The sequence below is a fragment of the Diceros bicornis genome, chromosome 12 (genome assembly GCF_020826845.1).
Source record: "Diceros bicornis minor isolate mBicDic1 chromosome 12, mDicBic1.mat.cur, whole genome shotgun sequence".
NCBI classification, from domain to species: domain Eukaryota; kingdom Metazoa; phylum Chordata; class Mammalia; order Perissodactyla; family Rhinocerotidae; genus Diceros; species Diceros bicornis.
In genome coordinates, this window is record NC_080751.1 from 17,979,632 (window position 1) to 18,123,810 (window position 144,179).

The 144,179-nt window shown below is 43.8% G+C and overlaps 1 protein-coding gene across 2 annotated transcripts; it reads left to right on the forward strand.

The window, feature by feature from the left end:
• The first annotated feature begins 4,393 nt into the window (after positions 1–4,393).
• TGFA (transforming growth factor alpha) lies at positions 4,394–109,131 on the forward strand. 2 transcript variants are annotated; one of them, XM_058551004.1, is made up of 6 exons: positions 4,394–4,636; positions 38,405–38,458; positions 87,912–88,029; positions 99,673–99,822; positions 102,646–102,755; positions 104,894–109,131. In XM_058551004.1, exons 1-6 carry the CDS (start codon positions 4,597–4,599, stop codon positions 104,899–104,901), a joined length of 480 nt encoding a protein of 159 aa, XP_058406987.1. In that variant the 5' UTR covers positions 4,394–4,596; the 3' UTR covers positions 104,902–109,131. The 2 variants fall into 2 exon arrangements, with proteins under 2 accessions (XP_058406987.1, XP_058406986.1); XM_058551003.1 differs by lacking the exon at positions 104,894–109,131 and having other exon boundaries at positions 102,646–102,772.
• Positions 109,132–144,179: the final 35,048 nt, after the last annotated feature.

The window sequence follows — 144,179 nt, forward strand, 5'->3', positions numbered from 1 at the left end:
CTTGTCAAACCCTTCTCTCAAACTGATCTCATCTGCATCAAGTCATACAGAAATTCCTTGAAATGTCTGGTATGCAGGTGGAATCCTTTTTCAGTTTTCAACGACAGATTTTCCCCTATCACTATTTTCCTTTCGCTGTTTCAATGGGAGTTTGGTAGAGAGACAGGATGAGAAGTTCAATGTGAGGATTTGAATGTCTGTCACAGAATGGAAGTCTGTCCTTGCACTTTTCATAGTCTCTAGACAAAGTCCCTTCCACCTTATAAACCTATGGGATGTATAACTCCCCACCCCACCCCCCAACTAATCCCTCCTGTTTGGGGATACAAGAACGGTTTCTCCTCTATCAGCTCCATGCTCCCTTTCTGGGCTCCCTATTAAAAATATTTTGGATATCCTGGCTTTGTTTTTCTCTGTCTCATATCTTATCTCTCATAACTTTTTCCTTTTCCTCTGAGTTGGGGGAGAATTTCTTTCATCTCCAAGTCGCAGAGACTCCAACCAGTCTTTGGAGCTGCTTGGATTACCCGTGGAACCATCAACCTTCAAACTTCGATCCTGGGCTTTAGAGCCAGCCTGTGATCTCTTGGGAAGGAAGGATTCAAGCTTAATACACAACATCAGTGTGCATTCCCAAGGTAGACCTGAGAGCTGGGGGATGAGAGATGTTAAGCAGAAGGTCAGATCAGTCTTTGGACAACACCGGCCATGAAAATTACCCAGGTAGCTGAGGACAAAGCAAATGCCTCTTATGGCTTCGCGCCCCGCCCATCATGCTGGTGATGGACTCAGTGTAAGGTTTCCTATTTTTCTTTGGCTAGAGATAAGGAATACACTAATAGCTGAGGCTTCAAGGGGGGCAGATACTTGGACAACACCACTGTGGATTAGATTTCTTTTCCTAAACCCCTTAACACATTAAAATCTCCTCATTCTGCCTAAACACTGTTCTCCAGAGTCCTTTATAAAACCTCTTTTTCTCTCATACACAAATGACATCTGACCTTTGCTATCCTACTGTGCCAGGCATTCTTTACTGTTTTCCCTCTGAGCCCCACTGTCTGCTACTGCCACCGAGGAAGGTCCTGCAGCCACCTGAAGCCAACTCTGGTCATTGCTCTCTGAGGCTTGCCTGCAGGAACCGTAATTCCCTCAATGCTGCGGCCCATGGCTGTGCTTCTTCCATAAGAGTGTCTGGGCTGTTTACTCATTAATATCTTGGGTAATTGCCGAGCTAAACAGTTAGCTCAGCTGGCCTGAATCATTCAGGGAAGACTCTGGTGCTTGTGGCCCCACAATCACTTCCACAAATGAATCAGGAAGGAGGGGGAGGCTGATTACATACAGTGAGGAAGGAGACTCTTTAAACACATGCTCTATAATAAGTGTGTAGAAGAAAGAAAAGGGAAAACTGACAGTGGGATTTTACTGGCCTCTGAGTAGAATATAACATAGTTCTCTTGTTTGCACAGGGAGGAGAGGCTGTGATCTGCTTGTTACAGAAGGGACTATCCTTGAGCTCAAGGCCAGCTGAAGTAAGTGTGTGCAAAGGCAGCCCAGGGTGTTCCTAGTGGGGAGGCCACATATTCATCAGGCTCCACGTGCACACAGAAACAGATCTTCAGTAGCCAAGTGAGACGGCTGCAGTGCCTGTAGCTGAAGGAATGCACCCTCGTCTCCACACAGCTTCCAGGGGCTATGGCTGGAATTTCACTCAGCTCAGAGAGCAGTGTATTCCATACTGCTAAAATACAAAAACATCACACCACCCTTTAGGAAAAATGATCTTTGCTCTAATTTTTTTTTTACTGTAATTTTTTTTCTCATTCCTCTTACACCACAGGCTGAGAAATAAATTCAGAGCCCGATTATCTGTGAAACAATCCCCCATAGAAGGTGCGCACACACATATATGCTTATGCAAGTGCAAAGGAACTGATACGGAAATGATAAAGATAATGGTAGGAAAGTGACAGAAGGGAAAGGTATGTCGACTGAGTTTTTCCTTAAACAATAGCTATATTCATTGATATCAACCACTATGCTAAGCATGCAAATAAATTCTTGCATTTAGTCCTAATATCAACCCAATGAGTTCAGCATTATCCTTATTAAAAATGTGGAAACTGAGGCAGCATAGCACAGAAGCCTTGGAACCAGCTTGTTTTGCTTTCAAAATCAGGCTCTGCCACTTGCAGGGTAAGTTATTAAATTCTCTAAGTCCAATTGTTTTCCTATAAAAGGGGGATGGAGTCTAACTCAGGAGGTTGTTGTGAGGATTAAATGAGATATATAAGATGCTAAAGGCAGAATGTTAACACTTTAAGAGATTAGGTTTCCTCCTAGTTCTATAAATGTTCAAAAATTATTTTAGTTCAGTTTACAAAAAATTGTACATTTTTTAAAAAAGAAAACCCAACCCTGATTATCTGTTTGACTTGAATGAGTCAGAAGGTTTATAAAACTATAGATATAGACTGGCTCTTGAAAATGTTGGGGGAGAATTAAAGATTTCCAAGCACTAGAAGGTACTTTGATTTGGGTACTCTTTAGTTTACAAAATATCAAATTATCCCTGATTAAAAAGATTTCATAGTCCTGAAGGGGACAAGCTCATTGGCTTGAGTCTGCTGTTTCTTGCCTCCACCCACAACTCTGTGTATAGGAGGGGGCAGAGAGGAGGAAATTGCTGAACCTGACTCCTGCCAGCTTGGACGGCAAGCCCTCAGCCACAAAGAACTTGGCATGTATGTCCCAGCAGGAAACAAGGTGACAGGTCCCTTCTCCAGTCCTAGTTGCGGGCCCTGGAGAACAGAAGAAGGGGGTGGAGAACTCCTGATTTCTTCCCTTCTATAGCCTAGGCAGGCTAGTCTAGGCAGGAGACATAAGAGCTGCCAGAACAGGTCAAGGCTAGTCTGCAGGATGGAGACGGATGCTGAAGAAAGTCAGCGAGCACTTACAGAGTGTGTGTGCCCTGTACATGCACCGGTGTGGACATAGGAAACGATACACCCCAGGACTTACCATGAAACCCTCACCGTGGATCATTAAGGGTTGAAAGAACAGCAGAGTATCCTCTGACAAATGTATTGAAATGAATGGTTTCTCAAAGTAAATTTACACTGTTTTCAAAATCCGTTTCTACACTGATGTTGTCTGCTCAAACGTTGAGGCCAACAGCCTGGTGATTCCTTTTTGAAAGTAGGCCCTTCGGCTCATATGAAACAAACTTACAAGTCAACCCCGAGAGACCGAATGTTGGGCCAAGGAAACAGCAAGAGATTCTCCCCTGCCCCCCCACCCCCCAAGGAGAGTGGGTCTACCCTGAGCAACTAGGCTGGAGGGGTCAGGAGAAGAGAGTTAGTCCCTGAGCTCGAGGCATGTGGAGAATACTAGTGGTCACCGGCTCTCGGGGGCATACTGTCCCCTATGTACAGTCCCCAGGGAACCTATGGATGGTCCCTAAGGAACCTATGGTTCTTCCATTCTCTGCCCAGAATGTCTTCCCTCCACTTCCCCAAACTCCAGCACCAGGGGTCAGCTCAAGACCACAAATCCTGAAAGGGCCACCCAGGTGGCTCCTGCCAGTACACCCCCCTCTCAGGGCGCGCTTGGCTACACACTAGCCGGTTCTTGGCCTCCGCTTGCTGTGGCAGGGCGGTGTCGGGTGTACCGGGGATAGCAGTGGTAGATAAACAGGTGCCCCATAGACAAGAGACTCATCTTCATTACCAGCCGCAGTCCAGAGGTATGAAGGCCCGCTGATCTTAACAATGTGCCAGCCTGGGAACGTAGGGTGGCTGTGCTCGGGCGGCAGGCGGCCCTAGAATGGAGTGTTCCTTGCTGGGATGGGGACGCAGGTGGGAAACCCGGTTTAACAAATTATTCGCTTGATTCCGGGGAGCATTCTCCTTGGGCCAAGTCTTGGCAGGCGGCGTCCGAAACTCGCAGATCCCGTTCCGGGCCGCGTCCCCAGTCCCTTGCCGGGAGAGCCCTCTGCAGTGGCGGTCGGCGCAGGTGACGGACGTCCGGGAGGCTCCGCTCCCCCTCCTAGAGCCTAGAAGCGGTCACTGCGCCCCGTCTGCTCGGGCTCCGCAGTTGGCGCCGACCCCACGCGCGGGGCCCCGCGGCAGCGCTGGGCTGCTAGTCCGAGGGTGGTGTCTGAAGTCAGGCGCTTCCTGCCTTTTCCTCGGCCTGGGTTCCCCGCTCGCGCGGCGGGGCGCAGAGATTCCCAGGTTGCCCCGCCCCGCCGCCCGCGCCCTGCTTGGTGCGCGCAGCGTCCCCGCCCCCAGCCCCAAACCCCCACCCCCAGTGCTCTTAGGGGGGCACCCCCATTGGGGCGGGAGGGTGGTCCGCCGTGCCCCGGTCGCCGAGTGGCGGAGAGGTGACGGTAACCGCCTTCCCATTTCCGCCCGGCCGGCAGCGCGGCAGGGTGAGTGCCAGCAGTGAGGGCTCGGTCCTCCCTCCGCCCGCCCGCGCCGGGGGCTGGCCTTGCCTCGCCGGCGCCTTTTTCCCCCGCACCGCGGCGCCGCTTCGCCACTCGGGCACCGCAGGTAGGGCAGGAGGCTGGGGCGCCTGCTGCCCGCCGCCCGTAAGATGGTCACCTCGGCTGGACAGCTCGCCCTGTTCGCGCTTGGTACGTACGCTGCGCTGCACGCCTGCACCCCACGCCCCCCGCGGCACTCCGCTTTCCCCTGTCCTTCATGTCTCTCGCCCGGGGGTTTTCTGCGTTCGCCTAGGAGAGTGGAGGGAGGCTAATGCTTTTCAGGGGTTGGAGGCTGGGAGGCAAGGGGCGTCACTAGGGCTTACTAGGGATTTGGGGAGCCCATTCCAAAGAGGGGGACCGTCGGGCGTCCTGGGAAGTGGCCGCCTGGGCCGTGCGTGAGAACGCCCTCCGGGGAAAGAGAAGCGGTATGTGAACGGGCTTGAACTTTAATCGGCCGCGGCTGTGTGTGTCTGTTCGTACACTTGCCCACACCTACCAGCTTACCTGGCTGCCTCCAAGCCCGTCTTCACCGGCGTCGGTAGCGTGTAGACTTCGAGGGGTGACCGGCGTCCGACCCTCCGACCGGACCTTGCCTGCTTCCCTTTGGTACCTCCTGCCCACCCCTGCCCCAGCGACGGGCAGATGTTCATGGTCAGCAGAGGCGCCCTCAGTCTTCTAACTTTAAGAGCTCTTGAGCTTTGGGGTAGGTTTTGGATTTTTGTGCGGATTAATTGTTCTTTTAATTAACTTCTCCGGGAGAAGTGGTTTAATAAAGTGTCAGCCGAGGGCTAGAGTGAAACCCTAGACGGAGCCTTGCCAATTTCCTTTGAGTTTGTTTTTGGAAGAGAACGAGGGGGGAAGGGAGGAGAAGTTAAACCCTGAACACCCAGGTCGGGTCTGCGGAGCCGGTGCGTTTTCAGCGGTGAAGTTCAGAGGCCGGTCTGTAAGTGGCAAGGGGCGCAGCGCCATGCGCCGCCGGGCGGGCTTTTGCCCCTCGCGATCAGCTCGCTCCGGTGTTGAGATGGCAAATTAACAACCCAGGTGTCCTGTTATTACTGCAGCTTCCGTGAGGTGAATTGTTCTGTCGATATCCCCTGAGTTTAAGCCCGTAAAGCAAGTTGCTCGCTACAGGGTTCTCTATTAGAGTCTGAGAAAAGCTATGGAACCCCTCCCCCAATATGCTCAGCGCCGCAGCCTCACCCAGTTCCGCGTAGGGTTTCAGCGGGTTCGCGGACCCGCCTGTAATACTGCCGGTGAAACGCTGATTAAGAATCGCGGCGCGAGGGGAGGCATCATCGAAGGGAAATACGGCGCAGTGGTGGAACCGGAGGCTCCAAGCAGTACCCTCACCTGAAACTCACCAACAGGTGGCACGATTATGACCGGCTTTTTTCCTCCCTTTTTCCAAGACTTTCTTATTTTTTTGTATCGACGATTGTTCTGATTTTAGATTTTTTTTTTTTAAACAATAGAACATTACTGATACAGTAGAAGCCTTCCGTGTGCGGTTCCCTGTTGTAATATTTTTTGCAAACACTAGGAGTAACAATAATGATAGCTAATGCTATTTGAGTACTTACTCTGTGCCAGGCACTGTTCTAAGCGCTTGACTTGTATTAACTCATTTAATTTTCACACCAACCTAATGAAGAAGGTGTTATCCCCATTTTATAGAGGAGGAAAGGGAAGCACACAGGACCCACAGTTAGTAAGTACTGGGCCAGGATTATTAGAGTGTGGACAGAATGTGGATATGAAAAGTCGCCTACCTGGGGTCACTATAGTCCCATCTCCCAGGTTGGGGTTTTTCATTGAGGTGGGATTCTGTGGAATATTGTGGAACTTTCTGTTAAATTGGGTTTTCTGTTGGACTGCTAGGATCTTAAGGTGGTCTGAGGTTATTCAGTGAAAATTAAAGACAGGAAATGATGAAGGTAAGCAAATTTGAGGAAGCCTTTGAAAGTTGCCCCCCAGTCATAGTATACTTGCTCATGAAGACTGCATTCATTCATCATGTAATTTTTCTCTTGTCTAAAAATTCAACTTGATCCTTCCTTAAGAAAAAGATGTATGAACTTAAAAAGATTGATCAATATGTAAAAGCTGGCTCATACAATTCCAAAATGTGAGCAGAGAAAAAAGAAGGCAGGAGTAATTTACAGCAGTGAGGATTCCTTTTTATTTATATTTCTTTAAAAAAAAAAAAATTAGTTCTGTGCATTGACTAGAACTTCTGCCTCCCACCTCACTTTCCGCTAGATTACTAAATACTACTCACCATTGCCTCATGCAGCTTTCATTTGCACATTTCCTCCAGAGCTGCTTTCTTCTTTGATTTTTCTTAAGTTAATCAAAGGCAGGTCCAGGCAAATCAGCCAGTGTTCCATTGCTAACCAAGACCTGGAAAACTGGGTTCTCTCCCCTCCTTCCCCACCCTTGTAGGGACAGTCTGAGAAGGAACCAGCTGTTAGGAGTCTCAATTGATGCTCCTGATAACTTGGAACCTGAGCGTTGATTGATGTTTTGGCCGAGAGAATGTAGAGACTGTTGCTTAAATGGCAACACCAGAAAAGTAATCCAGGTTCCTGTGGGGGCTGCCCTCCCATGTCAGGTTTCCATCGCTGGTGGGGCAAACCTCACAGGGGCTTGGCACCTCCAGTCCTCTGTGCCCAGGGTGCAGGATGTGTAATCTTGGGCAAGGTATATAGCTTCTCTGGGTTTTCTCTTCTGTAAATGGTGATATTAATAGGGTTGTTGAATATATTAATGTAGAATGGTGCCTGGCACATAGTAAGAGCTTAATCAGTCTTAGCGCCATCATCATCATCATTGTTGTGGTTGTTACTCTGAACCTCATCGAATTCTAGATATCATTGCAGGTTATGTTGATTCCGTATCTGGGAGAGTTTATCTCCCACCTCTCACCCTTCCGAAGCCAGAAAAATACCACCCCACCTAAAAACTTACCTAATTATTTTGGTAAATATCATTTGGCAGATGACAAATCCAAGTTTGGGGGTTCTTTTGGACATTGTGAATTCTTTCATTTTTGATGCAAAACATTTGTATTTCCTCTTTGACATTCATGGGTCAGTTGTTTATTGAAGTCAGCACTAAGTTCCAGTTTTCTCATTGTAACGTAGGAATAATAAAACTACCCACCTCACAGGTTATTATGAGAATCAACTGAGATGGTAAATATGGAAGCTATTTAAAAACTATAAAAATGAAGGACTACATACAAAATGAAATTGATTTCATAATACAGAAATGGGTTTTATAATCCACAAAGAAACATTATTTTTATGGCAGCCCCCAGAAGTAAACTGGGTGTAGACCTACAGAAGGACGTCTTAGGACGTGAAGCATCATGAGGGGTGGGTAGAGATGAAATGGTCAGCTTCCCTGTGGATTCAGGACTGAGGGACCAGTAGGGTGCATGAAGTAAGACGTTTCTTTTCTCCATTACATGGAAATGATGTCTTTCAGAGTAGGCAGTGGAGGTTGGCCCAGGACACATGTTTTCCTTATTGGACAGCCATAATTAGGGAAAATTCACTTAGAACAAGGGCTATAAAGGTGAATATGGAAGCCTTAGAGTTACCCATATTTGCTTTTCTAAAATTTGGTTTCCTCAGGATAAAGTGATCTTTCTGTAAACACTCAGTGTACCCTGCAAAGGAGACCTTTCTTTTTTCTTTTTTTTTTTTTTTGTGAGGAAGATCAGCCCTGAGCTAACATACATGCCAATCCTCCTCTTTTTGCTGAGGAAGACTGGCCCTGAGCTAACATCTATTGCCAATCCTCCTCTTTTTCCATTTTTCTCCCCAAAGTCCCAGTAGATAGTTGTATGTCATAGTTGCACATCCTTCCAGTTGCTGTATGTGGGACGCCGCCTCAGCATGGCTGGACAAGTGATGCAGCGGTGCACGCCCGGATCCAAACCCCGGCCGCCAGTAGCAGAGCACACGTACTTAACCGCTAAGCCACAGGGCCGGCCCCAACGGAGACCTTTCTTATAGGAGTAAATGATGCTTCCTGTTACTGTGGTAACATACGAAAAATAGCTGACTTATCCATTAGCCCTACTATCTCTAAGGCCTTTTGAAACTGTGTTTGAACCTGGTGCTACTCTTTGGGCTGCCCACTAAAAGGGACGGGCAATGGGAAGTGGAGGTTAGGTCAACCAAGGTGGGACTAGCCTGACACACTGAATTGGGCATCTTGTGCTCAGTTTCACACTCAAAACCTCTGTAGTGTCTTCCACAGCAGTGCCCTTAAATCAGAACCACCTGGAGGGCTTGGTAAACCAGATCACAGAGCCGGAGGTGGGAGATCGCATGTCTAAGGAGTTCCCAGGTGTGGCTCATGCCACAAAGGGGAAGGACACTTTGAGAACCACTGCTCTACAGTCAATTGCTATTACGGAAACTTCTGGCTTAACCAATTGCGTTTTATCTAAAGTATGTTCTGACGTTTATAAACGCCACTCTGGTTTTATGGGCCATTATTAAAGGCCTGTCTTGCTGACTGGGGCAGAGTTAGAACTCTTGCTGAGATCTCTTAATTGTCGTAAGTATTCTTGTACTTTACCCATGGAAAATGTAACGATCCCGTGTTGTTAAACTTACACTGACCAACGCTAATCATGTCACACTTTCTTTTTTTGGATCACCAAAATTTGACTGTTTTTTGCTGCTATTTTAAATATTTTTAATTACTTCATTTTAAAGTATGAACTTAATTCTGTGCTAAAGGCTGATATGTTTCAGACTGCATCTAGATAGAAGATCAGGGTACTTTTACAGAGACTTTTGCTTTTGTTTGTTTGTTTTTTTTTCTTGTGAAATGTCAGGTATAAAAATCTTTCATAGAATCTGGAAACCCAGAAATCTACACTACCAGAACCATCTCGTAGGAGCTCTTCATTTCAAGTCTAAGGCACATTCCTTTTAGACCAACTCTAAAAGTCTGGGTAAATTCTTCTGAAGCATTATGAATTGGTTGTATTGAATATGACTTAAATAGTTGTTACCTGGGCTTAGAAAAAGTTGGAAGTTTATTGAAATGGAATTTTATGTATTTGCTAGTACATTTTTGTTTTTTCTTAAGTCAGAGGAAACAATTTTCTTTCATGTGGAGTCTCTCCCCTGTCAAGTGAATTCTATGCTCAATACTTTTGCCTTTAATTTTTTGTTGTCCTGTTACCTTGAAAAGCTTTCAGTTTTCCCCACGTTAAAGTTTGTACTTATCAAGTACTCGTAGATGGTTAGCGTTTCCTCAAGAAGAGATGTACACATAACTTGTGTAACAAGCTTGTGTAACTTTGTGGAACTTCAGCCTGCTATCGCCTTGCCTTTTTTGGTTTTAATCTTTGAATGTGTTAGCTTTTCTGGCTGGGAACCTCGGCAACAGAGCCCTGGCCCCTCTATGTCCTACCTTGGATTAACGTTGGTTGATGCTTGCCCTCTCTTCCTTCCTAGTTTGAGGGCTGCTTGAGAGCAGAGACCATTGGTCTTCATCTCTGCCCTTGGCACCTCTGAGCACAGGCCAAGCCTCAGAGGAAAGCACTAAGCCGTTGATGATTCCTTGGGGTGCCCAGTGCTGGATACTCCAAATGCACACTCAGTTGGCAAACACTTGGCCATGTAGTTAACATTAATCCTGAAAAACTCTTTATTATGATAATAAAGGGTGGTTGCATATACATTCTTGCAACACCAATACAATTAGTCTTCAGAATTGTCTTTTATTGTTGTTTTTAAAAAATAGATTATGATTTAATGTTTTAATTGCGAAAACATTTTTTCTCTAGAACATTTGGAAAATTGAAGAAAGCATAAGAGAAAAGGTGTTTTAATGACCTGTAATTCCACCACCCAAAGATAACCATGATTAACATTTTGTTGTAGAGTCTGATGGATGAATGTATAGATTAGATATTCTTTAAAAGCCTATATGAATTCCAGCGGGCTTATTTACACTGTTTAACTTACTTGTTTTTGCAATGTAACAATCTTTCATAATAAACATTTTTTATGTCATTAAACATTCATCCACAATCATTTTTAGTGGCTGGAAAATAGTCCTGTGACTATATTTACTAAAATTTAACCAATTTTGAAGCCCTCTGGCCATATAGGTTCTTCTTATTTCTCACTGTTATGAATAATCCACACACTGTTGTTGGGAATATAAATTGATACAACTTTTTTGGAAGTCACTGGAGCAATGCTTATCAATTTTAAGTGGCATAACTTTGAGTCATCAATTCTAGCTTTTTATATAAATCCTACATACATACTTACTGAAATGTGCAAAGAAAAATTTAAAGGATGGTAATTGCTGGCTTGTTTATACTACTAACAAGTTGCCAGTACCACACTGTTATAACTTAAAGGAGATTCCTTAAATGTTATTTTTGTATATTAATACAATGATTTACTATGTATCTCTTTAAAAGAATAAAGTTTTTCATGATCTATTAAATTTTGAAAGGCAGGTTCTAGAACCATATGTATAGTCCAGCGCCCTCGTTTGAATTGGTCAATTTTTTATAACAAGTATATATTAAATTTAAAATGCTTAAAGTTAAGGAAGATAAATGATACACAGACATTCATGTACAGAAATTTTGGGCACATCTTTGATTATTTAGGATAAATTCCTAGCAATTGGCCTTTTCTCCCACCAGCAGTATGCAAATACCCGTTTTCTTGAATCTTGCATAACACCTGAAGTTAGTTTTAACATTTGCCAAGTTGATTGGAGAAGAAAATCTCAGCTCAATTTTAAAATATTTAATATTTGTTAGGGTGAGTAAATTTGTTGACCATTTGTCACCTCGTTATTTGCATCTTAACCTTTTCAAATTTTTTTCTTACTGATTGATCATCCTTTTCTTAGAGCTTTGTAACAACACTTTTATAAAAAGGATATTAATACTTGGCAAGTATTTCTCCCGCTTATTGTTTGTCTCTTACTGTTTTGTAAATGGTACTTTTGACATACCGAAGGTTTTTATTTTTATGTAGCAGAAGCTATCAATCTTTCCCCTTAAACTTTCTACCTTTGCTTGTATATTTAGGAGAACCTTCCTATTCTAAGAAAAGGCAAATATTTATTTTTTTCTTCTAATTCTTTAGTGGTCTCATATATTATGTTGAACTATTCTATCTCTAATTTATTCTGGCATACAATGTGAGGTACAATTCATATTTCATTTTTTTTAAAACAGCCAACCAGTTAGTAGTCTCGATTACCATTTGTGGAATAATCTATCCTTCCCCCTGTGGTTTGAAACTCTATTTTTATTGTATGCTAAATTCTTATAAGTACTTGACTCAGTGGAATTTCACTTTGGTTCCATTATTTTGTATTTTTACACTTCTTGTGGACTTGTTCATTCATGTATTCTACAAATATTTATTGAGCAGCTGTCCTGTGCTGGGACCCTCTAGATGCTAGGGAATCCACCAAGAATGAGACCAACTCCTGTCCTCATGGAGCTTGTGTTCTAGCAGGTGACACCTTTCCCCTACTCTCTATTCTAATTGGTTATTGCTGGTATTTAAAAAGCTTTCTGGACTGGCCTGGTGGCGCAGGCGGTTAAGAGTGCATGCTCTGCTGCAGCGGCTCGGGGTTCACCGGTTGGGACCCTGGGCGCAGACCGACGCACTGCTTGTCAAGCCATGCTGTGGCGGCGTCCCATGTAAAGTGGAGGAGGATGGGCACAGATGTTGGCCCAGGGCCAGTCTTCCTGGGTAAAAAAGAGGAGGATTGGCATTGGATGTTAGCTCAGGGCTGGTCTTCCTCACAAAAAAAAAAAAAGGTTTCGGGCCGGCCCGGTGGCGCAAGCGGGGTATGCTGGTTCGGATCCTGGGCTGCACTGACACACCGCTTGTCAGGCCATGCTGCGGCGGTGTCCCACATAAAGTGGAGGAAGATGGGCACAGATGTTAGCCCAGGGCCAGTCTTCCTCAGCAAAAAAAAAAAAAAAAAAAAGAGGACGATTGGCAGATGTTAGCTCAGGGCTGATCTTCCACACCAAAAAAATAAATAAATAAAAAGCTTTCTTTTAAAAAATATTGTAATGGTTTTTGTTAATTCTAATAGTCTTTCAGTTGATTCTCTTAGGTTTCATAGGTAGATGATCATGTAATCTTGAATAGTGATAAATTTACCTCCTTCCTTTTAATATTTTGATCTCTTATTTTTCTTATAGTGCTGGGTAGAACTTTAAGAACAACATTTTTTTTAAAGGCAGTAGATATCCTTGTATTTTTCTTTGACTTACAGAGAATCTTTGTAGCATTTAACAGCTAAATATGAGGCTGACTTTTTGGTTATATATACGTGAGTATGTCTTTATATATACATATATGTGTGAATGTGTATTTACATATGTATATGTACATATAGACTTTATCATGGTAATAAAATATATTCCCTTTGTAACTTACTAAAAGATTTGGCATTTTGCTTTGTTTTTTAAAGCAAGAGAGATAATGTGTGGGTTTTTTCCCAAATGTTTTGAGGACATTTATTGACTCAATTATGTTAAAGCCATCCTTACATTCCTGAAATCAATCTTTCTTGGTTGTGTGGTATTTTCTCTGTATATTCTGCTAGATTTGGCTCATCCTGAAGTGTTTGGGGCCTTATTTTCTTTTTTAGGTTTTGATGTCAGCGTTATGTCAGCTTTATAAAATAAATTTTAAAAAATTCCGTCTGTTTTTATGCTCTGGAATAGTTGAAATATCATGGAAACCAATGGTTCTGTGAAGGCTTGAAAGAAATTGCTTATGAGGCTTCTGGGCCTGCTCCCTTTTTAGTGGTCAGTTTAAGTTTTCTATGTCTTGAGTCATTTTTGGGTAATTATTTCTTTTCTTCACAATCTAGTCAATTCAGATTTCTAAATTTTTAGCACAGATTTATAAATGATCTCCTTTTAATTAAAAATTTTTCTTTGGTACCTGCAGCCTCAGTTAATGTGACTTTACCAAATATGAAATAAAGTAAGCACCTAGGCCCCCAAAATAAGATATATTTTTAAGTTTGTTTTTCTTGATAATTATACTTTGAAAAAAAAACTTTTTTTAATCATTAAATCAAATTTAAGTCAAAGCTTCATATTTGAGAGTATTGCCAGAAGCCGAGGTAAACAACTAGTTTATCTGCATAACTGCATGTGCCAAAGTAACAAATATTACAGTAATATACAATTACAATATTATACAATATTATAATTATACAATGTTACAATATTATAGTGGCAAAGTAACAAATATTACTTTGTTATAGTAATGTCATTTCTGATTTGGATGATACATGGCATTGTAATTTCTAGCAGAGGCTGCTAAGTACCTTCCTGATGGTTCCTTACTGTTGAAAAGTTTAAAAACCTCCAAATACACTATCGTGTCCATTAGATGCTACTACAGTGCTTGGAGCAAGATGACCAATGCCTGTGTGGGAGATTTCTGTGGTTCGCTCATTGGCTTTTTGTTTATTTTTTGTATTGTTTTTAAGATCTGTCCTTCTAGGTAAAAATATTGGATTCTTACAAAAAGACTGTGTCTTCATCTTGGGTTCTTTAGGGCCTTTAATCTGAGTTTGAATGAGGTCAGCAAACAATTCTCCTGGGCACTTAGAAGATAGATGTACCTTGACTGCTCTTCCGTCGTCTCTGGCCAGGTCTGAGGCACTCTCTGTGTAATTACTGTACTTCCAAGAGGTGCAGGAGATTAACCTGCTAAATGGTACACGTAATGTGGTGACACAAAAGCGGCTGGAGCTGATAAATGGGAGTTTTGCAATTACACACTCTGCTCCCCTCCCTCTGCCAGGCCTTGGCAACCAACGGGGAAAACACAAACTCGAGATACTTCTTTTGATTGAAAGAAACAGCATAAACCCTGTAACTTTTACCATGGCAGTGGCTCTGAGGAATTGGCGTATGAATCACAAAGGGACATAACCTGTTCACCTTGTCACTGAGCTCAGCTGGAAACTCAGGGCTTGAGCACTTCTCACCTTGGGACGGTTTCTGGGTTATTATTTTTGCACTGGAGGAGCACATTATGGGGCCAGTTTGCATGCCGCACACACTCCCTGCCAGCAAATTTAAACAGTGACAGCTGTTTTTTTGCACATAGCAAACCTTGGGTGTTATAATTAGGGTTTCAGGGGATGAATCATAGGTCCCTGAACTAGAATGAAAGCAAGCCTGGGGCCTGAGCGTTTTTTAGGGAGGTGAGGTAAACTCATAGATCACATAGATGGGGAATCCTTCTGGATCTGAGCTCTGCCTAAACCTCATCAAGCACTCACTTGCCCCTCAAAGAAAATCCCCAAAACAAACGTACCTTTTGTGCTGGCCACGGTGCAGGCCACTTAGTGTTCTCAGAACCTGCACACCCTCTGGTCACCACCTCCCTGTGTGGGGCATTCAGGAGACACTCCTTCTCTGCCGGCCTCAGTGAAATCCTACTCCTTCTTTATCCGAGATGAATTAGAAAGCAGAGTGTACAAACAAAAGAATCTAAAAAGCACTCCCAAATTCAACTCATCAGAGAGATCCTCTGGCGAGGTTTAACTACCATGTATCTTACCAGATGTCTTTCTGTGGATGGATACAGATATTTGTACGTTCACTTTTTTTCCTACAAAAATGGCATTTAGTATTTTAAAATCTGCTTTTCACTTACAGGATATAGGGAAAATATTTCCATGACAAAAATGCGAATATATTTATCAACCTATTCTTTTTTTAATGACTAACACGTTCCGTTATACGATTCTATCCTTGTTTATTTATCCATCCCTTATTGATAAAGATGTAGGTTGTTTTAAATATTCAAACCTGAAATGAAAATTCTTGCAGCTAAATCATTACCAGCATGTTTTAATTATTTCCTATGGACAGATCCCCAGAAGTGGATTACTAGGTCAAAAGGTCCATACTGGCCTGGCCCCATGGCTTAGCGGTTAAGTGTGAGTGCTCCGCTGCTGGTGGCCGGGGTTCGGATCCCAGGCGCGCACCCACGCACCGCTTCTCCGGCCATGCTGAGGCCGCGTCCCACATGCAGCAACTAGTAGGCTGTGCAACAATGACATACAACTATCTACTGGGGCTTTGGGGGAAGAAAATAAATAAATAAAAATTAAAAAAAAAAAAGGTCCATACTTTTTCACTTCTTAATGTTTTGACAATCTGCCCTCCAATAAAGCTATACAAATTTATACTTGTTAGCAAACTTCCCTATAATGAATATTATCATTTTCTAGACTTTGCTAATCATGTTGACAAAATGGTGTCTCCTTGTTTTAATTTGTATTTCTTTGGTTAAAACCAATGTTTGGTGCAACTGACTGCTTTTTCATGTTTGAGTATTTGAATTTATTTTCTTGTGAGTTACGTATTTCTGTCCTTAGATCATGTTTTGAGTAGGTGAGTTATTTTCTTATTGATTTGTAAGCAGTTTTTAAAAGGGGATTTTAAATATTTTCTTCATTTTGCCTTTTAAATTTATATGTGTTGTGTTTGGGTTTACAGAAGTATGATTTTGCTTTCATTTTTAACTTTTCAAGACTTAAAATCTGTTCATTATTCCTTCATGATTTCTGCTTTATCTTGCAGTACGAAGGGATTTGCTATGACTCTATGATCTCTCATTTCCCCTTGTACTTTTTTGTTGTTACATTTTGGATTTCAGTTTCATATCTTTGGGAATGTATTTTGGTGTAAGATGTGAGATAAGAATCTGACTTGCCTTTTTGTCAAATAATGATCCAGTTACTCTAACACCATTTGTTGAATAATTTATTCCCTACTCAGTGATTTCAAATCCCGCTTTTGTCACTTGATACATTCTCAGGAGTACTTGGGTCTGTTTGTGGAGTTTCTGTTCTGTTCCATTAATCTGAGGCTCACCCTGTAATGAACCATTCTTTTGGGTTGGGGATGTGTCATTGCCCCAGGAAGTCAGGGCAGAAAATCTTGAGAACTAGGAAAGTAGACAGTGTATTATAGTGGGTATCACTCACTTTTCCGTTTCATGACAGGACTTCTACTTCCCTCCCAGCTAGGACGTGTTGGAGGAAGAAACGCTTGTGGTGGTGGAGGAGAGGCACACTTACTGTGGTGGTGGAGGGGAGTACTTACCATGTTTTGATCCCTGGGGAGAAAGGATGACTTGCCTCATTCCTCAGCGTGGTTGAAAACTGATGGGCACTGGGTTTCCCTGTCTTGAAAAGCATGGTGAACCTGCCTGTGTGCTGCTATTCTTTCTGGAACTTCATGCTTTGCAGGAATTGGGGGTTACGAGGCAGGCCTGCAATTCTCCATGTGACATTCTGGTTAACTGAGACTGTATATTTCCATGTGTAGTCTGCTGTTGTTGGATGAAGTCGTCTATAGATGTCAATCATATCCAGTTGGTTGATGGTGCTGTTGAATTCAGCTTTGTCCTTACTGCTTCGCTGCCTGCTGGATCTGTCCACTTCTGAGAGAGGGCTGTTGAAGTCTCCAACTATGATAGTGAATTCATGTATTTCTCTCTCTAGTTTTATTAATATTTATTTATTTATTTATTTATTTATTTATTTTTTCCCCCAAAGCCCCGGTAGATAGTTGTATGTCATAGTTGCACATCCTTCTAGTTGCTGTATGTGGGACGTGGCCTCAGCATGGCCAGAGAAGCAGTGCGTCAGTGTGTGCCCGGGATCCGAACCCAGGGCCACCAGCAGCGGAGCACGCGCAGTTAACTGCTAAGCCACGGGGCCGGCCCTAATTTTTGCCTCATGTATTTTGATGTTCTGTTGTTAGGTGCATACACGTTAAAGATTGATAAGTAACTTCATCATTCTTTAATGATTCAGAAGCTATTTCAGGGTCTCTCAGTGGCTGAAGGTCATCATTAGTACACTCTCACCCCACGTGGTACCTGTAGTTGATGCAAAAATTTTATTACTCTCTGTGAATGAGAAGTCCCAATGAGTGGAGTTTTCTTCCTCACTTAGTTAAGCAAAACTCTACTCTATTTTAACTTTCCTTGTGGAGAGAAAAAAATATAAAAGGCATTACTCCAAGTTCCTGAACTAGTGCTCTATTAGGATCAAGAGATTGGGACCTTCTTTGATTGAGGCCATCATTTCAAATAAGTTCTTATTTTGAATCCTCTGTAGGTTGTAGAAGGTTTCAGTGAATGGACTGGTTATGCCCCAGTGAACCACTTGAAAGTTAGAGATTTACGCTTAGGAAAACAGCATCAACTCACTGTGTAACGTGAGCTTATTTTCTTGTAAAGTGCCTTTTTCCTCTCTTATGGAAGAGAGGGGAAAAATAAACAACACAGTCCTTTTAACTAATTGGATTTTTTGGATTTCAGATAAAAGGCAGGACATTTTTCTTTTAACTGTAATAACAGAAGCATTTGGAGTATCTCAGCTGTCATCCCGTGTAGAGTATATCCAAGTGATCAAACAGTAATTGTGATTTTTCTGAACCGAGCCTAGTGTAACATTTGGTTCTTAATTCACCCAATGTAGCTACTTTACTGAATGTTGTATTATAGAGCCAAAGGGATGAATAACAAAAATAAGATCTATCAGCTTGAAGTGAGGGATGCTATTTATTTGTTGGTTTAGGTTATTTTATACATATATTGTTCACTTTGGCAAACATTTAACTGTGTATCAGATTCTCTGCTGGGTTTGGTGATACTAGTGCAAAGAGGGCCATGACCTAGCCCTTGCCCCCAGCCCCTGAATTCCTTGTAGCTTGTGGCAGAAGCAGACACAGTTTTTCACAATATGATGAGATACACAGTGGGCACCTTGGGCTCAAGAGGAGGGTTCTTGGTATGACAGGGCAAGGTACTCTTTGAAGACATAATGGCCATCACTTAGAACAGTGTCTGCCACATGCTAATTTCTTTAAGTGCCTTATGTGTTGCCCAAACTCCTTTAACCCATCTAGCAATCCTATGAAATATGGTGATTATCCCCATTTTACAGGTGAGGAAACTGAGGCACAAAAATGTTAAGTAACTTGCTCAAGCTCCCACAGTCAGCAAATGGCAGAACAAGGATTTGAAGCCAGGACCCTTGCTTGCTGGGCTAGCCATCCTGCTATTCTACTTCTCTGTGTCAGTCATGGAAGGCTGTGGATGCTGAGGTGCCTGGAGTCGATCGTGTGTGAGAGTGCCATTTTGTAGCCAACATTAGGCTAAATGTAATCAGACTTTCAGAGAGCCGCTCCCCTAAATATTTACCATGTTGAGAGTAACTGCCATGTAGGCAATTGTCATGCTGGCTGAAAAGAAATTTTGCTACTTCCTAGTGCCATGAAATATCATAAAGAAACAAGTGTAGTAGAGTTGATTTTTCCCTCCTTCAGTCGAAAGTTCAGGTGTTCAGATGACAGATAATCACAAGGTGTGCTACTTAACATTTTGTTGTGACCAGGAAGCCTCTAATAATAAATTCGTTAATGGAGGCCTGTTTGCATTTCTACCATGTATTTGAAAAGGTGTTTGTTTTCAAAGGTGATCTCTTAGATTTATGCAGGGAGCCTGTCCTGCAGGGGGGTGACATGCTTGAACGTCACAGAGCATGTGAACTGTAACCTCTGAGGCCTTCTGCTAGGGTGCTGGCTTCACCTCCTCCTCACCCCGTTTCTCTGCGTCCCCAGTTGAAATTTCCCCCAAATAATAGCGGGAGATGGCAGCGTCTTGAACACTTGTGCTTCAACACTCTTGTTTCTTCACAGTCCAACTAAAGATAGAATCTGTGTGAGCACATTTGCTACTAGCTGGCTTTCAGACCCTTCACACCCAAATTTGGCAATGACACAGACCCACAAAAACACACGCACTTCCGTTGACTTGATAGGACAGCAGATCAGAACAAAAACATCAATTACTGTTTCACTGTGTGTAGGAATTTCTTTCATTCAGCTGGCAGCATTTTTTGATGGCTTTTGCACCTCTGAATAGATAGTTTAATATTTGGATCCCCAGGGCTTAGAGCAGGGCCATGGTGTGGACAGGCTACAGATATTTATTAAAGGTGATTTTTGTTCCTTTAGGTGAAGGTAATGGAGGTATTGGCAATCAGTATATTACTAACACACAAAGCAGTCAGTGGGATGGACCCCTTTTGCAAAGAGTGAGCTTCTGAAAAAAATGTGGGTTTTAAAAATCTGTATCTTATTTCAAGGATCTTATTTGATAATCTGTTTCTAGACCAATCTTCCTTAATTTGTTTATAAACCCAAATTGTTCCCATGGCTGGTTTGCTTAAAGTAGATTCCCTGCTCTAGGGTGCCGCCCCCCAGAAAAGGTTGAGTAGTTGATAATTGTGTAAAAACCCATCCTGCTGGCCCATGGAAAAGGAAAACTTGATGTTTTATGGAGCCAGGAAACTAAACTATCTCCTGAGATTTAAACACACAGATAGTAGCTCCTTGTAAAAATTCTGTTGTTCTCGGAGCAGAGGGCCTGCTTGTCTTTTCTTGGGCCTTTTCCACACTGCGCTATAGACTCCTTGATCTTCATTTGCGTCACCAAATCTCTCAGTGACCCACTATCTACCATTTCTTCCTCTGATTGATGCTCTTTAGTTGTAACATTCAACAGGACGAAAACAAAAAATTCTGCTCTTTTGGAAGAGAGCAGTCCTTTTGGGGCAAAATTTCTTCATCTTTTCAGCTTGCGCCTCAGAACTCAAGGAACCAAAACGGCATGGAGCTGGTGTGTGATGACAAGGAAAAGACTTTGGGGAAATAAGCCTCGCTGTTTTCACCCCGCAGTAAAGAAAATAAACGAGCTTAATCATTCTTAGATGTGTTTCACCTACTAATCAGGGAACAACACTTTCCGGCTGTTTTCTGTGCTCCTGTGGGAGGAACCGCCTGAAGCAAGGAGAGGGTTCTGCTCCAGTGGGTGACTGTTCACAGGCCAACGATGGAGACGTGCTGTCTGAGAGAGGCAGCTCCCGCTGCAGGGAGCTCCCACAAGCCCGCTCTGTGGATGGACAGTTTTTCTGAGCTCCCAGCCTTAAAAAGTGAACTGCAGGGGTGGATGTGGGTATGTTTTTATCCCAAAAATTAGACTGTGATGTGCATGTTCCCTTGAATGTAGTTCATTAAACAAGGCAGGTTCCAGCTGCCCTTGTGAATGGGGAAGAGGGTCAGATTACAAGATGAAACCCCCTCCATGTGCATGGTCTCCATCCTTTATGGTGCTACGGCCCCAGAGGCTGGTCCTGACTCAGCCAAGAATGCCTTCTGGGGGCCGTGATGTCATCTGACTCCACCGCGAGCAGAGCAACAGTGGGAGAATGGCCTCACTGTTTGGCCTTAAGGAGAAAGTCATTAACTTTAGTGAAAAAGCATTTGTAGGCTCCCAGTAAGATAATGAGAAAGCATTAAAGAAATCTGGATTGTTCTAAACTACCCAGCTCTGTGCTGTTCTTGGTTTTCTCCACTTTAGCCTCTTTCATAAATGGTTCAGTCATTGTTTTCACCTGGGCTGTTTACCACCTGAGAAGCTATTTTCAGAGGCTTCCCAGGCAGAAATTTTCTGAAAATCTAGCGCTTTGTTTATATAAAAACCTTTTGCTTTGAAGAGGTGGATAAATCAGTATGAGTAGCTATTGGTATTCTTAGGTATTGCCTTTCTTATCCTGGGGGAAATAGAATCCACTTTCATTCTGCAGTCATACCAGCGGGTGTCTCTGGATGACCTCTTGCTCCGTTGACAGTAATCGTGTCTGTGTATGTGTGTATTTCATCTAGAGGTTTCATTTCCTGCTTCATGGGCTTTTTCTTTCACCTTTCCTCTTGCCCCTGTTCTCAAATTCTGCAGTGCCTTGCGCAGTACCTCACGTTTAATGGTTAACCAGTATGTTTTTATTGATGACAAATAATTTAATGCCAGAGTCTGTCTTCACTTCTCTCTCCTTTTCCTTTCCCTTCCTACCCCTTGCTCCCAAAACATCATTGATATAGCAGCAGATATTTTTTTAAGCAGAAGTGGGAAATAGTTCCATCTTCTAGGCCCACTGTGATCACTTAGAAGTGGCTGTTTGAGGCTGCATCTGAGTTCAGTGGGAAGTAGTGCTGTGGTATGTCTACTGTGGGCTCAGTATAGAGGTGGTGATACATGTGCAGTGTATTTGCATTCCAGCTTGAGATGGTGGGACATTTTTCTTAAGAATGAGAAAAACACATGTGTTTCCAAGGAATTAGTTGAAGATGTTCCCACTTTTGTTGCTTACATTTCATGCTTTTTTTTTTTTTTTAATACAGTACTTCTATTTTTAAAAGGTGTTCCATAAACCTAATACCATAGCCATGTAGAAGTGCTACGGAGTCCTGTTAGGCAGGATTAGCATCCCAGCAAGGCAAGGAGTCTGTGGACTGGTATGTCCTGTCATCATTCAGGACACTGGGGTATTTGCCTCCCTTCAAAGTAAGAAGCAGGAAACCACAGCTAATGCTGGATGATGGAGCTCTGTATTGACGTTCGAGTCTGCCGATCTTGGGCCCTTGTTGAGTTATTAGCAGGAGTGTTCTGGCTGCCCCTAGTCAGAAGGAACACCGACTTCTACCTTTCTTAGAGGGAGGACTCCTTTCCCAAGAGGATATGTGGCATGTCATAGTGTTCCAGCCCCAGCAGCCATCTCAGCATCGTTACACCCGCATCAGTGGGGGCGACTATCTCTAATTCTCTCCCACAGGCACTGTGGGAGGATATGAAGGACAGTAGAGAGCTGGGCTGTGCCCACACGGGGCATAAGAGGTTGCTGTAGAGGCAGGACATTTAGGGTAGAGATTCTCAGAGCACAGAATAGTCTCTGGGTCTGTACATTTGTAGCTTGCACATGCTCTGGTCACAGGTCAGTGTGGTGCCTGTTCGCTTTGCTCCTTGTGGGCCCTTCTGAGCCTGAGATGTTCTAGTGCAGCCCACAGGCAGTAATGGAGGGGTACATGGTGAGCAGGGTTAGATACTCTATGAGCTTCCAGAAAGCCTTGAGCACAGCCATCGTCATCTGGAAGCTAACTTATCCTGAATGTTGAATGTGTGTCTCACAGGTTAGCCTGGGGTGACCTTGGACTGAGATTCCTAGGACCTGCCTGGGGATGACCAGGGGCAGAACCTTCATTCCAGTTTGTAGCATCCTGGAGGATCTCGGGGATAGTGGGCAGACCCTGGAAGGGAACTGTTAGTGAAAGCTCTTTAGAGAAGTTTGAGAACATCAGGACCAGGATAGATTGACTTGTGTGGTTTGGCTCTTATGGGCCTTGAGCCTGCTAATAGGTTTCTCTAGGCCTGTGTTCTTGTTTGATTAGTCATTTGGGGGTTTTTTTGTTTAATTTTTTGAGGGAGATGGGGTCCTCCATCTGAGGTGGTCAGGAAAGGTTTTTGAAGATTGATGTTTGATCTGGCCTAGGAAGGTGAAGAGAGAGCAAGGAACAGTAGAGGTAAAGACAGGGTGAAGAGAGGAGGTCCCCAAAGGAATGAGGCCAAAGCGCACTTCCCACATTCAGTGAGTCCTATCCGCTCTGTTTCTGTTATATTCTGCACCCGACGACTTCTCACATCCTCGCCTGCTCCCCCTCTCCTCTTTCGCCTGGACTTCTGCAGTAGCCTCATCCCCACTCCTCCAGTTTCCAGTCTTGCCTCCGTAAGACCTCTTCTGTTCTCGGTGCCCCGAGCGATCCTTCTAACACACACATCAGAGGTTGTGGCTCCTGCTCAGAACCTTCCAGTGGCTCCAGCTTGGAACAAAAGTCAGCCTCCTAGCACTCCCCATGAGAGACACCTGCCCTGGCATCTCTCCAGCCTCGTCTGCCACCACTGTCCCACTCCAGCCACACCAACCTTCTTGCTCTTCCTTGAATAGCCTAAGATCACTCCCACCTCAGGACCTTTACACTTGCTCTTTCCTTCAGCTTTGGATGCTCTTCCCCCAGATCTTTGCAGCACTGGTTCCCTCATTTTGTTCGGGTCTCCATTAGATGTCACCAGTTCAGAAAGGACATCCGTGATGACTCTATTTATCTGTCTACACATGCACACTCATGATGAAGAAAATGCTCCAGTGTCTGCATTATTTATTGGAGAACCGTCATCACAGGCAAGTTCTGAGGTGTCTTCTTATTCCAGAATTAAAGAACCTAGATTCCATGGAGTCCTTATGAAGTGTTCCTACTCAAACAGGAGTTCAGGTGTTGTCTTCTTTGGTTCATGCTCTCTGGACATCTCTGTGGAACTGTCTGGCAGGTTTGGCTTGAAAAGGAACTGAATTCATTCAGCTCGTATTGTGGAAAGCCATCTATGTGTCAGGCGCTGTTCTGGGCACTGAGAACACAGTGAACCAAAAACCACTATCTCCCCAGCGCTACTTGGTCCCAGGAAAACAGAAAATAAATAAATCAACATACAATGAAATGTCAGGTTGTGACAGTGCTGGGGATGGGGGTGAGCCGCTTGTGTCATTACTGTGCTCATAGGTCTTCACAGGATGATGTTGGACAATCAAAAGGCCCCCAGCGCTTTCTTGTTCCTTTCCTGCCTGAAGTGTAAGAAAGGACAGGAAGGGAGGAGGGAAGCGTTCTCTGTAACTGTAGCTTCGTGTTGTTATGATAAAGGCTGTGCTGTACCTGCTTGGGAGCCCACGTTAGATGGAGCTGGAGGGTGAAGAAGTGGATTAAGCCATTCTAGCAGCTCCTGTGTTCTGCTCCCTCAGTCTCAGAGCTGACGGCTGGCTGAAACAGATTGAAGACTGTATTTATAACTTGTCCTCTAGGACAGCACATCTAGGATACGTCATCTGTTTCACATTAGAAACCACAGAAGCAAGGCCGGTTGCCCTGGAAGCAGGATACTGGATTTCCGTGGTTGTTTCAAAAGCTGCTGAGATTCCTGACTGGGCCTATCAACCTCTCTATTGGAAGACTTCTCTGGAAGCCCCCTCACCGCATTGTTCTTCCCTGTCCTCCCGCCCAGTCCCCTCCTTTGCCTTACCCATGCCTGGCTCTCCTCTGCTTCCTCTCATCTGACATATTCCCACTTTGAGAATAAGGCTCAGGGTACATTGGTGGCCCAGCCCTGTCAGATCAGCCACTGACCAAAGCTGGCTGTTGCTTCTCCCTGGGAGCCACTGTCAATAAACCTTCATTGAGCACAGCCCTGTGACACATTTCACAACATGTGACAACTAATTGTGCTTCTTGCGCTCCCTGAGTTTTCAGCTGGCTAGAATTCACTGTGATGGCAAAGCTGGCCGGGAAGTGAGCTCTGTTGTTTGCCTTTGCACCCAGTCAAACTGATGGGGCAGTGATGAGGCCGAAAGCCATGGGGCTCCATGGAAGACTGAGCAGTGTCTCCTCTGCATTTCCAGAAAAGTCCAACCCAAGCTGCTTATGCCAGCTTGGCCTTCCTAGGAGAAGGACATTTTACTTGAACTTAGGGAAACAGTGTGACTGGACAATTTAGGATGTGGAGTAAAGTAATTCTGCTTCATGGTGTTATAATTGTTCTAATTGTCATCAGCTGTTTTTTTTTTTTAAATAGACTGTTTTTAGAGCAGTTTCAAGTTTATAGAGAAATTGGATGGAAAGTACAGAGAATTCCCGTATACTTCCTTACCCCACACCAATATTATTTCCCCTATTATTAACATCTTGCCATACTGTGATACATTTGCTACAATTGATGAGCCAATATTGATACATTATTATTAACTAAAGTTAATGTTTTTTAACTAAAGTTAACTGTAAACTGAAGTCCCTTGTTTACATTAGGGTTTATTCTTTGTGTTGTGCATTCTATGAGTTTTGACAAATGTATAATAACATGTAGTATCACACAGAATAGTTTTACTGACCTAAAAAATCCCCTGTGACTCCCCTATTCATCCCTCCTTCCCTCTCTCCTCCCAAACCCCTGGTCTTTTTACTATTTCCATAGTTTTGCCTTTTCCAGAATGTCATATGGTTGGAATTACACAGTCACAGTGCATAGCCTTTTCTGATTGGCTTCTTTCACTTAGTAATATGCATTTAAGGTTCCTCCATGTCTTTTTTGTGGCTTAATAGCTCACTTTTTATTGCTGCATAATATTCCGTTGTCTGGATATACCACAGTTTATCTGTTCACCTACTGAAGGCTGTCTTGGTTACTTCCAAGTTTGGGCAGTTATGAATAAACTGCTATAAACATTTGTGTGCAAATTTTTCTGTGGACATAAGTTTCAATCATTTGGGTAAATACCAAGGAGCTCGATTGCTGGACCACATGGTAAGTCAGTGTTTAGTTTTGCAAGAAACCACCACATTGTCCTCCAAAGTGGCTGTGCCATTTCATCAGCTGGTTTTGGTTGCTACATCACTTTCATTTAGATGAGTCTGATTTTCCTAGGCAGTGCTTCAGAAGTACACTGAATGTTAACAACCCAAGACCCTTTTCTCACTGCACTCCTTATCTCACTTAAACATGCAGGGCTGCCACCCACCTTCTTCTTTCTGTCATCCTCCTATTCTTGCTGGAACTAAACCATCCTAGCAGAAAGCTTCCTCTTTTTTCTGCTCCTTCTTCCCTTTTGCTTCTCATCTGTACCCTTTTCCCCCCCAAGTCAAAGAGGCAAATAGGGAAAGGGGCAGGAGCAGGTTGGTGGGGAGATCCCATTCCCATTGTCCCATGGAAGAGATAGCAGGTCTTCCCCAGGTTTTTGTCTTCCTGTAAAATGCTTTTTAGTACCACTGAGAGGTACACGATGCTCTCTGCCCCAAAACTGTGGGGACAGGCATGCCTTGTTCCTTATTGGTTTGTCTCCAGTCAGCAAACAAGACTCTTCCCGTATGATGAAGTGCTCTTGGGGCGTTCACTGAATAGCTTTGCCACATGTGGCCAGAAGAACACACATTGACCCAAAGGAAATACGTCAGGGGCCCGAAAATCGGGCAGAGGACCAAGAGACAGTCAAATCCGTCACCACCCTGTCAGTTCCCTCCCTCTTGGGCCTCCTGGGAGTCTCTTTGGAACCCCGTGACTATAAAACACCAGAGTGGGTTGTTTGTAGCTTGTCAGCCTTGTTACTTTATAGGTAGGCTTCGTATTGTGCAACCCAAACGCTTCGGGTTAATACAGAGAGGCAGACAGATGCAGACAGATGAACATAAGAATAGAGGGAATTACTGAAAGGGGAAGGGAGCATCCAGTCAACTGAGGGCAGGCCGCTCTCCATGTTCCCACTGCGAGCTTCCCAGAGACCATGTGCAAGGCTCTGAGGAGTGGCCCTGTCCGTTCACGTGACGACTGTTTCCCCTTGTTCCATTTCCCCTGAGTTTTGGTGCCTTGGCTGATGGGCAGTTGGAGGCCAGATGACCTGTGGTTGAAGGGACTTTCCCTGTTGGGGTCCAGAATTTCTCAACAGCATGCACTATTAGCATCTTACATAGGACGATGTCCTGCGCGTTACTGCAATTTGGCGCCCCTGCTCTCACCCTCTCCATACCAGAAGTGCCCCCCGAGTCCTTGTGACCATCAAAACCTACCCCCACAGGTTTCCAGATGCCCCCTAGGGGGCACTACCCGATGAGAACCCCTGGGCTAGGGGTGGTCAGGTCAGAGTCTCCCAGCGAAAGGAGGTCAGTCTGAGCATCTCCTGCCCACTCCTCATCCGGGCCCTTCTTAGCAGCTGGTGCCTACACTTGTCACCCACGCCCTTTGTCACCTACTCTCTCCTCTTTCTCCTCCTGTCCCTCACTTCCACGGCCCAAGGAAAACAACGCAGACATTTTCCCAGTCTGCAGTGTGATGTGGGTTGAGAAATGTGGGGTTACAAGAACCTCGGGGTGTTTTCCCCTTAACTCTTGAAAATCTGTAGTTCCGGGGATTTGTGTCCTCTGTTCGAACCCTGCTTCTCATCAGTGAGCCTTATCTAGTCAAATGAGTTCTCCTAAGGGGTGTTCTGTGGCAGCCCCAAGCACACAGGACACCATGGAAGCCTGACAGTGGTGATCAGCCTTGGTGCAATGCTCTCCCCTCTGTCCCCTGGGGGGTGATGCTACATTGATCTGAAATTCTGCCCGGTCACACCGGTATTTATCTTGGCTCAAACTCCACGCCTCGCAATGCCTTCTGCAGGGGGCCTCCAGGGGTGTCCTGAGTGGAGCGGTGGGAAGGGGTGAGTTTGTCATCACCAAGCTATTCACATGGAGGAAAGGGGCAGTTCAAGGATTGCTTATTTTGTACCTCCTCCCCACTCATAGCCTACTTCCAAGCCACTCGCTGTGGGTGGTGTGTACATATGGCCTTGACACAGCTGAGGGACCAGCCTGGCTTTGTCGGGGCTGCCAAGAGGCTAACCCTGCTGGTCTGAGGTCCGCACAAGTAGAGCCACTGCTGACCCTGGGCCCAGAGGATGGCAATTCTGGGGCCACCACAAGGCCAGGAGAAGCTGAGATGGGGCCAGTGGGCCCCCACAGATGGTGAGGAGGCTTGTAACATCCCAGTGGACTCCTCCAGAGCTGGCGTTTGATTCCTAAAGATCCTGGCAGCCAGGTCTCCGCTCAGCTGGATCACAGTGCCGAGGGGCTGGGCCCTGCAGCTAGAGCCATTGTGTCTACCACTTTATCCCAGCCTTGTCTCTAGCCCACTCCCCTACCCCTTCTTTCCTCTGGGACTCTGGGGAAGTCAAGTGTAGCCCTTCTCAAATACACTTTGATGCCTCGAATCAGTGTCAGTCAGCTGGAACAAGGTTCTGGAGCGTCTCAGCTTGGCACAGCTTCTTGCAACCTCAGAGCTCACCTCTGGTAGAGCCTGTTGGTGATTCAGCTGCTGGGGAACTCCAGCCGGCCACTAGGGCTCAGTGATACTCGCCTTCCTGCTGTGCAATCCCTGGATGGGGGCCCTCAGCCAGCCAGCGTGGGCGCAGGCCCTGTGGAAGAGGAAGTGTGACTAGTACTCAGCCCCTGGTCCAGGTCCTTGATAAGACTTTAACTCTTCCCAAGAGATGACGCTTCCTCCTAACAAAAAGGGGTGTGGTGTAAGTCTGCGTGCACAGGACCTTCCTCGTCTGGAGGAGATGCTCAGTGCATCCTGGTTAACTGATTGTTTGATACTTTGCTCCTGTATGCTATTTGCTATATTATAGGAAGGGGTCCTCTCAGACCACCAGATCAGTGGGCAACATTGTTCTATAAGGCTTTGAAGTGGTTGAGGGTATTGGGGAGAGTAGAAAGGAAGATGTCTGTGTAGCAGAGTGAGGCATTGCATCACACCTGCTGGTCCTCAGAAGCAAAGGTCTTTCAACAGACCAACACCCACCTCCTCCTAGGAGGGTCTCTGCAGCTTTGTTATTTAGTCGTATATATTTTTCATGCTTTTCCAGAAGTCAGGAAGAGCACATGTCACCTCCTTTTAAAGCTGTGTTGCTTCTCTGATGCCTGTGCATGTGGTGTCAGCCCTGGGCATTTACGGGACCTCAACTCTAAAGAGCTCAGAGCATTTTGCAAATATTCTCATTTGCCCCTTGAAGTGGGGAGAGAAGGGTGGCAATCAGTTCTCCTAAATCAGAGATGGTGGAAGTGAGGTCTCGGAAGGGACAGGGGACCGGCCCATGTGGGTGACTGGAGTGGAGTCTGCATGTGGCCCTGGGGCTGACGGGTGTCAGGAGGTGAGAGCAGACAGCACTGCCTGCTGGAGTGGTCAGGAGGGCGTTGTGGAGGACGTGGGGTCCAGCTGGGCCTGGAAGGCTGGTAGAAGTGAGGTCGGGCAGCAGGAGGTTTCCAGGCAGGGAGAAGAAGTGAGTGTGTTGAGGAGATCTGGACCAGGTAGACACAGCCCGGTGGAAGAAAGGGCTTGAATGGGGAGCATGGGAGATATTTGCGGAACAAAGGTGAGTGTATTTGCTTCAATTATGTCTCCTTATCTAGACTGTAAGCTCCCTGTGGCCAGTCCTGCCTCTGCCTGAAGAGCCCCGGAAATGCAGGGCTCAGTCAACACTTGGGCTGGCCAACCTGCTGCTCCAAGCCATTCAGTGAGCGCCACACCCCTTTTCACTCCCTCCATCTCCTCCTCCTTGGGGTTCCCATTTTCTCAAAAAAGGTTTCAGGAAAAGCTGGCAAAATGAGTGAAGGGTATGAAAATAAAAAGTTTCAGGGGTCATCTCATCGGGTGACCAAACAACTCAGGATCAACTTGACATGCTGGTCCAGCAGACTTGCTCCAGGCTCAGGAGAAGGATGATCCTTTCCCGCTCCTCTGTGGTCTTCTCCATATTCTAGTGAGACTAGTTAACCTCACGATTGAATTAGAAGACTCCTTTTAACTCACCACTCACCTGAATGATGGTGCAGCCAGACATTTATAATGGAATTCAGTGTAACGGTTTCTAAGAATTGAAAGGATTATTTCTCTTAGGAAGAGTACAATGCAGATGTTGTCAGAGAGGGGACTTTTAGTCCTTTGCTGTCTTCTCTGCAGCACCTAGACCAGTGTCTACCACATAGTGGGTGCTTGGTGTTCAATGAATGAATGCCAGTTTCAAGTGTTCTTCGTTTCCACGGAAGTCAGAATAAGAACCAGGACTTAGAGCTGTAGCCGTGGGAGCCTAGGTTGGAAGTGAGGAAGGAATTCCTGAGGATCAGCTGGTTCTTCACTCTTGATTCTCACTCCTCCAACGCTGTTTTCAAGTTGGTGACCTCTTAGGGAAATTCAGCTCAGCATACTCAGCATCAAAACCCTAACCAGGTGCGAGGCATTGTGCCAGGTGTGAGGGTAGAGATGAGTGAGGCACGGTTCCTGACCACACTAGAGGGGGAGATGGACAAGATGTGAAAACTTCTTAACTACAAGGCAGAATCAAATAAGGACTACTCTGAGGAAGAAATGATTATTTCTGGCATTTGAGCAAGGCTTTGAGAGGCAAATTTGATTCCCATGGGTAGGGAAAGGGGATGCCAACTTGAGAGATCTGCACAGTATTAATGGTAATGCTCAATAAGAGCAGCTACCATTTGTTGCATGTTTATTGTGCACCACTCAGTGTACTACACGCTTCTCATGTGTCGCCTCATTTCATCTTTACAGTAACCCTGAGCGGGAGATGGATATATTTATCTCTTTTTACAGCAAAGAAAACCGAGACTCAGGCAACTAAGCAAAGGTCACACAGCTGCAAGGACTTGAGTCAGGACCCGAGTGGCGTGAGCCCAGGGCACTGGGCTGAGTGGCTGAGTGAGGGCAGGTTGCGTGCAGGGAAAGGGGTCAGTGCTGGGCAGCTGGAGTCAGAGCGCCTGACAGGAGTGGGTGGGAGAAGCCAGGTGGAAATGGAGTTTGGAACCAGGTTCTGCACCTTAAAGTCTCGGCTGCGGACTTTGGACTGGGTTCTGTGAGCAGGGGAGCCCACGGAGAGTATAGAGGAAAGGAGGGCTATGGTCTAGCAGGTGCTTCAGGAAGCTCACTCTGGCAGCTGGAGCAAAGGTGAAAAAGCTATTGGCAGGAAAACTAGTTAGGCAACTATTGTGATAGCCCAGGAGAGGTGATGAGGCCGGAATTGAGGCAGTGGCAGTAGGGATGCAGGGGAATGGATAAGATGGACAATATGGAGGTGGGATGTGTAGGCGGCCTTGGCTTGGATATGGGGTAAAGGAGAGGGAAGGCTGGATGATCGCTGTCGGGTCTTCAGCCCCACCTACAACTGAGGAGGGGGTGGAAGAGGTCAGGGGAAGAGGTAAGTTTATTTTTAAAAACGTGGTTTGAGGGGCCGGCCCGGTGGCACAAGTGATTGAGTGAGTGTGCTCCGCTGAGGCGGCCAGGGGTTCACCGATTCGGATCCCGGGCGCGCACCGATGCACCGCTTGTCAAGCCATGCTGTGGCGGCGTCCCATATAAAGTAGAGGAAGATGGGCACGGATGTTAGCCCAGGGCCAGTCTTCCTCAGCAAAAAGAGGAGGATTGGCATCAGATGTTAGCTCAGGGCTGATCTCCTCACACACACAAAAACACATGGTTTGAGGAACAGGCCTCTGGAGAGTGGTCGGGATTCAAGATGGTACTTGGGGCATGGAGGCAGGGGAAGTGCCTGTGGGAACATAGGGTATGTGTGGTGCCTTTACAGCCCATACTCGTCTGCCTTTGCTGTCGTATGGAAGATTCTACTCTTCTCTGACTTTGTATACTCCATTTCATCCCACTTAATCCTTGCAGTAGTCGTGTGAAGAGGTGTTATCCTTATTTATGGATGAGGACACCAAGGCTCAGCAAGGTTAGATAACATAGCCAAGGTCTCACAGGTAAGGAGTGGCAGAGTCAGGATTTGAACCCAGGTCTGAAAGCAGGGCTCCTTTGTGCTCTGCCGTGACAGACCCTGTGACAGAATTAGAGAATGGTAAAGAGTTGCAGTGTAGGCACCCTCTGTGCATCTCTTCCACCTCCCTGGTCTTGAAGGTTCATTCTGAATACTTTGGTTTTTCCCATCTGCAGATATATTGAGATGGATATGGAAAATACCTATGAGCATTCAGGTCACACTGGCTTGTTTTCCATGACGTCATAATCATGAGGTATTGCCTTAGCCTCATCAAGTTGGACTTTGCTGCTTATGGCCACCCCAGAGGTCATTAGGAAGGGCAGCCGAGGGTCCTGAGCTCACTGACCCAAGTACACTCCCTCATGGATGGTGACCTTGGAATATATTACCAAGCCAACTTGAAGACTGTATTGAAAATGTAGAAATGGAAAATGCCCATTTAGATTTGGGATCTCTCCCATCTTCTGATATTTGATGTAAATGCCATGCTAAATTTAAAGGCAAAATTATCGTAAACCAAGCACACTCATCGAGACAAACACATGCAGCCTTTATTTTGCCTGATCTGTGTTCAAGGCAAAGGGTCCACCTATAAAACATTTGAATGAGGCCAGTGTACCTTGATGGCACACTGTGTGCTAGATAGCTGAGGAAGGTGGACAGCCCTATATCTTCACAGATGCTTGGAATTTAGGGGACTGGGCAGATCTTCTGGCCCAACTCTGTCATTTAAAGATAAAGAACCTGAGATTGAGAGAGGTGCAGTGACTTGCTAAAGGTGACACCGTTCATAGATGACCCTAGTCTCTAGGCTCCCCATTAGCCCGCACTCCCCATATCGCAGGACATATCTGGCTTATATCCAGGAGAGAAGAGGAGGAGGTGGTCTTTTCTAGCATGGCTGTATTCTTTGGCTGTACTTCACAGGGTAAGCAGAAGCAAAGTGAGGCCAACGGGTTCCTATAACATGAGCTTGCAATATCTTTCACTTACAAGCTGAGTGGCCTTGGACGGGTTACTTAATCTCCTGTACCTCCATTTTCTTACCTCTAAAATGGGAGCATAGTAGTACCTACTTCCTAGGACTTGCTTTGAGTATTGAGTCAGACGATGCAGAAACGTGTAGTATGTGTTTAAGTGAATGTTGTTGCTATTATTATTAATGACACTATCAGCTGCAATAATAATCCTTTGGCTGAACGATGTGAGGAGGGAGCTCAGGAGACCAATCAGGCTCCACAGGTCTTCCCTCCTCTGCCCTGCCACTGGCATAGAAATGTCTTCCTGGTTAATTTGCCCCATGTCACAGCTGTGTTTGGGCACAGGGGTCAGGACCTCACTTGTGTGGGTTTGTAACTAAAAGCTGCCCCCTCCCTGCATAGTTGGTTTCTTTGCTCTGTGCATTAGGACCTGCCACCTGAAACATAACACTAACCTTTTCAAATAGTTTCTTGATAAGACTCTCTCCTTGGGTATCAGAGTCCAACCTGGGTTTTGAAAGCAGTGTTCCAGACGCTGGGATGGTGAAAGAAAGAGCCCTCTGTCCCATGAGCCCATCTGCCCATGGTGATTCATTCCCGTTTCACATATTTCTAAAGTCTCCTTGCCATCCTCTGAGTTTTCCTAATCCTGTCTGGCCAGTTCCTCCACAAATTCCTCTGCAGCTTTGCCTGACATCCTTTGAAGTGAGTGTCACTGGAGTCTCTGTAAGCAGAGGCAAATGTGAACTGTCACCTCTTAGAGAGAACCATGGCTTCTCAGAGGGCCAGCCTCCCTGCACTGGGGTGATGGGGGATGCCATGTGGCTGCTTTTGGACAGGGCACGTATGGATATTCTCGCGGGGGGCAGGCTCCTGGTCTCCTGGTCCCGCCAGCTTCTCTCCTTGCCCTGACCTGCAGTGTGGTCCCTTTTCCTTTTTTCCTAATCAGTTGTTACTCTGAAGCCAGCATCTTCACCTGGCTATCTTGCATTTAAAAATACATACTGATAAAGTCATACAGTATTGCAGTTTTTGCTGTGAAGTTAAAATCCTGCCATGTTTGCAGATAAAATTTAAATGTTGGGATATAATTCATAAGGGAAGAGGCCTTAGAACCTGTACCCAGCATGCCCTGGGTTCTGTGTGACCCATTTACACATGTTTTTATGCCCACAAGGCTGCCCCATGGGTGTGCCCTATGCACCTCATGATTCTCGCCCTCTAGGTACCACTCACCACTTCCTGAGCTCCTGGTTCTGTCCCTCATGACGCCGCAGCCCCAAGCATGGTAGGAGAGTAAGGGAGGATCCTGGCTGACCCCTGAACACCCACACTCCCTTCTGCCTCTCTCTGGCCTGACTCCTGCCCCTCCTGCCTGCATTACCTTCTTTACCTGTAGGCTCTTCCTCACCACCTCCTCTAAATCCAGAACATCCTTCATCCAAAGGGATCTGCTGCACCCTCCCTCCATCCTCCTCACATCTCCCTGACACCAGAACCTCACCTTCACCCCTTCCCTCAGGAAGCCTGGGTTAGGGGACCCAAAAATGGATGAGATGTGGAGCTCCTGATTTTCTAGGGGGAACAGCTTGTCCAAACAGTGGAGTGAGCAAATGCTGGCTGTTGCAGAGGCCAGAGCAGGGCGTGGTCAACTCTGCTGGGGTGACCGGGGGGCCTGAGGATGCTTCCCCCAGGTCCAGGCACTAGAGCTGAGTGTCCACAGAGAAAGCGGTCACCAGGGTGATAGATGGGAGAGGATGGGGAGTGCCCCATGTTGAAGGCACAGCCTGGGTCCCAATCCCATGCACGAGCGAGGAGCTGCACAGAGGGGCTGGAGGTGAGGGGCACCCTGCTCTGTGGCCCAGGGCAGATGGATGCCCAGCACCTCCCTGGAGCATTTCCCATTGGCACACCAGTGGATAGGGTTCACGATGGCTCCATCTGTGAACTCGTGAGATAAATAGGCCAGCCTCTCTTCTGACGTTCTTTCTGTTGGAAACTTTCATCTGCCTTCCAAACAGCTGGATTATAAGCACTGCAACCCTTTTTCTTCCTGAGGGCAGGCCTGGGTTCCCACTCCACCTCAGGCTGGGGGCTGTCAGCCTTCCATGAGGTTTTTCTTCCATTGTGTATGGTTTTCCCCTCACCACCACCTCTTTTTCTTTTCTTGTTTCTTTTTGAAGTGCACAATCCAGGGATTCCCGTCTTTGGATCTATTTACACAGAAATGGGATGCTGGCAGGAGCAGACTAAAAGGGATTCCTGCCCCAAAGGGAGGCTGACTCAGGGGCACTGTGGCAGCCAAGGTCCAGCTTTGAAACTCAGGCGAGAGGAACCTGTGGCTGCGGCCGCCACATAGCCTGCGCTGTGTGCTGTCTCCCTGGAGCCACTGTGTGTGGCAGCTGTCCCTAAGGCTGTGCTATCCCCACACAGGTGCTCCAGGGAAGCATTTCCTGTGTTTCTGATGAGCCTTGGAGCCTGCCAAGGCCACATGTCTCTGGAAGGTCTTCACACAGCCTGGCGTTTCCAAGCACAGCTGTGGCCCGGCTGTCTGGGCCCCTGGGCTTACTCAGATCGGGTCATCGGGGAGTCTGGACGTTCACCCCTCACCCCTCAGCAGACCTAGCTCATAGTGGGGAGAATTAGAGGCAGTGGGAAAACCCCAAGAGGCCACAGACATGGCCTCCAGAAGAAAGGGATCAAGCCTCTCTGCTAGGCCTGCCAAATCTGTTGTTTGGACTCGTTTGGGGACTGTAACTGGTGAAGACACACCTAGCAGTGTTTCATGACAGGCTTGGTCAGAAGGACTGTTGTGTGGTGTGGTAGTTAAACCCTGTCTTGGGCATAGGAGTTGGACAGACTTGAGTCTGAATTTGGCTGCAGGAGGTTGGGCAGATTTCTCAACCTCTCTAAGTCTCAGTTTCCTCCTCTGTAAAACCAGGTGTTTCCAGAGGCTGGACCAGAAGGCAAGGAGACTGGGAAGTGCCTATATCATGGTTTGTCATGAGAACTAAGTAAGATAACACATGTACAACCCTGGTGCTGGGCCTGGGACTGGGACATGCCCAATAAGTGCTCCCATCTGCCTGAGAAGCAAAAGAGGCCTGACCTCTGTCCTTTTGGCCTGGAACCCTCTTAGGGAGCTCATCACATCGTGAAGGGAAAGCAGAGGCCTCACCTCTTATCACAGGGCCTCAACTGAAGTTGTGCCTGAGTCAAGATTGCAAAGAGAAGCCCAAAGTATTAAGAGTTGTTTTCCATGGGAACATGAAGATTTAGTAAGGAACTGTTCTTCTGGTGTTGCTCAAATTATGGTCTTTCATCTGTGGAACATGATGGTTTTGCAAATTCTAATTAGTTCCCAAAACACCTTTGTGGGTTTGGCAACTGAAAGCCTACAAGTGAGGAACAGAGAGGGCGAAGTAACTTACCCCAAGGCTGGGAGAACGGCCCCTCCACACGACCTGGAGAGTTGGTGATGGGCTCTGCTCTGTCCTGGCTGCAGTGGGACAGTATTTGCTTTCTTGTATTAGTTTTGCTTAAGCAGAGGTCGACATGGAGCCCAGGAACTATACTGACTGTACTGTCACTGACTGACAGGATATGGGGCCAAGGAGGGAGGTGGGAAGATAATTCATTTGTTCAGGGACAGCTTGTGACAGGCCGGTGGTGCTTCCTCTTGAGAGGCATGAAAGCATCCCTGAGTCATTCTTTATGGTACCACAGGTTACTGGCTGACTTTGGCCTAGAATTGTTTGTGGCGGTGCCAGCCAAGTCAGATGGTGATGGGTCCCCAGCTGACAATGTGGAACCACTAAGACTTTTCCTGGCTTTGGCAGCAATGCCTCAATTAGTGCTTTGTGTGTGGATTACAAACTCAGCCTTTTAGATGTATCCAGGGAAACCCAAAGAGCCATTCTTCCAAAATTTGTGTCTGTTGGGCAGCAAAAAACAATCACATGAGGAAGACACGTGTGATTTTATTAATTTTTTCTCCTCATCCCTCTACTCCAGCCCAAATATCTGGTTCAGGACTCTGTAAAGCATTGGGGAAATCCATGCCAAACCTCCTATAAACAGTCTGAAGTGTTTGTGATGTTTGTCATTTTAAAGGCCTAAAGGAAAGTCATTAGCATGATTGCTTTATCTCTTCCAAAATGTGTTTCTTCCCTGAGAGTCAAGGGCTTCTGTGTCTACACTCTGAGTGCAAAGGGGAAAGGAGCCCTCTCGACCTGCATAGCCGGAGTTTGCACTGGTCCTGCCTGATAGAGGAGTGACAGCACAGAATTCTGCTTGTTTTCTGGGCTGACTTGATTCATCTGCCTTCTGGGCTCACCCGTGTAGGTGGCCCAGCCTCTTTGCATGGCCGCCATGGCATCTTTTTGCACTTCAGTTTTAGGAAGTCATTCTAGTTTAGTTCATGCTGATTGCATAACTCATAAGAGGTTCCTTCTTCGTTGGAATTTTGCTGCTGTTTCCAGAAACCTCCAGTTCTGTACCGTGAGGGCATGTAAGGTCATCTGCTGGCAGGGGTGGTTCATGGGCGTGAGACCTGTGTAGTTGCACAGTCTCACACTCAGATGGGTGCCAAGCGTGGGGTTTAATGCTGTGCAGTTGCAGTACTGAAATTCTTTGTAGTTTTATCTTGGAATTTATATCTTATAAGTGAAGTCCAATGGGACAATGGAGTGTGCACTGGGCCTCGGCTCCCGTGGTCCTGCTCCCTGCCTCTCCCAGGTGGGTTCTTGCCCCCGCCACAGTCTGCCCCTGGCAGGGCCTGGACATAAGGAAAATTGGGAGTAGGTATATGCACCCCAGGGCATCTTAGGGTAGGGCATGGTGGCAGCCGTTCCATCCCCGGCTGGCAGCTCCACGGCACGTGCAGTGCATAACTAGATGGGGCGAGCCTCTCCTGTACCCCTGATCCAGGTACCTAGTGCATCCTGGCATGGAGGTGCTAATACCCTTGCGGATCACCTTGGGTTGGGGTGGCTGGTCCCTGCAATGAAAAAATACCCAACTGGATTTCCCTCCCCCCGGCTGGGTCACAGCACATGGGTCCAGCTCCCAGCAGGTGGTGGGTCACGTGTGCACTTGCACACTGTCACCGGGGCCCCTGTGACACTGTCACCTCACCTGTGAGGAGCTGTGCTCACCTTGCAGTTATCCTCATACCCAAAAGAGAGCAAGGACATAAACAGCCAATAACATCATGGCATGCACAACAGTGTGAATGTACTTAATGCCACTGGCACTGTACAGTTAAAAATGGTTAAAATAGTAAATTTTATGTTATGTATATTTTATCAACAAACAAATGTTGTAAGGTGTTTAAAAAACAAAAACAAAAAATGACAGGTGGAGAGAGAGACTGTGGACAGAAGGAAAAAGCTTTGCTTTAGTAATTCTAATAGGCACAGTTTTACTGCTCTTTGAACAAGGGGTCCAGCATTTTCATCTTGCACTGAGCCCCCACGTTGTGTAGCCAGGCCTGCCTGTTGGCCACTTTGTAAAACTCCCCAGTCTTTACCTTTCAAGGTGCCTACCCTCGAATCCTGAAAGTCGTTTACTGAACAGACTCTTACCTTTTCTCTCTTCTTCTTCCTTACAGGTATTTTGTTGGCTGTGTGCCAGGCCCTGGAGAACACCACGTCCGCCCTGAGTGGTGAGTCCCGTCCCCTCAGTGTGGGATGGTGTGTGGAGGATGGGAAGGGAGCAGACTCTGGCTACTTTGGGGAACCTGAGATCTAAGCTTCCTCCCCAGGCACCTGCCTGCTGAGCTCACGCCCAGTTGTCCCCTGAACCATTTCTGCCCTTTGTCCCAGGGGCCAAGGTTGCCCTCCTGGGAAGTCTTAACTGCAAGCCTGAGGGGGGCTGTTCCCCCAACCCCTCAGGGCTCTCTCTCTCCCATCTCTCTGTTCAGACAATCAGTGTGGGCAAGGCTGCTGGAAAGCAGAGCCTGCAGGACCCACAAGCTCGGAACTGTCCCCATTTTTCTAGCTCACGTAATAATCCATCTAAAGAAGAACTCACATTCCTGAACCCTCTTGTCTGCTTCTGCCTGGTGATCTTTGTTTAGTTATTTTCTGGTTTATCTTTTGACATTCGTAGTAATATTTTCGTTATTTCATTTTAAAGATCCTAGGTCAACAGATGGAAATTTGGAGAAAGGTAGAAGGCAAGCCACCCATGATCAGAAGCATCCACTGTTACATATGTGCATTGCTTTTAGCCTTTGTCACATGCACTAATATTTTTATACGATTAGTCATGGTGAGGAAACTGTTTTGATTCCTGCCTTTTAAACTCAAGGTTTGGAGTTATGTATTTTTCTATGTTGCTGGAAAGTCTTAAAATTTATCCTTTTAAAATGTCATGATGTCCCATTAAAATGGACTTGTATAGGGGGCCAGCCTGGTGGCATAGTAGTTAAGTTCATGCGCTCCGCTTCAGCAGCCCAGGGTTCGCAGGTTCGGATCCCAGGCGTGGACCTACACACCGTTCATCAAGCCATGCTGTGGCAGCGTCCCATATACAAAATAAAGGAAGATGGGCACAGATGTTAGCTCAGGGCCAACCTTCCTCACCAAAGGAAAAACAAATGGACATGTGTAATTTAATTAATCGTTCTCCATTGGATATTTATGTTGCCTCCAGTTTAATTATCATGCTACATCTTCATGCCTAGAAGCTTTTTCCTTCTTTTGGATTCTTTCATTAAGGTATATCTCTAGGAGCAAGAGTAAATATATTTATGACCCTGGGTATGAATTGCCAAATCACTTTCCAAGTGAATTGAGCTGATTTTTCTGCCAGCAATGCATGAGTATGCCGGTTTCACTCTTCCCTTGTTGCCGTGGAGTAGGCTCCCGTCTGTTACTGCAGTGGCCCCCTGCTCTGTCTCCCCCTGGTCTTTCAGGGAGGTCGCAGGAAGGGGGTATATGTTTCTTACACATTAATAAATTCTCTAATCAACCACACAGTGTCCCTGGTACTTTGCTCTTTCCTCTTTCAGACCTTTCCCTCCAAACACTGGAGCTGATGCTGCCACTCCCACCAGGGGCCACTGCTTCTGCAGCCCCACAGTCTCCCCTTGGAGCTCTCGTCCTTGATGCACTTGAACCATTAAGGTGTCCAAGGCACTTGGTGGTCCATGATGACATAAAGAAAATGACTCTCTTCCTCTGTGTTGTGCTTTGTTGGGACTGGGGGTGGAAGGGTGTGTCCATCCCAGAGCAGTGCTTCTAGGACCCAGGGTCTACCAGAGTTTCCATGAAGCAGTTCTTTCACTTTTTAATTACCTCCCACTTCACAAAAGGCTTAGGTGTGAATAGATGGGCAGGGGGATAGCTTAGTGACTCCCACATGCTGTTCTCAGAATTGACCCCCTTCCTAAGATCCATTTAGCCACAGGTGCATCCTCAGCCCCTCCTGGTCCTCACAGAAGGACCTGGTAGGCAAAGATCTAGGTTCTCTTCTGAGTCACTTGCAGGTGACAGGTTGCAATGATGGCAAATGCTGATGCTACCATCCATGGGGAGGGGGTAGTCTGGTTGTTTTACCCCCTCCTCCCAGTCTCCATCCATTCATACAAGAAAGGCCTAGAGGGTGTGGTACTTGAGGCTGTTCCCTCCAGGGCCCAGTGTGGCTCCTGCCTAGGCCCTTTGGGTTCCCTAGTCTCTCCTGGGCCGACATGGGAAGACCTGCTACATTCATCCAAAAAGTGACTGTCCTTGCTGCAGTAGTGACCAGCCTCTGTTCCATGTTTCCTTTCTGGGCTTGCTTCTGTGAGAATGTCTCTGAGAGCAACAAGTGCCTGTGGTTTACTCTCCTTCATGAGGCATAGTAGTTGTACCCAGCTATGGTGCACATTACCCTGTAACTGGCTGAGTGCCACTCTGTAGCCCAGTGAGAGAAGGGGCAGTGCCACAACTTCTAGTGTCCAGGGGGCCTTAAGACCCCAGAGTTGGTTGGTGGTCTGTGGAGAAGGGAGGTGGGCTGCCTGTCTGGCCTCTGCATGGCTCTTGGTTTGATGGGTTACTGAGCTATGAGACTTATGCCCCAGAGAAGTTAGCAGAATAGCTCTTTCCACTTTTACTTACACTCTACCCTGCCCTATTGAACGCAGACTGGAGTTCAGAGAGGGCTAAGTTAGGAGACAAGTCCAAATTGTGATGACCATGTCATAGCCACCCCTCCAAAGGCTAGGGCTTTGCAACTGAATCAGGCTTGTTTGCTTAAGTTTCTCTTCCCTTAGGGTGACCTTCCTGTCTCCTAGAAGACTCCTCAGGCCCTGGTAGGCCTTGACCACCCCCACCCTACCTCCACTCTGTCCTCGCCAGACATGGCTGAAATCCTGTGGTGGGTGCAGCTGAAACTGGGTACCAGCCTCACTCACTACCCCAGCACTGGAGTGTGTATTTAACTCTTGGCTAATTCAATAAGTAAAATTATTTATTAATGATTGCTATAGAAATCTTCATACATAGAAGTGAAATAATAGTGAAATCAGTTCCCATATACCCGCACCCAGCTTCAACAATTGGCATCACTCTGCCATTTTTCTTTCATCTATTCCCCCAGCTTTTTTATTTTTCCCTTTGCTGGGATATTTTAAAGCAAAGCCCGTTTCACTTTTGAATATTACTTTATATCTAACAGATAAGGACTTTTAAAAACAAAACCATAGTTCGATTACAGTAACAAAAACTACAGGAATTCTTTTTTGTTACATCCTTAAATATGGAGAGTCGATGATGCTGCATTCAGTTTTGTGGCACTTCATTTAATTTGCATTTCCTTTAATGTTCTTGTACTTTGCTTTCTACTTATATTTCCTTTCAGGTGAACACTGTTTTTGTAAAATGTGCTCATTTATATACTGAGTAACTGAGTTGCACATCTGAGTCCCTCCTATATCCCCTTATGCTCTGGATGTTGGTGGGCTCATTTACTAAATCCCAGAACTATCCATTAGATGTGAAGATGGGTCATTTTAGAACAGAAGCTACAGGGTTTTACCCATGACGTAAATATGCAGGTCTCTTCACTCTGAGAATTGACATAAGAAGGGTTTGATCCATTCCTGAATGATAGAGCTGGAGCAAGGGACTGCAGGCATGCTCAGGATTAAGCTCGAACATTTTGATGGAGCATCACAGAGAGAAAATTGCAAACTCCATGTGCCAATCAAGGGTGGTACATGAGCTTGAGGGAACATGGGCTGATCCCACGTGGCTTTCTTGTGCTTTTTGAAAAAAAATTCCATGTTCTTATTACTTGACAGTTCTCCTTGGCCTTTCTTGTTGAGGTTTCATTGGTTTCTTCTAATCTTCCTCTCTCTTAGACCCCCGAATGTAGAGAGTAGATGATGCCAGAGGCATAGGAACCTGGCATTATTGTCATCAGTAAACGCTTCTGAGACATCTACTTGAGGTGGGACATTGCAGGGATACATGCCTTAGGCTAAAGGTCAGGAATCCTGGGTGTTGGGCCCAGCTGGTCTCAGTTTTGCCAAGTCCCTGGGCAAGTTATTCCTCTGGTTCCTGTTTGGATCTTAGTTTCCTCATCTGTTGGACTTGAATCAGGAATAGCCTGTGAGATTTTTCACATGACCACTGTGATGGATTGGTCGAGACTACTTGGAAAGCTTTGTTGAGAAGCATTATGTGGCTGCCTTCAGGCTGTTGGGAAATACAGTGGTGATCAATTGATGATGCCTGCCATGGGCCTAAGGTAGGGACGTGGTAGTGTGACTGCCATGTATTTAATTCTCTGGGATCAGATTCCATTTTACATTCAGGTTCTAACATTCTAGTTGCTGGAATTATACAAAGAAGCCATCCTTCTTTGTCCTTGTCCTCAAAGAGCCCACCACACAGGTGAAAAGACAGCATGAGACCCCATAACAAGAGCCTCATAGTGACACAAGGCAACCTCAGCTGACTGCTTAGTGTGTGCTTTAGAAAATGTTTGCTCTGAGACTGAGATCAATAGTCTGGTGGTTAGGACCAAAAATTTTTATCTGATTGGTTGTCAATTTGTAAAGCATGCAGAGCAAGATTAGCTGGAGGCAGGTTGAGGGTGGCAGCGCTTGCAGCTTAGAACATCTGTCACACCCTCCCAAGGAAGGAGTTATGACCTATCTCCAAAAGCGCCTTTTAAAGCCCCTTAAAAGAGTTAGAATGCACCCAGTTAAGTTGTTGGGTGGCTTCTTGCTTAACCCTCCAAAGTGTTGCACAGTTCCCGGGCCGTCCATCTGGTTCTCATATTTTCATGAGACTCCCTCTAATAACTGAGGGGTGTGGTGACAGCCTTGCTCAGGCACCTGGCAGCCAGGCTCCAGACTTCCCTCTGTGATCTGCCTTGCACTAGCTGGGTACTCTGTGGCTCTTTAAACCTCTGAACTTCTGCTCCTTCCTCTCATCTGTGTCTAATGACACCCCCCTGGAATGGGGCAGTATTTGAAGACTTGCTTGATTTAGTGTCTGGGAGCCTTTTCAGAGGCAGTGATGAAAGAACATGGAAAATTCACAGTGGTGTTATTCATAGGAAGGTCAGCAGGATCCGCTTGCTTGGGGAGATGGTGGTCAGATTTTGCTGGGGACGTTTGGAGGGCGAGTTTGGGCTGGGAGTGCACAGAGGGAAGGCAAATCAGATTACAGGGAAAAGTCTTTGAAGGCATTACTTGTTTGGAAAACAGGTAGAACATGGGTCAGCCAGCAAGCAAGGGATCTGTTTATTGCTCATCTCACCTAACAAAAGCTTTTCAGAAGTGCAAACTGCTTCCCCGTTCCATTGTCTGGAGTTTTCTCACGTGGAGCTGAAGTCATTCTAAAATTAGAAGGCTCACGTGTTCTACCCAGGTACATGGTTCACTGTTCCAAATATGTGTCTATAGCACAAGAGACTTAGTATGTCTTAGTTTGGGCATAAAAGCGCATACACGTGTCTTTGCGTGCTTTAGAGAATGCTTAGAGGGACGCAGAGCCTCAGGAGACAATGAAGAGTTCTTTCCTCTCTAGGATTTATTCTTGTCATCCAGTTCCTCATTTCACCTACTTTTTGCAAAGAAAACTATGCTGGATCAGAAGGAAGGTTGCTTAGGGTAGTAGACAGGCCATAGGATATGGAATCAAGGATCATAATTCTGACTTACTAGCTGTGTGACTTCAGTAGATCTCTTAAATCTCCCTGAACCTCAGTTCTCCCATCAATAGGAGTGGGAGTAAGGCAGTATCTTTTCAAACAGTGACTCACAAAATCACTTTAGTGGGTCACGACCAACAGTTTTTTTTTTAATAAGATTAAATAGCTTAGAATAGAGAATTTCAGAGTGCGCTATATGAAGGAAGGACAGGTAACGTTTCGTGATACTCTTGTTTTAGTTATTACTGGATTCATGTATTGGCATTCTGCATCATTCTACTTGTATAAGCTACATCCATATTGCATCCTCTATAATTTCTAGATTTGATTTCTTTAGTTTAAGAACTTAGACACTTGCAGAGTAAGTGCCATAAATTTTTCTAGACCTGTACATTCCCCCCACACCCTAATGTTTTATAGCTGTCTTGTTCACTCCTAATTTGACAATTCTTTTATCAAGTCTTTCAAAAACACTCAACTTACAATAGAAACAATAGCTCTTTCCTTATGCGTAGACATATCATTAGTTTACGTAATAAGTAATTAAATTACATAAATACAATAATGAGTACATCTGACATAAACAGGTTTGGGAACAAACACAAATGTCCTCTTGGTAAATAGACAGCTTAACTGGTAAAAACAGAAAGGAGCTGGTAAACTAGAGTGGACAACAAACTGAGCCTTGCATGCTGAGGCCATTGGTCTAGATGTTTTCACAAAGGAATGGAGAGGATAGGGTTGGGCAATTCAGGGGCTTGGTCAAGCTCAGTTAAGAGAGCATCTACCATCTTTGAAAGAAGCAAGACAAGTAACACAACTCATGGGTTTTTAAAAATCCAAGCTGGTAAACCTTATTGTTCTCCTACTTTTTAGTTTTCGATGTATATTTAGCTCACATTTATTAAGTACTGCCTCATACCAGGCATTGTGCTAGGCCCTGGAGATATACATGAGAAGTAAACATGAGCCCTGCCATCAGAGGGCACAGGGTCAGGCAGACAATGTTGGTGATTTCTACATCTCAAAGTAAATCTAAACATAGATAAAACTGTGATCTACCAAGATGGATTTCTTTGAAGAAAACACCTGCTTCTACTATATTCAGATGTCCCATTTTTAATCATAGTGTCAAACTGTATACTTTGTATTCTCTTTGTTAAATTGCATCTTGCTCAGTTTGGCCCATGGTGCTGGGCTGGTTTTCCATCTGATTGGTCGCTCCTCTGGGCTGTGGTTGTCGTCTGTGAAGTTGGTGAAGAGGGTACCTCTGCCAGGCACCTTGAGTTGCAAGAACAGAACCCGACCACACATCAGCCTTGGTAAAAGAGGGTTAATTTTAAGGAATCAGCCCTCAGAGAATCCATGGAAATGCTGAGAAGCCTGGCCCCAAGGAGTGTGGGAGCCAGGGTGACTGCAGCAATTGGTGGTCATTTACTCTGTGCCTACCACAAGATAATTCTAATACCAACTCCTTCCATCTCTGCTCTTAGCTCAGAGCCTCAAGAGAGAGAATCAGACTGGTTTGTCTTCCTTGGTCAAGTGATCACCCAGCAGCTATGGCAGGGTTGGGAGGGGAAGGCTGCAGGTAACGTGAGTGTAACTTGGGAAGGGCAGACTCCCTCATTAGACCTGGAGAAAGTGCGTATCAGCATCCCGAGTCATGACGGATTCTTTGAATCATTCATTCAATCAACAGATATTTATGGAGCACTAACTATGTGCTAGACCCTGATCAAAACAGATGAAGGCTCTGTTCTCAAGCACTTTATTGTCCCCTAGGAAAGGTAGACGTATCATATTTTAAGTTATCAAATTGGCCTATTTTTGAGAATGTCAATACTGAATGCTAGTGTGTGTGAGGTGAGACAGTCACATATATTGTAATGGGTGTAGATATTGGCTTTCTGGGAAGTAGCTTAGTATTAATGGAGATCTTAACTCCTTAGTATTAGTAAGCAAGAATCTTAAAATTGTCCATGCCCTGTGACCCAGCAATTTCACTTTTAGGCAATCTATTTTACAAAAATAATCAGAGATGTTAGATAATTATCCATTATAGTGAAACAGAGCCGATTTAAATATCAGCAAGAGGGAAATAATTATGGAACAGGTAGGTAGATGGGCTGTATTAATAGCCCTTTAAAATCATATTGATGAAGAATATTTAATGATATGGGAAAATGCACACGGTAAATAGAAGAAGTAGTATATAAAATTGAATGATATATCTCAATTTTATAAATTATACACACAGATACAAAAATAAAGGGCAAACATCATATAGTGTTAACATTAATTGTTTCTGGCTAATGGGAATATAGGTGATTTTAATTTCCTTCCTACTTTGCTGTTTTTCCACCAGGTCTTCAGTGAGCATGTTTTAATACTATAATCAGAAATAAAAGGGGCTACATTTTTAAAAAGAAAGACAAGGCCATGCTGCTGTCCTGCCCTATAGCTCTGTCAGCCAGCTAAAGGTGGCCGGGTTGAGTGCAGGCTGCACGGGTTGAGTGCAGGCTGCCTCGATCTTGCTGTCCAGCGACTGCAGCTGTCACTGAGGCTGAGGCAGTGCTGCTGTTTCTGGGGTGTGGGGACCTGCCACATTGGCCTGCATGAGGGCTGCCCTAGTCCCTGCAGCTTGGTGCCCACACCTTGCTTCCCTGCACAGCAGGTCCTCCAGGGACCTTGCTGTCTGGAGAGGTTGGCCCCAACAGAACAATTGCCAGTCACCTCAAGGTTCTGGGGATGCTCATCCAAACTCTTCTTCAGTGGCCATTTGGCTCCTAAATCTTGATCCACTTTGCAAAATTTTAAGTACCTGATACCTCTAGGTTTCAACAGAGAAGTTGGGCCTTTCTGGGCCCCGAGCCCTAGGGTCAAGCTCTAGAATGTGAAGACTCTGGAACTAGACAGGCTGGGTTCAAATCTACCCCTCCCACTTACTAGCTGAGACCATAGGCAAATTACTTAACCTCTCTGTGCCTCAACTTCCTTATCTATAGAATGAAAATAATAATAGTACCTCCTCATAGGGTCATTGTGAAGATAAAGAGAGTATATGTAAGGCACCTGGATCTGTGCTCACACAGGAGGTACTCTAAGTGTGAGCTGCTACTGCTGCTCTTACTATGTTATGGAGGATGCATATATTGTGAAGCCAGACCTGTATCTTTATGGTGATTTTATCTCCTGGAGTTAAGTCCTAAGTCAGTGGTTCTCACACTTCAGTGTACTTAAGAATCATCTTACTGACAGTGTTAAAATGCAGATTCCTGGGCCCCCATCAGAGTGTAGCCCAGACATCTGCACTTTTAGCCCTCAACCACATTTGGTAAGGCCCGATGAGAAGAAGCTGAGTGGTATACATCCTTGTAGGCTGAGGTGCCTTCTCCTGAAGGCAACAGCACTTTCCCATCCCTGGACTTCTTGCCCCTTCTCAGCTGGACAGTACTGGTTTCTGAGAGTCTGTGAGACGTTTGTGTTCCAGGACTGACTTTCTAGCATTCACCCAGGAGCTTGGTAAGGAGAATCAAAAACCTTGAAACTTGAGCCATCACCTTGAAGCCTTGCTGTGATGAAATGAAGAACACAGTGGCTTTTGGGTAAGATATCAGCTTTGTTTTCTGAGAGCCCGAGCCCAAATCTCCAGCTTCTGAGTTTGGGGAACAGCTTGGAGCATCTGGTTATTTACTTATGAAGGACCTTTAGCTGTTTTAATCCAGCCAGGCTCAGATGTCCTCCTGGGCAGGCTCAGCAACTGTTTGATTTGCGGTTTCATTCCAAATCTCTTTTCTTAGTTTCCTGTCTTGAAAGTTATGGTCCTACTCCCTTATCAGAATGTGTAATGGGATAACCCGAACCCGAACCCTAACCCTAACCCTAATCCAACCCAACCGTAACCCTAAACCTAGCCCTAACTCTGAGCCTAACAATAACCCAAACCCTAGCAGTAACCCTAACCCGAACCCGAACTCTAACTCTAAACCTAACCCGAACCCTAAACATAACCCTAAACCTAACCCTAACCCTAATGCTAACCCTGACCCAACCCAATCCTAACCCTAACCCTAGCCCTAACCCTAATTCTAACCCTAAATTTTACCCTAACATGAAACCTAATGCTAACCATAACCCCTACCTGAACCCTAACCCTGACCCTAACCCTAACCCTAACCAGAACACTAGCCCTAAAACTAAGCCGCACCCTAACCCTAACCCTAAGACGAACCCTAACTCTAGCCCTAACCCTAAGCCTAACCCTAACCCAAATCCTAAACCTAAAAAAAAAAAAAAAAAAAGAATGTGTAATGGAAGATGATTTCACACTTCTGGCCATTTTATCACCAGGTCGCATTGACTAAAATGTTTCTTAAATACCAGAACGTGCTAGCACTAAACAAGGGGGAAAACAGATAAGATGAAACAGACTAGAGGACTCAGTTCTACTCACATGCTGGTGCCATGTAGCCCGGGGTTCAGAAGGGGAGCGCTTGTCTTCCCAGTTGTCTCTTAGCAGCCTGGCTAGGAATCTCTTTTTCTGGGCCTTTGTTCAGTCTGACTTTTGGGGACTTGGGATATATTGAACATGTCTCCCTGCCTTATGCAGTAGGTCTAAGAAGGGATTTCTGAGATCTTGAGAAACTGGAATGTGTTAGATCTTCCAATGCGGTCTGTCACAAATGAATCTCCTGATGCTCTGAGACATGACAAATGGAAATATAACCACGAATCATGTAACAGTCTATGGGAGCCTCTATAAAATTCTATGTCTAGCAGGCTTTCCACCTGATATCCTATTAAATGAACACAGCCCAACACAGAGAAAGGCTCTAGAAACCTAGATACACATCTGACCAAATGATAACCAGAATGCACTGGTCATTGTCAGTTTCTCAAGGATGTAACCCTAAGTCAGTACTTCCCAATCTTTTTCGGAATAAAGACCCAATTTGAACATCAAAAGTGTGTAAGGCCCCATAGATAGTAGTTGTGCCTTTAGTATTAAATTATATTAAATTAGTATACAAAAGCTGCTGTGAGAACTCAGTAACACTGTAAAATAAATTTGTATTTTGTTGATCACAATAGAATTCACATAGTAATAATATGAGCTAACAATTATAGAACTCTCACTATATGCTGAGTACTATTGTATATCTCCTCATTTAATTCCTACAACTCGAAGAAGAGGGTGCTATTATTAGCCCCATTTTACGGTTGACAAACTGAGGCACAGAGAAGTTAAATAACTTGCCAAAGATCACATAGTTAGAAAGTGGCAGAGCTGTGGTTTGAACCCAGGCAACTGCAGAATTCTAAGCACTTTACCACTATGCTTTAAAAATACACACAAAGACACGCATATATCTCATTCAGACCACAGATATTGTTTGAGGGGAGATTTACAAACACCTTGCGTTAAATAAATTGGTGATTCTTTTTTCCCTTCCCAAGACAGACTAGGTACCACTTTCTTGGCTTTTTAAATCTTCCATTCCACTAAAAATTGGATATACATCAAGCAAAGTATGGGCATGTATGTATACGTGCATGTGTATGCATGTGTATGTGTGAGCATTCCTGTGTGTGCATGTATATGTGTATATAAGCTTTTATTTAATTTTGTATTCTTAACACGAAACTATGGAATCTTCCTTTATGCATTGATTCTTCCATTCAACAAAGACTGATCGGTTCCTGTGATGTGCTGAATACCAGGGAAACAACTAAGACATCGTTCCTGCCCTTGAAAATCTCACCATCTCAGGGCAGAACTGTCTGGCTAATAATCACACTCTTGTGTGGCATGCATGCCGTCGGGTCGCTGCCCAAGGTGCCATGGAAGGGGGAGAGGGAACCCAGACTTGTTCTTTGGAAGGCATCGAGGAAGGCTTCTCAAAGGAAGTGACTTTTGAACTGAGGTTTGGAGGCTGGGATGGAGTTAGGAAGGCAGACTTCGGGGAAGAGGACATGGTTGTAAGGGTGTGGAGGTGAGGCTGGAAGAAAGCAGTAGCCAGCTGAGGAAGACCATGCATGGACTTTGTTCTGAGGTGTAGGGATTATTATTATTGAAATGTTTTGCATAGATCTAATCACAGGTGCTTGCTAAAAGAATCTCTTCATAGATTGATCTAAAATGGCTGTGTTACTAGGCTTATGAAACACGGGATAAACCTGTAGGACTCCACGGTCACAAAGCCCTTGTGGGTGAAAACACAGTCCTCACACTTTTTCGCTTTCTTTCGTCCAGTGTCCCTGATTGCTAGCTGCCTCGGGGGTATATCCAGTGGGGTGGTTTCTAAGCTAGACATTCTCACATTATTCTTAGAGCTTATGCTTTACTTGATTTCAACTTCTTGTTAGCAGGTGAGGGAATTATGCCTTTTTCATCTAAGTTTGGCTTGATGGAAATAAAAATCATTTGACTCTGATGACAGGATGGGTAGAGTCTAGAGCCAGATGGCCTGGGTTTAAGTCTTAACTGTGCCCCTTGGGGACTGTGACCTTGGGCAAACTTCTTAACCATTCTGTGCCTCAGTTTCCCCATCTGTAAAGTGGCGATAACAGCAGACCCCACCTCATAGGGTCATTGTGAGGATTAAGGGAGATGACACATGTAAAGTGCTTGAACAGTGCCAGGTCATAGTAAATTCTCTGTAAATATTTGTTATATCAGTAATATTTTCATTTAGATTTGCAAAGATAGAGCATGAGAAAGCAATAACACATGTGTAAGAAATGGTATCTGAAATACCAAGGTGGCTTGAGCCAATTGGTGGCAGGGATGTGATCCGAGTTTAAAATCATAAAGGGCCGTGGCGGGTTAAGCCACGTGACTCAGTGCCCAGGGACGTGCCCTTGAAACAGGTCAGAGAAAACCTCACTCTGCCTCTTGGGAAATGGTGTTATGGAACCTGCTACTAGATGATGCCAAAAAATTAAGCTTTCCTTTTAGAATTACAGTACCCAAAGCAGAGGAAACCCAACTTGCCCCTTTGGTGACAGATGGGAAACATGAGATGTTGTGTTCTATTCTGAGCAATGAGATTTAGGAGGAACATAGAGAAATTGGAGAGGACCACCATGTGGAAAGGCTGAACGCTGGAGAAACTGAGGCACCAGAGGGCAGAAGAGGAAGATGAAAGAAAGTCTCAGCTCCCTGTGCCGAGTGCCTGGCACGTGTCACAGGAGCACAGAGGTGAGAGCCACACAGTCACTTGCTTGAGGAGTTCGCGTCCTCACCCACGACATGAGCCCTTTGACACTGTTGTTTAAAATAAGGTACGAATGGGTTGCTCTCACTTCATGTAAAGGGTTCAGGGAGAGGTTGATGATGTGGGGACTATTTATAGTGATTTACATGAGAAAAGTTCACTCCTAATTTCTCTTTTATTCTAATGGTTTAAGACTCTAAGTGGGACTACAGGTTAGAAATGTATAAAAATGGGAAAATAATTAGATAGTTAAACTGAAAGTATACTAATTGAGGAACTAGAGCTATGGAGATTAAACAGCTCTTAGGATTAACCATCCAGTGACAAAATGGAAGAAAATCATATCTTTTCAAAAAAAGAAAAAGTTCTTTGATACCCTTGAGAAAGAGAATATTATGCCAAAGGGATCTTTGGCCCATTTTAAGTTGACTTTTTTTTTTTTTTAATATTCTTATGATTGAATGTGGGGGCTTACTGCAGATGGCTGTGCTGGGCATCAGAGATGGACAAGGGACAGCCCCTGCCCTCAGGGCCCTTTAAGTGGTGGGGGTGAGGAATAGAACTATAAACCTAAACTGTTACTTGAATTAAATGACTGCTCACCAGAGTTATAAATAAATCAGTGTCAGGAAGGGCCAGGTGCAGGCTGTCCTCTGCCTGAGGGGACCGAAGAAGGCACCCTAGAGGAACGAAGTTTTAATCTGTGTTCCTCCGCTGTGGAAGGCCTTCCCAGCGTGGGAATCAGCATCAGCAATGACAGGAGGCTTGAAAATGTGTTTGGAGGATCCTGAGTGGTTCCAAAGCCAGGATCTCGCATCTGTGAACCATGGAAAAGGATACAGCCTCCAGACCATTTCTCAACAAGTTGAATTTAATATTTGTCAAGGATCCTGAAATATGGTGAAAAGTCTAGGCCCCCTGCTACCCATGTATGCCTTGTGTCTTGCGCCAGTTATGGCCACAGTTGGCTTCTCTAGAAGGACGAAGGGCACCTTTGATTGGGGTACAGTGGAGGAGGCACAGACAGCCTATTTTTACTGTGCTTGAGGGAAGGAGCTCAGCTGAGCTGGCCTGGCTCCCTACTGGTCACATTTCAAGTTAAAATTGCCGACCTTGTAAAGAGTGTTGGTCCTACAGAGAGCTATCCAAATAGCTACATGTAAAATGTTGTACTGGCTAATTAAGCCGAAGGAATTCTCCAAAGGTATATTTTGGCCATTAAAACTGCAGGTTGACTGATTTTTTTAAACTTGGCTTAAGTAGTATAACTTTGTGAGTAAATACAATCTCCTGAACCAGGATGTTGTTTGGGAGAAGGCTTTGACAATGTCAGTATTTTTAAATATCAGTGTATTTTTATTGCTGTTCAAAGGCTTATACAATTAAAAACCTGGCACACGGAGGATGCTCAGTTCATGATTTGTTAAATGAACGAGTGTCCAATGCTCAGGCCACTTGCATATGTGTCTTCCTTGAAAGGAATATGTCTTTAGAAGCCTCTGGCAGCCATCTAGAACTGCACTGTCCAGTACAGCAGCCACATGTATCTATGGAGCACTGAACATGTGGGTAATCCAAACTGAAATATGTTAAAAAATATACAATGTACACCAGATTTTAAAGACTTAGTATATAAAAAGAAGAATGATTGATATCTTAATAAATGTTTATATTGGTCATTTATTGAAATGACACTATTTTGACTATATTAGGTTAAATAAAATATATTATTCAATTTCACCTTTTTTCTCCCTAAAGATGACTCCTATAAAATGTAAAATCACCCATGTGGCTCACATTTACTTCTGCTGGACAGCACAGCTCTAGAACCTTCCAGCACACTTGTTCCCACTCCCATCACTTCCCTCCATCCTGGGTCTTTCCCTAAATCTCAGCCCCTTGGGTCTTCTCTCTTCAGTCTCATCCCAATACTGTGCTCCAGCCCAACTGTCTAGTGCTTTCTTGTGTCCTTGTACCTGTGAAAATGTTCTGCTTAGGGAATGTTCACTTGTCCTTTAAGATCCGGGTCACATATCTCCTCCTTCAGAAAGCTTCTCTGACCATCTTTGGGCAAAATTAATTTGTCTCTCTTCTGTTCCATCCCCTTGTTTTTGAAATATTTGGTTTTTTTCTCCTGCTGTCTCCCCTCTCATGATAAGCTTCTTGAGGACAAGAGGACTGTGTCATGGTCATCTCTATATAAGATGCACTTAGCTCAATGCCCGACACAATAGGTGCACAGTAAAAGTTGGATGAATAAATGAATACTCACTCTCTGTAGCTCACCAATTTCTATATCAAGAAATGAAACACAGGGGCCGGCCCGGTGGCATAGCAGTTAAGTTCACGTGTTCTGTTCTGCTTCGGTGGCCCGGGGTTTGCCAGTTCCCGTCGTGGGCATGGACCTACTCACTGCTCATCAAGCCATGCTGAGGTGGCATCCCACATAGAAGAGCTACAACTCTACAGTTATGATACACAACTATGTACTGGGGCTTTGGGGAGAAAAAAAAAAAAAAGAGGAAGATTGGCAAGAGATGTTAGCACAGGGCCAATCTTCCTCAAAAAAAAAAAAAGAAGATGCATCTCTCTGAACCATTAAAAAAAAAAAAATGAAACACAGAAAGTTAACATAGCATTGGGCTTGCTTCTAAAGTGGAGGCCATAGGCTGCTAGCATAAGAATCACCTAGAATACTTGTAAAAATTGATTCCCAGGCTTCACTCCAGACTAACAGCTTCAGTCAGATGTTAGGTTATGCTGTAGGAACAAAATTTCATTGCCTTAATAGCAAAAGTTTAATTCTCGATCCAGGTCCACAGTGGGCCCTTGGGTGACTCTCCAGGGAAACTGATGGTTCAGGTTATACCTCCATATCAGCAAGTGGGGTGTAAGGTCTAGTGCTGGCAGTTGAACCCTCCCACCCAGATACGTGTCATTTTTCAGTGCTCACGTTTCATTGCCTGACGTAACTCATATGGCCATCCCCAACTTCAAGGGGGTGGGGAAGACCAAGTGTCCTATTGCCTAGAAGTAGAGGTATGCGTATGTTGATAGACAAGCCAAATGCACATCTCTCAGGTGGGGCCTGGGAGTCTACATTTTTAACTGCCTTGGTGACCCATATTCACACTAAAGTTTGAGGACTATTGGGTAGGACAGGAGTTCTCAACCTTGGCTGCACATTAGAATTACCTGGGGAGTTTCAAAAACATTGATGAATAAATCCTTCCCCCTAAGATCCTAATTCACAGGGGGTGGGGTGAGGTCCAGGCATCAGTATTTTTTTCACTCTCCCCAGGGGATTCTAGTACATGGCCAGGGTAGAAAACCACAGGTATGGGGAAAAAGCAAGGGCCTTGAATCCTTACTCGAATACTGCTCGAGCCTCAGTTTGCGTATCTTGACCATCAGTGGCGGTCAAGATCAAACGAATGTGAGAGTATTTGTCTGCTACCACATTGAAAAAACATTGCCCATTATTATACACAGGCAGTGTGGACTTTTATATAAACTGGATTTGTTTGCTCACCTCTGTACACATGCCGTTTATCTCCCTCCCCTACACAGAGCCAGAAAGAAAGGAGAGCATCCTCCACACCTTTGCACCTGCCTCCTTTTATAGTCATTAAATGGGCGGCCCCTTATCCTTCCCCTCTGCTTCTCTCAACGATAAAGGGTCGAAAAAGAGGACAGAAATCCCTTCTCTGCCTCTACTGTCCTCTCCCTAGTCTGTTCCAAAACCCTTAACCTTGGGCTGTGATTCTGCCATCGCCATTCCCAGGCCCCATTCCCCTCACTCTCCCTTCTACCTGAGACTGTGCCTTACACCTCTGATCCCCTACAACCTCCTCCCATAGCCCATTCCCCACTGGCACCCCCATCCCATCCCAGAACAGACAGCAAGCACCCCGGCCCTGGGGAGGCCCCTTCCTGCTTTCTGATGGGTTGAGCAGCATAGGGAGTCCATATTCTCAGAAAATGTGTACCCAAGGCATTGTCCCATAGCAGTGTTGTTGGTCATGGCAGATTCCACAGCACTCTGTTTGAGAGGTAAAATATGTGATAGGTAAGGCCGGCTTCTGTGAGCTGGTCCAGCAGTCTCTCCCGGTCTTTGTAACATTTTGTTTCAGGTTAGATCCTGAGATCTAACCAAGTGATTTGCAAACAAGCTCTTGAAATGCAACCATTCTGTAAGCTAGAAATTGCCTCAGAAGTCGGTTTTCTTTGGTTATAAAAATACCACATTAGCTTTCTTCCATTGACAGAGCTGTGAGTTAATGCTGAAATAAGCTGTTTTAAATTATTTTTCGTCTTGTGTCTAACAATTTTCAAGGCAGAACAATGCAAGCGTACCTTGCAGGAAATAAATGCAATGCAGTTTATGAAAATACAGATGTGTGCATTTGATATGATTGTTGACTTTATAAAAGGATTAAAAGAATCCCTCAGCCTGGACATCTGTGATATAGATCCTTCTAAATGATTCTTACTGAGAAGGCTGATATGGCTGAGGTCCTTGGCAAGTGGAGGTTTTAAGTCAAGCATCAGATTATAGACTCCCCAGCCTTTCCAAAAGCTGGTGCCACTCTCTTCCTTCCTACCAATCAGCCTGAGCCCTCTGTCCACCGTTGGTTCTGAATCAGAAGTCAGCAGGGCTGGAATGTATGTGCCCAAAGGAAAAGATGCTCCAGGAGCTCAGCTCCTCATCGGCAGGGACCACAGATGTAGCTTGTCCTTATCTTCAGTGCCTCCCACATAGTAGGTGCAGCAGGTGTTTTTCATTATTGTGTGCACCATGTTAGGTCTAGTGTAGACACTGGAGATGCATTGAATTAAACAGAAATGCTTAGCAATCTTAAGATGAGCCTCCTTAGGTAAGATCTCTGTGGTATCCTTTCTTGTAAATGAGATAGTTGAACATGTATCCGAGCTTCTGGTTTAAATCGCAACCCAATGCAATATCTCCCACGTCGCTGTCAGTTAGGAGAACAGCAGCAGCAATCGCAGCGTGCTCTCAGAGTAAGACCGAGCGAGCTCTTGCCCTGAGAGGCCCTGCCGCGTGCCGCCCCCCTCCCCCTTCAGCGCAGCTCACCTCTTTGCTCCTCCTCTCTGCTCCAACTCTCTGGCCTCTTTTCTTTTTCTCAGGTGTGTTGGCCCTTCTCTGTGTCTAGGCTTTTGTACTTGCTCTTCCTCCTGCCTGGGATACTCTTCGCCCAGTTTTCCCATGACTGACTCATTTGTGTCCTTTGGGTCTCGGATCTGCTTCCGCTTCTCAGAGCGGGCTTCCCTGAACCGTGACCTCCTACAGCAGCTCTCCTCCACACCTCTGTTCATTTCCTTATAGTTCTCACTGCTGTCTGTAATGATTTCGTGTGTTTGTTTACTTATCATTTGCCTGCCCCCTCCCCCGCCCCCCAGTAGACCTAAGTTCCTTGAGGGCAGGGATCTTGTCTGTCTAGTTCATTCAGAGGGAGTTTCAGTGACGTGCCCAAGGTCAGAATCAGTAACAAAGAGCTGAGACTTGATCTCAGTCCACCTGCCTGCAAAAGTTCCTGCCAGAGTCAGGTCTGAGGTTATGGTTCAATCTTAAGTTTTTGTCTTATTCTCTACCTTCATAGATTTATTACTAGGAAGTATTTTGTTTATTCCTCTGGCTCAAACCTTTTTGTCCGTGGCCTTTTGTTCAAGTCATTTCCCGCTGCTTTGTGCAAAAGAGCTTGGTGGTAACAAAGAAGTGCTCCAGTAGAAGCATATTTTGGAGGGAGTTGTAGACATCTTGAGCATGAGGATTATGGGTGATTCTTTTTGAGAAGTAATGCACGTCTCAAAGTCTAGTTTTTGGAAAAGAAAACAATAAAAATAACTATGGCAGCACTTGGAAAGTGGGCCAAGCTCCAGACAACATAGATGGTGCTCTGGTAACAACACTCTTCCCCCAGTGGCAGGAGCTTCCGAGGTTCACATGTGTGGGCGTAGTGGCAGCTTTGACGTGTTGCTGAGATCTTTGTGACAGCCAAACTTCTTAGACTAGAAGACTGACAAAGGATGCTCAGCAAACTCTGCTTGGAAAGGAGATAAATTGCTGTCTTACAAACTATATAATTATATACTGGAAACACACACACAAACCACCAAAATGCCTATTAGAAATATTAAGAGTATCTAGTAGAGTGCAAGTAAGAAAATAAACAATCAGTGGTTTTCCTATAAACTATCAACAACCAATTAAAAATATACTGGAGAAGATCACCTTCAAAATAGTTATAAAACAGACTATAAACTACATAGGAATAAACTTTAAAAGATATATTCAGAATCTATTTGAAAAATACTGTAAAACTTTCCTTTTGAGGTAATTTATTTCACTTAACAAAGAGACCTGTGCCTCAGGAGCAAAGCACGATGTTATAAAATTGTTAGTTCTTCCCATTATTACTTTAGAAAATTAAGGAAGTTCTAGTTAGTCTTTCCACAGGATCACAATGGGTTGGGGGAATTTGAATAAATGATTCTAAAGTTTACCTTTAAGAATAAAGCACAAGAAAATGTTGATTAAAAAGGAGGGGGATTAAAATATTAATAAATAATACAAAGCTGCATGAATTAAAACATGTGACACTGGCACAAGAATAGATACATTCGCGAGCCAGTTTGGAAAGCTCCAGAGAGAGCCAATTACACATAACAGGTTGGTTTGATAAAAAGTAGCATTTCACATCCCTAGGGAAAGAAGGGATGATGTCACAAATGATTCTGGGGTTGTAGGCTAAACATTAAAAAGAAATAAAGTTAGATATGAAAACTTAAAGACATTCTAAAGTTAGTTCTAGCTGATTGGAATGTTTTTTTAAAGGGAAGCATAAAATTTCCTTAAGAAAATATAGATGAATATTTATATAACTTACAAAAAAAGGACTAATCAGAACATTGAAGACAGAAACAATAAAGGAAAACATACGTAAAAATTATAGTTTTCTAAACATTACAAAAAAACACTATAAAGAAAATGCATAGGCAATATTTGCCAATATTTGAATCCTAAAGAGGATTCGTGTCTTTAATACATAAAGTACTTTTACAAGCCAATAACAAAAATTTTAACACACCAGTAAGAGAACTTGCAAATTATTTGGATAGCTAAGTCACAAAATAACAACTAACTGTGGCCAATAAACAGAAAAAGCCTTGCTAATCATCAAAGAAATGCAAATTAATGCGAGATATTTTCATTGGTCAAATTAGCGAAGATAAAAGTAAGTGTCGGTGTACAAAGTAGGTAAGGTTGGAGACTCGTATCATTGAGTGTGTAAGTTGTTACAACTTTTATGAGAGCCATTTGGTAATATTCATCGTAAGACTTTAAAATGCCCTGCTTACCCGTTGACCCAGAAATACCACTTCTAAGAATTTATCTTAAGGAAATAAGCGTGGGTAGATTTCTGTCAAGACTTAGCTAGGATGATGTTCATTGCAGCAAGATATTTATCAGGAAAGCTCCAAGCATTGAAATGGTAAGAGGTGCTGGGGAAGGTTTAGAGTTGCTTTGAAATGGGTGGGCAGGGCCTGTGTCCATATTACTGGATACAAGGAATGTTTAGTGCTCAGATCACTGGCTGAGGGTCAAATGAGGGGTACATGTAAATGGCAATGATGCATTTGATGGTATATTGTTTGGGTTTTTTTGTTTGTTTTCCATTTTGATGGAAGTTTTCCAGGTTTGTATCTTTCACATTGCTGTGAATTGGGGGCCAAATTTACAGTTTTGCTATTGAACATCTGCTTAGGTTTGGGTAGTACATAGTCATTTGCTTGAATTTCTAACTTGAGTTGGCCCTCAAATTATAATTATACAAGCGAAAAGTGTAGGTTTTCTCTTCCTACTGCTCTACTTCGTTTTGCATTTTAGAAGGACCATCAAACTTGCAAATATTTTTCTGCAGGCACAAACAGAAAAGAATGCTTTTTGTTTGGTGTGGTAGGCTGAATAATGGTCCCCCCAAAATGTCCACATCCTGAGCCCTGAACTTGTGACTGTGTTACTTTACACGACAAAAGGGACTTTGCAGGTTGATTAAATTAAGAACCTTGAAATGAGGAGATTATCCTGTATTATCTGGGTAGACCCAGTGTAATCAAAAGGGCTCTTATAAGAAGGATGCAGGAGGATCAGAGTCAGAGTGGGAGATGAGGGAGACAGAGACACAGTGATGCTGCTGGAGTCAAAGACTAGTTCTGGCAGACTCTAGAAGCTGGTCTTCCAAGGCAAGGAAACGATTCTCCCTCTAGAGTCTGTAGAAGGAACCAGCCCTGATGACACCTTGATTTTAGCCCCATAAGACTCATTTCAGACTCTGACCTCCAGAATTACAAAACGATAAATTTGTGTTGTTTTAAGACACTAAGTTTGTGGTAATTTGTTATAGCAGCAATAGAAAACCGATAGATTTGGTAAGGAGGAAAAATCAAACTTATACTTGAGCCGTGGTTATACATCAGTTGGTCCTGAGTGAGAAGTTCAGAGACCTGGATTCTGGTCACAGCCTTGGAAAGTCACCTCTCTAGATCTCATTTTCTTCATTCCTAAGGTTCTCTTCTTGCTCTCAAATTCTGTTCCTCCTTAAGCATTTGTTTACCATCATTAGATACGTCATTGTTATGACACTGATAAGTATGGGTGAGGCTGGTGAGTAGATTTTAGTTTATTTGTTTTGGAAGCTGGCTATGCTATTGTTAGCATTTTCCTTTTTGGGGTGTGTGCCTGAGTGTGTGGTGTGTTCTCACATGGAGGATCTGGAATATTGCAGTGAGCCCTGTGAGGCAAGGGAAGACATACACAGAGGTTAGAAGCCATTAGAACTACAACAAATGGATGGCAAAGTGCACCTGAGATGGGCGTGCAAGCCTCACAGAGTCTCCCACGGTGATCCAAGATCTTTCTAGAAGGATTTTCTAGAAGATCCCTCCCACTCAGACTCCTACTCCAAATCGCTGCAAAATTTTGAACATAGAAAGTGAGAAGTTTGAGGTTAAAATGTCACATTAAGGCCCTGCAGTGGAACGGCCCAAGTGTGCAAAGTCACTTGTCCAGCAGACCCACAGGGCCTGCCCAGAAGGGAGAGTGGGCCTTATTCAGTCTTCTCCCCTCACATGCTCTCTGGCCCTCAGAAGGTGCACAGTAAATGTTGCTGAAGAGAAAAACTGTTCAAAACATTAACAGTGAAAGTTATCACTTGATACCACAGAGTGTATGTCACTTGATATCACAGAGTGTATGCCGGTTGAATAACTTGGTACCTGGGCATTTTGGGGTTTTATCACATACATTCTTTCCTCTACAGACGAGCACAAGAACTGTAATCAATATCCATTACTGTTTGAGTTTGAGTATATTAGAGATAAATATATACATGTAGTTTTCAAATTGATGTTTGTGCCTATAAGGGATCAGGGCTACATTTAAAAATGAGAATGAATTAATCTTATCACCATTGGGAACAAACTACTGTAGAATTTAGCATTCACACCAGAATTAAAGCTGTTTTTGTTGGGGAATGACATGAAAGACACCTTTGTTTTTTGGAGCACATTTGAAGCACAATTGGTGATTGAGAAACATGCGAAGGGGTCGTAGTTATAACTTGTTATCCCAACGTGTGGAAAGATTGTGAAATGGAACTGGGGTTTTGAAGTTAAACATGGGAATATGGAAAACCCCTACTTTACACGGATTCAGTTCAGTCACCAAAGGGATATCAAGGAACATCAAGGTAAACAAAATAGCCTATTACAGTGAAAAAGGAAAAAAAAAAACCCAGGCTTGATTAAACAGACAGTCTTGGATCCCTGCTGTGGCTCTGATGCCAACCAACAGAGCAACCTTGGGCAAGTCACTTAACCTCTTGAGTCTGTTTCCTTGTCTTTTAAATGGGAAAAATAATACATACCTGCTTGCCTGGTAGTGATGAGAAAGAGGGGTGATGGCTGACACATGGAGCCACTCATCTTGTCCATGCCTGACCCCAAGGGATGCACAATCTGGCTGAGAAGATACCAGGGCCATGCTCAACTGACCATGACCCAAGACAGAGCTCATTCATTCCTGCTCTGGAATCCTCTCCCCTGGGCCCCACATTGGCCAGGTGTGGAGAAGGAAGTGCCACATTCGAGTGCCTGTCTGGCCCATCGTAGGCTGTGGAAGCTCCAATTAGCATGAGATGAGCTCTATTGCTCTTCTTCCCCTTCTAGACCCTTTATTGTGTTGACTCCCAAGGTTTTGTCTCCAGTCTCACCTCCTTTCCTCTCATCCATCTTGATAGCTTTGTTTTTCTCTCCCTGTACCACCATAAGTTGGAGTGTGGGTCCTAACCTTACCTAGGTGTAATATCCTGTGAAGGTAGGGCATGACTTGCTTGTGGTTTTTCTCTTCTGCAGCAAGTTTTCCCTTCTGTAGTAAGTTTTCCTGCACATGTAAAAAGCTCAGTTAATATTTGGTGAAAAAAATTGTAGAATTGAAGATCTCACCTATGAGACACTGGAGATATACCTTTGCGCAGCTCATTTCCTGGGCTTTGTGCACTCTTAATCCATGCCGTCGGGACTGGTGCCCTGGGAGTTCCCAAGGGATGAGGGTAGGAAGCTGACAGAGCCATGGTGTTTTCCATGTGGCAAGGAAGCTGTATGTGAGCCTTTTCTTAGGGAGTCAGAGGAGAGCAAAGAGGGTCTTTCACTCATCAGAGTAGAGCCCTTCTGAGAAGGAAAGTGGTACCAACAGTCATGTTCATGAGACCTTGTTATGCCAGTGTCTCCAGGCTGGCTGGATACTGGGTGAGAGGGAGACTTTTCACAGTGTACACTTGTCTCCTTTTTGAATTTTCAAGAAGATCAAGGGAATGAATACTTTTAAAAAACAAGTTTCATATAGGCCAGTTCACAAGGAGACTCATGGAAGCAAAGGTGGGCTTTGGGGGAGCCATCTTGAATAGAGCAGGTCTCCTTTGCACATGCATGTGGAGTAACTGCTGGATCGTGTCAAGCAGGAAGGTTTGGTTTGGGTCTGGAGGGTTGTTGGTCCTCTGCACGCTACAGTACTGAAAGCCACTGGTCCTGGCCAACCTCCTGACGCCTCATTTTTGCCTGCTTCAGTGTGGGTTTGTCCTGGGGGGCTCCATCCCAATGCCATTGCTGACATTGCATACCTGGAGGCTAAATACCTGAGAGAGACATTATCTAGTAGCTCAGGTCCTTGTCCTCAGTCCCATTCTCAGAGAACGTGCCTGGTTTCTGGTGGGGTTGTGAAGCTAACAGTACCTTCTTTAGGAGTTAAATTAAAGGTGGGTGGGTGGGTGTGTGAACTCCATGCTGCCTCTGGGCTTGGGATACTGAATACTGACGGTTTTTTCCACTGTCAGTTCCCACTGAATGTGGTCATGTCATATGTAAACCTGATATGATGGGGGAAACCTAAGCCAGGAGTCATTTATATTTTCCTGAGTCAGTTTTATGAATGGCTTGAATTGAAAGCAAAGGCACTAAATGGTACACAGACATGTCTACACCTTGCTGTAGGCTTGCTCCAAAACCAGATAAACGTGGGAAGCGCGGCAAGCGCCATAAGCCTAGACCTGGCTTTGGGGCTGACGTCCTGCCTAGGTGGCTGGAACGTTAGGGCAGATGTCTTTTCATAGCTCACCTATGAGTTTAAAGCAAAATAAGGCAGGAAGTCAGAGAGAGACCAATTCATACCCCCTTGATTATTTACTCAACATGATGCTGAAAGACATTTGTGTTTTTTGGAAGTTCTATCCCCTGGCAGTGAAATAAAACCTCCTTTCTAGGCTAGAAAGATTGATGTCCAACTACATTAAAGGAGTATGTGAGTAAAAGGAAACTCTGTATTCTGCAAGTGAACACAAGAACTTCCACTGTGCTTATGTAACTGTAGTGCAAAGAGCATTATCAGACCCGAAATTTGCAATGCAAAAATAAAATTGTTCTAATAAGACTGAAACACAAAAATATTACCACATGCCATGGTTTGAAAAGTGTTATATGAGAAGGGTTGTTTTTTATTAGTCACAAGATGGGAAGAAGATAGGAGAAAGGAAGTGTTATCTTTTAACTTCACTGAAGAGTGTGATTCAACCTTGTTCTGTGTTTCTCCTCTTAAGTACACCATTTATTGATGAACTGTGCTAAAGGCGCATCAAATCGGTGCTTATATGTTTAGTTTCTTAATGAATTTTGCTTAGTTGTTTGCAAAACTTTCTATGATTCCATTTATAGTCCAGGAAGGAATTTCTTAATTTTTTTCTTTTAATCTATTGCAATCAATTAATTAATTCTTAATTAATTCTTTTAATCTATACTAGACCAGTGATTCTCAAACTTCGCTGCATGTTAGAATCACCTGGGGAGTCTTAAAAAAATCCCGTTGTCCCAGCTGCACCCCCAGAACACTTAGATCGTAATCTCTGGGGTGGAACCAGGCATGGTACTTTTCCAAGATGATTCTGACCGCGGCCAAGATTGAGAGGTACTGTATCAGAGCAGCACTTCTCAAACTGCAGTGTGTGCACAGCCCTCCCGGGAAGTGGTGGTTGGGGGGGGGGGGGGGCTGGTTAAAATGCAGGTTCTGAATCAGCAGCTCTGGGGTGGGGCCTGATATCTGCATTTCTATCAAGGTCCTGGGCGGTGCCGAGGCTGCTGGTCTGTGGACCACACTTTGAACCGCAGGATCCTAGACTATAGAAGAGAACTTATGGCTAGACACTAGACTGTAGACACAGGGATTAGAAGATGCTGCACAGGTTCTCACTCATCTCTTGACTGCTGGCCCCTGCTTTGTAAACAAACAGCAAAGCCACCAGAGTCCTTTACCTTCCTTTTCCTGTAAGGTTTTTTTATTATTATTATTATTTGCAAACCCTAAAGGAAAAGCTCCTCTTTCTCAGACGTTGCCTGATGGTTTTCTCATCCTTGAGAACATCAGTCGCCCCCAAGGTGGAGATTGGGGTCCTTCACTGTTGAGTGGGTGGCTGGGTGCCGCAGTCTACAGGGTGGCGACCTGTGTTCTCTGCTCTGGCGGCTCGCCCAGTTGTGGGAACATTCCCCAGGCAGCCCGGGGAGCCCTGGTCTCGTGCTTCGTCTGGTGGGGAGGAGAGATTTTAGTCAACACTGTGTGGGAAGAGGAATGAAATGGGCAGACAATGAGGTTAAGGAATGGGTGTGTGAAACGCCAGGTTGAGCGAGGCCAGGGTGCCTCGGAGCAGCATTCCAACACCCACCTCGCTGACAGCTGGTGGGGGAAGGCGCTCCCCTGCCCAGGGAGGCAGGCAGTGCAGAGCACCAGAACGCATGTGCCCGCGAGGGCTGACAGGGCCCCTGCCACTCTGGCGTAGCTCTGGATGCACGGCCTGTCTGAGCCTCACTCTGGGGCCTGGGTGTAGAATGAAGGGGCAGCTCCTGCCCGTGCCTCCCATTCTGTGCACTCCACCAAAGGTCTCCATACCCCATCCTGTCTCCTGGGCTGGGAAAGATCATCTTGCTCTGTGTCCCTCGTGCCCTCTCAACTCCTAGAAAGGGCTGATTCAAGGCCAAGACCCCTAAGTGCATTTACTTGGATTCTTTGACCATCCTTTGGACCAGAGAGGTTTTAGGACTGGGCTGGACTTTCTCAGCTAGGCCCTCTCTGTGTAGAGTGGGTAGATTCTGTAGAACTGCTCCCCAAGACTGACCTAAAAGAAACAGACGTATGAACAGTGGCTCAAGTTCCATTTTCCTGCGTTGCTGCTCTCTAGTCAAGAGTCTACCGTGGCTCCCGCTGTCCAGTCACATCAGATCTAATCTGCCGCGCACCCCCCTGCCACCCATGCATCTGTACCTTTCCACATATGCTCAGCACTGGGGGACTGATTCCACATTTGCCGTGCCTTTCAAGATCCCATGTTCAAGCTCACCTTCTCCAACAAGCTTTCTCAGATTAAACTAGCTGCATTTAAACAATCATCCCTTTTTTTTTTTAATCATCCCTTTTTTTTTCTTTTTTTTTTTTTTTTGTGAGGAAAATCAGCCCTGAGCTAACGCTGAGGCCAATCCTCCTCTTTTTTTGCTGAGGAAGACTGGCCCTGGGCTAACATCCATGCACATCTTCCTCTACTTTATATGGGACGCCGCCACAGCACGGCTTGACAAGCGGTGTGTCGGTGCGTGCCCGGGATCCAAACCTGCGAACCCTGGGCCGCCGAAGTGGAGCACGCGCACTTAATCGCTGCGCCACCAGGCCGGCCCCTAAAGAATCATCCCTTTATTCTTTACTCCTTCAGCACCTAAGCATACCATTAATAATAGACATTATGTTTTAATTTCTTTGAGATTCCATCCTCCTCAAAGGGCTCTCCCATCCACCATTTCACTTTTGATAGAATCAGAATTTTAATATGAAAGGAACCTTGGGCTATATAGAGGAAACCCGTTTTACAAAGGAGTAAACTGAGACCCAGGTAAGGGAATGGCTTGGCCAAAGTCATCAAGAGTGGGTGTCTTAGCTACCACTAGGACCCAGGGTGTCAACTCAAAGTGTTTGGTGTTGTCATCCTTCCAGCCCTGGCACACCCTTGCAGCCTCGAGTGCATGCTATTGCAGCAGGCCAGCTTGGCTGGAGGCCTTTGCAGATCCTATCAGGGATAGTTAACACTAAGCCAAGGGCATTACACAGAAGTAATAAATACAGCAATGACTGTTGTCTGCAGGAGTTCCATGGAACTGTGCTGCAGGGTGCACAAAGGAGATTTGAATAAATGGAAAAGCATAGCATGTTTGTGACTAGGAAAACTTCACATTTAAATGGGCCAGGGGCCAGCCCCGTGGCGTAGCGGTTAAGTGCGCTTGCTCCACTGCTGGCGGCCCGGGTTTGGATCCCAGGCGCGCACCGACGCACTGCTTGTCAGGCCATGCTGTGGTGGTGTCCCACATAAAGTGGAGGAAGATGGGCACAGATGTTAGCTCAGGGCCAGACTTCCTCAGCAAAAAAAGAGGAGGATTGGCAGATGTTAGCTCAGGGCTGATCTTCCTCACAAAAAATAAATAAATAAATAAATAGGCCAGTGATCTCCAAAAGGTTGGGATACAGAGGAGAGAGCTGGTAAATTATTCTCAAGTTCATCTGGAAAAAATAAAGATGAGAATATCTAACCATTTTTTAAAAACAAGGGAGAATGACAAATTTGTACTACCTGATATTGAACCATATACAAGGTTGCAGTAAATAAAATAGTTTGGTACTGGTGCAGAAATAGACAGAATCTCAAAAGAACTAAATAGAAAGACCACAAAATAACTGCTTAGTGTATGATAAAGATAACATTTCAAATCAATAGAGAAATTATAAACTATTCAATAAAGGGTGTTGGGAAAATTGGCTGGCTACTTAGAAAATAATAAAGTACACACTAAACACTAAAATAAATTATACGTGGTTTAGAATCAAATGTAAACAATAAAATAGCAGAAGGAAATGTAGGTAAATATTTATATAATCTTAGGGGAAAAAAAGGCCTCTAATCATAACGCTGAGGTGACTTCTGCATAAACAAAGTGAAGACACAAATCACAAATCATCTACAATATATATATTTTAATGTATATATATAACAGGATACAGAGTTGTTATCATTATTTTAAAGAGTTCTTTAACTCTTTAAATAAAACACAAAAGAACATATCAGTAGAAAAATGCACAAAAGATATAAACAGCTAATTAACCAAAGTTGAAATACAAATGCTAATAATCATATGAAAAAACATTCGACATTGTAAGTAATCAAGAAAATGCAAATTAATGAGATTCCCATGTACCTCCATGAATTGGCAAAGAGGAAAATGAAAGATAATATCCAGTGTTGGGAAGGATATGAAGAAACATTTATCTCCCCCTTAGGGGAGTGTAAATTGTTACAAATGTCCTGGAATGCAGTTTGACAGTCTGTCTCAGAAGTCTTAGAAATGAGCATTCATTTGTCACACTAATTCTGCTCCCAGGAATATAATCATAAATGTGCATGAACAGAGATCTAGGTAGAAGAATATTCAGTTCTGTGTTATTTACAAGAGTGAGATATTGGGAAGCTATCACAATGTCCAACAAGAGGAGATTGGTTAAAGAAAATGTATCACTGGAAAACTTCAACCACTGAAGATTACCTTGTACTATAATACTTACTGAGTTGGGGAAATGTTCACTATGGTATCTCTTGATTCCCTGTTGGGGAATGAGTGGGGGCACAGAATAAAGACAAAAGTTATAGTCCAAAGTACTAACAGGTTATCTATGAGTGATGGGCTTTCAGGTGACTTAGGTTTTATCTTTCTTTGTGCTTTTCTGTTCTTTCAAGTTTTATGCCTTAAAGATATGTTTCTTTTGCAATTTCAAAGTTATTAAAACAAGAAAAAAAAGATACGAGGTGCAGTTGTAAGAATCTGGGTGGGATTTACTGAGATGTTTTTGAGAGACTGCTTAGGTGCTTGCGGTTGGGGTCTGGTACCACCAGGAGGAGAGCACCCTAGAGGTACCCAGACAAGGACCCAAAGAGGTGAAATATCCTGCCCTTGTTTCCTGGGTCCTCCTTCCCATAAGGGCTGGTGTGGAATAGATCTGAATGTTCATTGTTTCACCATCTAGGTCTACAGAGGGCATTTTTACTTATATTGTCTGGAGGCAAAATATAGACTTTCTCCATTTTTAGGAAGATCTCATAGACAGGTACATGCAGAAAAGATCCATTCCAGTGGGCAGTAGAAAGCATTGACTTCCTGACCTGGGAAGCTAGGAAAAATACATTCAAGACACATGAATTAAGACAGTTACTCTGTGAGCTTTTGCCTTTCAAATCCATCACCTTGACACCTGGGAGAGTAGAAGATCCTAAGAGTTCTCAGTTCCAGGAGGAGGCAATATGGTCATGAATTGTGACTTCCTGATGAAGACACAGTGTTGAACCTAATGCAGCTAATTAGTAGGTATCTGGTTTTTCTTGACCATCCATCTGAGACATAATGGAGAATGGTCAACACAGATAGGCACCAAAATGGAGTTGTTGCCTATATAAAAATATGTAACTATGACCATGGCCTATAAAGATTCCAGCAAGAGATGGACTATAGCATGTAAAGACAGGGAAGTAAGTATATGTCTGTGAAAAGAGCCAACCAGCTCATCAGTATGTCCTTAAACAGAAATATGGGGGAGAAAAAGATGAAGACCTAAATAAAACTGTAAAGCTAGATGCTGTAGAGAGGGTGGCAGGTCGTAGTTTGAAAACTAAGCTGCACTCAGCCCTTTGAATTGATTCTCAGTTCTCAGTTACAATATTGAATTTATTTTTAAATTTCATAAAATAATAAAGGAGGCCATAAAGTTATGTTTATCAATTTAGGAAGGGAGAGCTTGAGTTAAGAAAGAACAGCAATGATGCAGAACACAGCATTACTATAAACAATAGTTAAGACCTTGGGTAACTATAGATTTAGAGCTCACTTTGGGGACAGTGAATAGATGAAACTTGACATTTTAATCCAGTTCATGCCTTGTGGGCTTGTTAGGGAAATGTTTTTGAAAAACTGAAATAAATGAATGACTCCAGTGAGTTGAATAGGTGATTCCAAGAGGCTGTGGGTATTAGAGACTTGCTGGGAAAGAACATCATTGGAATAAGTCATTGGAAGGATATACCTTGTTCTGGAGTACATCAACTAGAGTTCTTTGGTTACAGCAATCAATTCTGGCTAACTTAAACAAAAGCAACCTTGTTGGGAGGCTGTAGGCAGCCCAAAAAATCAACAAGAAAGCTGGAGAATCGTACTTGGAAATGAACAGTAACCAGTGTGACTCCAGGGAGCCACGAATTGGGAATTACAGAACCCATCTCAGAACAGGAACTGTGCTCAACATGCCACAATTGTAATGCATGAATTCCACCCATATTATCTCTTTGTCTTCCCAAGATGGGAATTCTAAGGAGAGAGGATATAAGGGAGGGTAGGGCGTGTGATTGTGGCTGTAAACCACTGTAAACCCATGGTAGAAACAGTAGTTCCCCAAAAGGAAATCTGAGTGCTGTTAGGAAGTAGAGAAATGTTTGCCAGGCAGCCCAAATTGTTGAGCACAAGCTCGACAAAGACATGGATGTTTGATTCAAGATAAAAAGGAGGGAATATCAAAAGTAATATCATCATGGATCAAGTCTATGGACAGGCGGTTATCCAAGTAATTAATACTATCTGGATCCTGATTACAAAGTAGTCATAAGGATAGAATGTGATTTGACAGCAAACTCTTGATTGGTACATTTTCTGGAAATCTCAGCATGCCACAAATTGAACACCTGAAAAATTCTTTACATACCTGTTGGTAGTGCTGTTACTCAGAAGGTAGAGAAAACAACAGGGACACCTGCCTCTTTGAATGCAGTCTTGACCAGAAAGGATAACAGGTTGGTATCTGTACGTGTCATTTTAAAGTTTGTAACAGTGAAAGAAGGAAACATTAGGCATAGTTCAACTTCAAGAAAGCAAAGTCTACAAAAATTCAGAGAAAACCACATGTGATCCCCTGAATAGTCCAAGAAGGAATGTGGCCTGGGAGGTTGGGAGGTTCATAGTGGTTCCAAGTTTATAGTCAGAGAGTGTGTGAGAAAGACAAGGAAGGCACATTTAAAGAAGCCCCAAGTGCCTCTGCAGAGGGAGTTTTTGGGTGTACCATTTAATAAGCTGTGCAGAGAAGATCAAAGAAAGACACGTTCCAAGAGGTATGACAAAGAACGGTACTGAATGGCAGTTTGTTGAGTGAACAACCGTGTTGGTGTCTCCTGGGTGGCAGGTGTTTATGAGAATGTCAGGAAAACCAAAGGATTGAAGAAAATGAGAATTGCCCACGTGGCTTCTGGCCACACACAAAAAGGGCTTTTTATAGCTATATTTGGGAACAGACAGGTAAAAAAGGAAGGAATGAGTCCATTCTTTGGGGCAAGTAGAATAAGGTTAGTGCAGAACCAGGAAAAAGACTACCACTGACTATAATCTTGTTTTCATGTTTTCTGTCAAGGAGAAGGATCTTCAAACTAGACAAGATAAAACAAACATAGTAAATAAGAAATAGAAGGGTAAGTGAGGATCCTAGTAAAAGTCTACTTAATGCTGTAAATGGGTTTATTTTCACAGGTGCAGATGAATTACACCTCAGTATACTGAGGAAACTTGTAGTAAAAATCGTTGGATCCCTGTTGGTAATTTTTAAGAAATAGTAGCAAATGTAAAAATTGCTCAGAGGGTCGAAAAAGATGAACATGATTCTGGCTTTAAATGAGTAAAAACACCTGAAGATTCTTTAGACTGTAGATAATAAAACTTGATGCTACTCCAGGAAAACTCTAGACCAAATTATTACAGCAGATAGAAAATGAATACTTGGGCCCCTGAATGAATCCACCAAAAAAGAGTCACAACAGACCGATTTCTTTTTAGCATTATAGGACTGCTGAGGGAAATATGGCCAGGATAATGCTGTCAAGATAATACAGTTTGATTTCGGCAAGGCACATGACTAAATCAAAGTATTCAGTAGGACAGAACGGAGAAATGCGGGTTGCAAGGGTAGCTGGTCAGTGAGATGGAATAATGACAGTAACCTCAAATGCATAGTTCCCCAGGCGCACCCCACATGGGTTCACCTGTGAACTTTTGGAAAGGGCAGGAAGTTTTTAACCAGAGCATCCCCAGAAAATGTTCACTGATGTATTCATGTTGACCTGGGAGAGGACCTATAGGGTGTGCCAGCAGGATTTATCTTCCTTTCCTGCTGAGAATTTTAGGAGCAAATTGAAAAAAGACATATAAGGCAAATTTATCAAATTTAGAGGTGACACAAAGCCCAGAATGATAGCTGAAGTGTTGGATGATAAAGACTCAAAGGGGAAAAAAAAATGTTGAGCTAGAACCATGGGTGAAAGCCAACCAACCAGATTATATTGAACAGTGACACCTTTAACAGTATTTAGGTTAAGAATAAGGATTTAATTAGGAAGGATATGAAGCCAAGTTTGACAGCAGTTTATGTGGAGAAAAGCTAGACGCCTTAGCTGACCACAAGCTTATATAATCCAATAGCATTCTAGGACTGCTACAAAATTGATGGAAAATTAAGTTGTATTAGTGTAGAAAGCATGTCATGGGAGATGGTGTTCCTACTGCACTCTGTTCCCAGAGCCCAGAGGTTTAGAGTGTGGGCTCTGGGGTCACTCTACCTGTTTTTGGATTTCCCCTCCGCCTCTTCTAGTTCTATGCATTTGGGCAAGGCCCTAAACCTCTCTAAACTAGATTCCTCATCTGTAAAATGGGTAGAATAATAAAACTATGTCACAGGGTTTTTATAAGAATTAACTTAGACAGTACATGTAAAATTCTTAGCACAGAACCCAACACCTAGAGCATTTGGTAAATGTTTTTGTTGTTATCGTGGTTGTCATTGTTACTCTGTAGTGGACTATTTTTTGTGTGTGTGAGAGGAAGATTAGCCCTGAGCTAACATCTGCTGCCAGTCTTCTTCTTTTTGCTGAGGAAGATTGGCCCTGAGCTAACATCTGTGCCCATCTTCCTCCACTTTATGTGGGACGCCTGCCACAGCGTGGCTTGATAAGTTGTGCATATGTCCGTGCCCGGGATCCGAACCTTCGAACCCCGGGCCTCAGAAGTGGAGCGCGTGAACCTAACTACTATGCCACTGGGCCAGCCCCTGTAGTGGACTATTTTAAGAAGGGTACTAAAATAATGTCAGAATCTGTCCTGAGGTAAAAAGTTTACAGACTCTCACTTAAAGAGCTTTTATAGGAACTTGAAGCGTATATTAGCTATTTATTGCTATGTAACAAATTACCCCATAATTTAGCAGCTTAAATCAATAAACGTTTATTTCACATAGGTTCTGAGAGTCAGGGATTCAGAAGCAGCTTAGCTGGGAGGTTCTGGTTCAGAGTATCTTATAGAGATTCCTGTCAAGATGTCACCTGGGGCTGCACTGGCATCTAAAGGCTTGACTAGGGGTCGGATAATGGCTCACTCACATAACTTATGGCTGGAGGCCTCAGTTTCTTACCACATGGACCTCTCCATTGAGTGTCCTGATGAGCTAGCAACTAGCTTCCCCCAGCTGAACGATCCAGGAGAGAAGGAAAGCAAGGCAGAAGTTACAGTGACCCAGCCTCTGCAGTCACATACCATCTGTATTGTATCAGTCACAAAACCAACCCTGAGACAGTGTAGAAGGGGACTTCACAAGGCCATGGACACCAGGATACCAGGAGGTGGGGAACACTGGGAGCCATCTTGGAGGCTGGCTGCTACAGGGAGTTTATCACAACAAAGACTCAGAGATTTGATAGCTGACTGCAGACACATGAAAAGGCTGTTGTACAGAAGAGGGAAACTTACTCTGTATGGCTTCCAAAGACAGAATTCAAACCAGTAAGCAGAGAGATTTCAGGGAGGCATGTGTCATCTTGGTTTAAGGAAGAACCTCCCTGCAGTAGACTGCCCCATACAGAATGAGCTGCCCTGGGGGGTACTGAGCCCCCGTGTACTAGAAGAGTCAGGCACAGGCGGGGTGCTGCTCTCAGAGACACCGTATGGAGGGGCGCTGGGCTGGCTAGAAAGTTAGACTTGAGTACCTCCAACTCTGTGATATTTCATTTCTAGGTTAGGGAAGATTTTTGTGAAATGGGACCCTTTAGGGTTTCATTTCTATTATTTTACTTTTGAAGGAAAAGAAGTGTATCATCAAAATGTAAGATCTTTGTTTCTGAACCAGTATGGCTTGGAGAAACTATTAAGAGGTAAAATGACCATGGTGTTTCTAGAATCCCTTAACATTTCTCCTTTTTTTTTTTTTTTTGTGAGGAAGATCAGCCCTGTGCTAACATCTGCCAATCCTCCTCTTTTTTTGCTGAGGAAGACTGGCCCTGGGCTAACATCCGTGCCCATCTTCCTCCACTTTATATGGGACGCCGCCACAGAATGGCTTGCCAAGCGGTGCGTCAGTGCGCACCCGAGATCCGAACAGGCGAACCCTGGGCTGCCACAGTGGAGCGGCGCACTTAACCGCTTGCACCACCAGGCCGGCCCTCAACATTTCTCCTTTTAAGAACAAAGTTCTGACATGTTGGTTTATGCTTAGCCTGTGGGATTTGAACCAGGAATTCCCAACTGTTTACGAGGCAAAGCCTTTAGATCATGAAAGGGGCAGGAACATTGGCACTGAGTTTTCTCTTGGGAATCCCAGCAGACCTTGAAGAGAGGGATGAGGATGCAGCTCTAGGGGATGCTGGCCAGGTAAGGCTCAGACATCCACCAGGGGAAACCAGTCTACTCTTTGAGCACGCAAAAAGTACTTGCTGACACTTTGCTGGGGATTCCCATAGGGAGAACTGAGAATGCATTCGTATTTAAAATAGCCTCCTGGAGAAACTTGTTAAATGGTGGTGAGGGACTGTTACTTCGTTCATCCTGCATGCACATAATGTAGAAAATGTCTATGGGAAAACAAAGGGCTTCCAGGAAAATGAAGGGAGACTTGAGCATACCACTTTTACTCCTCCTTTGTCCCATCTGCCCTTGGACGCTCATTAAAATGAGTGATCCATGGAATATGAAACTATTTCTAAACTTCTATCAGTACAGTTATGTGCCACACAATGATGTTTTGATTAACGATGGACCACATATATGACAGTGGTCCCATAAGATTAGTACCATATAGCCTATATGTGTAGTAGGCTATACCATCAAAGTGTAAGTACACTCTATGATATTTACACAATGACAAAATCACCTAATGATGCATTTCTCAGATCGTATCTCCGTCATTGAGTGACATGACTGTACTAGAAACTCTGAAGAATTTCTGCCAGTGAATGTGCAGATGGGACCCATCCTGCCCCAATGCAGCCACAACCCCTCCAGAAGGTGAGGGGATTGTCATGAGTAGAATTACACCAGCAGCCCAACCTTGGAAGGCCAGGATATGAGGGTGACGGTGGGCCATGTGCCAATGGGTTGAGGAGGTCCATCTGGATCCTAGCAATGCCTCAAGAAAGGACACCAGTCAGGGCCGCACTGAGTGATGAACTCGGTCAGCTCTTACTCCTGGCTTGGCAAACAATGGGTGCCTGGCAAACAAGAGAATAAAAAATAAATAAACCTGGCCCAAAGATAAAACCCTCTGCTGTACTTGCTCTGTCTCCTGCTTCTACCAAACAGATTCCTCAGATATTTCAAGCAAGTATGTTTAAACTTTCCCTTTTCTATCTTTATCTGGGCCCAAAATGTTGGACAGGGCCACACAGTCTCTGATGGAACCTACCTTAACTCCCCATCGTACTCTACAAAGTAGATCTTTGTCTGTAAAGATGATGATGCAAGAAATTACTGGCCATGTGAAAAGATTCATTATCCAAGAAGAATGTTCTTACGGAATTTCAATGACTCTCTCTACTTCTAAGAAATGAGAGAAGATGGATAATTTGTAATTTGTCTTTAAGACTGAAGCTGACGTTGCATCTATGAAACCACAGCAGGGAGCTAAAGTGAAAAACAGATGCAAGGAGATGAAAAAATATGGCAACCAATTTTGAATTCACAGTGGACCAATGAGCAACAGATTGGGTATTACAGTAAATCAGTGAAATTAAAAAAAAAAAAAAAACCTGAGAAGTATCTCCCAAAACTCAGAAGGACACAAAGACAAAAATATTGAGGAAAAAAAATAATATGGAGAATAAAGAAGTCTGGAAAACAGAAGTAAATGATCCAATATACAGATGATAATAATTCCAAAAGAAGAAAAGAAAGCAAACTAAGGTTGACATAATCGTCAAAGAAATAATTAAAGAGAGCTTTCTTAAACCGAAAAAGACTTGTCTTTAAGACTAAAGGCATTAACTTTCATTGTCACTTGACAAGTTTTCATTACAAACAAAAAGTCTTATAAGCATCCAGGTGAAAATCAAAACATTACTAAACGAATATGGTCAAGATAGCTTCAGGCTTCTCATCTGCTACAAGCCAGAAGTCAGTGACAGGAGACCGATAGGGTCTACAGATTGTGACCCAAGTTGTCATTCATATGCAAAGCCATGACTGTGGATGAGAACACAGGAAGATGTTATCAGGCACATAATATTTCATTATGTAGACAAACTGCTCATATGTCCTTCCGGGAAAAAATGTTCAAAGATGCTCTTCAGCTAGATAACAGCTGTATCAAGATAAAAAGCCCCCAAATGGAGAAGAAGTGGTATAGGAAAACCAGTGATAATGTGGGTCTAAGTAACTGTTGTCAATTTAGTTATACTAGTACAGATGTCAAAATTAATTATTAAAGTAGAAGTTACATATAAAAAGAATAGGGATATGAAATCAGATTATAGTAACTGGTAACCGGAAACAAGAAGGAGGAGGAAGTAAGAGTGCTCAATTTCTTATCTAATGGAACATGGTCGATTTCATTTTTAACATTGATAATTAGAGAAAATAAGTTAAATTTTTTAAAAATTTAAAGATAACCATCAATAGATTAAAAAGAAAGTACATATATTCTAAATTAGTACAAGGGAAAAGAGGTCAAAGAAACATTGTCCCTTCTGCAAAGGACAAAAAAATGAAAATGACTAGAAATAAGCATTTGCAAAATGTTCTGTAATAAAAGTTGTTTTATATGGAACACACTAGGAAAACTAAAGGATAGATGAAAAGCCCCCATTGATAATGAGATATTTTCAAGACATTCTGGGTCAGGTGGTCATGTATGTTTTTTTCCATTGGTATTAAGATTTTACAACTGGTAAGATACAAGATACCGCAATTTGGAGAAATTGTAGGGCACTCGCCTTCTGCCTCAGGAAGACTGGACTTGTAGTCACGATGCTATCTAGCCTTGGTGATTTTTGTTTACAGGGTTTTGATATCCCAGTAAATTCACATCAGCTGTGTCATTTCAATCAAAACCGCTGGGCCCGGCCTGCTGTCGATTGTGGCAGCACAGCTTTGTATTTTGTTTTGTGCTCAGACTTACAGTTGAAGAAGCAGCCTTTGCTCCATCAATACGTTGCTCAGTTACAAATGCTGATCTCATAAACAATCAGAGCAAGGACAGGTCATTCCTGGCCCCCAAAAGACTATTACCACCCCTGCAGAAGTTTGTGAGGGTTACCCCAACCCCTCTGGGCTGGAGAATGGACAGGACATACCTTAAGCTGAGGAGCAAGGGTTTCAAAGTGGAGGCTTCCAATCAGGGCCAGATTGACTTCAAATTCTAAGTGTAAGACATGCAGGTGTTTGGGTAAGTTTCGCAGAAGCAAGCTGGGTGAAGGGGAGAAATTTACATGATTTATTATGAGGATTTCTCCCTCATCAGAAATTCACTAACCCCTAAACACTGCTCAGACTTCAGGCTTGCATTAGAATAACACTCTGCCGTAAGAGATAAGCCCTGAATGCTATTTATTTCCTGCTAATGTCAAAGTCTGTGCAGGCATAACTGGCCTTGCAGTCTTATTTCCATGTGGTTATTCAAGGACCCAGGCTCTTTCCATCTTGTGGCTCCTCCCTCTTCCATGCTCTTAGAGGAGTATTCTGCATTTAGCCAGCAGCTAGGGAAAGAAGAAGGGAGATCTCTAGGGGCTGGCCCAGTGGCATAGTGGTTAAGTTCCCACTCTCCACTTCGGCGGCCCGGGGTTCGCAGGTTCAGATCCCCGGTGCAGACCTATACACTGCTCATCAAGCCATGCTGTGGCAGCATCCCATATACAAAAATAGAGGAAGATAGGCACAGACATTAGCTCAGGGATGATCTTCCTCAGTAAGAAGAGGATTTGCAAGGATGTTAGCTCAGAGCCAGTCTTCCTCACAAAAAAAAAAAAATTTAAAAAGAGAGATCTCGCTGGGGAGGTTTTTATGGATCTACCCTGGGAGTGGCACACATCACTTCTGCTCACATCCATTGGCCATAACCTGGTCACACAGTCACACCTATCTCCAAGGGAGGCTGGGACATGTAGTCTATATGCCCAGGAAAGGAAAGGAACAAGGGTTTAGGGGAACTCACGGAAGTCTCTGCCCCAGACTTTTTCCTTCTTCTCATTCCCTGCCTCCTTCATAGACTTGTTTCCCTGCTGTCCTCAATTAAAAAAAAAATGACATGAGTGTAGTGGTTGGAAATGGAGTGGATCACATAGGCCCTCCTCTTTCTGGGTTGTGTTGTTCTTTATAGTGGGAGCCTGTGAGGTTTCTGTGCCTAGAGACCTAGCCTGAGGTCAACTCGTACTAAACATCTTTCATCTAAGCATCCCCTGTCTTCTCTAAATATTTATTTTGTGTCTCCCTCCTCCTTTTCCCCTTTTAATGATAAAACACAAGACAGTAACATGATTTTTCTCATGCAGATTCAAATTTAGGTTCGTAAAGGCCAGGCTTCTATAGAACTATAGTTCTATCTGTGAGTAAAACAATAAAAAATAAAAATCGTTTAAACTTTAATTATGTTTATAATGGTGTGTGGTTTTAATTTTAGATCATGTTTCTTTTCAAACTCTAAAATGTTCATTTTATAAAATTTGGAAAATTATAAAAGAGAAAATGATCACTCATAAACCCACCACTCTCTTAACATCTCGACATCTTTCCTCTGGAATATAATCTTGATTGAAGGGTTTTCATCTAACGGCAACCAAAAATCATCAATATAAAACTCAGATGGGAAAAGAAGGGTTACAGTTTTGTCATGGGACAAAGTCCCAGCCACCAGTTCACATCTATGATTTTAACATTGTTGGGCTTTGCCTTAAATTTGCCTCTGGATACCTCCGTTTCCACATTTAAAATGAGGAGTATCTTTCATCCATCCAGACTGCATCTGCAGACTGTAAATGAAAAAGCTCTGAGGGTGGAGAATGTTCTAAAAAACAATTGTCCCAGTAGTACTCAGTGTGGAGGGTTTGAGGGATTATAGTTCAAAGACTCAACAAGAGGAAGCATTTTTTCCCCAAGGTAAATTGAGGGTTTCCTGCCAACCACTTGACCTAACAATTTCGATATTAATAAAAAGGAGACCAGAGACACACACAGACTGCAAAGCCAGGTAGCCTTGGGCTCCAACGGGGCTGTTCCTCTAACAAAGTGGAAACAGAATTCCCTGTCCAGCAGAACTCGGCTCTGGTTCCCAGAGCCGTTCACATTCTGGTTCAAAGCTGGCTGATGAAAGCCAAACATAGATATCCTTGTTTACTTTGTAAATGGAAATTTGAAGTGAAGTATTTTCAAAATGCTGGTTGACACCCAAGAGGATGTAATTAGAATAAGGGGCTTTCTGGTTTAAAGATATGAAAGAAAGAAAGAAATGATCTGTCTCTTTGAAATCAAATTATTAAATAGTAAAAGAGAGAGGGGAGGTTTGGCTTTCGGTCTTCAAAGCAAAATCATGACCTACAATTTTCTTAATTGGTTTTTTGCTTAAAATTACTAAGGCCAATGTAGGGATAGAAGGAGTAACCTGGGGGCTGGAGAAGGGGTCCGGAGGAGGAAGAGGATCTCAGTGGGGAGGGAATGACCTATGTCTGCTGCATTTCCCTTCTATTTCCATCTCGTTTTACTCTATAATGGATCTAGAATGCAGTTTGGGGGCTGCTTGGGGCATGTCACACGTGCCTCTCCCTTCCTCATGCCTTTTAGGGGAGGAGGTGGTTACCAGGAACTGGAACAGATAAGAGGCCAGATTAAATATGTGTGTGCAGACTCTGGTTTTAGCCCATACTTCACATGATTTCACTGAGATTTTATTTTAGATTCCTAAAGCCTCTTTGCTAATTAAAGCCATTTTGCCTGGGGACTTTTAGCTCTTTTCATTTTAAAATAGCCCTGAGAATTTCATGGTAATTCCTGATTTGTTTACTCTTCAAATGAAAGAGTTGTCTCAGCCGTGGAAATTGCGCATAAGTATTTCTTAACTCTCAACTCATTCTCTCTCTCTCTGCGCACACACACTTAGGTTCCCCCAGCATCTCGTGTAAAGCAGGAAAAGCAATTCAAGAGTCCGTTTCAGCCCTGCTCTGAGCCAGAGCTCCCAGTCTCTTGGACATGAGCACATGTAGCCGTGAAGTTGGGGCTCTTGTGGGGTGTACTTCGTGGGGCAGCTTAGTACCATGCTGTGAACCAGCCCTCACCCTTCTTCTAGCTACTCCTCAATTAACCATCATCCGTGGATATATAGAAATCTCTTTTGCATCTATTTATATTTTTCAGCCACTGCTCCCTTGTGAGAATAATAAGTTCCATATGCATAGTTCCCCACTCCTCCCCCAAATAAAGTAATACTTCCTCTTGTTTCTCCCAAAAGTGCCCCGTTCTGATTACTAGAAACTGCTAAACAAGTTAAGTGTTCCCCTTCCTCAGTGCCACATGATTTGTAGATTTTGATTATGAGCCTTCCTAGCATTTGTCTTCCTGGACTTGAATCGTGTCCTAATTTTCTACAGCTCTTTATTTTAAAATCAGAGAGAACTGAGATAAAATTCCAATCTAGTACTTTCTGGCCACGTGTCCATTGGCAAGGTTATCTCAGCTTTAGTTTCATTTTCTTATCTGAAAAAGAGAGACTAGTAATGCTCCCCACATAGAGTGGTTTGAGGTTTAATGAGATAATACGGTATCCGTGCGCTTAAGGGTGGGGGGCAGTGGGTAAGGTCTAAAGCCAGTTTAAGTCAGGGAAATGTGAAGGTCAGACAGAGTCAAAATTAGCCAGTGTTGGAAAAGACTGCTGAAGACTTAGTAAATCTGTGTTCAGGGATCGTGCTATAGGAAAAATATGTATCTTTTAAGTATAGGAGTTATTCTTAGAAAATCGAGAATCTTGGGGTGGCGGATGATAGAGACAAAAATTGCTCTGCCATCCCACCCACCTCATCAAGTGAAATGGCAGGAGGAATGGAAGCACTCCTTAAACTCACTTTCCTCTCTTTTATTGCTTAACTAAAATGAATGCCCCTTTTCTCTTAAATATGGTACTGTGAAGCTAAACTCAGCTTCTAAATTGTTTTACAGCTATTATTTTTTAAGTTTTCACTGTTCTTGGGTTTAATAGTGAATGAGTTGCATGATTATATTTACCTAATCCCACCACCACACATAAAATCCCCGAAACAGCAAAATTGAGTTCCCCTCATTGCTCAGTAGCCCTTGAGAATAAGATGAATTTCCTGCTCCTGCTATAAACGTGACTGGGATTACTTTTCTGTACTCTGCTGACTTCCCCTGCTCATTTGAAAACTGCCCCCTTGTCTTCCGCCCACTCACACAGTCTCAGGAAATGCCCTTATTGAGTATCTTCCTTGACGGGCATTCCTCTCTGTGGTCAAGGTCAGGAACATTGCCACACACAGTACTCACCATTCTCCTCCTCTTCAGGATCATTTATAAAACTTCTGGTGCTCTTCTTCTCACCCCCCAAATGCCCAGGGAACCAGGGCCCCTGCTCACCAGTCTCTTTCTGGAGAGGTGCCTGTGTTCTATACCATCGATTTCTCTAAGCCCTGGCTTAGGACTTCTGCTCACCCCAGGTGTAAGCCTCTATACCAGCCTTTCCTTCATACGCTGGCTGACTTTGCAGATTCGTACATTGCCTCACGTGACCTTGGAGTTCCATCCCTGCAAAATGGGGCCACTGGTGGCCTGAAGCGAGCCTCCTCCGTCCCAGAACTGAGCCCAGAACCACATGTGACTCTAGCCTGGCCCTGGTGTAGAATAGAGGCCGTGGCACCTGGGAGCATCAGAGTGCAGATCTCAGATGTGTGCTCTCCCCTAGCTTCACTGGGGGCTGCCGGGCGACTCCCATCTTCATTAAATTAATCTCCTGCCTTTTCTACTAGACATTCCAGAAGCATTAGTTTGCTTTGCCATTGTAGTGTCTGAAGAGAAAGTATTTAGTCCCAGGTCAAAAACTTTGGCTGAAAGTTCCTACTGAAAAGCTAGGCCTCGTTATTAAATTGTCAGAAAGTTAGCCATGACATTTGAGGAAGTAATGAAATGGCTATAAACGGTGTAAGCTTTGCAACAGGCGATCGTGTTCGCAACTTCTGACACCTGGAGAAGAGAGCGAGGAGCCATGGCCTCAGCAGGCTCCCGCCGACCAGCCCAGCAGAAAGTCCAATTAGAGCTGCTTTTAAAGGCGGGTGATTGTACTTGGTGGTGTGGATGCCGCTCCCCGGGGATCAGGGCTGTCGGAAGGAGCTGTCCAGATGGCTGCCTCCCAGGCCCTTCTGAACTGGAGAGACCTCTCCTGTGGATTGAATCTGTGGTTTCCATGCCCCTTGATTGCTATTCCAGACCCTCTTCCTGTGAGTCGGGCTGGGCTCCAGGCCCTATTAGTGGGTCTGTGGTCTCTGGTCAAAGCTTTCACAGCTTCCCCGGAGAACAGTGGTGTCTGCAAGATGTGCATTTGGTTAACATGTTGAAGAGGCCTCTCGTAAATTTCAGAGCAGCAGGGACTGAGTGGCTTTGAAACTGGCTGCGGATGGGCTCTGTATGAGGTCTGTTTCGAAAACCAGAACATTTGATTTTCCAATCAGCCCGGGTGCTAATTAGACTGGGTGCCTGGAGGAGGAGTCAGGGTCCACAGCCCTGGGGAGTGAGGCCAGCCCTGTCCTCCCTCGCTTGGACATCCCCAGGGCCTGCCTTAGAATGTCCTTGTCGGCCTTCACTGTCTTCCTTTTCTAAGTGAGTTTCTTTTTTCATTTTAATTCTCTAGGCCTTTCCTTCCTTCACTTGATATTTCCTTGAGTTTTCAGAAAGAAGAGAAAGAAAAAATAAAGAGGGAGAGAGAGTAGAGAAAGTAGGGAGGAAGAGAAGAGAAGAGAATGGGGGAGGGAAAAAGAGGCTGAGAGACTTATTCTCTGGGAAGATGCTGGGAATTTGGGGGTTTCTTTGTAAAGCTCCTTTTTATAAACTAGAGGCAGTTTTACCCCCAGCAAGGAGCTGGTACTGTCAGTTACAGGGCAAATCCTCCACCTGTGGTGACCTCTGCTCTGCTGGAGTCGTGGGATGACATAAGGATAGCGCCTGGCACACAGCGCACACTCAGAAAGGGGTAACTCCGCTTCCCCCTGCCCCAGCTTCCCCTGAGCCTCTTTCCTCTTGACCCTCGGTGGGTCAATAGGAACAGTCGTGTCTGCCTGGACTGACCATGCTGTGGTGTTGGGGGCTTTCTTTGCTGACTCTGGTGGTATCTGAGGCAAACACTTTTAAAAACCCCAAAACAAGAGCAGTTACTCCCCCTCTCGTTGGGCATGCCTTGCACTTTGCACAGGGCTTTTAGGTGCATTAGCTCACGAGGCTGCACAGGTCCTCTAGGGGTGAACGAGCCCCATGCCTCCCCTCGTTCTACAGCTGGCTCACCCTGAGGGTGCACAGTCAGAGCAGAGGGCCAGAATGTGGCTCACCTTTGGGACTGTCGTTGGTCCTCTCCTCCATGTCCACTTCTCAAGTGCAAATCACATCCCTCAAAGCTGCCAAACGTGCCATTGGAAACAGGACCCATCCCTCACGTTATACACATTGAACTTCTCTGCACCCCTGCGCAGAGTCTTGAACTAAATGCTTGCTTTTAAGAAGTTACTATATCGGGGGGAGAAAAACGCATGTAACAGAATAGAAACAGTAGGCTTACGTGAGCGTGTGTGTGTGCGCACAGTGCGTACTTACGTAGTTCTAAGTGCTGGATTAAAGATGGGTTTTATTCTCTAAGATGTTTTTTACTCTACATTGGCATTTTCAAAAGGTTTCTACAGTGCTGTATCATGTTTTGTAGTTAGGAAAAAGGTTTTTTTTTTTAATATAATTTTATTTATTTGTTTATTTTTCCCCCAAAGCCCCAGTAGATAGTTGTGTGTCATAGCTGCACATCCTTCTAGTTGCTGTATGTGGGACGCGGCCTCAGCATGGCCGGAGAGGCGGTGCGTCAGTGCGCGCCAGGGATCCGAACCCAGGCCGCCAGCAGCGGAGCGCACACACTTAACCACTAAGCCACGGGGCCGGCCCAGGAAAAAGGTTTTAAAAATAATCCGTCTTGGGGCCAGCCCGGTGGCACAGTGGTTAAGTGCGTGCGCTCTGCTTCGGCCGCCCAGGATTCACAGGTTCGGATCCAGGCTGTGCACCGATGCACCGCCTGTCAAGCCATGCTGTGGTGGCATCCCATATAAAGTAGAGGAAGATAGGCATGGGTGTTAGCCCAGGGCCAATCTTCCTCAGCAAAAAAGAGGAGGATTGGCATCGGATGTTAGCTCAGGGCTGATCTTCCTCACAAACAAAATAAAATAAAAAAAATAACCCGTCTTCTAGTGATCATGACAGTTGACTAACACAGCTCCCAAAGTCCCCTCAGTGCCTTGGGTGGAGTGACACAGGTGGGATTGTGGAGGGCTAGGAGCCCATGTGCTCAGCATCAGACTTCCCATTCTCGCGCTGGTCTCTGACTGCAGAGAGCAAAACCAGCACTCCTTAGCTGCTGTCATGTGACTGCAGCATGGTGTTTCCTCATCGCCTGGGCTCTTTGGCTTCTTATTGAGCTGTGGGAAGTGAAGGACAGAGACAGTTTACATGGGTGACGCTTCTGCCTTGTCTTCGAGAGATCGGAGGATGTTGTCCACTATAACACCTGAAGTGCCCTTTGAAAGCACCACAGAAGAGAAGTTGCTCTCTGACCACAGACTCGCACACATGCAGACTGGGTGCATTTCTATCTAATGAACTGTGTGCATCTTTGCTTGGGCTGCTAGGAGGCACAGAGCTAGATTTGCCTGCCGCTCAGCTTCAGCACGTGCACCTGGCTTTCCGATGTGTGTCTTGGTATGTTAACCTGATACCTGACTTATTTGCCGTTTCGACCTCTACCCTTGTTTTCCTTTGTCCTGATCTCCTTCCCTTTCTCACTGCCTGTCTCTGTCTCTGTTTCTTCCTCTCTCTCCCCACATCCTCCCTCTCTCCCCTCCCTTCCCTTCTCTGCCTATATCTCTCCACCTCTCTATCTCTGTCTCTCCCTCTGTGCGCGTCTCTGTCTCTCTGTCTCCCTCTCTCCTTCCTTCCCTCTTTCCCTTCCTGTCTGTGTGTATGTATGTCTCCTTTCTCTCCCGCCCCCTCCTCTCTCTCTCTCCCCCTCCTCTCTCTCTCTCTCTCTCTCTCTCTCACACACACATGCAGGCACACACACACATGCAGACACACACACACACACTTTTCTCATTTGCATCCCCTTTTTATGGTACCTATTTTTATAAAGCCTCCTCAAGTCATTTATCAGAAGTGGCAAAATATCCGTAAACACAGGTTACATGAGACCATGGCATCAAGTCTGCTCCTCACCCCTCAGTTGTGGAGAGTAGTGTTCTTCCCACAAGACAGATCCGGAGTTTTTCTCTAGGTGTTTTTCTGTTGACCAGACACTTGACCACAAAGAACCTCAGTGGATTTAAGGCTTTAGTATCACACAGGAGCTGGAAGGCTGGAAGATGATCAACTCCAAAAAGATCCCCTCAGGGCCCTGTCATTCCACGTTTCTGAGAGGCCTTTTGTCTCTGTCCTTTGTTTTCTGTGTCTCAAACCTCAGTGTGCATCAGAATCCCCTGCAGGGCAAACGGTACTGTACGTCAATTCTCCCTCAATAAACCTGACTTTTAAAAAATCACCTAGAGAGCTTGTCACACAGATTCCTGAGCCCCACCCCAAAGATCCTAATTCGGTATGTTTAGGGTGGGGCCCATGAGCTCGGCTTTCCAGCAAGCTCCTGGGGCTGTGAAGCTGCTGGTCCAAAGACCACACTTTGAGGAGCCGGGCTCTCGCCCTGACAAGGGACTCCCTCTAGCCGCTTGGAGGTGGTTGTCTAAATGGCCTTTTGTGGAGCTTATCAAAAGCCTTTTTCAATGTCTAAATCAAATTAGATCCACTAGTCTGCAGCCCCTTCATCTCTCCATATTTACCGCTTGACAACTTGAGTGAGCGCAGAGAAGCCAGTTATGTGAACTGCAGCAGACCCTTCCAGTCTCGACTTAACACACCAGTGTCCACTGTCAGTGAGTGACCGAGCTGTTCATCAACCACCCAGGCCTGGGACTCACAGGTGACTGGCGTCAGCCAAAGCAGTTGGACCCCATGTCCTGGGGGCTGCTGCTGGACAGGCCCATGCTGCAGCCAGGAGCAAGGCTGGCTGGCAGCCCTGGGTCGACATCTGCACCTGGCTTTGGGCTTCTCTGCTTATCCTCGCTTGTGAAAGTAGTTATAATTAGGGGCTGTAGGGGGACCTGGACTTTTAGTCCATATACTACCCTGAATATACGGAGGGAGGAGGAGATTACGTACTATAGTGGTCCTATCACATGTTGGGATTCGGTAGCATCTTGGGTTTGTCAGTGTTGAGTTGACGACAGCACTTAACAAGCTTTGCCTCATTTGGCCTCAGAGCCACCCGTGAAGCGGGTGGACTCCCCATCTTATAGAGGTGGAAGAAGGCTAAGAAAGCTCAAGGACTTCATCCATGTGGCAGAGGCAGGATTCAAACCCAAGTCTCTGCCTCCAGAGCCCGTGTTCATAACCACCAAGTGCTCTCTCACCTTCCACAGCAAGGATTCTGTTGTATTTTTAGCCTTTGCTTTTTCCACTGGAATTATGAGATTTCCAAAATTAGGACGCTTCTAGAAGCAATTCCTGAATAGAGAGACAGCAGTGTGAGTTTAATATTTAGTGGTGGTCTAAAACCCCATAATATGAAATGGTCTGCTTTTTCTCAAAGAGCAAGAGCTCCAAGGACATATTTTTTCCCAAAAACAAGTGGGAGAGACCCACTGCCCAAACACCCAAAACACAAACATAAGAGGACCTTTTGAAAGCAGCAATGGAAACTACATGTGTCATGCCATCTTGAAATAGGTACCTACTGTGTCTTGAGTGTTATTTGGACAAGACAAGGCTATTGGAATCTAAAAAAATAAATCCTGGTGATGCCTTTTGTGCTCATCAGCAGGTCTGTTCACATGTTGTTCCCTACAGTGCTCCTGGCTGGCTATTTTTATTCCCATCTGAAAGGCAAGGAAGGAAAACCCTGAGAGGTTTGGTGACACCCGAGCTCTTCAGAGTTACGGGTGCCAGCCTGTGAGTAAGACCCGTCTCTGCCCCCGACTCTGCTGCCTTCCTCTCCCAGTCACAGCTGTCCCAGTACTGCCTGTGCTGCTCCCAGAGGGACTTCGGTGCCTGAAGTTGTCTTCATGGCGTGATCACTCCTCATCCCACCACCCCAGACAAGCCCTGCTACCATTTTCATGTGTGTCCTTCCCAGACTTCTTCATATCTACATTTCTAAGTAGAATCATACTATATAGACCATATTGGAAACGCGCCTATTTCACTTAGAATAGTAATATGTCATAAATATCTTTTTGCATCATTAACTGGTCTTCCTCAGCATAAGTTTAATGGTTATACTGCCATGCATCACTTGTGATGGATACATTCCGAGAAATGTGTCTTTGGACAATTTCACTGTTGTGTGTACATCATAGAGTGTACTGAAGGGGAACAAAATTTGCCACCTGAAAATGTGTCTCTTTAACATGAGGATTATTTTAGGCTGATTATTTTTAAGAAACAAAAGACTCAGAAAGCTTTTCTTGTTACCTTCTCCTTAACTGCCTAAAAGAATTCAGATTAAAAAAGCTGTCTCAGGAAGCAAGCTATCACCGTAGCATAACATGAACTAGGTGGAGGAACCTAGAAAAGCCTGTTTGTTGGGCTCCCCTCTGTGTTCTTCTGTTTCTGTGTGGCCAAACAAACACTTGTTTTCCAAATGTTTACTCCTTTTCACCCACCTGTGAATTACTTTTACCTTCCTTCCTTTTGAAGTCCCTGACTCTCCCCATCCCCAAATTCTTCTTTTGTCTTTAGCTGAGGATGGTATTTAAGGCGAGGGCTTCCCCGCCATTTTGGCAAGTTACTCTGTTTTCCTGGGTTTCTCCCATGTATACATGTTACTAAACTTTTGTTTGTTTTTCTCCTGTTAATCTATCTCATGTCAATTTAATTCTTAGATCAGCCAGAAGAACCTAGAAGCATAGAGGAGAATTTCTTCCTCCGCTACAGTACTTACACAAACCTAGCTGGTAAAACCCACTACACACCTAGGCTAGGTGGTACTAATCTTATAAGACCACTGTCATATGTGCTGTCTGTTGTTGACTGAAACGTTGTTATGCAGCACATGACTGTATAGTACTCTTTTGTATCTTTCTTCTGGTTTCTTGCCTTTAAAACATTTCTATGAAGGCTACCTTAAAAACATGATGACTGTCACTTTGCAGAAGTAAAATTAGGTCACTCTTGGGTAATAGGCTTTAAATAGTAAAATTGCTCTGAATGACACTGAACCTTTTGGAGAGGTTGTTTTGTTTTTACAAAGGTAAATAAATTTAAATAGCCCTGCTGGAAAGCACAAGATGCAGGAATCTCTGGTCCTGGACTTAGAAAGTGAGTGAAAGCTGAGGAGGGGAAGGCTGTAGGGACCAGAAATCCCAGCCATCAGGGCTCCAACCCCCCTCGACTGATGGGGTGGGGGCCAGGGAGTATGTCTCGCTATGCCAAATTTGGACCTGAGCCAAATGTCTTTTCTCTCCCAAGCAGAGCCGCCCGTGGCCGCGGCTGTGGTGTCCCATTTTAATGACTGCCCGGATTCCCACAGTCAGTTCTGCTTCCATGGAACCTGCAGGTTTTTGGTGCAGGAAGACAAGCCAGCATGTGTGTAAGTATCACCTGGTGTCCTGGGGTTCTAGGGTTGGGGATGGCCCGGCAACCAATTAAAAGAGCATATTTATCTCCACAAGGCGTGCCAGAGGCCCCTGAGACCCCTGGAGCGGGACATGTTGGAGGATCAGAACAGTGGGCTGGGGAACACCTCCAAACCCAGCTGGTTAAAAATCCAGGTTCCAGAGCCCCAGCCCAGAGCCACTAAGACAGAACCCCTGGGTGTTGGAGCCTGGGGATCTGCATTTTTAACAAGCAACTCAGGTGTCTCCTGGGTTCAGCAAAGTCTGAAAATTCCTGGATTCGAGTTTAATTTACTACTTACAATTCCTGGAAGGCAAGGCACTGGGTTGGAGCCCTTTGAGTAGCCAGAGTCTCTAAGATGAGGTCTCTGCCCTCCAGCATCTTTACACTACAGCTAATAAGTGGGAAGTGCATGCAAAGGGTTAGTTTACATAAGTGGTAACAGAACAAAGAACAACTTGGAAATGAAGATGCATGCCGGAGCATGGTGGTTTCCACACCAGGCCCAGCGTGAGCCCCCTGGGGCTGCTGCTTAAAGTACAGCTGAGCCCCATCCCAACTCACTGAATCAGCATCTCCAGGAATGGGACCCAGGAGTCACATGAGTTAAGAGCCACCAGTGGATGCCATGGTCAGCCAGACAGAGGAAGGAAGGCACTTGAAGAAAGCTTCCTGGTGCAGGTGGTAGGGTTTGGCTAGTCGGGAGAGCAGAGAGGTTACTCCAGGCCTGGGGTGTCGGGGACCTGCTCATACAGGTCAGTGCGGCTACAGCAGGGAGGAGACAAGATTGGAGACAATTGGAGACCAGAGCCTGTTGGAAGAGAGCCTTCATTCTCTAGGCAGTGAGAGCCATGTGGGCTTTGGAAAGGGATGTTTTAAGAAAATTAATGTGTCCGTAGTGGAATACTGTTAGGTGGCTGTATACTCAACCTTGCACTATGGACATTGGGGGCTGGATAATCCTTTGTTGTGGGGACCATCCCATGCACTGAAGGATGTTAGCAGCATCCCTGGCCTCTACCCACTAGGTGCCAGTAGCACCACCACCCCACAGTTGTGACAATCAAAAATGTCTCTAGACATTGCTGACTGTCCCCTGTGGGGGGCAAAATCACCCTCTGCCCCCATTAAGAACCACACATCTATATGAAGTTGCCGTTTTTATAGGTCAAAAATGGTTGCAAGTCAGCATTTTCATATGGTCCAACCTAATAGTACCAGTAAATACTACCAAATGTTAATAAAAGCTAGCATTTTTTTGTGTTTGCTTCATGCTAGGCACTGTTCCAAGCACAACCTGTGTGTTAACTCATGTAATCCTCATAATGACCCCATGAGATAGGTACAGAGAGGTTGTACCCAGGTCATAGCAGAGCTTACATTCAAACCCAGACTGTCTGGTTCCTGAAGCTGGGTTCTTAACCAGGATGCTTAAGGGCATCATATCCATTAGCCCAAGAGAGATTGGGGACCAGGAGAGCCTGTCACAGTAAGAGTGGTGGGTAGGGCTTTCCTCTTCCTGAGGTGCAGCTGCGTGACCCTGGGCAGGCGCCTCTGAGCCTCACCTGGAGAGGCACACTGGCCACCTTCCTTCTGGGAGGAGGACTGTGTGAGGCTCCCAAGTCATGTCTGCAGAGCTAAGAGCCCTCCCCATCCCTAAATACAAAGCACAATGAGGATAATAGTCACTGTCGTTATTCATGATTATCATTCTTATTAAAATACACTTAGGGACCCCTGGGGGATGATGGGATTGCTTTTATTAGTAGCGAGGTCAGTGTGGAAAAACACCAGCCCTGAAGGAAGTGTTCCCTCTCACTCCCTGATCTCTGAACCCTCCCAGGGCAGCGGGCAGAAGGCTTTCTCCCCTCCAGCAGCGCCCGGTGCTGGACCTCAGGCTGCCCCTGGCTGTGTGTTGGGAGGATCTCTTTGGAGAGAGAGGGCAAGTCTTTGCCCAGTTGTGATCAAAAGTGTGTCAGAAGCTCAGTTTTTCCTCCTCGAGTGCTTTCCCCACTAGACCAGGGGTTGGTGTAAACTTTGTGAGAGCTGGCAGCCTCGAGCCTAGGTCAGCAGATGACCCAAAGCAGTAACCTTATCTGTGGCCGAGACCCCCATCAGCTGGTGGAAGCCTTCTGAAAGCGGCAGGTGGGGCTACTCTCCTGTTCTCCCAAGTCTGGATCCCAACCCTTGCACTTGAGTAATCAGGGAAATAATTGCCCATCACATTTACACATCGTGTTTTGATAATCAGGATGACTGGCTATCTCTCCCCTCATTTACGTAAATGTTACTACTAATAATAAAAGTGAGCTCTCCATAAAAGTTGTAGCTGTGTGCCAGGCACTGCTCCCAGCACTCCACATAGAGTGGCTCATGGAGACCTCACAGCTCCCCTCTCAAGTAGGGGTTCTTGCCCTTATTGTATAAAGAGAAAACTGAGGCTCAGAGAAGTTAAGCGACTTGCCCAGAGTCTCAGAGCTAGTAAATGCAGAGCTGGGCTTCAATCTGAAATCAATTCCAACCCCAAAACCCATGCTCTCAGTTACTGCCCCGGAGGGCACTCTGCCTCAGCCTGGGAAAGTTCACCTCAAATCACTAAGCTCTTTTGTTTCCAGGAAAGTATTGGCATCTTCTCCCTGCAGGTAAACCTTCCACCAGAGAAAGGTCAGAGTCATTCCCAAGCTCATTGCCCTGACCACAGACTCTTAACAAGTCCTTCCTGTGGGAAACAGCCTAGAACCCCTGGCAGTTTGGAAATCGGACTGTCTGTGCAGATGCAAGGCCATGCAAGCAATTACCACATCTTTACCTCAGTTTCCCCACCAGATCTTGGCGGCCCAGGGGTGGTATTCAGCCCACAGACATGTTTTATGTGGTGGTAGATGATGATCCACATTGTTTGGTGGTTTTAGTTAGTTGTAAGCATTTTGCAAGTCAGGTTTCTCGTCTCCATGCAGATGCCCAACTTCTCTTGAACGGGGCATGCCCTCTGCAGTTCTCTAGTTTCCACCTCTCCCTACTGCTCCCCAACACTGAAGCGAATGTCAGTGCCCCATCATCCTCCTGCCACCTCTGTTCTGCTCACACTAGCCCACTTTGCTCACCTCTGCCGTGGCATGAGCTGGTAAGTGCAGTGAGGACAGGACCCCATGCCTTATACCTTTTGCATTTACAGTACCTAGAATGTTCTAATTAACTAATTCCCGCTAGACCAGAAACTCTGAGTCCGTGCAGAGAAAGTACAACATTCTGTCCCCGCTCTTAAGAACCGCCCAGCTTTGGGGAGCTGACACACACATTCTGGCCAATAAAACTGACACACGTTGAGGTAAGACCGTGTCTGTCATGCCCTTATATGGAAAACCCACAGTGACCCAAGATTATAGTCTCAAAAGAGGGAGCTCTTTCTAAAATACTGTCATTCTTATGCTTTATTTTCCATAAGAACAATAGTCTTGAGGTTTCCAGAGAACCTAAAATGACATCTCACACTAAAATGTGAAGTCAAGAAAAAAGTTAACTAGTCAGAGATAGCCAAAGATAGTGGAAACTATCCTTAAATATGTATGCTTCAGATAAACCCTAGACTGATTTTTATGACTCCCTTTAATAAATCCCTGCTAGTACCCAACTACATCAGGAAACAAATGGGAAAAGAATTTCCAAAGACAGTAAAGCCATAGAAATGCAAGGTTGGGACTCACACACCATTTTTTCCCTGAGGGAGATTCCACAAACTGTTGGTCTGCTGCCTGCAGAAGCCTTCAAACAAAGGAAAACAGTTGAAGGAAGCCACCCAGGTGACAAGTTTTAAGGGTTCCAGTGTCAGCAGCCAGTGGCAACTAGTTTGAAGTTTCTCACCTGTGCAAAATGCTCCTTCGTGACTGAACTCTCTGACTTAACTTTCCCACAGCAAAGAGTGAAAACAAATGGCTGTCAGCCAAGGAAAACATTCCACATGGCCCTGGCCACACACATTCCGGTGGGACCTGAACAGAGTCGAACACCCAGAGAGAAGGGACCACCATTAGTGCACGAGCAGGCTGCCCGTGTCACCAAGAACACACCTCCCAAGAGATCAGGATTGGGTGTGGTTTCCTTGTTGGCGCGTGAGCCACTTTATGTAGCTCTCCAGTCATCTCAACAACCAGCAGGTGGTGGGTGCAGGAGTTAAGAAGTTAGGACATCACTCCATCCACGTGTCTGGAGACAGTGCATGTCCTCATTCTCTCTCTACCCCCACTGGAAGCCGATCCTGAGGGTCACATATCAGGCAGGACAACGCAGAGTTAAACGCATGGATTGGGAGGTCAGACAGACCTGAGTCTCTCATACAAGTGATTTAGCCCCAGTAAGCCTCAGTTTCTTTGTGTATAAAATGGGGATATTAGTACATCATAGGATTATAATGAGAATCCAGTGACCATAATGCATGTAGAGCTGTTGCTGTTCAAGACGAGAGCCACTGGACACACAGGGCTACTTAATTCATTTAATTAAAATTTAGTTTCTAGTCGTACTAGCCATATTTCGATACCTCTAAGTGGCTACTGGCCACTGTATTAGCACAGATATAGAATATTTCTATCATCACAGAAAGTTCTATTAACACTAGAGAACATTCAAGCCCAGATACTAGCAGTACATAAGAGCATCTTCCATCAGCACCAGCACCACCATAGCTGAAGGATATAGTGAGGTCCTGCTGAAAGGAGCAGTGAAAGTCTCGTAGACCACGGACCCCGGGCTGTCCCGTGAGGCCCTTGGATCAGAGCTGCAAAGGAAGTCCTTCCTCCTTCCAGCCCACTCCTCCGCAGCCCCTGGAGCAGAGGAGTTATAGGACTTGGGACTCTAGTTCTTAAGAGGCCAACAATGGGTAAGCCCAGTACAGGCATCCTTGGGCTCAGTGTCCCCACTCCCACCCCAGCCCTGTGGCATTTCTCCACGTTAAAGGCAAGTTAGTATAAACATATTTCTAAAACCATGGTCCTTGGCGCTTAGTCAACTTGGTCCTTGGCCCCCATATTAAAGACTTTATCTTGGGATCTCTGCCAAAAGACTTGGCTAAAAATCAGAGCACTAGCCTCCTGCCAGAGAGTACATCATTGTTTATGAAGACACAACATCTCTCAAGAGCCTCAATAATGCTCCCATCCTTCTATTTACGTTTTTAGCACTTATACAGCCCTTCCTTTGTGTCAGTCACTGTTTATTGCACTTCACAAGATGTTAACTCATTTAATGCTTGTCAGAACTCTGTAGGGTCAGTTTCATTACTATCATGTTTTAAAGATGCAGAATCAATGGCACAGAGAGGTTAAGTAACTTGCTCAAGGTCACACAGGCAGTAAGTGGGGAATGGGATTTGAACCCATGACAATTTGGCTCTAAGTCTGTGCCATGTTATGCCCACTTTTGGGACTCTGTCCTGAGGAAATAATCTCGAATGCAAAGATGTGTACACAAAGATAATCACCTGGCATTATTTACGAAATTGAATACAGCCTAAATGGTAAGGGTTCAGCGAAGCAAACTGTGTACATAAATTACTGTACAACCATTTTAAATGACTTTTGCAGAGTTTTCTAATGACATAGTAAAATGGTGACGAGGTATTAAATAAGACGTTGATACAAAATTGTAAAAAAATGTATATGTGTATCTTAACTATGTAAAAACTACATAGAAATAGTCGGGAGGGAAGTTGGACTGCCATGGGGGCAGGAGGATTTGCAAGGCTGTGAGCTTTCCATTCTTTCTTTTCTTTCTGCTCTTTTATAATCTATGTACTTTCCAATTTGCTTAGAAACATTCCTTTTCTGGTTGGGGAAAATTTTCCTTAAGGAAAAAAATTTTAAGAGCACAGCTCTACATGCATTATCGTATTTCTTTAAAACTTTAAAAGGGCACCGTGAACCAGGTGCAATAGGGGCTCAGGGCGGGAAACTGAAGATCTTGAAGGCCTGGGCAGAGGAGAAAGAAAGGCATTTCATAGATAATTTAATTCTTCTTGTTAAAGCGGAGAGGCCTACAGCCACAAAGTTTGCTCCTAAGAAAAGCTCGAAAGCAACCTGCAGACCTATTCAGTAACAGAAATGAAGGCCTCGGGGACCCCTGGCTGGAGCACGGTGCCTGTCTCCAGCCACGATGGCTCCTTTTACAGCTCAGGCGATCTCCTTACTCTCCTACACTACGCTCTTTCCTTTCTTTCTTTTTGGTTTTTATTTTGGGAAAACAGCCTGAATGTGATTCCAGAATCTCATTTTCAGCATTATGAAGACAAAACAGCATTCTAGAACCTTGTGTTTGGCAAATGGCAGTCACTGTGTCACAAAACCCACTCGAGACAGATGAAATTAAATGGTCAAATGATATAAGAAAATGTTCGGCCCTACTCATTTCCCATTCTCCTTTGCGATCAAATAACTCGTATTTTGTTCAGATTCCTTCCTTAAAGAGGAATGCAGTGTCTCTCGTTTCTCCTGCACCTGATATGAGGGGACCCATTTTACAGCCACCACCCTGGGGAAATGCCCAGAGAGAAAGGGAGGGAGGGACAAAGGAGAAGAGGAAGTGGCATATTTTGAACTGTTGGTGCTTGGTTCTGTGTACTCAAATGCTAGTTCTACCTCAGTGGTTCTCAGGCCTGGCCCTGCATTAGAATCACCTGGGTGCCCAGACCAATTGGATGAGCATTTCTGAGAGGGGGGGTGACCTTGGCCCTGGTATTTTCCAGAGCTTCCCAGGTGACTCTAATGTGCAGCCAGGTGGGACCCAGTGCCTACCTGAGGTAGAGAGGACAGCAGCTGAGTCAAGGGTGAGTCATTTGCGACCAGGTGAGGTGACTCTTCCCCTCCTTGTATGACTTGTACCTAAAATAATCAGCATAATTAAGTCTAATATCAGTAGAAGCTTGGGAAGTTAAAGAAAATATGTCACCAAATCCTTTCTTTTCTCTCCCCTCATAAAAAGCAGCTGGGAAGCATCCTCATTATTACAAATGATTGGGTGGGGGGAGAAAGGACCTCCCCTCCCCAAGGCCAGAAAGTCTCAACTTTGGCCGCCCAGTGGGATCATCTGGGAGCTTTAAAAATACTAATGCCCAGGCCTTACCCCCAGAGATTCTGATTTAGTTGGTCTAGGGTGTGGCCTGGACATCAGGATTTTTTCAAGCTCCCCAGGCAATTCCAGTGAGCAGCCAGAGTCAATGTCACTGGTAAAACCTTCCTGGTGGCTCTCAACTCTGGCTTCATCAGAATTACCTTTGGCCTTTTCTTTAAAACACCCAGGCCCCGTTTTCAGAGAGATTTTGATCTGGGAGATCCTGGGGGAAGACCAAGCATCTGGACCACAGGCTAGTCTGCGTCCCAGCTACAGCTGGCTGCTTGGGGCTAAGATTTGCTATTCTCAGAGCTCACCGAGGCCGTGACCTGGAGTCTCCCCCATTGGGCAGCAACCCAGGTGCCTCCTGTGCCTCACTGGGGAAGTCTTCTTTCAGAAGCACGTTGGGCTCCCTAACTCAGTGAGACTGAGATTTGAGTATTTGCAGCTGTGACACTAAGGTGACAGAGGCATTCTTGTTGGCATGAAGACTTTCCTAATGGGCTAGGACCTCTGCCAGGGGCAGTTTTGAGGCGGGGCTGGTTGTGAAGTGCCCAGCACACATAAATGGGGAATGTTACTCTGGTAGAAGAACATGGAAAGTTGGCAAAATGTGACTCAGCCCAGAGGGTTATCTTTCTTAGTGAGTTAAGACGGTACTGTTTGGGGGCATCTTTGTAACTTACCATACCCACAGCAAGGAGACCCCTTTATGGGACAGTCAGCAACCCATCTTTCTTTTTTGCTAAGAAGTTTGTGTGTTTATCATTAAATCACTGTTCCAGAGTATCTTTCAAACCAATTTGCATTACCCTAGAAAGGTAGCCTTCATGGTTGAGATTGTTGGTTTTAAACTCTAGAAACCCTGTTTCCTCATCTGTAAAACAAGGTAAATAGCAGCTCTGACCTCACATGTGGTTGTGATTGTTGGGATTAAAGAGATTAATTCATGTAGGAGTTTAGCACAGTGCCTGCAATAAAGGGAATGTGTTGTACTTAGCACTTGGCTGCCACTCTTTTATTTTAATGGGATTTTTTGGAGTCCCCAGCATTAATTTGTTAGTTCAAAAGGTTTTAAGGACCAAGCAGTTGAGGAGGTGTTAGAATCCTTCTCTCCCAGGGCCTGCAGGTTAGAGTAGGAACATTTCAAGCTGTGTGAAATTACCTCTTGGGGTGCTCATCCTTTTATAGCCTGGACCTTTTACAAATGGCTGTGCAAATCCTCATTACACTACCCTTCCTAGGAGGAAACGGCACTAACGCCTATCTACAGAGAAGGCCCATTGGCTTGGCTGTACCTCCTGGTTAGAAATCTAGGCCCCAAGGCCCAGGCTCCCCAGCTCCCGTCTGTTCAGTGGTTCACCAGAGATTTTGTAGAGTTTTTGTTTCACAGGAACCTGGAGGCTGGCCTAAAGTGAGGCTGGCAGAAAGAGCAGTCAGAGAGGTGGGCGTAGTCCTGAGGGCTTCCAGAGGAGGAGGAGAGGATAGATCCTTGGCAAGAGCTATGGAAAATGGATGGGTGACTGGGCAAATGAATGAGTCTGTAAATTATGTCTTTTTGAGATGGAGTCTGAGGAGGAGAGCGAGGAATAATATTCCAGGCAGAGAAGACAGCAGGAGTTGAGATGGGCAAGTGGTGGGTAGCCATTCATTCACCAGCCAGGTGTGTCCCGAGTGCCTGTGGGCCGGGCACTGGTTTATTTGACACTAGGCTATTAAGGGGGGTATGTGTTGGGGTGGGGGGCGGATCCTGGGTTGGCTGGAACCTAGGTGACGGAAGATAAAGTGGAGGGGGATAGATTAGGGCCCTGCAGAGCAGGGGTATCAGATACCAAACAGAGGAAGCCCACAACCCAGGTGGGAGCCATCTGGGTACAGGGTGAAAACTCCAGGGTGGGCTGGACGAGGGACCCTTTGCAGGGTTTTCTTTAGACACTGACACCTTAGATTTATGCATCACCTAAGCCTGCTGCTTATCACCTCTCAGCCTCTAGTTCAGTCCACTGTAGCTTCCCATGGTGGGAAGGGGCCAGTGCCTTTGTTTTCTGCACGACCTACAGAGTGAGCTGTTTCTTGACTTTTACCTTCACATAATTTTGTTATTAAAAGCAAACAAAAACAAAAAACAAAACCTGCCCCTGTCCCTAGCCCCTCAGCCTTTCCCTCCTAGCCCGAGACTGTGAGGGTCAGTGTTATTCAAAGTTCTGTGATCCAGATCGTTTTTCAAGAAAACTCTCCTTGCCAGAGAGCCCCCCTCTTTTGCTTTATTCCTCCCCCATCCAGGACCTGCCCTTTTCTCCTTGGGTCTGTAGAGAACCCTATATGGCATTTCCCATCCTAGTTGGCGTTTCCCGTCCTAGTTGGCGTTTCCCATCCCAGTTGGCATTTCTCATCTTAGTTGGCATTTCCCATCCTAGTTGGCGTTTCCCATCCTAGTTGGCATTTCCCATCTTAGTTGGCGTTTCCCATCCTAGTTGGCATTTCCCATCTTAGTTGGCCCTCCTCGGCTTCCTTACTTACAAAGACTGGAAACCCTTTGCACCCTTGTTGAACCTAAAACCTCAAATCTCTTTTACCCTTTCAAGATTGGAGACTAAACCAAAGCCAGATTTGATCAAGAGCTTAATCTGTGGCATTCTTACCCCAATCCCTGTTCAGTATGCAGGGAAAGCAGCCCTGGTGAACAAGCGAGAACTCGGACTCTAGGGTCAGAAGACCTGAGTATGAATTTCTCTCTTCCCAGCAGGGTGGGCACAGGCAAATGGCTTGACTTTCTGTGCAAGGATTAAATCAGAAAACATATATGAAATGTAAAATAACCCTTTACAGAAAAGCAAGTGCCTGAATTCCAACTAAAAAATACCTTTACATAAGGTACATAACAACTGGGCTTTGGGATAAAGAGAGCCAGTGAAAGACTTTTCCAATAGGCTGCTTGACAGACAGAAGCTTGTGTGCTCTGGTACCCCAGGTTGTAGCTTTAAGCAGCAATTTTTGCAGCATCTCTTATTTGTCATAAATCTTAAGCCCATACAATACCTGTTCTTTTAACATTAAAATGATTAGATTTTTGTTAACATTAAGCATAACCTATGCTCCAGGAAAATATACCATGTTTGTCCTGTGGCTCCAAGTACCCTTCTGGCGTCTGGGGTCTGGCAGCCCAGGAGCACAGGTTTAGGGGAATCACAAATGTGACGAGCCCTGGCACAGTAGCAGGCACACCAGGACCCCTAATTCCCTTTCATTTTTCCTTGTTCTTCAAAGATCTTTTAATCTAAAAGTGAGGGTGACAAGCTGGCTACTTCATCAAAAGTTAGACTCTTAAAATAAAACAAAACTTTAGCTATCATCACTGTGTCCGGGGGGAGAAACAAAAGTTAAATCCAGTGTGTGATGTCTGGTGCAAGGCTGCTCCTTGGGGAAGTCCCCTGTGGGAAGGAAGCTCCCCACCTGAGAGGCAGTGGTGATCAAACATTTTCGTTACAATAAGAAAGTCACCCCAGACAAAGGGACCTGTGTGTAAGCTAAGTGGCTTCTATTGGGAAGAATCATATGCTTGGAGGGAAAAATAAGGCTGCATCAGAAAATGACTATCACGTCCTTATGGCTGGAACATGTCCTGAGGAATCATCACGGGAGAGCCACTTGTGCCCCCCCACCCCACCCCCACCAGAATCGAGTGGGGGGAATTTGGCATAGCTGAGAGCTGGACGGAAGCAGTAGCAGCAGCCTTTAGCACCTAGGAGGAGGCTGTTACTGAAATGATGGATACCTAAGAGTCTCTGAATAGTAACAATACCAGTAATAATACCACCTTGTGTCGGTACTGCCCTTCACAGCCTACACGCATGCTCATGAGCGTGACCTCTGTCATGCCCTTAACTAATCCTCTCATGGAGGGAGGCCAGGTGCCGTTGGAAATGAGGACCAGGGTTCATGGGAGATTAGTGGCTTCTCAGGTCCTACAGTTACCAGATAGTGGCACTGGCCCCTACTTCAGTACATGCCTCGCATGCTGGGCCACCCAGAAAACGCTTGCAGAACTAGTTAAACTTGACGAAGAAGATAAAAAAGCAAACCACAGCCTGTGTCTCCCTCTGGTTTAGAGTGTTTTCTTTCTCTCGTCATCAGAAATTCTGAATAGACACATGCAGTTTAAAAATAACCTGGATTTTTATGAACTGCCAGAATGAATTTCGTGGCACAAACACATTTGCTGCCTTCTTTGTTCCGCAGGATTTGGCATAGTGACAATAATAATGAAGTGCTTCAGCAGCGCCCTCCATCCTCAGATGATAAAGCCGATTAGTTACCCCTGGTTCTTTAAGCAGAAGGAGCCTGTGCTGGGAAGTAGGAGCAATTTTGCTGACATCTTTGCCTCCAGTAGCCAAGGCTGGAGGGGCCCCTTTGGGCTTTTCCGAGGGCTTCCAGTCCCTCCGCCCAGCCTTCCCTGGGGTGTGGGGGAATGAGACCTTCTGCCTGGAGAGCCTGCTGACGTCCCTGTCTTCCCCAGCTGCCATTCTGGGTATGTTGGTGCACGCTGTGAGCACGCAGACCTCCTGGCCGTCGTGGCCGCCAGCCAGAAGAAGCAGGCCATCACCGCCTTGGTGGTGGTCTCTGTCGTTGCCCTGGCTGTCCTCATCATCGCATGTGTGCTGATACAGTGAGTATCTGCTGCCCCCGGCCCACCTGCCCTCCCAGGGACATCTGCAGCATGCCCAGAGAGCAGGGCCACCCCAGCACGGTTCATTGCTGTGATGTCTGATTGGTGTCAGCAAAGCCAAGATGAACTTGGTGGCAGACAAGCTGGGTAAAGGGCACGCATCCTGGGAGGGTCACCAGCAGTGGGTCTGTGTACTATGGAATCCAGCGTAGAACCAAAAGCCCCCTCTCTCTCTCCACTGTTGGGTTTGGAGCCCTCAGAATTGTGATGGGGACATGCAGGTGCTCCAGAGAGAACTAGAAATGGCTCCCAGCCTGCTTTGGGTAATAGCAGAAGAGCTTCCTCTCTGCAGAAGGCACTTGGCAAATCCTAAAGCCATGTTGAAGGCCACTGTTGCTATTACAAAAGGCTTACGATAGCCTTTCTCCCTTCGCCACCTCTCTGCCCTCCTCATCCTCCAAAATGCAGTTTCTGCATTGCATCTTCCAAAAGCTTCCTGAGCCCTAGGCTAATGGAGACCCTTCTCAGGTGTTTCTTAAGCCCTGTTTGCTTGCCCATGTTTCCTGACTGGATTGCTCTGCAAAGGGAGAGACCACAGGGCTGTGTTCCTAGCATCCAGCCAGATTTATTACCTGGAAATATCTGGAGACATCTAAGTCACAGAGCAAGCCCTCAGAGAATTTATACCTAATCAGAGACACACACAAGGAATTCACAGAACAGCTAAAGGCTGCTGGTCAGCTCGGTGTGGATTAACTCAGGGCGGAGACAGTAAGCGGATGGGCCATTTTGGCAGGGGCTGGAGTAGGCAGCCGCGTGTTAATGCAGGAAGGTAGACTTCAGCTCTCTGAGGTTGCCTAGGATTTGGACAGATAAATAAGAGTCCCTGTCCTGTTTGTTTATTGGTTTGTTGCTGTTGGGGGCATCTAAAGCACGTGCTCTGGTTCTGGTTGTTGACAGTAACCACAGCCTGCTCACATCCTTCTCCTGGGCCAAGCCAGCATTAAGTGGTGAGGGAGGAGGTCTGAACTGGGCTGGCCTTTCTTTCCTCCCCAAATAGTATCCATTCTACTCCCATGGGTCTTGGGAAAACACATTTGCAGGTAGTAGACAAGGAACCCTGGTTCAGATTGGGACATAGCTCGGGCTCTGCCACTCATGAGGCCCCTCCCCAGGGAAGCAGGAGTAACCTAATGGACACTGGCTTCAGTTCTCACAGCTGGCTAGCTATGTGTGCTCCAGAGTGCTGTTTCTGTGGCCAGGAGGATCCCAGAGCTTAGGAACAAGACTGGGTACCCATGTGGGCCTCCCTAGGGGGACTTAAAGGCTAATTTTGCCAGATTTTCTGGAGACAGGAACAATCCAGGATGCCTGGACAGCCTCTCATTCCCAGGGAGGCAGCCAGTGCCACATCTTTACCCTTCCCCATCCTGTCCTCACCAGAGACCTAATTCAGAATCCCTGAGCCAGAGACTAAGCCCTCATCCCCACCAAGCTGCTGGTTGCCTGGGCATGGGGCTCTCTTAAGTTGCAGAGTTGGTTGGGACCAGCTCATCCCGAGCCAAAGGGATCTAAAGGCCTTGATCCCACTGCCCTGGGACACTCCTGGCTGGGAAGTGATTGGGGTAAGCCTGCCTGGCTAACTGACCACAAGACAGCAGTCTCTGGTGGATCAGGAATCAAGGCCTCTAGATCCAGGACTCTGCAACTCAGGAGGGACACATGCCCAGACAGACCGCCATCCATGACAGAAGCAGATTGGGCAGGAATGTCTCAGGCCCCTTCTCAGCTCTGCTGCCCAAAGATCCAGGGGCCCCAGGACCCTTCCCACGGCAGTGCCGGGAGAGAGGGGCTGGGGTGGAGATCATGAAATGCCACCAGACAACAGGAGGGAAGCACAGCAACAGACTTGTTTCCTCCTCTGTTTTCGGACTCATGTCAGAAAGCTGGAGACCCCTCCTAGCCTCAGTTGGCGGTTGCATAGACCACATATATGTCAAGGTTAGAATGAGTAGAAACAAAGTCCTCTGTGGTTTCCCAAGGGAAATAGTCATCAGTGTCTCTAGGTAATTAATATCTTACTCAGTGCTTTCTTCTCTGCCCTTCTTTTGGGTTCTCTGGTTCTTTTTTCATGCTAACTCTGCAAACTGTTCATTCCTGCCCACAGAGGGAAGCAGGAGCATTCATATCCTTGATGCTTCAGGACTCCAAGTAACGCAGGTTCACTGAGAGGTTGTGTTTGCCACAACCAGAGAATATTAGTCCTCAGAGAAGGATTCAAAGCCATGGATATCCGTGACTCATTCTCTCATTCTTTCCACGGGTCAATTCAGCCCATCCACGTTCCATGCTTTGCTGCTGGCAATACCTGATGGATGACTCCCCTTCCAAGCCCTCACAGCCCCGCCAGCCGGAAGTGGCTGCTTTGTCCCAGTCCTAACAGCAGTTGTGAGGCTGTTACTACATTTATGGAGTTACTCAACTGCTGTTCTATGGAGAAAGCAGCCGAGTGGGTGGCCAGTCCCCTCTGACAGCCAGGGAAGCGGGAGCCAGGTTGCCCTGTGAGCCCTGAGCAGAGCTGCGCAAACGGAACTGGTACTTTTGGGCGGCCAGCAGGTGCTTTTGTTTTGGGCCAGCACCTGCCCCAAAGGCCACTGTCCTGCAAAGCCCTCAGCCCACTGCTACATCTGTCCCTCTGGAGGTCCCCACAAGAAGGCCAGTTTAGAGCCCAGAGCTGCCCAGCAGACCCCTCGGGCAAACACTGCACTGGCCAGGCACTCCTGCCAGGCTCCTGCCCAGACCCTGTTCTCTGTGTCTTTGTAGCTGCTGCCAGGTCCGAAAACACTGTGAGTGGTGCCGGGCCCTCATCTGCCGGCACGAGAAGCCCAGTGCCCTCCTGAAGGGAAGGACCGCTTGCTGCCACTCAGAAACAGGTAAGGGGCTGCACTGAGAAGAGGCCTTCTCTCCCTTGGGAGACACTACTGGGTGGAGAAAACAACCACCTTCTCCAGGTCAGGGCAGAGATTCTTAGATGATGAAGCGGGAAGAAGGGAGAAAAGGAAAAGGGTATTTATCCTACCAAGTCGGGTTTAGTTTATTCTAACGTGTTTCTTACTCAGAAGGGAACTCTTTGATCATTAATGGTGACTATGACCTTTGACAAGTTACTTAACCTCTCTGAGCTTCAGTTTTCTTAGTAAAAAGATGATGTGCAAATTGAATGAATACTGATATAAAGTACATAGTATAGTGTATCACAAACTGTAGACACACAACAGATGTTCATTCTCTTTCCCTTGAGAAAGACACTTCCCCTTTCCCATTGGTGAAATGAGGGATTTGGCCTATAGAAGGCCTCTAAGGTCTCTAAACTCTTAGAACCCGTGATGTTCATTAAGTGTACCCTTGTTTCATAAATATTTTCACTGACATCCACAAAAAAAGATTGGACATCTGTACATGGGGCCAAACCCGCATCTCAGGAGCCCTCATCTGAGCATCATTGGCTCAGGGCTCATGGAGTCAAGTAGCTCCTTTATCCAGACTAGTCTGAAGTCTCACATCAGCAAGTTTCTCTGGAATGCTATTTTGACCAATAGAGCCTATCATAAATTTAAAGTTCCTTTTCAGGAAGTAATGGGTCAGGAGACCATCATCACAGGCTAATCCACCTGAAGGTGTCCTTCTCTAGTAAACAGTTGGCATTCCAGAAGCTCAATGTTGCATGGAGAGGGTAGGAAGAAAGATGACTGGGAAGCTGGAACACTGATGTGTTCATTAAACCTCATGGTAATCTGACCTGGAGGGAACTGAAGGCCCAGGAGCACCATTTATGTGTTCTTCATTTCAAGAACCATAGTAATTGTGCATGAGCAGTTCTTTGGATTTTGGAGGATGCTCATCCATTAATCCTCATAATAGCCTTAAGAGGGAGACGATTTGTGAGCAATGTGGGTAAACTAACACTGCCAGAGGTCTGCTCGGATTCCACCATGAGTCCCTGGGGGAGCTAAGATAAGAACCAGGGCCTCTGAAGGCCCCACTCATATCTCTCTTCCATGACCTCAGGGAACTATCCGTTGAGCTAATGAAGTTAAGTGTTATTTTGTCTTTTAGCACCAAAAGAAAAATTATTTAAACCTTTTAAAAAAATTTATAACAGATTTTTAACTGTTTGTCTACACCTCAGCAGAGTCTTTTAGGGTAGAGTAATTTTCTTGTTAATGTTACTTCTCTACCCACATTTGAGAGGACGTTAGCTTTGAGCCTGGGATAGGTCTGGCCTTCCAGAGATGGCCACTGAGGCTGAAGCCCCTCTCCATGAGATGATGCATACCTCCCCAGCTCCAGAGGGACCAGGGCTGGAAGATGTCCAGGCCAAGCTGCACTCAGGAACTGCTGGGTACTGGGTCCATGCTGCCTCGTGGTGACAGCCACAGAGGATGCCCTCTGGATACTGGGTCCATGCTGCCTCACGGTGACAGCCACAGAGGGTGCCCTCTGGGTATGGGGTCCATGCTGCCTCACGGTGACGGCCACAGAGGACGCCCTCTGGGTACTGGGTCCATGCTGCCTCACGGTGACAGCCACAGAGGGTGCCCTCTGGGTATGGGGTCCATGCTGCCTCATGGTGACAGCCGCAGAAGATGCCCTCAGGGCCTACCCATTGGGAAACAAATGGGTCCATTCTTGGATGGCCTGAGGGGAAGCCATTCTGCCGCCAGAGCCATGGACCAGCTCCTCAGCTGCCCACTAAGCCACCCCTTATGGGAGAACTGACCACAGGCTGGGTTGAATCACCTCCAGTTGAATTAAGGCCCTTACAACAGGACGCATCCCCCATTCTGTTCTGCCACAACTCATTCACTTTCAGTGAGCCTTTGCTTTGGTGCTGAAAGCACAGTTTCAGAAGCTGCTGCCCCTGAAGTTGAACCAGCAGAATTGGGACTTGGGCCTGACTGCCCAAGAGAACTTGGTGGCTTGGGCATCTCCAAGTTGCTGTTCCAGGCCTGTTTTCCCAGCATGGCTGGGGTCTGGCCTGCAAACTTAACCTGTTTTTCCTTCCTTCTAGTGGTCTGAAGAGCCCAGAGGAGGAGTTAGGCCAGGTGGACTGTGGCAGCCTGATGAAGAAAGGACTACTTCAGGACAGCACAACGAGGGATGCCCGGGACACGCGGCATGACTTCCTCCTATGCCTGCAGTCACCTGTGCAGCCCTTTTGTCTTTTGTGGGCCTTCCTTCAAAACTCTGTCAAGAACTCTGTCTGCTTGGGGTTATTTGGTGTGACCTAAAGAAGAAATCAGTGGACCACGATTTAAAGACTGGTCAAAAAAGAACTACAAAGGGGTGGACTACCTGTTTACCTAGATAAGGTGTGTGCGTCAGTTGGCATCTGAGCCCAGGTGTGTGTAGTTGTCTTCCGCCAGTCAACACTGCTGGGCTGTGTTTCTTTTTAATGGGCCCATCTCCCCACAACAATATGCATCCTGCCCAACACCAGAGAGTCCTATAGTTGTTACGGTTTTTTCTCATCTGCTTATTGAGGAAGGAGGTGGAGAAAGGTACCTATTTATTGTTACGTCAAGACGCCAAGGATAAGAGGAGCTGTGTCTGTCTTCTGTCCACGAGACTCTCAGCCAGCCCGACATCTTCCACAGACACACAATGTTGAGGACCTTCCCAAGCCATCACCCCCCTCGGAGATAATTTCTTATTTATTAGATGGATAATGGTTTTATTTTTAATCTCTTAAGTCAATGTAAAAAGCATAAAACCCTTTCAGACTTCTACATTAATGATGTATGTCTTGCTGGCTGAAAAGTTACACGGATGAGAAATCTCTGGCCTGTTTGGAACAGCTAAGGCTTGGGAAAAGCCATCCAGGGGGCGCAGAGATGGAAGCAGAAGACGAGTTGCTGATGGGAGCAATGATTGGGGTTCAGAGGGCGTGCCATTTAACACACGAAGCAGGTAAAAGCCCCTGGATACATTCTGGTAGAAGAGTGAGCAAATCCAGCAGCAGACATTCATCACCTCTGTCGGGGGAGAGAGGACGAGAGTGCCTGTGGGTGTCTACCCAGGATAAGCACAATCTTACTAGACTGCTCCGTGATTAAACGTATTAACTTCGTAGTGAGCCCTCCAAGAGGATGTTTAGAAATAGAGCATTAGCAGAGAGCCACGGGCATTTGGGGCCACATCCATGAAAGGGGGACCAGTCATTTATTTTCCATGTTGTTGCTCGGTTGGTTTGTTTATTTTCAAAAGGAGAAATTTAACTTTCCTATTTATTTTCAAGAATTAGAAGAAATACTCCAGTGATTTTTTTTTTTCTTTTCCAGTCAGGATGCTGGTTTTATTAACAAACACTCTAACAAGCCATCTCCACCTTGTGGGTCTCGCTTTCTCCACAGAGAGAAGGAGAAATTCTTCTCCTGGGCATCTGGGTACATTCTGACCCATTGGGCTTGCCTGTGGGGAGCACTGGTTCCCTCCAGCTGAACAGCAGGGAACTCATCCCTAGGAATTTTCATTAAAATTTGGAAACAGAATACAATGAAATAATATATAAACTTCGTATGTGAGGGAACTCTTTATTCATTAATATTTGAAAAATGAAAGATTTCTACCTGTTAATTCTTCAGTGCATCTAGCTCCTCATGTCGTGAAAAGAACCTTTAAGATATGTCAAGTTGGCTTGAAATTTCTATCAGGTAATTTTCTCCTCCCCTAACTCTTCTTCCCCAGTCTGTCTATTTCAATGAATTTTCTCTATATTTCTTACAGTTGAGACAATTATATGACCTGTGTCTTCACTTTGGCACCTTTATTGAATGATGCTGCACCCCAAGTGCTAAGAGCAGAAATGGGATCTGTGCCCCAGCTGGCCTCTAATGATGTAATTGACACAGCTCCCAAGTTTTAATTATATATAAAAAAAATAGGTTTAAGTGTGCATTCGTTGGAATGTACTTAACCTTAACGTGCATCTGCAGCAGCAGATATGTGGGCTGAGGCTTGACTGCAGCATCTTGCTCAGAGACCAATCCAGTTGACACTGGTGTGTAGACCTCCGTTTATACTCACTTTTCTCCTCAGACTCTCCTGAAAGTCTGAGATTCCAGTTTAGAGAGACTAATGAAAGTGGAGTAGCCTCACTTGTATTTAACTTGATCAAATTTTACGTTAGGACAATCTTTCCTCAGTCTTGTAGAGACTGTTTGAGATCTAATTGCCTTTAAAGAGTATGAACTGATGTGAAAATGTTTTGTGAGGCTTTTCTCACCTAGTGGATGGAAGGATCGGTGTCTAGTCTTTAGGCATCCAAGAGCCTTTGCAGACGTGTGAGAAGAGGAGGATGGAAGCAGAAGGAACCTTCTTGGTTCCCTTTGGGAACTTCAGATTTAGTGTCTGTGAGTGCTCTGGTCCTCAGGTCTTCAAGTCACAGCTGCCGGTGCACCCTTCCTTGTGCCTGTACAACCATGCAGTGAACAGGCTCAAATGTGTGCCTCCCTATGAGTGCCTCTAAAGTCAGTCCTCTGTAAATCAGCAGGTCTGAAAAGAGTTGGAAGCAGAGGCTGGGGTCCCAGCAGGGCTGGGTGGACCTTTGTCCATGTCCCAGGATATGAGAGCCTTGCTTCTTTGGTGATTTCTCTTTTAGAAATCAGATGGCCAACAAGCATTGGATTCTTGTGCCATTTCATGGCATTGGTACTTCTTGGGTTGGCTGTAAAAATGCCCCCCTTTCAGGTTAAAAATGCATCTTCTCATCTATCTCTGCAAGTTCCCTTGCTCTTTAGAAAGCTGTGTTCATTATGATGAGGGAATCATTCACAAGGCCCAGCCTGCTAAGCAGCCACACACCTGGGAGTGGGGAATGCAGCTGCTTCCGATGTCTGTCTCAGGAGAAGTGAAAAGCCCCACTTAAAAAAAAAGGGAGGAGGTGCTTCTAAATCTTTTATGGATCCTGGATTCTCCCACTGCTCTACAGGCTGTGACTTCCTTAAGCATACTGGCGGGAAACATTTTCTTCTAGATGGAAAGATATACAGCAGCTAATCCTGATCTGGAAGACACATCTGGACACCTGTAGAACCAAGCAAGATATGAGCTTGCCATTGTGTTCCAGCAGAGGAGGTGGGCAGAATGTCCCCAGAGTCTATTTTCTTAAGCAAGGAGAAGGAGGTGGGATTGACACTCCCCCGCCCACATAGGTGAGGGAGGAGAAGGTGTGGTTCTAGAGCTTCCTGGGAGACTGTTCTCTGCAGGTGGAGAAAAGCATCTGGCATCTTCAGCCAGGTTTTCCAGGGCCAGGTTGTCTCAGTGCACATGGGCCACTGGTTGCTTTTCCAGGCAATTTTGGCGGGAATGAATCAACGAGGCTCCAACACTGCTTAGGAGACCCTGACCCCTTAGTAGGGTCTGGGCTCTGATTTCTCCCAGCCTGCTCAGCCAAGGAGGAGAGGATGATTCAAAAGCCCAAGACCAGGGGGGCTATCACAGAAACAGATGAACACATACGTTTGTTCTTAATGTTCTAACGTAAGACCTGTTCTCTCTAGCCACTGATTTTACCAGGCTTTCTGAAAGATCCTAATGGTAAACACACAACACACAGAGTACTGAAAAACAACCCATCTTCCTAGTGTAATAACTTACTGAAGTGTTCAACTTTTCGTTATCTTTATTATAACAAACCTGATGCTTTTTTTTTTAGAACTTGTTACTCTGACTTCTGTATATGTTGCACTGAAAAGGTTAATATTTAATGTTTTAATTTATTTTGTGTGGTAAGTTAATTTTGATTTCTGTAATGCGTTAATGTGATTAGCAGTTCTTTTTCTTAATATCTGAATTATACTTATTTAAAGAGTAGTGAGCAATATAAAATGCAGTTGCATTTTCCAGTAACGTGCATTGTTGTTCAATTGTACTGTACCTTGTTTGGAAGGATGAAGGAATGAACTCTTTTTTTTTCCTAAATTGAGACTAGAGCTTTTCTTTCATGAGATTGGGATATTGCTGAAGCAAATTACAGTTTTTCTCTGCAAATGTGAATGATGAGGAAAAATTAGATGCTCTTTTTCAAAATGTGGGAATCCTAAAATTAACCACAGTTGATCCCTGTCTACGTGAAGAAACCAAATTCTCTGAAGTTCTCAGTGTATAAGTATTTCATCTACTGTGTCTCCGACAATGTGCTAACTGATGTGAAGGAAAATATAAAACACACAATCCCTGCCCCAAAGGAATTGAGATCTGGCTGGGAAGACTGACTGCAGAAAACAATTCTAGACAAAATACAAATAAACCGTGAAATTGTATGATAGAGATTATGTGTTAATAGCTGTGGTTCTCAAAGTGTGGTCTCCAGACCAGCAGCATCAACATCACCTGGGAACTTCTTAGGAATGCAAATTTTCAGGCACTACCCCAGACCTATTAAACTCTAGATGTGCCCCATACCCCTCCACCTTCCAGGTGATTCTGATACATTCTCAAGTTTGAGAACCACTGTGCTCTAGGACTCAGTAAAGAGCAAATTAGTGTGGGGCTACACTTTTTAGGAAAAGCTTTATAGAGGCCTTGCAGAGGAAGTGAAACTTAACACAATTTACCCTAAGTGTTCAAAGTTAATAACCATCAGGAAGTATAGTCTTGAATAAAGGCCTACATTTATTTGGATCTTCTCTGCTCAGCCTAGTTGAAGGAAAAAACAGGCCTGTCCATCTTCTGCCACACCCCCACCCACACCCCACTCATCCACCCCCATTTCCCACTGCCCAGTTTCTCCTGTAAGGAGTTGTTCTAAAACTCTCAACCCCATTCTTACAAGCCTTGCTGCACTTCTGACCCGTGTGTGGACCTCACATGTGCAACATACTAGGAGCTCATGGAGAAGCAGCGGAGAGTGAAATAGTTGCTGAATGGCATGAGATCTTGGTACCTAAGGAAGGTTCAGCTTTTGGTAGAAATATTTGAGCATATGGAGCCTGTTGTCCAGGCCCCAGAGGACGTGGGATCAGTCTAACTTGCAGGAAGATGGAAACCAAGACAACTACTTGTCCAAAATTCTCTGGCCTGGCGTCTGTCCCTCGATAGACCTTTACCCACCTCTTAGGAGAGAGAGAGAGAGAGACCTGCTACCCATACTTGGTGTTCCCCCTCATGACCCTATTCAGTCTTCAGGGACATCCCCAGGTCTTATTTCTAGCCCACAGGATTATGTGCTCGTCCTGTTCCTTCTCCTCCTCCCCAGTTTCCAAGCCCTCTTCCTGCCAACACTGCCTGCTTGCCGGCACCGGTGTCCAATGGCTGTCCCTGGTCCTAGTCAGGTGCACTAGACTGTTTGGGGTGTTGGGAGGAAGGACCCATCCCAGGAAAAGCACAGACCTCCTCTCATTGACCTGTAGGTGCAAACTTGAATCCGTGTTCTGGACTGTTTTGGCCTGGTCTTTTTGGATGCTGTTAGCCCAAACTTCAGATCCCGGTTTTGCCTGGTTTCTGTGTGCCCTGACTCCTGCCCGGCCCAGTTTTGGGGTGTTTGAGTGTGACGTAGCCTTGCCTCCACTCGAGTTCAGAGCTCTTTGCCCAGTGGCCGACTGGAAATCTAGCCCCAGCACTCCCTGACTCCTGAAACTCCCTCTTCCACGTTTGCTCTTTGCAGGACTTGCTACTTCCCACAGGCCCTGAGGTTTCTGCCATGGCCTTTCACCTCCAGAAATAGGGAGTGACGTGCCTGTGGTCACACAAGCTGGGTCTAGCAATGCCTATGCCACTGGGATAGCATCTCTCACCCCAGATCAATTGAATGATAGAATCGTTGGGGCCAGACCTTGGGCATTTTTTGAAAATCTCTCCCAATGACTCTAATTCAATCTCTATTGCCCTCTGGGATACACCAAGCACCAGGGAGCAGAGGGCACAGGAGACGTTGGGTGCCTGGAGCTGAGAGTGCCTAGTACCCACCCAAGGCATCTCACCCTGGTCCGTGCTTAAGTATCCCTTAATATCCAGCAGATGTTAGCCCCTATGGAAACTTGGAGGTGTGGGCTTCCCTTCAAGTGGGATCATCTAAGGCAGAGAAGCGAGAAAACGCCTCTGGAAACAGGGCCTGTAAGGAGTACCATGTGGCTGGTGTTTGAGATCATACACATGTGGGCAGTGGCATTTTAGGAGCCAAATTTTGCAACTGGGAATAAAACCATGGTGACATTTAGGCTGAAAGGGAGACCGAAGAGAAAGGGAAAAAGGCCTCCTTCCAGGGACATTTCCTCCAGTGGAAGCTTCAGGCCCTGCGTTGCAGCCGTACCCATGCCCTAAGGATGAGAGGCAGCCTGCCACCATGAAGGCTCCACATCCTGTGGGGGAGCCCCTCTCCAGAGATCAGGGGATGGAGTCGAGAGCTGGGCAAGGGACAGCTCCACTACCTGGGGCTGGCTGTCCTGCACATTCCAGAGAAGGATTCCTCCGTCTCCAAATGTGACATCCCAGAGAACAGTGCTGTGAGGAGCTGGCAGCAGTTAAACCAGATCCCACCAGAATGGAGCAAGCAGCCGCGCCCCTCCCCTGCAGCATGACTCTCCCACCTCCCTTTGTAAAAGAGCCTCCAAACCAGAACACAGGGTGTTCGGGCCCCTGTGGTGGAAGGAGGCCTGGAGGTGAAGACTGAGTATTTCATCCCCACTCCCACCCTGCTTGTCTCCACAATAATTACACCCCCAAGACTAGCTCCTGGGCCATTCCTCCGCAGCTCCAGCTCTCACCACAGTTCATTGACACCACTTCCTCCCCCGTCCCTTCTGCCCTGGGATGGTAATGTCTTCCCACAATTGCCAGTTTAACTCTGCCAATTCCCCCACCCCACACTTGCTCTTTAATTTCTGGGAATGCTTAACCAGAGACTAAAAATTCACATGCCTCCAGGAGTGAAACTGGTCATCTGAATTAGTGCAACTGCTGGATGGAAGTGTAAATGCCCATGAGTACGTCTGAACCTGCAGTGGGAGGTGGACATTGTGATGAACTGGAGGGCACAGACCTCTTCTCAGTTTCAGCCCATGGTGGATATCCAGCAGGATGGCCAGATTTTCCATTTTTTCAAGAGGAGCAGGAAATCTGGACTTTTTCATAAAATATCTCCATTTCTAAATGTGGCTCAAATTTATAAACCAATCTGTGGCCCCACCAAAATCTGCCTGCCAGTCAGCAGCCGTTTGCAGCCTCCACTCTCAAGCTGTTTGCTTGTCTCAGTTCTGCCAGGCCCTTTCACGCCTCTCTGCCTTCACAGTTCTCTTTGCTGGGAATGGCTTTTTTCTGCTTCTTTGCCTGACAAACTTCTGTTCCTTCAAGAACAGGCTCACACCTCACTTTCTCTCTGAAACCTTCCTGGAGCCTCCATGCAGAGCCTTCCCAAAACACCCAGAGCGCTTTATGCATACTTCTGTAAAGACACGTCTCATTGTACTGCCACTGTTTGTTGACAACTCCTCCACCAGTTGTCCTGTGCCCGGGGTCATCTTGCACCCCTGGTCATGACTTCTTGAGGTCAAGAACCTCCGTCCTGTGCATCATTGTAGCCCAAGCATTTAGCCTGATGCCTTAGGCGTGGAAGGTAATGAAATAACATTTTGTTGAACAAAATCAGATATATTGGGCTTTGGTTGGACCAAAGTATGTCTCTGGAGGCAAGGGACAAATGTCATACGGGATCACTGGGTCTTGAGGGGCTGCATTATCGGGACTTGGTGTTTGCTGCTGCAGTCAGACACCTCACAGGTCAGATAGGTCTTCGTTATCCTCCCTGGTTTCCTACCTACCATGAGGAGTCTTGCTTCTAGGCAAAAATACACATTCTGACCAGTGCCCTACCAAGAACTTTGTCACAGCCTAGGTGGATTTGACAGGAATTTTTTTCCTCTTTTTTTTCCAGCTTTATTGAGATATAATTAACATATAACATTGTGTACATTTAAGGTGTGCAATGTGATGATTTGATATACATGTCTATTGTGAAATGATTACCACAATATGGTTAGTTAACATCTCCATCCCCTCACATTTTTGCGTGTAGTGAGAACATGTAAGATCTAATCTCTTAGCAACTTTTGAGTATACAATACAGTGTTGTTAACTAGAGTCACCATGCTGTACACTGGATCCCCAGAACTTATTCACCTTATAACTGGAAGTTTGTACCCTTTGACCAACATCTCCCCATTTCCCCACCACCCAGCTCCTGGCAACCACCATTCTACTCTGTTTCGCTGAGTTCAGCCTTTTTAGGTTCCATATATAAGTGATATCATACAGTATTTGTCTCTGACTTATTTCACTTATAATAATGCCCTCAAGGCCCATCCATGTTGTCACACATTGCAGGATTTCCTTCTTTCTCATGGCTGAGTAATATTCCATTGTATATACGTATATATCACATCTTTATCCATTTGTTTGAAAGTGGACACTTAACGTTGTTGCCATATCTTGTCTATGGTGAATAATGCTGCAATGCATATGGAAGTGCAGATATCTCTTCAAGAACTTGATTTCATTTCTTTTGGATATACACCCAGAAGTGGGATTGCTGGACCATATGAGTTCTGTTTTTACTTTTTTGAGGAACTTCCATACTGTTTTCTATAGTAGCTGTACCAATTTACCTTCCCACCAACAGTGTACAAGTGTTTCATTTACTCCACTTCCTCACCAATCCGTGTTGTCCCTTGTCTTTTTGATCATAGCCATTCTAACAGGTGGGAAGTGATACCTCCTTGTGGTTTTGATTCACATCTCCCTGATGATTAGTGATGTTGAGCACCATTTCATGTACCTATTGGCCATTTGTATGTCTTCTTTGAAAGATATCTATTCATTCAAGTCCTCTGCCCAGGTTTTAATCAGATTGGTTGTTTTTTTGCTGTTGAGTTGTGTGAGTTCCTTATACATTTTGGATATTAACCCCTTATCAGATAGACGGTTTGCAAATATTTTCTTCTATTCCATAAGTTGCCCTTTTATTTTGTTGATTATTTCTTTCGCTGTGCAAAAGCTTCTTAGTTTGATGTAGTCCCCCTTATTTATTTTTGCTTTTGTTGCTTGTGCTTTTGGTGTGATATCCAAAAATCATTGTGAAGGCCAATGTCAAGGAACTTTTTTCCTATTTTCTTACAGGAGTTTTAAAGTTTCAGGTCTTATGTTTAAGCCTTTAATACATTTCAAGTTAATTTTTGTGAGTGTTATAGGATAGAGGTCCAATTTTGTTCATCTGCATATGGTTATCCAGTTTTCCCAACACCATTTATTGAAGAGACTATCCTTTCTCCATTGAATATTCTTGGCTCCCTTGTCAAATGTTAGTTGACTATATATGCGAGGGTTTATTTCTTGGCTCTCAATTCTGTTCCATTGCTCTATGTGTCTATTTTTATGTGACATGAATTTTTAACCCCTTTACCATTCTACCCTCTAGATTAGTCCCTTACATTGGAGAATGTTCACTGTTTTCATAGCTCAATTTATTTGCTGACTGATAGTCCACACCCCAGTAACATTCCTTAAGGAAACTACTAGACCCTGGGCCCTGTGAGCTACTTCTGACTGGAGATGAGAAGGCTACACATGGAGATAGATGGGAGGAGAAAGATGGGAGGGGTTTTCTCCTAAGCCTTTAGTCTACATGATTTTTTTCTTGAGGTTGGTTCCTATGAATTCTATGTTCTCTTAAGAGCGCTCAGATCAAAACAGATAATAATGTGCATTATAATCCTATTTCAATTGAAATGAAACATTTTTTAGGGTTGGAAATAGGCAGCACAGCAAGTATAGAAGCAGTCTAGCAACTGACTTTGTCACAAAATTATGTCTCTCCTCCATAATGCCAAACTTTAAAATTTGTCTACTTTAAAATGTGGGTTCCCCCAAAAGCAGGGTCTGAGATAAGAACTTGAAGATAGATCGTTTATGTTGGAGGTGATCCCAGGAAGTAGGAGTGAGGGACCAAGAAGAGTGGGACAAATAATGAGGAAAAGCCAATGATAGTTGTCTTATTGCGCTGGTACCACTGTGTGAAATTGGGGCTCAGTCCTACTGGGCACCCACTGAGGTGACAGAATGTCACCTCCAAACTGAGCCTCTGAAGATCAGAAGGCTGGGCCATTTATCCGTTGACTCCCATCACCCACTGGTTGGGAGTTGCTGTAGGGTCATTAATTTCTACCCTCCACCAAGCCCCAATAAACACACACACACACACACATACACACACACACACACACAGATCTTAGGGGCCTGTGTGTGACACTGACAATGAGCAGTGGAATGATCTTCCAAAGCTGTAGCTGAAATTAGATGGTCTAAGGGCATATGGTGTGACAAAAAAGCATCTACTACAATTATTAAATATTTTTAATAATAAAATTATAATAAGAATCAACTTTTTTCATGAAATTTGGATTTTTTTCTTGTAACCAGAAGTTCTTTTGCAGATGGAGATATTCTGTGCACCTCAGTTTCCTCCACCGTAAAATGGGAATACCCTCAGAGGTGGTTGTGGAGATTAACTATGCAAACTTTGTAAAGCTTAGAACAGTATCTAGCACGTAGTGTAGGCTGTCATTTTCATCTCCTTCGTCCTCTACACTTTAACGGACTGCTGCCTTCAACTGGATCAGAAATAGATTCCAAACATTCTGTGACCTTCTTCTACTCACTTGAGGATCTGTGGACAGAAATATCTCTCAATTGAATATGATTGGTAGATCTATACAGGGTTTAATTATGGTCACATCCAAGCCTTACTCCTTCAATATATATTTAGGTGTACACCAGGTTATTTCCATTCTAGGATGCTATGGTCTTTGAGTTGAACTTTGAGAGGTCATAAACACTCTCAAAATCATTGTCAGTGACTGGGGTGACTTGAGTGAGTGCTTGAAACATTGACACAGGATGAAGGGTGTATATCAAACATTGGAGGCAACTTTGTCTCACAAAGCCGTGTTCTTTGAAACAGAGCAAATCTTAAAGCTGACACAAAAAATGTACAATTCACATTCTCTAAAGACAATATACTGAAACTGGAAATTAATCATATGAATTTAACCAGCTACCACAACAACAACAACTTAATGTTTTTATTAAGAAAAGACTCATAAATAATTTTAGCCAGGAGACGATAGATAAATATAACTAAAAATCAACTACAAAATAACAAAAAAAGATTGCGTATCAAAATTTACAGGCAGTAGGGGCCGGCCTGGTGGCGCAAGCGGGTAAGTGCACGCACTCCGCTGCAGCAGCCTGGGGTTCACGCGTTCAGATCCCAGGTGCTCACCGATGCACCGCTTATCAAGCCATGCTGTGGCAGCACCCCATATAAAGTAGAGGAAGATGGGCACAGATGTTAGCTCAGGGCCAGTCTTCCTCAGGAAAAAGAGGAGGATTGGCAGCTGTTAGCTCAGGGCTGATCTTCCTCACAAAAAAAAAAAAAAAAATTTACAGGCGGTAGCCAATTGATACTCAGAAGTAAAATCACCTTTATTATTTAATTAAATTCACCAAAGAACAAACAAAATAACTAAATGTTCAACTCAATAATTTACAAAAGAACCAGCATAATGCCTAAAGTAAAAGAAAGAAAATACTAAAAGCAGGAATAAATAAATCAAAAATGGAGAAACATTGAATTCAATAAATAAATTCAAGAGTACCTTCTTTGAAAAAAAACCTCAGGCAAATCCAAACAAGAAAAAAAAAAGAGGTAAAAAACCCCAAAACTCAAAATGGGAAATGATAAAGCGCTATAATACAGATAGTGAATATTTTTTTATTTTCAAATAGTGCTAATCACTTATGCTAATGACTTTTAAATCTCAATGAAATGACCAATTTCCTGCCAAAAATATAAATCACCAAAAGTGACCCTACAGCAAGCAGAAAATTTAAACAGGCAGGTCACTCTATCTAGGGAAAAATCTGAGAAATGTATCCAATATAATCCCCCTTTGCTTAGAAGACTTCAGGCCCAGATTATTTCACTGGTAATTTTTCTTTCTTTTCCTCCTCCTTCCCTCCCCTGACATCCCCACCCCTTAGACTTCGTATAAAAGTTATGTCTCATCACAAGAAAAAGAAAAAAATACTAAAGACCGATATCTCATGAATATGGATGCAACATCCTCAACAAAATACTAGCAAGCTGAATCCAGTAACATGTAAAACAGTTATAACCATGACCTAGTGAGATTTATCCCAGGAATGCAAGGTTGTTTTAACATCTGTAAGTAAATTAATGTAATACATCATGTCAATAGAATAAAAAACAAAAACCACATGAAATTCTCAATAGATGCAGAAAAATGCATTTGACAAAATCCAACACCCTTTCTTTATAAAAAACACTCAACAAACTAAGAATAGGAGAAATCTTCCTCAACCTGATTAAGAGCATCTACAAACAACCCACATGTAACATTTTGCTTAATGGTAATAGGCTGGGTACTTTCTCCCCTAAGATCAGAAACAAGAAAAACACTCACCACTTCTATTCAACAGTGTACTGGAGGTTCTAGCCAAGGCAATTAGGCAAGAAAAAGAAACAAAAGGCAACCAGATATGAAAGGATCTCTATTCAAAGATTATGCAATCTTGTATATAGAAAATCCTATGGAATCTACTAAAAAATATATTAGAACTAATAAATGAGTTCAGCAAGGTTGCAAGATAGAACATTAATACTTTAAAAAATAATTGTATTTCTGTGCTGGCCCCATGGCGTAGCAGTTAAGTGCGTGCACTCCGCTGCTGGCGGCCCGGGTTCGGATCCCGGGCGCGCACCGATGCACCATTTGTCAGGCCATTCTGTGGCAGCGTCCCATATAAAGTGGAGGAAGATGGGCACAGATGTTAGCCCAGGGCCAATCTTCCTCAGCAAAAAGAGGAGGATTGGTGTGGATGTTAGCTCAGGGCTGATCTTCCTCACACACACACAAAAAAAATTGTATTTCTATACATTTGCAACAAACAATCCAAAAATGAAATTAAGAAAACATTTCCATTCACAACAGTATCAAAAAGAATAAAATACTTAGGAATAAATCTCACAAAAGAAGTACAAGACTTATACTTAAAACTACAAAACACTGTTGAAAAAAATTAAAGAGGACCTAAATAAATGCAAAAACATCCCATGTCTATGGAATGCAAGACTTAACATCATTAAGATGGCAGTACTCCCCAAATTGATCTACAGACTCAAAGCAATCCCTATCTGAATCTCAGCTGACTTCTTTGTAGAAACTGATAAGCTGATTCTAAAATTCACATGGAGTTAAGGGATCTAGAATAGCCAAAACAAAGGAGAACAAAGTAGAAGGACTCATAGTTCCTGGTTTCAAAATCTATTACAAACCAATGGTAATCAAGGTAGTGTGGCATTGGCATAAGGATGGCCAAAACTGACCTAAAGAATAGATCAGTGGACTAGAATTGAAAGTCCAGAAATAAAGCCATACATCTATGGCTAACTGACCTTTGACAAGGGTACAAAGACAATGAATGGAGAAAGAACAGTCTTTTCAACAAATGGTGCTGGGACAACTGGATATCTACCTGCAAACAAACAAAGATGGACCCTTATCTCAGACCATATATAACAATTCACAATAGATCATAGTCCTAAATATAAGAACTAAAACAATAAAATTGTTAGAAGAAAACATAGAAGTAAATCTTGTGAGCTTAGGTTAGGCAATGATTCTTAGATAGGACACCAAAAGCACAAGCAACAACAGAAAAAAATAGATAAATTGGATTTCATCATAATTAAAATCTTTTGTGCATGAAAGAACACAATCAAGAAATTGAAAAGACAATCCCCAGAATAGGAGAAAATATCTCCAAATCACATATCCTATAAGAGTCAAGTATCTAGAATATATAAAGGACTCATAACTCAACAATAAAAAGACAACCCAATTAAAAAATTGGCAAAGGATTCAAATAGACATCCCTCCAAAGATACACAAATGGCCAACATGCATATGAAAAGATGCTCAACATCATTAATCATCAGAGAAATGCAAATCAAAACCTCAATGAGATGCCACTTCACGTCACTAGGATGATTTAGAATCAAAAAGTCAGATAATAGCAAGTGTTGGCGAGGATATGGAAGAATTAAAACCCTCATACATTGCTGGTGGGAACGTGAAATGATGCAACCTCTTTGGAAACAGTTTAGCAGGCTCTCAAATGCTTAATCATAGAGTTACTATATGACTCAGAAATTCTGCTCCTAGGCTTAAACACAAGAGAAATGAAAATATATGTCCACACAAAAACCTATGCATGAATGTTCATAGCAGCATTACTCATAATAGCTAAAAAGTAGGAAAAAAAAGGTCCATCAACTGATGAATGGATTTTTTAAATGTGGTATATCCATACCATGGGATATTATTTGGCAAAAAAAAAAAAGGAATAAAGTACTATAGTATGTGCTATGACATGAATGAATCTTGTAAACATTACACTAAAGAAGCCAGTCACAATAGACCACATATTGTATGATTCTATTTACATGAAATATCTAATATCTAAAATAGGCAAATCCATAGATTAGCAGTTGTCAGGAGCTAGGGGAGGAGAGAGGAGAGTGTCTGCTGATGGGTACAGGGTTTCTTTTTGGGATGTTAAAAATCTTCTAAAATTAAGTAAAATGATAGTTGCACAACTTTGTGAATATACTAAAAACTAGTGAATTGTATACTTAGAAAGGATGAATTTTATGGTTATCAAATACATCTCAAGGAAGCTATTACTAAAACAAAAAAGATAATTAAAAATCCCATTACATAGAAAAGGAAAAACAATCAATCGATGAAAAAAATCATTGAACTAAAGAAATGGACTGATATTTCAATTTTTTTTTTCTCAACACAAATGTACATTTGCTGGTAAAACTGCTGTTCAGCTTGAGGAACATAGGATTCAAAACATTCAGGACAAGTTAGGTAGAAACAATTAGATAATTTGTGATTTTTTTCTTGTAACTGATGAGAGCATAGATTTAAATAATATCATATAGCTAATTATATTGATTCAATAGGTGTTGTTGGGTTTGGTGTTTTGGTGTTTTTTTTTAACATGAGCAAAGAATTTTGGGGCATGTACCCATGTCAGACATTCGGGAATAAATTATTTTGCATTGAGAATATTCCTGAAAATTTTAATGTAGACAGGTCAAAATTAGTCAGCATAACTATAAACAATGCTGCTGTAATGTTGATGTTAACATGGGACTTCCATGGTGGCATCATTCAGCAAAGAAACAGAATTTAAATTCATTCTTTCATGCCCCAGGAATATCTTTGTTCCTAGAACATTAAAAAGAGAACACATGGTGAATGTAATAATTAACTCTATATGCTAGATTCTCACCCTGGCTCGACCAGACAGTTCAATACACAATGGATTGGCTGCACAATATGGCGGGCTGCTGCACTCCACAGAGGTTATGTGGATAACTAGTGTTTTGGTGCAAATGCAATTTTTTTTTAACTGGGGGGGAGAAAACTGCGTTGTTCATGTCATCTGAAGAAAGGTCTCCACCTCGGCTCACCAACTAAAATTGGATAAATTCTTGGTATTTCTCTTTGTCAAGACAATACCTCCAAAATGACTTTGAAGGACATTGACAAGTTGTTCCTCAGATATATGATTTGATTTTTTTATTCTAGAGAAATTGTGTCTTTGGGAAACTATTTGACAAGAAATAACCTGGCTCACTTTCCTGCACAAAAATCAGTTTTCTAGTCATGAAAGTGATGATCTGAAGTTCATTCTCAAATTGAGGAGGTAAAGATTGAATTCCATAAATGAACCCCTGTTATTAACGTTACAAAAATGAATTAATGTTACTCAGTTGTCTTTCTCAATTAAGATTGACAGTGTGGATAAAGAACTACAAAGAGTTTTCAAAATCAGGCACTGAAAACTAAATAAGAAGACACTGGTGTACCAGAATTCTACAAGTGTTCCTGTGATTGTTACCCTAATTATTTAAAAATAAAAAAAATCGTGAAAACACTCTCTCTCTGTTTAGGAATATCACACTTTTAAACAAATAATTTTCATTTTGAAACTAAGTTGTGCCACCAGGAAAGGATTCAAGACTGAATTCTGCCTTCACATCATTAAAACAAAAATAAGACATAAAATTGAAATTCATGTTCTACAAAGAAGGAATAAAAAACTATGAGAAAACAAAGACATATAATTTAAAATTTTTCTTCTATTTAACTGTGTATTTAAACATAATTGCCAATATCATGTATATTTGTGTCACACTAGATGCTTCTCTTCAAAGTTCAATAAAAATAAAGTTTGGTAACACTTAAGGCAGATTATTTTTCTACTAGTCTTGTTTCGCTCAATTGTGTTACTTTACTCATTCCTGTGGGCATTTCTATCCCTTTTTTCTATGCTTGTGTAGACATATACAAACATTTACACACATATATAGACACATACATAGATTTTTTTCACCAATAATGGATTATACCATAAATGGTACTATTCAATTTGCTGCTTTTCACATAATCATACATCATGAACATCCCTCAAGATCAACAGACATCAGTCTAACTCATTCTTTCTAATAGTTATATAACATTTTATTGTATGGATATACTACATTTTATTTAGCCGCATGGCTATTGGTAGACATTCCATTTCTTCTCAGTTCTTTACTTCCAAAAGCAATGTTACACATAAATTCTACATAAATCTCTACGTACTGATCCTTCATTTCTTTAGGATGGAGTCACACAGGGGAATGGCTGGGTCAAAAAGTATGTATGTGTCTAATTACAGGTATATTTGGCTACCAGTAACAGAAACCCTACTAACAGAGGCTTAAACAAATAAGGATTTGTTTTTCTCACATAACAAGGGTCTGGAGGTAAGTAGTAGCAGGTTATTGGTTGAGGATCCCAAGCTGTTATATGTTTTTCTGCTCTGCTATCCTTAGCATGTTGGCATTTTGTTCTCATGCTTGCCTCCTCATGGTTACAAGATGGCCGCCACAACTCCAGGCATCAATCATGTTCGTATTCAAGAACATTTAAAGGGGAAAAGGTAGCAACACCCACGTTTGTACCTTATGTCAGCAAAGCAAAGGCATTCTCAGAGACCTTTAGCACTCTTTCCCTTACATTTGTTGACCAGAACTGAGTTATATGACCACCGCTAGTTGCAAGGGAGACTGGGAAATTGAATAGCCGAAAAAGAACATGATTGTCATGATGTCTTAAATCAACTACAATTTATCACTTTGCTTCCATAAACAAAATTAGGATTCTATTGGCAAGGAAGATAAAAGCTGTGGATATTGGATAGGCAATTAACAGTATCTACCATAGTGTGTATTTTATTTTAATAGATACTGCCAGGACAGTTTCCAAATAAATTGTAATAATTCACACTTCTATCATAGGGAGAGTGCCCATTTTCTTCATCCTATCAACCCTATATATAATAAACCTTTTTCATTTTCACTGGTCTGATATGTGAAAAAGTATATCAGTGATGTTTTAATTTGCATTTTTCTGACAATGAGATTGAGCATCTTGTCATATGATAATTGGCCATTTGGATTTCCTCTTCTCTGAATTATTATTCAAATTCTTTATTCATTTTTATTTGGCTTGTTTTCCTTTTCCTTATAACTTGTAGAATCTTTTTTCTGTGATATTAACTATTTTTCTGTCATTTGTATTACAAATAAGTATTTGTTGTCTTTTTATTTTATTTATAGTGTATTTTGCCATGTTAAATAATGCTATGTATGTAGTCAATTTTGTCTATTTTTTTCTTAATCGGTTCTGGGTTTCCTGTCTTGCTTAGGAAATTCTTCCTTTTTTCCTTCCGTGAATTGGAATCATTCCAGAGCTCAGAAAGCTATTCACGTCAAAATCAAAGCAAACATGACTAGGTATCCAAACAATAGAGAAAGAGAACTATAACTCAGTTTCATATATAAATGGATATTTTAAAATTCTAAATAAAATTTTAGATTTTTCAGTTTGAAGTACATTGTAAGAAAAAATATCACAACCAATAGGCAGATCCCAGCCCTACAAGGATGAGGGGCAGCTAAAACACATTATAATAAGTCAAATGAGAAACACCTTACTTTTGAGTCAATATTTTCCTAAAAGCATTTGATAAAATCTGATCTCCATCTCCAGTGCAAAATATAAAATCAGTAGGAACATAGGCTACTCTTTTAACACGATTATCTCTTTCAAACCAACAGCCACCATCATTCTTAATAGTGAAACACTAAATTATTCATTTTAAAATCATGAACTTTTCACCATTGTTATGGTTACTTAGCATTATTTGGAAAAATCTGGCCAATACAATAGACATGAAACAGAAATTAGAAATATAAACATAGAAAAAAAGGAAATATTATGGTGATTTAATTTTACACTTAGAAAACCCTAGCAAAGCAACTGAACACTATTGCAATTGAAGACTTCAGATTACTGACTAAATATAATATAAACTTTTCAAAAATTGGTAACGTTTCAGCTCTCAGTTTGTGTCATTTCCTTGGGAAGCTCTCCTTCACCTCTCCTGGCCAACCTGTTTTGTTTTGTTTGTTTGCAATGTTCTCTCGTGGTATCTTACTCCATTCCTGCAGGGCTCTTATCCCAGTCTGTGGCTATATATCCATTAGTGTGACTGTCTGATTCATGTCGGTCTCCCCCACAACGTGATAAGATCCATGAGTGCAGGATGTGCCTGTCTTTGCACACCATTAACATCCCAGAGCCTAGCATAGAACCTAGCACAGAATAGGTATTCAATAAAGATTTGCTCAGTGAGATCCTATGGGGAACTCATCAACAAGAGAAACAGACAAATAAAACATCTGGAAGTGACCTTACTAAGAAATATGCAAAATGTATATGAAGAAACTATTAAACTTTAGTCAAATATATTTTTTAAATGAAGAGACATATCAGGTTCCTGATTTGAAAAAAATTAATGTTATAAAGTTTTCATTTCTTCCCAATGTATAATAGAGGTGATGCAATTCTAATCAAAATCCCAATGGGAATTTTTAATAAGAAAACTTAACTAAACTTTAGATGATAAAAATGGCAAAGAAAATTTAGAAAAATAAAATGATAGAAGCAACATTCTGATAGATCTTAGAACTTATTATAAAACTGTGATAAATAAAACAATATAAGTGTAAGAATAGAAGAAGGAATGCAACAGGTTATATATATGTGTGTATATATATGTGTATGTATATATCATACATACGTGTGTGTATGATATATATATATTAATTTAATAATTTAATAATGGTAAAGAGGTATAAAATGATGAAGAAGTATAAATTGGTAAAGAAATATAAAAATCTAATTGAGACACAAAGGATTATTCAATAAAAGGAATTTTAAAACTGGCTATTATTTAGAAAAGAAAATCATTTTAGAGCCTTACCTTATATACCAAAAACCATAATAAATTAGATGGATTAAAAAGTAAGATATAGGGGCTGGCCCAGTGGCATAGCGGTTAAGTTCACACGCTCTGCATCAGCAGCCCAGGTTTTGCAGGTTTTGGATCCCGGGTGCAGAATTACGCACTGCTAATCTAGCCATGCTGTGGCAGGTGTCCCACGTATAAAGTAGAGGAAGATGGGCAGGTATGTTAGCCCAGGGCCAATCTTCCTCAGCAAAAAGGATTGGCAACAGATGTTAGCTCAGGGCTAATCTTCCTTACAAAAGAGAAAAAAAAGTAAGATATAAAAAATTCGAACCGTGGGAAAAAAATGAGAAAATAGAAGTGAGCATTTACCAAGGCTTGTGGAAGGGGAGACTTTCCCAACTTGGAAATGACTGAAAATATCACAGAGGAAAAGATAACTCTACTATATACAAAAATTTAATCTTATATGTAAAAATAAAAGGCAAAGAACAGAAACATAATTGCTGCAGATTTGACAAAAGGATAATATCTTTCTTATATAAGAAACTCCTATAAATTGACTGAAATGTGTGAAGACTGGAAGAGACAAATGGGCAGAGACCATGGCTACTAATAAAAGAAATTACTATTAATAAACAAACATATGAGAAAAGTCCAACCTTATTGATAATCAAAGAAATACACATGAAAACTAAGTCCTATTTTTCCCCTACAAAATTAGCAAAGATTAAAAATCTTTTAATCTTTAATCACCAGTGCTGGTGAGGGTGATGAGAATGGCCTTTCTCATACGTCCACAGTTGGACTATAAATGGGTAAAGATCTTTTGGAAATCAATTGGTTATCTATATCAAGAGCATTAAATATGATTTTTTTGATCTCATAATTCCATACAGTCAAAAGCTAATTCACAAAGATTTAAAAAACCTTTTCTTCAGAAAGTTATTCACCACATTGCTATTTTTAAATTGAGTAAAAATCAAACATAGCTTCATTGTCCAAAACTGTATGTCTAAATAAATTTTGCCTTATCACTCAATGGATTATAATGCAAGCATTTAAAATAATGTTTATAAAGACTATTTAATGATATTAAAAATATTTATGGTTTAATGTAAGGAAAAAGCTAACGTGCAAAATTGCATGCACAGTATGACAATGATGACAAAACAAGTAAATTCTGTAATTTAAAGAAAAATACAAACAAAATAATAGTGATGTCTACACTCTACTTTAGATGATAAGTTATAAATAATTTTTCCTACCATTTTCCATATTTTATTAATATTAATAATGGAAAAATAAATATGAAAATATAACTGATATTTGAAGGATTATGTTTAAAAATTGGTCCAATTTTTTTTTTTATTTTACTGTTAATTCCTTTGAACATGTTTTCATGGTCAAGTACCTGGGCTTGTTTAAGTCCTGCTTCCACTGCTGTGGACTTTGGGCAGGTCACTAAACTTTTCTAGGCCTCAGTTTCCTCATTATTAAAATGAGGGTATTAATTGTACCTAACTCGGGGAGATTTTGTGAGGCTTAAATGAGTTACTGCATAAAAGCTGTCAGCCCCAAGATTGGCACAAAGCAAATTCTCAATAAATAGCTATTGTATTAATTATTATTAGCAATACAAACAGTCTGTACCGCACATCTGTTTGTCTTGTTGGTTTCACCCTCATTGATCCGTGGGAATCGTGTTACATACACACAAAGCAAGATCTCACTCAACACAGGTGTGTTGTGAACAATCTTCGAAGCCAGTTCCCAGTATCATGTAAAGTGTCTGTTAAGGGAACACAGTAGAGATGCGAGGAGCCAAGTGTTCACAGGGAAGCCGGGCCAGCCAGGTTTCATCATGCCAGCTGCCTGGGAAATGCATTCAGACCTGTGCCCAGCGACTCAGCAGTCATTGCACAAGGCACAGGGAACACGCCCTCGGGGAGACGCACGTAGTCACAAAGCAGGTATAGTGTGTCTGCCAGGGCCCCCCACCCCTAAACCAGAGAGCAGTGAGAGGTGACAGACACAAAAGATGAGACTCAGAGGCCGTGTGACAACTTCATTCCTAAGGGACTCCGCAGGCCCTCCTCACTCACACCTCTCCCAGCCGGCCCCTGGGGCACCTGCCCCGGAAGGGACAGCTAGAGGACCTGGCAACACTGACTGACTAACCCTCGGAAATTGCTGCTTAGTGAGCATTTGAGTCATGCTTTCAGGACTGGAGGTGGATTTGCCTCGATCCTTGCTTCCACTCCTAGCCCTGCCGCCTGAGAGTAACATTAGCAGGAAGCGAGTGTAGGAGCTTTCCACCCACTTCCAGCACCTCTAAGGAGCCCAGGAGCAGGTGTGGCTTACATCTACTAGGAAGGGCTCAATACTTAATTAATTAAACTTTCCTCAAAGGAATCACACTCAGGGCACAACTTAAGCTTGATTTTAGTTCCACTTGAAGATCTGCAATAACTGGCTTAGCCTTGGTCCTCTCCCTGGATTTCTCTCTCTGTTGATTTTCCTATCACCCACTCCCTGTTCCCAAGCGTGGGATGCAGGCATTCTGCCACTGTGGCGTGACAGGTGACATTTCAGCCTAACATACATGGAGCAAACAGAGGAACCAGCCAAGATGCAGGAAGGAGTTTTATTCTAACGGAATTAGAATATTTAAGGTTACGTGAGACACGGCCCTGGCACGGGACTTAGACATCGCCATTTATTAGTAATTTTGCAGAGAGCTTTTTTTAATGATGAGGGGGAACTGCTCACAATCTAATGTCAGGAAAGAAGACTGTAAGAGAAAAAAAAAGACTATGAGGAAAAAGATTAAATTTGCCTTTTCTGAATAGCAGGATTGTGATTTTGCATTTTCTTCTGTATGCTTTTCAGCATTTTCTACAGTGTGCTTTTTAATCTCATTTTCGCGTTTCTCAACTAGACCAGAAGTTAGCATCTGTCCCGCAAAGGGCCGAGCTCCTGTCGCCATCTCCCTGCATCTTCACCCACCCATTCTGCACTCCTAACCCCAAATGCCCCTGTCCCCAGGTTCTGCCTCCAGATGTGCATCCCTATACCACACATGCTCAGCAAGCAAAGGGATATATCAGAAAAAAAATTTTTTTTAATAATATTTCAGACTTCTCTTGAGAAATCAGAAAACTTACCGTACTGCTCCAGGATTCCCATGTGGCAATGATCACTTGATGCCATCTATAACCGTCCACTTTAGATGGGCACTCTTTCCACCACCACATTCCACATACAGCCTATTGTCTCCACAACCTGGAGGCTGAGTAGTAGGTGGTTTATTTTTCAAAAGAACACTGTTTTTCTTTTTCCATTCCTGTAGGACAAAGGTAAACCAAGAGGTCCATCTGCACGAAGAAAAATTAAAGAGAACACCTTTCTTCATGAAATAAAGAATATTCCTACGTGTTTAATACGCTAACACAGGCCTGTTTTGTTCATTTGTATCACTTGCCTGACCTCTGACCTAGACAGTGGCCAAGGTGCCTTTCCAGCTTGGATGCTCATGATTTCTGGATATGCTGGTCACTCTCTGGCATAAGAGGAGAGCGGAAAAGAGGCTCTCTGACCATGTTCTAGCTCTTGATCCCCCACTCTCCCTCAGGCCAGGCTGCAGATTTGGTGTTCAGTAATACACCCTGCAGTATGCAGGCCTGACTTTGGGGAATCAGAGAAACAAATGGTGCCTACTGTGACCCCAAGACTGCAAGCCAGGAAATAGTCATCCCACCTGCATAATACTTTGGACTGCAAGTAACTGAAGATCCACCTAAGAGTGACCTAACCAAAAAGTTTGCTATGGGAGTTTGGGGGTGGATAATTTCCAGAGTTAGCTAATTCACAGGCTTGATGATACCTTAAAGGACCCAAATGCCTTCTACCTTTCTGCTCTGCCAACCTCAGCATGTTGACGACATCTCCTCTCACAAGTTGGCTGCTGAAGCTTCAGGAATCACATGCATGTATGACAACATCTGTGAAGAAAGCAGGCTTTTCTTCCCAAACATCTCTTTTCATAAGGAAAGAAAATCTTTACTGGAAGCAGTAAGCAGTTTACTGGAAGTCAGAAGCAGTTTTCCTGAGCACATGGGAAGCTGAACAAATAGCACCACCGCAGCAAGAAAGACTGGGGAGTGACAGCTGAATGGATGACTCATATTTCCCACGTTATCTACGCACACTTCAAGGCCCACCTCAAGTTCATCTGCCTCTGAAACCCCACCCCACAAAGCCCCGCAACTCCTTTGAACCAAGAGGGCTGATTGCCTGGATGTCTTCTTTGTAGTTAATAACTCACAGTCTTGTGGCATTTCTTGAATGTGTTTGAAGTCAGTTCTCAAAGAATGGCAGATGAACGAATGGATGAATGAATGAACAAATGAACAGTTATATGATTAAAGGGACTGAGGGGGATGTGACTGGAGGAAGCCAGCAGGCCAATGCATTCATTCAAGAAAGGGAGAAAGGAGTTAGACCAAACCAGGGATAATAACTATGAAAAAGTGGATCATATTTTAGAGATATTTGATAAGGTCTAGTCACTGGTAGAATGTGGGGTGGCAAGGCATTGGGAGGAGTTGATGCTACCTCGGTTTTCTAGCTTGAACTCTGTAATTCTATTCATAGGAGAGAGAAGTCAGGGGCTCCTGGAGCCTTGACAGTACGTTCCTCTTACTACATTGCTCACTAATGCTTTGGGTACAAGAGGATATTTTCTGGGGGACAGGAAAAAAAGCCCAGTAATGAGATTGGAGTCAAGATTGTTGCCATGGGGCAGAGACAGAGAGCACATGAGAGGAGGGCTGATATTTGGGTTATGTCCGATCACTGGAAATTCCCTGGATGCAAAACACTTGCTCAGGTCCCGTGGAGAGAGGGGACTTCTCAGCTGCTGAGCTGGGCTGCTATCATTTTAGCTCTGGTGCCAGAGTCCACATCCAGGCAGGGGACATAGCTCCCTAAATGAGCCCTGCCACGGAGGAGGGAGAGACAGTTCCAAACACTGCAGCACAAGGTGGGTTGGAAAGAGCCGCAAACTTTTAATTAAATGAAATCAGATTGACCTGACCATTGTATTTGACATTTCTCTAGTGTAAAAAAACTAACACAGAGGTATTGGAAGCTTATGCTCCATGATTTGAAATGTAGGAGGAGCAGCACCAAAATTATCTCCAAATGAGTTGAAATGTCTCTCATAGAAATGAGAGAATGGAATGGAAATGTAGACCAGAACTGACATTTATAATCAGAAAGACCTTCCCACCTTCGAGAATTCAAGTTGATCCACACTCCTGGCAGAAAGAGTACACATCAGCCACCCTCCTCGAAAGACTCACATTCAGAAACGAAAGGCTTTCCTCTTCCCACTGCCCCTTCAGTCTTCTAGTCTCTGGCCTAAACGATCTTTATTCATTTTGCTTTTCTAAACTGACTTCTTTAACTTGCTCGTTTCTGTGGATGTTTCCTGTTTCTCTTCTGTGGCACCTCCAAATTGCTCCAGCCAGGTGTCGGGAGCCCAGCCACGCCCAGCTCAGTGAGGGAATTGCCAGGCATTTTCCTGCCATTCTGGATTCCTTTTCCTTGAAAAACAGGCAAAGGATATAAGCAGGAATGTCACAGAGGAAGAAACGCAATTGGCCAATAACATATGCCCAACTTCACAATCAAGATATACAAATCAAAATAACAATATAGCATTTTTCACCTATCAGATAAGCAAAGATAAAAATGATTCTTAACATTCAGTGTTTTGATGGGGATTTTTCAAATTCTATTGGTAGGAATATAATTTGGAATAAACTTTATGGGGAGAGGGAATAGCTTGACGGTTGCATATAATTTTTAAGACATAATCAGTCACGTCTATTCCACTTTTGTGAATTTATCCTTCAGAAATGTTAGCACAAATGCATCAAGATATATGAAAAGAGCTGTAGTAATGTTTGCAGTGAGCAAAAAGTGGAAACAATCTAAACAGCCAATAATAAAGACTGGTTAAATAAATAATGGTAGAGACATATAATGGAATTCTATGCAGCCATTAAAAAGAATGACGCAGATCCTGGGGCCAGCCCCATGGCCTAGTGGTTAAGCTTGGTGCGGTCTGCTTCAGTGGCCCAGGTTCAGTTCCCAGGCATGGACCTACACTACTCGTTGGCAGCCGTTCTGTGACAGCGATCCACATACAAATTAGAGGAAAATTGTCACGGATGTTAGCTTAGGGTGAATCGTCCTCAAGCAAAAAAAAGAGAAAAAGAGGAAGACGGGCAACAGATGTTAGCTCAGGGCAAACCTTCCTCAACAACGATAACAAAAAAGAATGATGTAGCTCCTAATCTACTGAGTTGGTTGATGTCTGGGATATTTTGTTAAAGGAAAACAAACAAATTTTAAAATTATGAGTAAAGCTTGGGTCTATTTTTAATGATCTGCATGTGTATACATGCAGAGCTATAGAGATATACGTGTTTGTGTACACATAGAAAAAACTCTATAAAACAGTGGTTCTTAAAGTAAGGTCCCGGAACCAGCGGCATCAGCTTCACTAGGGAATTTATTACAAATGCAAATTCTCGGGCCCCACCCCAGAACAGCTGAATCTGAATCTCCATGGGTGAGGCCCAGCAATCTGGTTTACAAGCCCTGCAGGTGATTCTGATGCACACTAAAATTTGAAAATCACTGTTCTAGAAAAAGCATGTAACTGAAGGTAGAGAGAGAAGAGACATAGCTTAGGGGGAAATTTCTACTTGTTTGTTTGCTGCACTATTGAAAAAAATTTAATTATATTCATGAGCAATGCTTCTCAAAGTCATGTATACATCTTACTGGGTTGTGGTAACTTTTGAGTTGAGTTGACTTCTGTGCTCTGCTTGGAGAAAACCCAACGTGTAAAAATTCAGATATGTGAAGCCAATAACATAGGGAGATACTGATATTACTGAACGATTTCTGACATCACCAGAGTAAAGCAAAACGAACACATGCAGCAGAAATTGAACTTGGCTCTGCTGTGTGAGCTGAGGAAAGCCTTGGCTTTCCAGACTCTCAGCCTTGGTTGCCTCGTCTGTAACTGAGGTTGACAACAGCCACCTTGTCTCCTCGCAGGCCACAGGAGCAGCAGATGACACACGGAAAGCACGTTACTAATTGTCGTATTATTAGTACCAAGGTTTCTTACCACATCGAAGTGCCCTTAACAACTTAATCAACTCACTCCACTTTTCAGAAATCTCATCATTACATAAAGTTGCCCCAGAACCGTCCTCCTATTGGTCCTCTCTCTGCCAGAGAGCCTTGACACATGCCTGCCCAGACTGCTTTTACTACTGAAACCTGTGAAAATTTGATGAGCCAGTGAATAAGTGCAAATAATTTCTTTCCACCCATTCCCAAGCCCTCCTGCCCATCTGCCTCAAGCCTGCTTTGTGTGGTGTGTCTCTTTTATGGTCTGTGAAAGGCCGTCTTCTTGTCTCTGTCACCTCCCTGTCCTCAGACAACAAAGCAGGCTTTTCTATCTGCACAAAGTGATTGTTGCTTTCTTGCTCCATGAGAAAACGTGGAGCAGAACGATAATGTGCTACTTCTTTCTGCTCCAATAAAAAAGAGTTATGAAACAGAAGCCTGGGGCCAAAGCAGGCTCGCTGTTGTGTGTTTTGACAAAGAAACCGTTTCTGTAAGCAATCCCCAGGCAGATGGCGGTGAAGGAGTCTGCGCGGCACAGATCACGTGATCGGGAGGCTCCTGCCCTGTCGATGGGACCCTGGTCTCTGGACCCAGCTAAGTGCCAGGGTAGCAGGCAGGACCCTGGCCTTCCGTCCAGAAGGCCTGAACCCACCCCCAGGGAGGAGGGGTGCAGAGGGCTTCCTGCAGCTGAGGGGGATCGGAGGCCCCTGGGGCTGGCCACAGCTCCCAGCTTTGCCTGCCAGCCTTTCAAGGGTCTCCATCTGGCTACGTGGAAGCAGTTGAGACAAACATAGGTGGATTCTCAGTTTTCCCCACTGAGATACTGATTTGATGAGTCTGGGGAGGAGTCCAGGAATTGGCCTTTTTTCTTTTTTTTTTTTTTAACCTCTCTGGGCGATTCTGACAAGCAGCCAAATTTAGGAATCTGTTTTAGAGCCATCTAAAATGCTTCTCCATCTGTGAAACCCTGACTGTCCCAGGCAGAATTGGTCTCGCCACCCACCTTCGCCTTCTCCCCATTCTTCACACAGGCCCTCCAAGGGAGGCGGTACCAATATGAAACCAACTTCTGCCTTTACACATCTCTCTCATTGCCCAAAGATGAGTAAGGGTCAGGTCAACTGCGTCTAACTCCAAGCTTTGCCACTTACCAGCCCATGTCCCTGAGAAGCTGACTTAAGCATGTGAGCCTCAGTTTCCTCAGCTGTAAAATGAATTACTGCATAGAGTAGCCGGACTGAAAGGGACCAGTTATGGGAAAGCAATGGTAGGTGTAAGGCATCAGCAAAGGCTCTCATTGTTTTCCACAGGCCTTGGTTCAGAGCTCTCTTCCCATTGGTGGTCCTCAAACCGACTCCTGGCCTTTTAGAGACTCCACAACGACCAGCATCCCTAGTTCACATCCGACCATTTCTTAGTGTGTATGGAGGGGAGAGGACAATGAGGCCCAGCAGGCAGGGCCTTGGGTGTGGTTGTGCCCTGTTTGGACTAGAGGAACTCTGCTTTGAGCAGTGTCTCCACCCTCACAGGAGTTCCTTTAGAGAAATTGTTCCTATGCTGAAATAAAACTAGGCTGGGGTGGGTGTGGGGAGCACTGTGTGTGGAAGGATTGATCTTCTATGTGCCAGAAACTATACTTGTTATTGGGGACATAAGGAAATAATGATAAAAGGCAAGACTTGTTCACCTGTTTTCCAAAAGGAAAATATCTCTCTTTTTCCAGGGCTTGCTTCCTCTTGATCCATCACTGACCTTTCCTATGCAATGTTCCGCAGAAACTGGGGCTCCTCAAGATGGCTCTAAAAGCCCCTTCAACAGAATTAAAATGTGTCCCTTGTGTCCAATGTGTGTGCCATTCCCACCTACCAACTTCCTACCTCAACACCTCTATGGGGCCTGAAGTTCCAGAACATAACAAAGAGCATAATTCAAGTCTGCAAACCACTGACTAAGTCCCTCCTCCAACCTTGCTTTTCTCTCCTCCCATCCTCTCTTTTCCATTTTTCTTCCTTCCATTGTGATCCCCACACCTTTCCCCTCCTCTGCTAGAAACAGCACTGGCAGGTGACCTTAGATTCTAGTCCTGGCTCTATAACCAACCAGTGATGTGACCTCAGGTCAGTTATTTAAGGATTCTGGACCTCATTGTCCCCATCTGTAAAATGAAGAGATCAGAATGGACATTGTCTGTCATTTCCTCTAACCTCTAATCAATCTCTTCTCCATTATGGACATCCGTAGTAGCCTTTGGTCTTAAAGTATGAGTATGACTTGACAATGTCTACGTATCTTCTCAGGACAGAGCGGGGAGATCATGCCAAGGTATCTGCATCTCCCCTGTAGGGGAAAATAGGGAGAGAAAAATAAGAGAAATAGCTTGAAGAAATTTCAAGATCAGAACCCCCAACATTGAAGTGAGCTGAGGGTGAAGTTTTTTGAAGTTTCCAACTATAATTGCGAATTTTTCTATTCCTTCTTTCCATTCCATCAGTATTTGCTTTATGTATTTTTAAGCTCTTTTATTAGGTGCATATATATTTAGAATTGGTTTATCTTCTTAATGAATTGGCCCCTATATTATTAGGTAACATCTCTCTCTATAGCAGGTAATAGTTCTTATTCTGAAATCTACTTTATCTGATAGTAATATAGCCACTCTACCTTTTTTAATTACTGCTTAAATGGTATATCTCTCCATCTTTTTACTTTTAACCTATTTATGTCTTTATATTTAAAGTGGTTTTTTTGTGGACAAGATAGTCAGCCCTACTTTTCTTTCCAATCTGACAATCTCTGCCTTTTATTTGGAGTATTTTAACATTTGCATTTAGTATAATTATAAATATGGTTGAATTTAAATCTACTATCTGATCATTTGTCCCACCTGTTCTTTGTTCTTTTTTTCTCTTTTTCTGTCTTCTTTTGGATTAATGAGTATTTTTTTATAATTCAATTTTACCTCTACTTCTGGCTTAATAGTTATACCTCTTTGTTTTACTTTTTAGTGATTGCTTTACAGTTTACAACATACAATCTACCCTCAAATATTATGATACCAATTCAAATATAGTAGTAGAACCTTACAACAGTATACTTCAATTCCTTCTAGCCATCCTTTGTGCTATTTTTGTCTAGTATTTTACTTCTACAAATGTTATAGACCATGAATCAGGTTTCCTTCCCCTCCCCTAGCAGAAGATGGCTTTTACTTCTACCTCTAGCCCAGGAGTAGTAGTTTTTTGCCTAGGACCAGGGGATGGGAGAGTTTCATTCCTCCCCTCACCCCCTGCCCCAGAAGCTTTTGCTTCATATGAAAGAAGAATCTGGGAAGCACATGGGGATCCATGCATTTGCAACACAGAGGGGAGGGCTCTCTCAGGTCTCCTATCCCACTCCTAGTTTTCTCCATGAGCACATGGTGGAAGTTCACACAAAAGATCTGGCAAGTAAGTATAGGCTCCCCTTGGGTCTGGGGTTTTCAGGGATTCTAAAGTGTCATACTAGAACCACACTTGGCTCTTAAGAACTCATTAAAATTTCAGCTGTTTTCTTCTTACCTGTTCTTTTGGCAAGTCCTTTCCCCTACACTCTACCAAAGGTGAAATGGTTCATCTGTCCTGTGTCTCCTCAGAAGAGTTTCTCAGCCCTTGGAATTGATTGTGATTGATTTCAGACCTCAGATCTCTATTGGGCTCAAAAACATTTAATGACCTTTTTTAAATCTTTATTCTGCTTTTTCTCATTACTAGTGTGGGCATAACAAGTTCTTGTGGCTTTTTATATTCTAAAAAGAAGTGAAATGTTTGTGATATTTCTTCATTGAAATAGAATTTGAGAATTACCATAAGCTGAAACATGTTAGACACAACTCTACTTCCATCTAAATGTATAGAATACCTCTCACACTTAGCAATCTAATACTTTCTTCTACTACTTCTTGCTTCAAATCTTAAGCAATGTTTTCTAAGCATCATTCAACAATATTCAATATCCTTCTTCTGACAGATGAATGCATCTTAGTTTTTTGCCATATTGTTTCCCGTGTATTTCAGCCAGGAAGTTAGGAAGTGTTTCTCCAATAATGTATATCGCTTTTTGTCTGTTGCTATTGCATAAGAAACCTCAAAAGAGACTTTAAACATGTATTTTATTAAGTTTAATAAATGAACAGGACTGATTTTTCATGACTTTAAATGTTACTGAAAAACTGTAGAGACCTGCCTTTATGTTTTGGGTGCTTAGTGTTTAAATATGTTGCTAACTGTGATGGTTTCACATAACCATTAGCTATTATCTCAAAGCATGCTATAAATGTAGAGGGAGGGTCACCTTAAAGTTTGTAGATGTAAATCCATATTTCAAATACTCTTCTTTACCGATTTTCTCCTTTCTTTTTTTTTTTAGATTTTATTTATTTATTTTTTTCCCCCCAAAGCCCCAGTAGGTAGTTGTATGTCATAGCTGCACATCCTTCTAGTTGCTGTATGTGGGACGCAGCCTCAGCATGGCCGGAGAAGTGGTGCATCTGTGCGCGCCCGGGATCCAAACCCGGGCCCCCAGCAGCGGAGCGTGTGCACTCAACCGCTAAGCCATGGGGCCGGCCTCAACTTTCTCCTTTCTTACCAACGTCTCGTCAGATCTGATTGGATTGCCATTGTGTTTGTTTTGTTACACAGCTGGCTGAGATAGCTCATTCTGAGAGTAGAGTGGTCCCCTAATTTTTTTTGTTGTTTGCTTATATTTAAATTTTAATATTATTTTCAACCCCTTGCCTCTTTTTAAGCCACTTGTCCACTTTGTGAGGATTATTTTAAAATCCATAAATCTATTCATGTCCATTTCAGTTCATCTTAATATGCTAAAAATGAACAAACAAAAGCCTGAGGATGCCACTGTCATCCTTCTGTGTGGTTGTAACCCCCATTCTACCCTCAAGACACCTCAGGTGCCAGGCATGAAGATGCTTGTTGTTAGTGGTGTGGAGTCAATTCCAACTCCTAGGGACCCTGTGTAGAGCAGAGCATCCACTGCTATTCACAGGGTTTTCACAGCCAATTGTTTCAGAAGTGAGTGGCCAGGTCCTTCTTCCTAGTCTGTCTTAGTCTGGAAGCTCCACTGAAACGTGTCCACCATGAGTGACCCTGTTGGGATTTGGAATACTGGTGGCATAGCTTTCAGCAAAGGTGCTAGTTTCCATTAAATATGAGAATACTTAATTTCTCATTTCTTAGATTAGAAAATATTTACAGGAGAGTGATGTCAGCATCATGGTGGAGTGAGGTGTTCCCTTTGTCTCTCCCCTCTAAGTTACAATTAAACAGATATTCATTAACCAACAGAGGATTCCCTATACAGCACAACAGGATGCCTGAGAGATCCATGCAGCCATACTTCTGAAGGTGGGTGGACTGGATCCTTGGGAAGCAGTGGAACTAGGGGAGTGGACCCCTCTCCCTCCCTGGTGGCAGTGATCCATGTCACGGGTCCTCACAGAGTGGCTGGCACAACTGTAAAAGGAGACAGGGGCAGCCTGGTCCATGCACAAACACTTTTGGAGTGGTAGCCTGGCCACAGGAGCACCCACCATGCTACAGTGGCCCCACCTGTGAGAATGCTCCTCACCAAGTGGCAGCAGCTCAGCCAGTCCCCTGCCAAGCACAGTGGCCCCACCCTCATCAGAGTGACCCACCAACGGAGCACAGAGGCCCCACCTGTGCATGCGTGCGTGACCCACCAAGCAGCTGTGGCCAGCCTACGCAAACACAGAGCAGCCCTACCAGCACAACTTCCAGCAGACAGGGTGAGATCACAAAACACAGCTCCTGCCCCCCACCAGCAGTGACAGGTGGAATCTGCGACCTGATACCACCACAAATGTGCCAGCAAAGGATCAATTCATCAAAAACCATGAAGAACTACAGTAACACTTCAGAGCGTAAGGAAAATGACAAGTCTCCAGAAACCAATCCTGAACTCACAGAAATTTACCATCTAAATAACAAAGAATTCAAAATAGTTGTCATAAAGAAACTCAAGGAGTTATAAGAAAACTCAGAAAGACAGTTCAATGAGCTCAGAAATAAAAATAATGAGCAGAAGGAATACTTCACCAAAGAGATTGAAGCTGTAAAAAAAGAAAAAGAACAAATTCTTGATATGAAGAACACAATTAATGACATAAAAAATAATCTAGAATCCAGAAGAAATAGAGCTGACTGTATGGAGGACAGAATTAGTGAATTAGAGGATAAAAATATAGAAATGCTTCAGGTGAAGAAGAAGAGAGAACTAAGATTTTTTAAAAATGAAGAAATTCTTCAAGAAATATCCAACTCAATTAGGAAAAGCAACATAAGGATTATAGGTATTCCAGAGGGAGAAAAGAGCAGAGAGCTTGTTCAAAGCAGTAATAGCTGAGAACTTCCCCAACCTGGAGAAGGAACTGGACTTACAAGTACATGAAGCCAATAGAACTCCTAATTACATCAAGGCATAAAGACCTTCTCCAAGGCATATAATAGTGAAACTGGCAAATGTCAATGACAAATTAAAAATATTAAGGCCAGCAAGGTAGAAGAAAATAACCTACAAGGGGACCCCTACCAGGCTTTCAGCAGATTTCTCAGCAGAAACCTTATAAGCTAGGAGAGAATGGAATGATATATTCAAAATAACGAGAGACAAAAACTTTCAGCCAAGAATACTCTATCCAGCAAAACTATCCTTCAAATATGATGGAGAAATAAAAACTTTCTCAGACAAACAAAAGCTGAGGGAGTTCATTGCCATTAGAAGAAAAGTTGAAAGGAGGTTTCCCATCTGAAACTAAAAAGCAAAGGTCTACAAAACCTTGACCAAGGAGATAAATAGACAGCAAGAATCAGAAAATTGCAACTCTATATCAGAATGGGTTATTAAACACTTAATTATAACATAAAAGGTAAAGGGAAGGAAAGCATCAAAAATAACCATAAACACTTCAATTTAGTCACGAACTCACTACACAAAACAGGATAATTTGTGACAACAATAACTCAGAAGGGGAAGAGGGAGGGGATGGAATCTGCTTAGGCTAATGGAGATAAGAGACTATCAGAAAATAGACTATCTCATCTATGAGATCTTTTATACAAACCTCATGGTAACCACTAAACAAAAAATCAAAGCAATAGTGGGCTTTCTCCACGGTTGAGTGGTTAAAGTTCCACGTGCTCCACTTCAGCAGCCTGGGTTCATGCGTTCTGATCCTGGGTGCGGACCTGCTCCACATGTCAGCCATGCTGTGGAGGCATCCAGCATACAAAATAGAGGAAGATTGGCACAGATGTTAGCTCAGGGCTGATCTTCCTCAAGCAAAAAAAAAAAAAAAAAAAAGATTGCCAATGGATGTTATCTCTGGGTGAATCTTCCTCTCCAAAAAAAAAAAGCAATCAGGGGCCTGTCCGGTGGCATAGTGGTTAAGTGTACATGCTCTGCTTTGGTGGCCCGGGGTTCACAGGTTCAGATCCTGGGAGTGGACCTACCCACCACTTATCAAGCCATGCTGTGGTAGGCATCCCACATTAAAGTAGAGGAAGATGGGCATGGACGTTAGCCCAGGGCCAATCTTCCTCAGCAAAAAAGGAGGGTTGGCAACAGCTGTTAGCTCAAGGCTAATCTTCCTCACAAAAAAAAAAATCAAAGCAGAACCACAAATCATAAATAAAGAGGAAGTGAGAAAACCATCACAGAATACCACCAAACTGAAAAGGCAGTCACAAATACAAGGGAAAAGAAACAATGGAAATATAGAACAATCAGAAAACAAGAGATAAAATAGCGGAATTAAGCCCTCATATATCAATAATCACTCTAAATGTAAATGGATTGAATTCTCCAGTCAAAAGACCCAGAGTGGCTGGGTGGATGAAAAAACAAGACCCAATAATATGCCGCCTCCAGGAAACACATCTCAGCTCTAAAGAGAAACACAGGCTCAGAGTGAAGGGATGGAAGATGATACTCCAAATAAAAGGTAAACAAAGGAAAGCTGTTGCCATCTGCTTTATATCAGACAAAGCAGACTTCAAGATAAAACAGGTAAGGAGAGACAAAGAGGGGCAATGTATAATGATAAAAGGACATTCCACCATGAGGATATAACAGTTATGAATATATATGAACCTAACACAGAAGCACCAAAGTATAAAAAGCAACTATTAACAGACCTAAAGGGAGAAATTGACAGCAACACAATAATAGTAGGGGACCTCAACACCCCACTTACAAAAATGGATAAATCATCTAGACAGAAAGTCGACAAGGAAATAGTGGATTTAAATGAAAAACTAGATCAGATGGACTTAATAGACATATATAGAACATTCCATCCAAAAACAGCAGAATACACATTCTTCTCAAGTGCACATGAAACATTCTCAAAGATAGACCATATGTTGGGAAACAAGGCAAGCCTCAATAAATTTAAGAAGATTGAAATCATATCAAGCATCTTTTCCAAACACAATGCTATGAAACTAGAAATCAACTACAAGAAAAAAGCTTGAAAAGTCACAAATATGTGGAGAATAAACAAAATGCTATTGAACAACAATTGGATCAATGAAGAAACCAAATGAGAAATAGAAAAATACCTGGAGACAAATGAAAATGAAAACACAACATACCAACTCTTATGGGATGCAGCAAAGGCGGTCCTAAGAGGGAAATTATAGCAATACAAGCCCACCTCAACAAACAAGAAAATTCTCAAATAAGTAATCTTAAACTTCACCTAACAGAACTGGAAAAAGAAGAACAAACAAAGCCAAAAGTCAGAAGAAGGAGAGAAATAATAAAAATTAGAGTAGAAATAAATGAAATACAGACTAAAAAAACAATAGAAAAGATCAGCGACAGTGGTTCTTTGAGAAGATACGCTTGACAAACCAGACTCACTAAGAAAAAAAGAGAGGAGGCTCAAATAAATAAAATTAAAAATTAAAGAGGAGAAATAACAATGGATACCACAGAAATAAAAAGGATTATAAGAGAATACTGTAAAAAACTATATGCCAACAAAGTGGATAACCTAGAAGAAATGGATAAATTCTTAGACTCATACAACCTCCTAAAACTGAATCAAGAAGAAATGGAGAATCTGAATAGACCAATCACAAGTAAAGAGATTGAAACAGTAATCAAAAATCTCCCAAAAAAACAAAAGTCCAGGACCAGATGGCTTCTCTGGAGAATTCTACGAACCATTCAAAGAAGAGTTAATATCTATCCTTCTCAAACTATTCCAAAAATTGAAGAAGACGGAACACTTCCTAACTCATTCTATGAGGCCAACATCACCCTGATCCCAAAACCAGACAAGGGCAACACAAGGAAAATTACAGGCCAATATCACTGATGAACATAGATGCAAAAATCCTCAACAAAATATTGGCGAATCAAATACAGCAATAATTAAAAGGATCATACACCACGATCAAGTGGGATTTATACCAGGGATGCAGGGATGGTTCAGCATCCACAAATCAATCAATGTGATACACCACACTAACAAAACAAGGAATAAAAACCATATGATCATCTCAATAGATGCAGAGAAGGCATTTGACAAGATCCAACATCGACTTACGACAAAAATTCTCAATAAAAAATGGGTATAGAAGGAAAGTACCTCAACATAATAAAGGCCATATATGACAAACTCACAGCCAACATCATAGTCAACAGTGAAAAACTGAAATCCGTCCCTCTGAGAACAGGAACAAGACAAAGGTGCCCACTCTCGCCACTCCTATTCAATATAGTATTGGAGGTTTTGGCCACAGCAATTAGGCAAGAAAAAGAAATAAAAGATATCCAAATTGGAAAGGAAGAAGTAAAAGTCTTGCTGTTTGCAGATGACATGATTCTATATATAGAACACCCAAGAGAATCCTCCAGAAAACTATTGGAAATAATCAACAACTACAGCAAAGTTGCAGGATATAAAGTCAACTTACAAAAATCAGTTGCATTTCTATATACTAATAATGAACTAGCAGAAAGAGAAGTCAAGAATACAACCCCAGGGGCTGGCCTTTTGGCCTAGTTGTTAAGTTTGGTGTGCTCCGCTTCAGCGGCCCAGGTTTGCAGGTTCGGATCCCGAGCGCAGACCTACACCACTCGTCAGCCATGATATGGCAGTGACCCACATATAAAATAGAGGAAGATTGGCACAGATGTTAAATCTTCCTCAAGCAAAAAAAAGAGGAGTATTGGCAACAGATGTTAGCTCAGGGAGAATCTCCCTCAACAACAACAAAAAAGAATACAATATCATTTACAATCGCAGCAAAAAGAGTAAAATACCTAGGAATAAACTTAACCAAGGAGGTGAAAGACCTATACACTGAAAACTATAAGACATTATTGAAAGAAATCAAAGAAGACATAAAGAAATGGAAAGATATTCCGTGATCACGGATTGGAAGAATAAACATAGTTAAAATGTCCACATTACCTAAAGCCATCTACAGATTCAATGCAATCCCAATCAGAATCCCAATGACAACCTTCAGAGAAATAGAACAAAGAATGCTAAAATTTATATAGAACAACAAAAGACCCTGAATAGCCAAAGCAAATCTGAGAAAAAAGAACCAAGCTGGAGTCATCATGATTTCTGACTTCAAAGTATACTACAAAGCTGTAGTAATCAAACAGCATGGTACTGGCACAAAAACAGACACACAGATCAATGGAACATAATTGAAAGCCTGGAAATAAAACCACACATCTACGGACAGCTAATCTTCAACAAAAGAGCCAAGAACATGCAATAGAGAAAGGAAAGTCTCTTCAATAAATGGTGTTGGGAAAACCAGACAGCCACATACAAAAGAACGAAAGTAGACCATTATCTTACACCATACACAAAAATTAACTCAAAATGGGTTAAAGACTTGAATGTAAGATCTGAAACCATAAAACTCCCAGGAGAAAATATAGGAGGTACACTCTTTGACATTGGTCTTAGCAGCATCTTTTCAAATACCATGTCTACTCAGGCAAGGGAAACAAAAGAAGAAATAAACAAATGGGACTACATTAGACTACAAAGCTTCTGCATCACAAAGGAAACCATCAACAAAATGAAAAGGCAACCCACCAACTTGGAGAAAATATTTGCAAATCATATATCCAAAAAGGGGTTAATTTCCAAAATATATGAAGAACTCATACACCTTAACAACAAAAAAATGAACGACCTGATCAAAAAATGGGCAGAGGATATGAACAGATATTTTTTCAAAGAAGATATACAGATGCCCAACAGACATATGAAAAGATGTTCAGCATTTGATTTGCATTAGGGAAATGCAAATCAAAACTACAATGAAATATCACCTTATACCTGTCAGAATGGCTGTGGTTAACAAGACAAAAAATAACAACTGTTGAAGAGTATGTAGAGAAAAGGGAACCCTCATACACTGCTGGTGGGAATGCAAACTGATGCAGCCACTATGGAAAACAGTATGGAGATTTCTCAAAAAATTAAAGATAGAAATACCATACGACCCAGCTATCCGACTACTGGATATTTATCCAAAGAACATGAAATCAACAATACAAAGAGATTTATGCACTCCTATGTTCATTGCAGCATTATTCACAATAGCTAAGACGTGGAAGCAACCCAAGTGCCCATCGACTGATGAATGGATAAAGAAGAAGTGTTATATAAATATAATGGAATACTACAGAGCCATAAGAAAGACAAAATCATCCCATTTGCAACAACATGGATGGACCCTGAGTGTATTATGTTAAGCAAAATAAGCCAGACAGAGAAAGACAAACACTGTATGATTTCACTCATATGTGGAAGATAAACAAACACATGGATAAAGAGAACAGATTAGTGGTTACCAAAGGGGAAAGGGGGAGGGGGCGTGTGCAAAAGGGGTAAAGGGGCACATGTGTATGGTGATGGATAAAAACTAGATTATTGATGGTGAGCACGGTGCAGTCTATACAGAAACTGATATATAATAATGTACACCTGAAATTACACAATGTTATAAACCAATATGACCTCAATAAAATAATTTAAAAAAAGAAAAGAAATACAAATAGAAGTCCTAGGATGTTCTTTAATGGGTCATCTTTGAGGACCTCACACCCCACTTTGGAGAGCATCAGTGTAAAACCCAGAGTGGGTGCCTCACACATAGTGGGTGCTGAATTAATGCAGTCTCTTCCCTGGGGAGAACATGTTTGGAAAAAGACGCTTGAGACGCCATCTAGTTCTCAGCTCTCTGGTGAATCTCGGAGGTTTAGCTCTACAGGCAGATGATTCAGGGAAGAACAAGGAAGGATCCCAAGTGAGGGGGGCACTTAAGGACTCTTGAGCCTGGACAAGGCTTGCATGAGATTAGAGCCTGAGGGCAGGAGATGAGAACCACTGAGTCACCACATTGGGGTCCTCATCAAGGCCATAAGCCTGGGGATGGCCGTCAGCAGAAATGGTTCAGATGTTCTCAAACGCAGACTCTCCAGAAAAGGAGTGAAGACTGATGAGAGAGCCCAGGTCCTAACCCAGGCAATCTAACCCGCTGAACAGCTGCTTTTAACTGATAGGAGCCACGTAG

Coding starts and splice junctions, on each gene's coding strand:
- TGFA (XM_058551003.1), top strand. CDS start 4,597: ATGGTCACCTCGGCTGGACAGCTCGCCCTGTTCGCGCTTG. Junction 4,637..38,404: donor GCTCGCCCTGTTCGCGCTTG/GTACGTACGCTG, acceptor TCTTCCTTACAG/GTATTTTGTTGGCTGTGTGC. Junction 99,823..102,645: donor ATCGCATGTGTGCTGATACA/GTGAGTATCTGC, acceptor GTGTCTTTGTAG/CTGCTGCCAGGTCCGAAAAC.